This window comes from Athene noctua, chromosome 1, assembly GCF_965140245.1.
Source record: "Athene noctua chromosome 1, bAthNoc1.hap1.1, whole genome shotgun sequence".
Classification (NCBI taxonomy): Eukaryota; Metazoa; Chordata; class Aves; order Strigiformes; family Strigidae; genus Athene; species Athene noctua.
Window position 1 is genome coordinate 24,573,506 of NC_134037.1, and position 116,284 is coordinate 24,689,789.

General features: G+C 37.6%; 1 protein-coding gene across 3 annotated transcripts; it reads left to right on the forward strand.

Annotated features, from left to right (window-relative positions):
- Positions 1–327: 327 nt before the first annotated feature.
- MYOM2 (myomesin 2) lies at positions 328–81,631 on the forward strand. 3 transcript variants are annotated; one of them, XM_074895731.1, is made up of 38 exons: positions 328–413; positions 8,393–8,526; positions 9,549–9,668; positions 11,019–11,157; positions 11,334–11,491; positions 12,360–12,452; positions 21,349–21,437; positions 21,515–21,565; positions 21,842–22,006; positions 26,255–26,416; positions 28,359–28,500; positions 30,099–30,298; positions 31,474–31,527; positions 34,157–34,284; positions 37,808–37,991; positions 41,247–41,421; positions 42,795–42,916; positions 43,687–43,707; positions 45,059–45,246; positions 47,781–47,907; positions 52,192–52,370; positions 52,536–52,650; positions 53,232–53,388; positions 53,488–53,594; positions 55,594–55,638; positions 56,102–56,238; positions 61,018–61,162; positions 61,264–61,323; positions 62,819–62,886; positions 66,620–66,733; positions 68,089–68,176; positions 71,472–71,510; positions 72,197–72,302; positions 74,868–75,031; positions 75,365–75,401; positions 75,527–75,549; positions 76,413–76,468; positions 80,555–81,631. In XM_074895731.1, exons 2-38 carry the CDS (start codon positions 8,420–8,422, stop codon positions 80,894–80,896), a joined length of 4,407 nt encoding a protein of 1,468 aa, XP_074751832.1. In that variant the 5' UTR covers positions 328–413; positions 8,393–8,419; the 3' UTR covers positions 80,897–81,631. The 3 variants fall into 3 exon arrangements, with proteins under 3 accessions (XP_074751832.1, XP_074751833.1, XP_074751834.1); XM_074895732.1 differs by lacking the exon at positions 43,687–43,707; XM_074895733.1 differs by lacking the exons at positions 328–413; positions 8,393–8,526; positions 9,549–9,668; ... (1 more) ...; positions 11,334–11,491; positions 12,360–12,452 and adding an exon at positions 13,663–13,776.
- Positions 81,632–116,284: the final 34,653 nt, after the last annotated feature.

Below are 116,284 nucleotides of genomic sequence, written 5' to 3' on the forward strand. Positions count from 1 at the left end.
CTGGTCTTCTAATTTATTGATTATTTAGAAACTTCAATCATTTTTAAATGAAAAGGTTGTTTTCTGACATTAAACAGTTTCCCATGCGCTTGTGTTGCTGGGAAAATAAACCCCACTTTCAACATAAACAACAGCTTTTTTTTTTAGGAATGAGGTCTATCTTTTCTTAAAATACAGTGTAAAACTGTGTGTGGAGTAGTGATTTTCTTCTGCCTTTATATCACACCCTTATTGCCTATTAGGCTGACCTCACTTGGTTAGTTCTAAATATAGCACTGCATCTGCCCTTAAATGGGAGTGGAGGGGCAGTAGCCTTTAGAGAGGGGAATTATTTTTGTTTTCCTCAGCCAGAGTTTACTAAGCTGGGAAACACTGGTCTTCCTCTGTGCTTTGCAATTTTTCCATATCCCTTGGTAAGTCCATTTTTCATCTAAGTTTTCTTGTTCAGAACAAATGGGAGTGATTGTACGAGGGTGTTGCTTTTCTGTAAAAAATAAATTACCTTCCTTTGGGAAAAGAAGCAATAAGCAGGACACAGATTGATTTATGAAAAGACAAACAAAAAAGTAAAATAGAATTGTTTTATTCTGTGCATAGTCAGCTAGATTTTACTACGTATTACGTTTCCTCTGTTTCTGTCTGCATATAAAGAAGTACATTATATCAATCCATAGCTTTATTGGTGTATGTGCTTCTCCAATTGCACATATATTGGCATGCTGTTTTCTTGTGTGCTTATACTGTATAAAGAGACAAAACATGATTTATCTGAAGTATGTGGGCAAATAATTAAGCATAAAAACCTATAGTATCTGGCAAAACTGTTTGGCATGATGAAGAATAGGATGTAGCCAGGACAAAAAATTCTACTTTTATTTTTTATCTACCATACTTCCATCCAATTACATGTCTTCAGAAGACATATTTCTGTTGTCTGTATTGCTCTAGGCTACGTGATGTGTTCTGTGCCACATGAAAATTCCAGCTAAATACCACTGATAGAGTCTTGGGAAATCATGTTCATGCTCTTGAAACTATGCCTGCATGTGTTGATAATACCTGAGAGCCAATGAGAGTATCGTAATGAAGGATAATGAAGGTTGGGATGATGGGAAGTGACTTTCACCATCTCACTGTCTCACATTCCTTGCTGTCCAGCTGAAGGGATGTAATATACTTGCAAAGTGAATGGAAATCTCAAAACTTCATCAGAACCTGTTGCAACTCCTTGTGTATTTGGAATGTTAGTTTGGCAATGTTTAAAGTAAATGTGGACAAATTCAGCCTCATTTAATTCCCAGTCATGTAAGATCATGAATTCATAGGAAAGTACCTACATAAGTACCCTCTCTGGGCTCTATACTGCTTTGCTTGTAACAGGGATATGGCGAAAGAAATCACATTGGAGGCTTCCACTCCTTTCCATCATGACAGTCATGGAAAAGCCAAAAAATAGGAAAGCCAAAATTACATTTTCTTAGACTCAAACAGTGTGGGAACTAGTGCTCCCTTCCACAACAATGACCTTGCTGGAGAGAAGAGTTCCCGTGGCTCTGCCTTCTACCTACTTGTGACAGAGCAAAGCTGGTGGTTGACTAGGGCTGTGTCTATGACCACGGCCATGACCTCCCTTGGTATATTCCAAATTGTCTCCACACTAGCTGTTATGGCTAGAGGGTGAAGCAAACCACTCAGGGACTATTACAATGTCAAGGTGGGCATTCTAACTAATCATACATGTGTTATAGCCAAACAATTGCATTAAATTGCTTAATCTACTGGTATGTCTTTGCAAGCAGGGTCTTTTGATGTAGTGAAATGTTACAAATCTACTCATTCAAAACTCATGAAATTATTAATAAAGAATAAGCACATCTGTGATGGCCAGTATTGTCAACTGTTTGAAAATGTTGCTGTGCTAGATATTCGGATGACTAGAAATTGATGAGAGGTTTTTTAGGTTTAATGAGGAAATGCATGCACTTCTGGGGGTGATTTGAACCAGATTGAACTTGTTGTCCACCAGATTTCTGTTCAAAACTGATTTGTGAAACTAGGATAACATTATCCCCATACAAAGAAGATATGATCATTAAACCATAACACCAACTATGTTGTAGCTAAAGATGCCAGAAAATAAAAGACAAGGAATCTCAAAGCTTGCTGAGTAATGTCTGGAATTCCATAGAGTTTAAGCAAATGATAAATACAATACTTATGTATACTATATGTAAAAATACAATATTTTTAATTTTTTTTTAATTTCAGAAGCATTTGTATTCTGTTGTCAAAAAAGTTAAAACTGAATTCTTATTATGCAGAAGGAAAAAACTCTGCAATGGGAAAGAAGAGGCATCTTAAAATGACAGTAGATTGTGTGTTTTTTTAACTTCATCCTTTTTCATACACAGAACATTATGTTCTGTGTAAGATCTAAATATACACATGCACACAGAGATAAAAGATTAGAGACACGTATTTGCATTTTAAAAGTTTATTACCAAAGTGGAGATGTTACAAGACCCTCTACATCCCATTCTGTTTTAGACTGTAGTGTGTATGAGTTATATAATGATTCATGCTGGTTTTACAAGATTTCCACCAAAGTAAGTTTTCCGGGGGAAAAAATGTTCTTGTGTTATTATCTACTGCAATTTCTACAGGACTGATATAACCATCTGGAAAAGGCTATGTGTTTTTTGAGACAATATGGTAATTCTTTAAACTGGTCATTAGAGATAAGTGATGACTAGAAGGTGGTTTGGTTTTTTTTTGTTGTCTTTTTTTTTTTTTTTCCTCATATATTTCATTGTGGTATGTAGGTGGTATGGAATTAAATATATTTTATCAGCTAAATATCATGGGCTTTAATGTACCATGGAAGTATAGGTTGGCAAATTGGAGCTTCCTAAAACCACTTTGAACAATGTGGATAACAACAAGGTAGACAGGTAGAGGAAACAATGCCAACATCATGGGAAAAACAGGACAAACCCTCAAGCCAATACAAATAGTCAAAGATATTTAAGAAAGATGAGATACAGAGGAAGATCAAGAATGAGGATATGCACATAGGAACAGGATGTACTGACCTTTCAGCCAGAATGAGGATAGGCTACGTGAGGGCAGGCAAGAACCTGCGAATCTTTTTGGCTCTTCTGCAGATGGACAAGGACAGACATAGGCAAAGAAATTACAGGTTGCATTGACAGGTCAGGCAGAGAAAGTACATGCTGTATGGTGCATTGCTCATGACAGGATCCTTCTGAGCCTGGGAATGCAACCTGTCTATCTATGGTGAGCACAACCATGTTCTTCTTCCCATAGCACTTGTCAATCCCATCCATCAATTTATTTGGTTGTGTGCCTGCTCTCTGAGGCTATGTGAATGATCATGCTAGAATTTACTGCCTGTCCTTTAAATCTTAAATTAACTCACTTATGAGACTAACAATGTCTATATCAGACCTTTGGCTTCTTTGCTCAAGAATGTGGCCCCTTGTCACATGGTCCTAGATTACTGCTTTCTATTCAGACCAGTATTGCTACGGCATGAAACTATGCTATCCTGGCCAGGGAACTCTGCCTTTTACTCATGAGCAATTATAAATTGTTATATATATATATATATATATATATATATATATAGTATACTACTACTATACTATATATATATATATAGTATACTACTAAACATGTGGAAATATATATTTGTGTAGTATTTGAACAGGCTATTTCATCTGTGTTTTACATCATTAATCCTTAAGGACATTTTAGCTGACAATACTTTTTTTTGGGTTTAATAGTTTTCTGACTGGTTTATACAGCACATAGATTAGTACAGTTTAGGTCCTTCTGATGTCCCCAGTATTTATACTCATAGAAATAAATAGGAATGATTAAAAAAAAGGTAGGAGTACAATGGCACTATGTTCCACCAAAAAAAAAAAAAATGTCAGATGAGAGACATTTTTAGGACTGTTTTAGGACCATCTTATCCTGTGACTCTAGGTCTTTTTCTTGAAATCCAGGCATTTTAATAAGATCTGCATGGAAGAAGTTCAAGGGTTGCTGGTGACACACAGGCCATATATTTCAGCAAGTTCTCTGTAACTCTTGCAGTCACATACAGGTAGAACTTGGTGAATAAAACCTGAGATTTGTTTTTTAATCTGTTACAACTATCCAGAATATTAATTTGTCTTTCTCTGGGCCTATGTATGCTTTTTCTGATTCTTTTGTTTGTGCTGAATTTTCAATTTCCCACTGGGTCAGTTCCACCAATGGACTTTCCAGTATAATTAAGTCTCCAGCCATTGCCAGTAATAAAATCTTGGTTCACTTACATGGGTAACTTTGGTAGGGCTAAGCTGTCATCTGCGTAGCATGTTAATCTAACCCTGTTAGTGGTAGGTTTACTAAACATTAGTATTTATTTCAAACATCTCACATAAATTTGTATCAGTGGAGAGCTGGGAAAACAGTCAGCACATTGTTCCTAGGAAGACAATAGAAACTTCTCTTATCCTGAACTCAGGATACCCTACATGCTCTGTAGACTGTTGAAGCTGGTTTTACACTGCGGCTGTGATTTTGCTCTTCAGCTACTTGTCTTTGCAGCACTATTAAGTATTAAATACATACTCTGCAAGCATCATTCTAATTAACTGATGATGATTATTACATTTGGAATTGTTGCCAGGCAGCTCCCCTCTGTGTTAACATAAGGCAAAATGAGTCTGGCTGCTAACAAGCTCAGTTAATTGCTTGTATGGATGCTGGGAGTGGAGAGCTATGCTTGTTTCTATTCTAAGGGTGTTTGGGTAAATGTGAAAAATATCTGAACCCAAATTTTGAGAAACTCTGGGTGCTGCTTAATAGAAGAAGATATGCTAATTAAAATTTAAGTTTTTAATGGAGTGGAAAAGGCTAAACTGCAAATGACAAAGATGTTTCCTCCTATCTCAAAAATGAAAAATAACCCAGACTGTGATCCATCTAGACACATGGGCATTACTCTGCAACCTTTATATGTCAGAACTCAGTGGGAGTTATATACATAGCAACAAATAAATTGCATGTTGATAAATTCACAGTATTATTTAACTGGGCCACATGTAAACATGAGTAGTGCTTAACAGCTGAGTCAGCTTAATCTATGGGTTTGCCCTTTGCACCTTCATTTAGGTGAAAAGGCTACTTAAAAATAGAAAAGAGGGAACATTATACCGTTAACTGTCTGGTTAACATATGAACTAATGGAGAAGCCAAAGGTCATATACACAATAGTCATGCAGTTAGAGAGCAAGAAGAAAGCCAGTATTTGATGTCTGCAGATATAGCATAATGTGATGTACAAATACCAAAACTAGGAGAAGGCAAGGCTGCTCATGGGTCTGCGTGACTGTGTTCGTGTAACTAAGACAACATATCATATGATGAGTTAATAGGTCCACGTCAGCTCAACATTGCATGAGGGCACCTAACTAAGCTAGCATCTCCGCAAGGCGGTGCACTGTGCTGTACTAACTTGGGTCATGTTAAATTTCTTGTTGCTCTAGAAACGTGGTAATATATTTCTTTAATGTCCCATAGTAATGCTGTAAACCTGTTTTATTTTTTTCTTGCAGTGTTTGGTATTTTGCCTAAAGCTCTCATTCCTGAACATGTCACTTGTAATTTTCATATCTCTTGAAAAAGGGTTGAAAATGTAACTATAGGTTATGCAGAAGATGCAGCTATTAGGTGATAAATTGTAAAAACTCATCTCTTTAGATCTCATGGCTTTTTAAAATAAGATATATCTGCAATTAAATATACCTACTGTCTTCTCCCGCAGAGTCTCTTTTCTTGGAAAAGTAAAACTAACTGATATGAGAATGTCATGACCTAGGGGCATCTGAATTGAATACCTGAAACTAACAGTCAGACACAGCTGGAATTTATTGCACTACTTAATCAATAACTAGCATTGGCTTTTGTTGGTAAATACTATATGGTGGAAATATGGTATTTTCAGGTATTTTAGCATGTTTAAATGTTCGATTTCTTAGCCTATAAAACATGGGGAGTTCTTACTTAATTTGGGTTTAATTTTATACAGTTCAGGCAAAATTACCAAACAGACACATAAAATCAAGGGACTTGCTAAACTAAGAATTGCAGACTTTCATTGAATCATCATACATTATTCTTTCTAAAAATATGATATGTTGTATAAGAAATCTAGCTCATTTTTCAAGAATAAATTGCTGCAATGAAATGTAGAAAAAGATTTCTTCTACATATACAGTCTGGATAGTAGTACAATTAGAAAAAATGTCAACAAGTCACACGTTAAAAATTCATTCAAAAGTTTTGCTAATATCTGTAATTTTTCAACATTTTTATCACTGCTTCCCATTCTCAAATGGGGATTTTGCAAAATGATTTTTCAAAACATGAGATGCTAATAAAAATTCCATTATGTGACAGAAAACATGATTGCTTTCAGAAAAAGTAATAAACATTTAGAAACCTATTTTCAGCAATAATTTATTAAAGTGCTTTTCACACAGTAAAAAGATGAATGAAACCATAAAAATTACGAAGAATTTGAAAGTTGACAATGATGTAGTGACTGGATTTCTTCAATTTTGAACAAGATCTCATTTTACCAGAAACCACTTTTTCCTGAAACAGTTATTAATTGAATTTTGATGTGGGTATTACCTCTTTTTGTTCCCAAAGCACATATCTCCAGGTATTTGATAGGAAGCAGAACATGACCTAAAACTGGTCAGTACCAGTGCCTTTGCAGCTAAATAGGAGGAGCTCGTATTGTATCTAAATGAGTTTATAGGATTTCTATTCAAATCCCTTTGAGCTTTCATCTTATATACATCATGAAACAGCCTACCTATGGGATTTTTTTGTTACAAATGCAGACTTTTGGTGTGGGTCTGAGGATTTCCATCACAGGCAGGTTCTTCTTGGCAGGACCCATGGCTAAGCAGGGCCAGGTGTGAGGAGCTGGAGACTGACCCTGCTGCAGTGTCACTGGGGCGGGGGCTGACAGCCCTGGGGGGATGAAATGGGATTCTGGGCTGTGGGCATGGTAGGGGGAGCCCTGGAGGAGGCTGGGCAGGGACAGTCAAGTCCACTGTTGTCCCCAGGACCCTGACACCCTCTTAATATGGCTCCTGGAAGAACTAGTGTGGCTTCACTTCCCACTGGTAGCCCTGAGGTGGGTCCCAGGCCATGCTTCTGCCTGTGTCTCACAGATTCTGGGGCGGAGCTGACAGGCTGCACCCCACATAGGAGCATAACAACGAGGTGCTCCCCTTATCTTTCAGGAGGAAATTAGATGCTATTGCAGGAATTTGCCTGACTAAAAACTTCAGGATTTGGCTCAAGCTGCCTTATAGACTTTATATTGGGAAATTTCTTCAGTTGTCACTGAAGCACACATGAGGAAGCTGTTGACTGTTCTGTTGCCCCCTGAAATCCCTCACCACTGTTTAGGACAAGTGGCCCAGGATTAAAGAGCCCCACATCCAACCGAGACTGTAAATGGAACTTATTCAGCAGACTGTAGTCGCACAAGCTGGCACATATTCAGGACATGGCTGGTAACATTCCCCACTTTTGCTAGCAGTTGTTGTCATGTCTCTAATGAGCACAAAGGGATATGGGCACCTCTGGGTTCTTTTAAAGCCATGGTTGGGAATTTGCTTAACTCTGACTCATTGGGAAATATGCTCTTCCCACCCACACTGGTTTTGGGAGCTCCCTGAATGTTTCTGAGAACCTTCTATCCAAATACCCATCAAACTATGCCATACTTTGGAGGAAGTCCGCAGGAGAGCAACCAGAATGATTGAAGGTCTAGAAAAAACAACCCATGAGAAAAGATAAGATGAGCCAGCTTTGTTTAGTCTAAACAAGACAGCTGAAAGAGGATGCAAACAAAATCTTTAACAGCCTGCTTCAAAAGTGGGTGAATACCATCTATTTTTTGTTGTCATGGTAAATTGGACAAGAAACAGTGAGCATAAATTGCAAAAAGGAACAAAGTAGAAGCTTTGAAGCTGAGAGCTGAAACATCTAAAAATGCTCCAAAAGTGATCAGATTTTCATCCCTGGAAATTTCTATGGAAGTATTAAATGACATCTGCAAAGAAGGGGAAAAATGATGCAGTAAATTCTCTTCTAACTCTATCATCTATGATTCTATAGCTCACACTGTGTGGCTGATAACATACAGCCTGAGGTACCCATGTATATCATTGATGGCTCTATTTGTCATAAAATGATGGAATTTGATACGTTTGTACGTGTACACACACATATCCAAAAATATCAGACCTAAGTGTCTGAAATATATGGCTAAATGTGATTTCACTCTCTGCAGGAATTACTAGTTGTAAGAAACTGAAGTATGTCTTCAGTAGTGGTGCCATTTTACCAGAGGAGGCACAAGCACTTTGATCAGTCCTATCGCAACATTCAGACAAGATATATACTTGAGGAATATGCAGCAAGAAAGTAAGTGCCATCTCTTTCACATATGGAGCATAGAGATGTCTCTTTTTGGGTGATCAGTTCTTAGAATCAAGATATTTAACTTTCTCCTCTGCCCCCCAAAATTTCAATTTATTCAGAATGGTAATTTTCCAGTTCCTTCCATTGGGATACTCCATGTCTATAGTCTCCCACCAGCATACCTAGACTTTCTAGCTATGTTGCAACTTGACTACTTTTTAGCCCTGGATCTGTCCTGTTTACTACTTCCAAGTTGGAAATTCTTCTTTTCAGGCTCTGATTAAAACTCTGACTGGAAAATTGCCACAAAATTTATTGTAAATCACAGAAACAGTTTTTTACCCATTCTTCCATATGACATGAAGATATTCCTTCTCGTGAAGTTGGCTATTCCTAATTATAGTTTTTGTCATTCAATTTCTTATTTTAAAACTAAGTAAAGGTTTAACTCTTGTCCTGAAATCTCAGAGTTTTAGACACAGGATACATGTTCTTTGTACCTCAAAGTCTGGAGTTTTGAATATTGGTTGCTTAGGAATCACTGTCCTCCCTAATTAACATGCCTTGCTAGCCTAGCTAGCTATGTAGCTTGTCCAGCTTCCCTTATGAAAGAGAAGAGTTTATGCAGAGGTTTTGTGAAGTATAAAAAGGCAGGAATATTTAGAAATAGACAATGTTATAGGGATTCTGTGTGATTTGTGTATTAGATAGGCTGGTACCCTCGTGGTTCACCGAAGTGCTATCATAACACTTGAATGATTGGAGACTGAGATAAGTATTAATTTAACAGAACTGAATGAAATAAAATGTCTAATGATCCCCTGTGACAAATGATGGGCATTAAGCCCTTGAAGGACAAGTGAAAATCAACACCCTAGTGCAGTCAGTGAGGAATACAAAGTAGGTTTCTCACTGAACAGTGCTCAGTCATGGTATTCAGCTCATCTAAAGTAATTTCTTTGACTTTTGTGAGTTGATGTTTTACCAGAATTGCTGGATTATAACAACGTTTTTTATATTTGAAGGGCTGCTTCCAGACAGGCTGCCTATTATGAATCGTCTGGTTTGGGAAAAACGACATGTAGACTCTGTGCCAGGAGGGCACGCACCTTGGCTCATGAAGCAATGCAAGAATCCAGGAAAAGGTAAAGCTCTGTTGGTCCCAGCTGACCTGTGTAGTGGCTCTGGTCCCACTTAGTATTGCTCTTTTGCCAGGGGTCTTACAGAGTAGACAAGACAGGAGGTTTTTCTCTCACTATTCTTCACTGAACTATTTTGGCTGGAATTCTAAATGACTGAGTGTCACTTTCAATCTCATATTTCAACCCAAAATTGTTCCCCTAATCCTCAATCTGACCCTTGAAAACAGCGTTAAAACCAAAATAAATTAGAATCTCCCTGGCATCCAAAACTCATTTTTGAACAGATCTACTCCACTATTCTTAAATTTATGATTTGGACAGATTTAAACTTTTTGAGTTCTTTCCTTAATATCAAGAGGACATACTGTCGCATCTCAGTTACAACATTAATATGAAGTCCTATAGTAAATGTGCTGAAGGCAGTATTCCTGTTTGTTAGTGAATTTGACAGACAAATAATGTCTCTATCTACTGTTCAGTGAACTTCATGCAAGCCTTCTCATTTGCTTGATGGCATGTTGGGTTATGCCTTAAGAGACTTGCCGTATTATATAACGATAGCCACGTTAGAAATATCAGATATTCAGCTCCCTTCTTTTGTCCTGTTGGCAAGGCAAAGAGTATAGGCTGCTTACTGAATCAACAGGAATGCAGGAGCTAGAGCTAGCTCCTCCTAAAAACATTTATGAGGTGGGTTTTTTTGGGGTTTTTAATTCTGAAAAATCTGTGGAGTTAGATTTTCAGGGAACAACACATAAATTTCTCAAAATGCTGTCTTTTCCAGTAGTTTCTATAATATTTCCTGCTCACCCTTGCCCCAAGGACAGCTTTTTTTTTTGCATGCAGCAGTTCATCAAATCCTTGTGAACTCCTTGGTCTGTATCTTTCATGTGAGGTCAGCTGATACTGTCCTTGGAGCTAGCAGAGCTTCTCAGGTGCTAGAGCCAAGGGCACACCATAAGCAAGACCCAACTCTTATCAGAGTGTGAACAGGCACAGAACATGCCTTCACTCCTCTACCTTTCTGTGTCCATGAGAAGGAAAATTAGGGGCCAGAAGGAAGCCAGGCAGATTCTTGATCTTGATTACCAGAGGATAAGACTGTGGGGTATCATATCAACGTGACCATACCAGCTTTCAAGACCTGAAGCTATGGCAAAGAAAATGAAGGAAAATTCATATTAATTTCACATGTTCATTAGGATAGGCAGATAGGCTCCAAGAATAACTCCTAAACTAGATTTTACATTTTGCTGATAAGTTTCAGAGTCCTCGGTCACCTAATGTGTACAAGTGACAATCTTAAAGCTTCATATTGGTTACTCTTACCTGATATATTTTCTTGTCCTACAGAACTCATGAACAAAAGTCTCATGCAAGTGAAGAGAAAAGGATCCGGTTTGCCAGTGAGTTGTCTGCTTTGGAAAAAGAGATTCACACAGCCAGACACCGTGCTAGAGAACAACTGGATAGACTTGCTATACAAAGGATGGTATGGTGATGAACACTTTTGTTCCTATCCAAGCAGAATCATAAGATATACAGACATTTGTGTTTCAAATATAAATAGTGATTTAGCATCTTTTAATTTTGTGTATTCACGATTAGATCTTCTACCCCATTTGAGTCTGCTGCTAGATGCTTCTTTTCTTTTCCTGTGTTTAATAGGTAGAAGAAAATATGGCTCTGGAAAGACACGCTCTTGAGGAAAGTATAAGTCGAGCTCCTGAAATTCTAGTGCGCCTGAGGTCTCACACTGTCTGGGAAAAGATGTCTGTGAGCCTTTGCTTCACTGTACAAGGATTTCCCACCCCTGTTGTACAATGGTGAGAGACTAGCCTTTCCTAGCCCTCTAAAAATGTTGTTAAGCTGTTTTCATTTGGAAGTTATGGCATAACTGATAAGTGTCACATACATAATGGCTATGTTAAACCCCCTTTATAATCCTCATAGATGTGCTGGATGGTAGCACTTGATACTGCAGTGGAAGGAGTGGGAGGACAGCTTGCTGAATGGCCCTGTGTAGTGTGAGAAGCAAGCTCAAGTGTTTCAGAAGGCAGACTGTGGAAGGCATTCCAGTCTTTCTGGCTGTTGAATTCCCTCATGATGAAGTAGCAAATGGCAAAATACACAGAGCTGACAGGCTACTTGCTAGGCCTGGGTCAACTTGCACAGAACCATTGTTGTCATGAGCTGTATCTATGTTCATTTTGTGTCAGTCTCTGTTGAGGCAACGTCCCTGAAGCTGCCCTTCTCTCTAGACAAGTGCTGTCTTGTGTCTGTGAGAGCCTCAGGCTGGACTGTGAAGATCTAACCCGAGGCACAGTCCTGTTACTGCTTCCCTTGTTTGTGCTGAAGTGCTTAGCTGTGATCCAAGACAAAGTTTGCTTCCCATCTTGTGTCAGGGCTAGCAGACTGTAAAGTTCAAGTCACATACCATCTTCTGTCTGCTTCATTGCCAGCTCTTCTGGTTTGGGTGCACATCTTCCACTTTCTTACTGCAGCGATGGTCCCCCTTTGCCTCCATGGCCCAATGTATATCTATCCGTGCATACTGGAAAATACTCTATGCAAGCAGAGACAATTTATAAAGAGCTCAGATGACAGTAAATGATATCTCTATGTAAAAATCTACTAAATTAATGCAGTGCATAGTAGCTGATATTAATGAGTTCATTTTTTCTTGATTGTCAGGTACAAAAATGAAGAATTGATTACTCCTGCAAGTGTTCCAGCAAAGTACAGAATTGAAAGCAAATATGGAGTACACGTGTTGCATATAAACAGGTAGATTATTCTGGGGAATACAACTGGTTTTTCTACTCTACAGAAAGTATTTTACATCAAATAAAATTAAAAATTCACACAAAGTCTGCAAGAGAGTTGTTAAATTCAGCACACTGTTGGTACTCACATTTATGCTAGAGAAGGTTCACTAAGCAGCTGAATATTAAATCATTAAAATGAAATGAAAAATTAGATACTTCTATTATTTAACTCTAGAAATCTACAAGAAGATAGAAAAGAAGAGGTAAGTAGCTGAAAGAATGGTAGTTCCTTTTTTATTAGGATTATATTTTCTCAACATTCAAAATGCAAAATTTGTATTTTACATTCTTGCCATGATGAAGCTCTTTAAGGTAAGCAGAAATTTAGGTGATGAGGGCAGGGATACCCAGTCATCAGTATTTGTTTTATTATATGTTAAGTTCTGTTTATTTTTTGATCTCCATTTTTTTCTTCTTCAAAAAGTAGGGAAGGATAAGATTCTAAGAAAAGATTCTAATTTAAATGATTTTATTTTTTACAGCCTTGTGGTATAGAAAATGTCAGGGTAGAATAGCTTCCTAAAATTAATCCTGTGCTGTCCTAAACAACTGAAATATTATACATTACATGTGACCTGGTATAAGTTTTTTTAAAAAATACAAACTTCCAAATTAAAATGAAAACATGACTGTGATATTTAAAATAAAATTAATATCTAAAGCAGAGACACAAAAACCCCCTTTTAATTCCTCAAGAACATGAGCACCAGCTGTGCTGAAGCAGCTGGAATATTTGTGGCTAACACTTGGCTAGCCAAACATTTCATCTTCTACCCTGTCAGCAGTGGAAGCAGACTTGAGCACAGCCTTGTGGCATTGGTGCAGAAAATAAGTGAATCATTCCTTCTGCTTTTGGGAAGGACTACTTGCCTTTGTCATCCTGCAGCAAAGTCCAGCCCAACTGTGCACTTTTTCATAGCTCAGGATGGGAGAAAGAGATCCCTGCACAGAAGCTGGCAGCAAGAATCATTATGTTGATTCTTCTTAAGGGATGCTTCTCAAGGAGTAACAGTACTTAGGAGTACTGCTAAGATACTCATAGTCTTCTACCCCCAGGCCATGGATAACTTGCTGACTGCTCTCTGTATCTGTGGGATGTCTCAACACAGATGATTCTTCCCATCAATGTTACTTTTGGACATAAGAGCAGGAGGTTAAAAGATGAAAAGAGATTGTCCTCTTGCAATCCTCTCCCTTGCAGCAAGGAAAATGGAAAATTATCTCCTTTGTCTGGATGTCTGTGACTGACAGTCAGGAGATGAAACTTTGGTGACTTCCTGCCGGTGGGTGACTGCAACTATTTATTTCCCTTGGTTAGTGTCCATGAGCAACTGCTTGGCGAGCCCAGATGCTGGATATGTAGTATGTAGGTTCCTTTTGTGACATTTTAGGAGTAAATAGCTTTTGAAGAAATAAAAATCAGTGTTGATACTGCTTTCTAAGCATCTGTAATGATCAGGCTGAAGGGGACTAATGGCTTACATCCATCCCCTTGGTGCTTTTTCTCTTTCCTGTGCTGGTTATCAGTCATGTAGACACCATCTACAATCACCTTTGGGAGTGTTCAAACCCAGCCATATTTATTCAGACGTACCACAGAGTCATTTATCTGTACCCACTCAGGTTCCCACATCCACCCATCATCACCCACTGTTTACTAGTCCCAGACCTGTACATATGCATCCAGGGTCCCTCATGTTCAACAAAGCTGCTGTCTTCAGAGACTGTTTCTCTTTCATTCTCTCTGGCAATGTGGTCTTTTTGCCACCTGAAGATACCTAGCTACTATCCCACAGGTTTCCCTTCTCCACTTAAAAGAATACTGGCAGATCGTAGACCCATACTTATGATTTATTTACCATAGATTTATAGTTTATGAAATTAAATTTTCTAACCTTAAATTTATTTCTTTATTACTAATCTATTTTATTTCAAATTTTGACCATTAGCCATATTTTCTGTCTCAAAAGACAGAAAATCAACATGCAGAAAATGGAAGAACATTTTGATAGTGTATTACTAATACTAGGTGTTTCTTGTACTGAAAACAATGGATGTATAGGTAGTGGTTTAAAAATAATAATATATATATATAATTCATGTTTTTATACAAACATATATCAGTGAACTCTGGATCTTCCATGAATATCTTTGTGCCCATATATTTGTAGTATTAATTTTTTCCAGGAAGTAAAACTGCTGAGATTTTCTACCTATCTACTTCTGTGCTCTTCTCAGCTGTTCATACCAAAGTGCTGAGGTGCATGTCATCTGATCTGCAGCCTCTCAGAACGGCCTTGGCATTTCTTGGCTACCTTTCTAGTGCTTCAGTAAAGCTCAGGGACTGAACTTTTCCTTCTGATGCAAGTGTGATATTTATTCCTATGAGTATTTCTTGATCTCAGTGGAAAAATTCTTGAGACACCAAAATCAGAACGTCACCTTGTCATCTTAAAGTAGTAATGACACAGTTTCATCCCCTCTGTTTGCTTGTCTCCCAGAGCCCATAAACTATACAGTAACCAGATCTTTTTCATTTCTCCATCTCATGTTTTTATGATGCTTTGTGCTCAATTTACCACATTTTCTGCATGCATTCAGCAATACCATTATCATATAGTGCCTCTTTCTTGCTCCTTTTAGGCTCTTCAGTTGGGAGCTTGAGCTCAAGGTCTCCCTTGAGCAGTAAAGAAAAGAGGTTTGGAGTTTCGTTATATTTTTTTTCACATCTCATCATTATAGGAGAAGAGATATTGCCAGCCTGCACTGGAGCGGTGGTTCATCCCATCTTCCATCTCACTTCTGATAGGTGTTTTAGAGGAGATTGTGAGGAATCCTCTGAGGGAAAGCTACCGGTAGTTGAAGTGATTGATACATGTTGTGAGAATGTAAGGGTTTGCTTGAAATGCATTGCTTTGTCCTGCCTACTTTAACTATGGATGGGCAGATAATACAAGCAATTAGACGTACTCAAGATGAGGATGCCCCATTGCTTTATAGCATAGCTGCAAAATATTTTCTGCCTTAGTATATATCTTAGTAACTAAAACTCAACATTTTGAATTTCTTAGTCACTGCTACTTGTTTAGCAACAAGTTTTGGTGTTTGTTTGTTTGTTTGTTTTCTTGGTGTTTTTGTTTTGTTTTGTGTTTTTACTATGATGCCTCAATAAATGAACCACTTAGCTTTATGCAGCTGTGAATGGCTATATTACATTTCCTGATATGTTGGTCGGGGCATAGAGGGGGCAGCAGTATGCTCCTTACTGGAGATGTTCCTGACCGACACCCCTCAGTGAGCAGGTGGGTGAGATGATGGGGTGCTGGACGGTAGAAGGAGCAGAGAAGGAAGTTTGATTTTCCAGAGCTCTGTCAGTGTGACTGGCTGCACAGTTTTATCTATAGAAGGCTCAAAGTTTGGCAGTATTTTGTCTTTTATTAGGGCCCTCTCCCTGTTTTGTTAAGTTATTGCTTAAGAAGTGCTTGTAATTGCAGCAGAAAAGGTTTGCGGTTGCATCAGCAAAAATGTGCAGGAGGGCCAGCAGAGTGCAGTGTAATACCTGCTGCCAGTAGGCAGAGCTACCTCTGATCAGGCACTCAGCACCACCAGCATTGCTTTTTTTTTTTTTAAAAAAAAAAGCTTAAAAATTGAATGAACCTTCTCTGCTAACTATTCTCATTTAACAAATGACACTGTGCAGTCAGTACAGCGCTATTTTAGTTTGATTAGGCACAAAAGGCTTGAGGTGATTTAATTCTCCTTTCTCCTGCGGTAGGTGGAAGCAGAGCAGGGTAGAGGCACTGCGGCAGATGCAGGCCTCCGGTGTGGAAGGCAAAGCCTTTGAGCTGTATAGGGTTGATTGGGTGATAAAATGCAGCTCCCGGGGTTTTGCAGGTAGGCAGTACCAGTGAGAGTATAGGCAGCAGGCATGATGTACTTATGGTCTTCTTTCCTTGCTGAATTGCAAACAGCCCCCCAGTGAAATGGTCTATGATCTTCTGACCTGTCAGTCACTGTCACCTGTAAGCTGCAATAGTTGGGAGCTTGAGGAAGTGGCAACTTCATAACAGAGAGTTCCTCTTCAGTAAAAACAAACCTCAACCAAAAAAAAAAGAAACAGACAGATTCAGTCTGACTGGAGAATCAGCACATGAGATGATAATCCTGCAGAGTATTTCCACATTTTGATGTCATATGGCCATAACACTGAAAATTTTGTCATTTGGATTCAAAGGAGGCGATTTTAACTCTTTAATTCACCGTGTTCTGCTCCCTGTTCCTGACATGTACTGAACTGTGTTCCAGTTCAGGCAAAAATGTTATTTCACTCTTAACTCCTGTGTTTAAATCTACACTAGGCAGATGGATGAATATATGCATTTTAAACAGATATATCCACCTGGAGAATATTCCCCACACAAACATTAGCACTTCAGAACCTCATGTGGATTCAGGGCAATTTAATTTTCACAAAAAGTATTAGTACCTTGGGAGAGATACATCTCCGCACTCACACTTCATGGTATCTAAATGTACTCTATGCATATTTTATCTGACCTTTGTAAAGGTTGGAAAACACATTCTCCATCATGATGCAAGAATAACTGTTGGAGAGACCACACCTTGCTTCTTGGGTACTTCAAACATCGTTCCTAACTGGTCTTGCCTCAATGTACTTTACAGTGCAATTTAGGAAGTGTAGGTTTTTTAGCATATTAAGGAAGTAGATAGTTTCCAGGATAATCCTCAGTCAGAGCATTATCTAGCACAAAACAAGAGTCAGGTCCTTATGTGACTTGCCATCCTGTCCAACTTTCTTCAGAGTGGGTATTAAACAATGACCCCATACTCTTACAATATCTGATTTGAAGGTATTCCACTGAGTACTAACCTATCAAAGATGGTTTATCTCCTGGAGATTCAGGTTAGAGATGATAGCAGGGAATTGTGAAATGCTTTCAAAGCAGTGACCTCCGGAATATGGGTAGAGTTGTTAGGACCTTCTTAAATAGCAGGAAGTGCTTGGCCTGCGGAATTGTTACCTGTATGTTCATAATACGTATAAGTACCTTGTTTCTCTTCATAAAACCAAAGGATGTTGTAAGAGTGTGGTCAGTCATTTCGTCAGTAACTTCTTTCTTTTGTTCTCCCTGAGAAAACAAATTGTCATTCCATTACTTACTTTGTCAAATAGTTGCTTCCAGACACTGAACTTCTCAGGCTAAAGAAACAACCATTTTATGAATCTCCTGTCTGTTCTAGAGACTTTTAGGATCATATTCTGTTTTCTCTACCTTGGAGGCCATCACCATCAGGAAAATCTCATCAAGAGATGTATTTTGCTGTTCCTTATGCATGCAAATGTATGCAGAGGGGATTGAGTTTAGCACAGATACATGTCCATTTGAAAAGTTAATCAGGTGCCTGCCATTCTGCTTCTTCATTTTAGGTAGATAACTTTTCAGTCCTTACATCTCTAAACTTCTGATGCTTTGAGTGGTGTAGCATAGACTGTGGCTTGGTTTTCCAATTTCAGAATACATGTTTCTGTAGTTTCTGGATCATTTTTACACCACCTTATAGTTAATGATAAATCACTCTCTATATCCTGAATCCTGTGTAATTTTCAGAGAAATTAGTCCCTATTAATTATTTTATCTGTTGTTTTGCTGGAAAATGAAGCCAACACTGACAGCAGATGGTTATCCTTGTTGTCAACACTCTGTAACAACAATGAAATTTAAAGAGCAGTTAAACTGGATTTGAAAGAAGTGAAGCAACCTCAAGTAATACTTTGTTTATGTGAGGGAATGGCCTAATAAAGCAATGTTGGAGTAGTGTTCATCACTCGTTATGATATGGGTGCTGTAAGCTACCTAAATCATGTCAAGCCCATGGATGGATTAATACCTCATCAGCGAACCCAGCATGGCTCCTCCAGGACGTGCCCTGCTAAATGCAAGTGTGCACCATCCTCCTGGAGGGTCTAGCTCACTCAGGAGAAGCTTGGACATGTAGGTGGTTGGAAGACACTGTGCACCCCCATAGGTCTTTGGGCAGGATGGTGAGCAGCCTAGGCAGGGCTGGAGGTCAGGAAGCCTTTATAAGGCAGGTAGCTGGGGACAAGGCCTGCAGGGTACACTATGGCACCAGTGCCTAGGAATTACAATCCTGGGCTCTGCCTGACATGGCGAATTAAAGACATCCTTTGCCACAGTGGCCTCCAGACATCCAGACTGTTTTCTGGAAATAGTCGCTTACTATCTCCTGAGCTGTGTCTGGGAACACTTTTGGCAAGCTGGAGCACACCAAGCCATGCCAAGGGCTGTTCTAACACATCAGCACTAGGATGATCAAGGTCCTGTTTCTGGGGACAAATGATCTAACACTGTTTAATTTACTAATATGTAATAAAGATTATTAAATATACTATATACTATGTATATTTATACTATATACTCTCTATATACTATTTCCTTAAAGTAAGGATGTAGTGCAGAGTGATGAGAACACCTCACAGTTCCAGTACAGTTAATTCTGCAATGCCCCTTCTTGTAAGAAAGTTTTGAGATGCCTCATTTGTTTTTTTCACTATAACAAGGCACTGTACTGGGCTGTAATAAATGTATGAACTATGTACTTTTTAGTATAGAGACATTATAGGATGGCTTAGGAAAAAAAGTTTGTACTGCAGTTTTACCTTGCTTTTGTCATTTATCACCCAACTAAACAGCATGAAACTGGGATAGTAAAAAATTGCTCTTCTTTTAAGAAGTTAGTGCAAAGAAATGTTGTCAAGTCTGACAGCTTTCAAGCACGTTCAGAATCAGTTAAGCTTTATATAAATCTGTGGACAGGTATCGGCATTTTTTAAATCCTTCTGAAAACCAAAACTCAATATTGAATAATATTGAGCCTAGTATTCCAATTCTTTTAAATTGTTTTTCAGACATTGCCTGTCCGGATTGTATCAGGGTGCTGAAGAGCTCCATACCCAACTGCAGGCTTTTTGGTTAAGTGGCCTAAACTTAGGGCTCTGTCTCTGATAATTAATTGTGTGACAAACTTTGTCTTCTACTGATTTATTTTGTGAAATGTGTGGCTGAAGAGTTGCCTCCAGGAGGAGCTGTTAGTCCTGTACATTTAGAGAGATAAATCTCAATTTAATAGAGCTTTCATCAAGTTGTGTTTTAGACATCACAGTACAGATAGTATCAATTTTGTGGTGTGACACTGTCCAGGTTATATGCAAGAGCTGAAAAATAGGTGTCTGATGTGCCTGTCACAGGTGCTGCATACCCCCAAACTGGCATCTTGTTATGCAATTTACATCAAACACTTTTACATATTCTTTTTTTCCCACGCCTGGGATATATGCCCTCTTAGAAGACAAATGCAACCAGAATTTCATCCCTTTCATCTAGTAGTTGCCAAGAAGATACAAATTTGTTCTTCTGAGAGAAAAGTAAGTTCATGCATGGAGAACATTTTATCTCATCACTGGAAATTTCTGAGTGGCCTCCATTAAATGCACTACTAAATGAGCTACACAGAAGCAGGATTTAAATGTGTTTGCTCCAGTCAGCGCTCTGATTAACTGATGGCTAATAGAAATTCCAAGAAATAAAACAAATCAACAATTTTTTTGACAAACGTATTGTAGAATACTTGACTGTTGGAAAAGTTCAAGAAAAAAATATGGAATTAGACTGAATAAAAAGTTTTGCTTATTCCAAACCAAATGTTTTATTTCATATTAGAATATTTAGTATGTTTCTGGAAACAAAGCAGAAGTAAATTCTGAAATAATGTTTTAAAATTCAAATAATTCTGAAAAGTAAAAATGAAATTAATATTTTCAAAATTGTTTCTTCATCTAGAGTAAATTCTTTCAGCAAAATTGAAGAAATCTCATTCTACCAAAATTTGCATTTTACTAAAAACTAGTCCAAAATATTTTAATCTTTTTCTAGTCAGAATATACTTTTATTTATATTTATTAGAAATATAGCAAATATTTATTACAACTGTAAATTTGAGTAATTGCACTGAACATATGTATTTGCTCATAGTTTAGTTTCCTTTACTTCAATTTTATGTCAGTAGTTCTTCTGCCTACCCCATTTTAAATAAGAAAAGAACTGGGACATCAAGTTTGTACCTATATCTTAACATCTGACCGTATATCTGCTAATGTAACTTCCTCTTCAAGGAAGGACACAGTAAGTGAGACAATCCATCCCTGGGTCCTATTTTCCATGAAGTGACTATGTTTTGCTTTATTTTTCATTATACTATCCTTTCATAATAAATATATCTTCTCAGTAACAATATATCAAGCCAAGACATTTATGCCCGTAAACAATTTTGGTCAGTTTCCCTGGTTTTGTATCATTTACTCTGGACTGCCTAAGATTTATGAGAGGCAAAAAATGCCAGTATTTGCCTGCTGGGAATAACCATAGAAGAAAGAATTTCAGCAAGTATCATATGTGCTTTTCTTCCATGTCTCTTAAAATACATGACAGAAGGGCAAGACAGATTAAGGAAGAAGGTTACATACAGAAAGGGAATATCCAGATTGGCATCCTCCAGCTATCTTCTTTTGATCATTCTCTAAAGGTCATTTCAGTTTGCTCAAGTGAATGCAGCCTGCACACTAAGCTGTAATAAAACTACAGTAAAAAACAGTAACAGCTTTCTGATTGTCCTTCATCAATGTTTTCCACTGTGTGACACCAGCAAAGAGCTTTATACACATTACACGGGGATGATGTAGCTTAATTTGTAATACCAATCATTAAGAGAATTTGTTTGTACAAAGAGTAATCTGTTTTCCTTCCTCCCCTTTTCAGAGCTGATTTTGATGATTCTGCTACCTATTCAGCCGTTGCAACAAATGTCCATGGGCAGGCATCAACTAATTGTGCTGTGATTGTGCGAAGTAAGTCCTATTCCATGATTAAAGGAAGGAATAAATATGTTCATGTCACTGAATGTTTATTATATGTTTATTTATAGGGTTCAGAGGGGATGAAGAGCCTCACCCAGCTGGGATAATGCCCTTCCACTGTAAGCATTTTCTTCTTTTTGCTTAGATAGTTTGTGTACTCTTATCAGAGTACTGTTTTACAGATGGGAAAATTGGATACAACTTGATGCTTCTGGCTTTGCTTTCAAAGCATTCAGTTACAATAGGGGCTGTCCAGATGCCTTTGCTTTCCCAGTTGCATTTCTAGATTGGCATACAGTATAACGGAGTGCTCCATCTCCTGTTCAGATCGGACAGTGATCTGTTTGTGCCAAGTGCAATTATACTGAAGAATGTTCTCATTTTCTCATGCATAGTGCCTCTGTCATATGACGTTTGCTTCACCCACATTGATGTACAGTTTCTGGAGAAGTTTGGAGTGACCTTTGGGACTGAAGGTGAAACACTGACCCTGAAGTGTTCTATGTTGATCACCCCAGACCTGAAAAGACTACGACCTCGTGCTGAGTGGTATAGAGATGGTAAGTTAGTACATTGAATAGAGGCTACCTGGAAAATGCTGGAGAATGCAGATCTGGCTTAAAATGTGAGATTCCCAGAATTAAATTTGGAATAGAGCAAACAAATATCTCTAGCTAGAATTTATAGACATGCACTCTTTTCCAGTTAAGTGACTTGGTCAAAATTTTCTTGAGCACACATTTACAGCAACAGGAGGTCATCTCATGTTATCTAATAACACAATAGTTAGAACATTTACAGACTAGGTGGAGATCCAAACTAACTTCCTAGATTTATATTTAATGATTTATAATTGAATGCTGTGACCACTGAGCTGAAGGGTACTCACAGAGCAGTAAATTAAAGTTTAAAGCACTGAGGTGTGAGCCTCCACTTCCATCTTGCTCCAGTATTTATTGTGAATTTTATGTTAAAATCAATTTAATGTGTAGTTCAGAAATACATATAGGAGCCAGGCCTGAAACACATGCCTTTGTCTGCTGTTTAGGTGCCATATTAGTAGGTTGCTTTCCTTGCTTCTTTTGTCAGTGAAAAACTATGCTATGCCAAGTGAAGCGGTCTTAAAAGGAAATACTGAAAATAACATCACTGAAGCATATGATATACTCTGGTGAATAGTACACAAACCCTGCATGAGTAGTGTTTGTTCATCATACCACAAAAAGGTCTTGAAACATAAAATTAACTATTTAGTTTAATGAATAGCAGGCTATTAGAGATATTTAACTCACCACTCTTCACCAACCACAATCTCTGTGTAGGATTCTAAAGTAAATATTCTTCCTGAGGATTTAATGAAAGCCTTAGTTATTTGTGAATGGTGAGACCTTTCCCCAAAGGGACCATGTTTGAGAATGGTGGACTCTCAAGACTGATGTTCAGACTTGTTCCAGGCAAGCTGGCAGAGATTTCCACAGCTGACAAAATGTGATGCATAAACTACTAAGAAGTAAGATTAGTAAGGCAGTCAAGAAAATTCAAGATTAGGAAAATCAGGAAAAGGATGCTTTTATTGCTGCTAGTTACGCCTTTTGTTTCATTTGCATTATAGTTTTACATAGTCCATTCCTTCTTCAGGGAATGGACTGTTACTGTTTCATTCCTATTTGTCTATCACTATGGATACTTCCTTGTGATGGAACTATTAGATGTTACTAAAACAAACAAAAGAAAGAATAAAAATGGATTTTTTTGTTTGGTTAATAACATAAAGTCTAAAGCTTATCCCTGAGCTCAGATTCTGTTCCATCTGGAATGTACAGGGATTTGTAATCACTATAATCGCTTACCTCACTTGGAGGTGAGCCATCAGTTTCAGTGGTACCTTTACTTTGTCTCTTACTGGGCCCAGTTTCTCAAGGTGCCAAACCTCTGAACTTTTGGGTTTGGAACTACAGCTATGATGAACTGCTAATTTTCAAGTGGTGTCCCATATTGTTCCAGATTTTATCCAATATGAATTCTCCTTGCACTATGGATAGGAGAACAAAAGTTTATGGCTCTTTCAGTTTAAGCCTTCGTAATGCCAAGATAATTCCCTCTTAATATGTAACAATATTGTGCTCTTTGTTTTCCTCCTTATTTGACTTAAGTTTACCTTCCCTGTGGAAACCTGAGATGAAAACTTGGTCTCTTTGAAGTCAATAGGGTTTTGCTAGTGAGTCAGATACGCTTTCATCCCATTATTCTACTTACATTACAGGAAATAAGACAGTACAAACAAGCTTAGATTTGTCCTTCATTGCAGGTAAGGGATCACAGTATTTCCAAGAGGTATACAGGTGCATCAACTGGCAGAACTTGCTCCCAAACACAGCAGGAATTCATACACTGTGAACCTTTGCTATGAGTTCCCTGTGTTGAATCTCCTGAGAGCTGGAGGCAATGCATAAATGTAAACAATGAGAAGGTTAATAATTTGTTCAGCATCATATGCTTTAGATGTTTTGGTTCTTTTAAGAGGTAAAACTTAATTCTACTCTTGCATTAAGACAAACTGTATTTTTCCTAAAATTTTTCAGTTTGTGTTAATCAAATAATAGCAACTAAAGCCATGAGATGGATACGTATGATTTACTTCTAATAATTATACACAAGAGAAATATGTGTTTATGCAGCATTAATAAACTTCACACCAGTGAACCTTATTGAGGATGTCTACTAGACTCCTAGGGCATATAAGTCAACTGAATCAGATCCTTTAAAGTGGTTTGGGACTTGACAAACGTGAATATGATATCTATAATTCATGGGCCACTTAGAACATTTTAAGATATCAAAAGAATTAAATCAAAAAAATACTTCAGGAATGTATATCTAATATGGATATGAGTTCAGGTGGTAACAGGAACTTTCTGTTATTGATATTTGATGTAATATAAACATTATAAAGCTATATGCACCAGCATTCTGCAGCCATTTATATGGTAATCTAGAATAAAATAGTTGAATTCAGAGGTAAAAATCATGGAATGCGGAATTTAGCTGAAACTTCAGAAGACCAAAATACATGATGAAAAGAAGCTTCAGTATATAGTAATTTCCCATCTTTATACAAATTTTGAGCAGAGTAATGTTTTTGGAAAACTATCTCATGTACTGAAAACGGCATGTGGGGCGTGAGTCACACTGCCTCCAAAGGTTAGTCTACTGTGGGTTTGTTCCTTGGTAAATTCTAGGAGAAGCGACAGACAGCACACATGGATAGACAGGGAATCTGAGTACAGTAGTGAGACCCTGTGATTGTAATTTGTGGCCTACAAAATCTACTCTTCTTCGTGGCTTGGCTAGAAAGTCATCCATCCAGACTACATTAAAAAAGAGAGCTCCTGCTTTCTTAGGGGATCTGGTGGGTCTTGGGCCTTGTGTGAAGGAAAGAAGTTATTCTGCTCTTACCAAACATGACCACCTCCACAGTTTCTGGTCTCAGTTACATATAAAGGGTGGAAATGGATGATTCTGGCCTCAATAGACAACACAGCTTGCTTATAGTTTCTACACATTCAGACTAGTGTCTACCATTCCACTCAAGCTTGGAGCCTAAATAAGTGACCTGCTTTTCAGAGATGCTGGTCACTGAACTTTGTTTTTTCTTCAGGATTTTCAACAGAACTCATTGGTTAAAGTTTCTAGGTGAAGACATTTTCTGATTTCATTTCAAGTACTTCATGTCTCTCTCCACAAAGTCTCAGTACCATTGTAACATGCATGACAGAAAGGGGACAGGCAGATTTTCTGTGTAAGGCTCTCAAGATTAAGGATCTCATGGGATGGAATGTAACTGAATTTACTTTGTACGCTCCTTAGAAAAAAACTGTATGCTTAAGTGATTATGTAATTTACTGCTGTAAGTTTTAGTACCATGTGTCTTCCAGATACTTTATTATCTGAATGTGTGTCATTTTTTTATACCTTCTTATGCAATTCAGCTGATAGGTAGGAAAATCGATTTCTTTGCATTTGTTTGAGTGTCTGCTCCAAAGTGTATTTAAGAAACAGAAGAATAAACATTTCTAGATATTCAGCTCCTTTAAATACAGTTCTGCTGCACTGATTACAATAAATTAGTATGCAATGTGTCTTAGGGAGTTAAAAAATAATCCAATCAATTATTAAAAAGGGTGATATGAGAAAGTCCCTTGGCTAGCATAAAATATCCCACTCATTCTTTTGCTCTGGTTTCACCAGGCAATCAGATTAATTTGCATTAATCATGGGTCACAACCTCTCACCTGTGAGAGATTCAAATTTAATTTTATTCACTGCTCAACGGGCATGCCTTGAGGTTTTAAATTTTTGGTGTATATTTATAGCAGTCTTCAGATTAAACTGAAATCTGGACTTTAAACTTGGAGGAAAAAATTTAATAATCTGACATTTGACCTGAACAGGTAGAAAAACTTATTAAAAATGAAACAAAGTTCCACCCTGCATTCATTACAGGGTATGTTTCCAAATGTGGACAATATATTTGTCTGTCAGCGTATTAAAAACTACACCGATGGAAATTCTGTGGTTGGCACTGCATAAGGTAGTCTGAGACCTCATATTCTTTAAAATTCACTGATCAAATAAGTTTAGAGAGACGCAGCTTACTCTCTGTAGAGTTTTCATAACATCAAAGCATCATCACTCTGACTAAAGCTGTCATAAAAGTTAGTCTGTGCCCCTGATTAGCACAGAGGTGCACCAGGAGGTAGGTTGTTCTGGCCAGTATAGTAACGTGTCTGATGGGTCTTCTCTTCCAGACGTGCTGATAAAGGACTCCAAGTGGACAAAGCTGTATTTTGGAGAAGGTCAGGCAGCTCTTTCCTTTACTCATCTGAACAAAGACGATGAAGGTTTATACACCCTGCGCATGGTTACGAAAGGTGGAGTGAGTGAATACAGTGCATACCTGTTTGTCAGAGGTAAACTTTTCATCTGTTTCTTAAGGAGAAATTGAGAAGAGCAGTTGAAAGATTAGCTTTATTAAACAATCCCATGTAATGACTGAAGTACAAAAGAAATCCAGCCTTGCAGTATTTCATAGTAATTTGATTTATATAGTAGTCTGTGCTAGAAAAAACTGTCACCTTACACAAATGCTTCGAGGAGCATGCTTCTGAGGACATTTTCTTCCCTGAAGAACCAGGGAAATCATTCTTGTGAAGAAACTTGTTTCTTTCTTTGCTGTCTCCTTTCCCAATAAGAAATAAACATATTTGCATACTACCAGTCCTCACAGTGATAGTTTTAGCTCTAGAAATTGTCAACTGGGAATGAGCTGTGTTGGGCATTCTTATATCCTGTACCTGACCTTAGGAGGAGGCACAGGAGAAAGAAACATTCCCACCACTATACCAATCACAGTCATCTCAATAATCAGAGAAAAGAAGCAAAGTAAGAAACTGACTCACTGAAGAAATACAGTTTTCACAAGGGACATAGATAAAAGGAGGTAAATAGAATAAAAAAACAATAGTAAAAAAAAAAAAAAAAAGAGAATAAAGGTCAGAATTTTCTTTCACATTTGCATGCACGACTCTCAGTGAAGTGAGAATGAGCTTCCACATGCACCTGTGGGCAGAACTTAGGTTTTGCTTTTTTATTTTTCATTGAAAGATGGAGATACCTCTGGCTGATGCATTCTTTCACTCTCTTAAATGCATTGCACAGCATCTTTGATGGTGGAAAACTGGAGCAGCCCCACTGAAGCCGTTAAAGCTGTATTAATTTTAACCCTTTTTCTTCTTGGAAATGTATTGGAACAATGTGTCTTGCAGAAACGTCATCCAGAGATTTTGTGTGAGGTGGAGGGACATGAATGTCTTTTCAGGGGGTTGAGATCCATCTTCCTCACAGGACTAGTGCAAGAGCTTCATCAGCTTTGCAGTGTGTCCTGAACAAGCCACTCTGCCACCCTGATCTCATTGGAAACAATGTGCTAAAGGTTTCTATTTCCCAATTATCTTCTAAGAAAGAAAGTACCCAGGTGAAAAAGGCCCACTGATATATAATAAATTTCCTAGAAGTTTTTGCTGTAGCAGTGGGTCAATTTTAAATACCTCTATTATCCATTTTATACTATGTTTGATCCCTTTGCTTGCACAGGACCCTGGACTTGAGCTGTGTCCTCTGGAGTCTCTGGTGTCCTCTATTGGTCTTTCTCTTGACTTTTCATGTAGGCTGTGATCTGATACTGAGCACTAGCCACCTCACAGCTGATTGCAGTTAGACTCTATAATTTAGACTCTATACAGGGTGTTTTTGTGTTATAGAAACCTTTCTTTGAAGGGAGAGAACTTTACATGTTAGGAGACTTCATTAGGAGTTGTGGGTCCACATCAGTCAACACCTCTAAAAATCAAGCCACAGAAGGGTATCTTAATGGTGGAACGTTGATTATGTCTGTTGGTATTGTAAGGCTTTAAACAAAAACTAGGCTTAGAAATATACCAGGAGTTTGCACATTTTTTATTCTTAAGAGATTTATTTTCCTTAGCTACAAGTTCTTTGCTGAGTATCTTGGTCTGATCTCAGTGTAACCCACAGAGCCACAGCTTTCAGTGGGAAAGAGCATCAAAAACACATGGGATAGCTGGACTTTTAATTTTTGTGAAAAGTAATAGGTGTTTGATGCCTAAATTTCTTTTGTGTCCTCAAAAAGATCCCTGAACATTTTTATCTATCTGGAATTATAAACATTATAGGCCCGATTAATTAGTGTGGTAAATTAGTGTGTAATGAAATCTTTGGGCTCCCATTCATATAAAAAAATAGCACAATGAACTGGAAATATTCTCTTTTGTCTTTGTGATAGATTTCAGAGGAGTCGGGGTCAAAACTGATTTATTTTTATTCATGGTCCAGATGCTGATGCATTGATTGCGGGAGCACCAGGGGCGCCGATGGATGTTAAATGCCATGATGCTAACAGAGACTATGTTATTGTTACCTGGAAACCACCAAACACAACTACTGAGAGCCCAGTCATTGGATATTTTGTTGACAAGTATGTAAATATTAGGTTTTATTTAATTTTGTTCATTGCTAAAAACCTGTATATACTGAAGAAAAAAAAAATTATCATTATATCCTTCAGTATGCAGGTTCTTTAGATACATTTTTACAGAATCCCGGCACTGGAACTCAGTTGTCTACTGTGTTAAATTACTAGATTGTTTCCTGGCAAACTTCTGGCCCAGATGATCTAGTACCTTCCCAGGCAATTCTGGGCACAGTCTGGGATTTAGCGAGGGCTGGGGGCCATTCCCAGTAATCATTTTCAAGCAGCCACATTTTATCAAACACTAAAAATGTTCAATAGTATGGGTGTAGCTAAACTGGACAATAAGCCCTGACAATATTTAATTTATAGATGCCAGAATCCATGTGTGTCTTGAATTAGATTTAGTCTCTTTAATCTGTATACTACAAAAGCTGAAATCTAGGAGTTATTACTTTATCTTTTTATTTCTGACTTAACTGTGGTACACCAGGAGTTCAGGGCATGGGCCCCTGGGAGCTGGTAGTTTAAATCAGAACGGCAGTCCTCTCTCCTCCAGTCTACTTTTCACTTTGCTGGGGTTTCAGCTCAGTGCAGGCAATCAGGGAACAGGGGATTTAAGCGCTGTTTTGCATGTTTCTTCCACTGAAGTGCATGCTTGCCCCTTGTAACCAGAGCAGAACATCTGATCCTTAGTGTCTGAAACCATCAGTCAGCAAAAACATTACTGAAATGATTTCATAATGTATACTGCTCCACACTTGCTTTTGCAACATTTGCAGCTCATTGATATTTGGTACCCTGTAATTTGGTGTAGTTCAGTGACGACTGTGTGGGAATTGCTGGAAAATGTTGGCTTACGAATGACAGTCAGTAAGAAGAAATTAACTTAAGCCCTGGAGAGTCTATCATTTATACCCAATTTGTGCAGTGCAGAGATCATGGGTGTATTTCACCTATTTTGTGTATAATCTAGTCGGATGTGCCTTTTGACATTTTGCTTGGGTTACTGCAGTGCCAAGGAGCCCTTTATCATGACCCTATTTTTCCTGCTATAGTCAGGGCAAAAGGCAGTCTTCTCCACAAAAGATTATAGTAGTAGGACACAAACCAGACATCTGTGCACAAAGAAGCCAGTATGAAGACATCACTCTCTTCTTGGTAACTCACACTCTGTGGCCCAACCATTATTGGTGGGAAAAGCACAAAGATGCCTGCTTAAAAATATGACAGGGAAGAGATGGCAAAGATTAGGTGAATGTTGCAATTTCAGCATGTTCTGTGGAGATGTGTGTTAAAATGAAGAATTTGTTATTTAAATGACAAGGAAGAGAACCAAATGGAAGTGAAGCAGAGAGAGTTGAAAAGACCAAAAGCATGTAAGAAAAATGACTTTTGCAATTCCATTATGAATAAATATGAGTAAGGTGGGAATTCATTGTCTATTAAGAGGAAAGAGTGTATAAAGTGTATGACTTTCATTAATAAGGTGTATGGATTAGTTCCTCAATTTAGTGAGGATGACTTCTGTGATTCTGACTTGGTGTGTATAGGATATTTGTTATGGGATGGTACTGATAAACGTTATCTTCTGCTACTCCAAGATGTGAAGTAGGTTTGGAAAATTGGATCCAGTGCAATGATGCTCCTGTAAAAATCTGCAAATATCCTGTGACTGGTCTTCAAGAGGGACGGTCTTACATATTCCGTGTGAGAGCAGTGAACAGTGCTGGCATTAGCAGACCTTCTCGAGTCTCTGAACCAGTTGCAGCTCTTGACCCCATTGACCTGGAGAGAACACAAAGTAGGTTATGCAAGGCTGAAACAGATGTTTAATATTTGAGTTCTTTTATTATTTTTTTGGTAAGATTCTGGTTTTTTAGTTAACTTAAGCAGAGTTTATTTCTTCCTTTGGTTGAATATCTCACTAATTTCAAGGTGGAGGATGTAATTGGAATGGCAAGGTCCTTACAGACAATTTGGCAGGACCTGGGGACTCCATCTTAATTATGGCTGGTTTTGGTTAGCTTTAAATATAGTCATTCATTATCACAAGGAGCAATGTTTTCAAAAGAGCTAATATGCCCTGAAAGATTGAATCATCTGCATTGGGAGATGGGTCCTCAGATCCCATAAACTTCTGTGTCTACTGGTAGTAACTTTTGAAAAAGCTATTGAATATGTCTGGTTTAGTTAAAGAAAAAACAAAAATTGTGTTATGAATTCAGTGGCTCAGATGTTGTATTTAGCCACATCTTTTTTCTCAGTGAAGTGCCAGTACTGGCACAAAGCCCCCATGCTACAGCTTGCGGGGGTCTCTGATATTGTAAGTTTTCCAACAGATGGAAAAGTCAATCTATCTAATGAACAAGCTCTTTCTGAAAGCTGGTCTTGTGCTGAAGGCCACTGCAGACTGTAAAGGAGCCTTACAAGAGCTATTCCATGAATAGAGTAAGCTGGCTTGCTCTAGGGAGTAGATTTATTGATTTAGCCTTGTCCCAACCCCCTGTGCAGATTCTGTATATTGTGCACTTGCATACCTTCTGGGTTTTGTGCTCCTTTTACCCAGAGGGGAATTAAACTCATGAAGACAGCAGAGCACTGTCCCAATGTTGGTTGTAAAATCTGAGTTGAATATGCTGTGTTTCCATCAGCTTTATGATTAATTCCTGTAACAAAAGTCCAGTTCATCATTCAATTGTTTACTAAGCAGCCACAGAACTGAATCATCCTCTGTGACTATGATTCTTGCTTTTTAGCATATCTTTGAATAGTATTGTCTTATCATGCTCTGTTTTCCTATGAAAGTGAATGAACCAGTGTATGACTTTGAGCTGACTCCCTCTGGGGAAAGATTTAATAACAGGGCTATAGAAGTAGAGATATGTGGGCTTTTGAACAGGTGATGAACAATAATTTGCAAAATTTGTAAATATATTAAACTGGTTCAAAAAGCTAATTGAATATTTTGATTAACAGCTATTCATGTGGATGAAGGGCGAAAGATCGTGATCAGTAAGGATGACCTTGAAGGTATGTAGCATTTCTATGATTTTGGTCCATTTGTTTATATTCCAGGAATTTAGCATTACAATTAGAAACATAGCTTGTAAAGAAATCCACCTAGTGAGTAAACTCTTTATAGTAACAAATAGAGACAGATATTCTGTCTTGCAAAGCTGAGAGAACACAAGTGAGAGGTGAGGTGTAAAAGGACAGAGAACATCACACTCTTGACAGTATTGCTTCATTATGTACTGACAGCATGTCTTCATCTTTTTGCTTTGTCTAGGGCTAAACTGAGTTTAAACAACTGAACATTGCATTTGATTGCCCACATTTCCCTTCCTCCTGTCCTTCTGGGAGCTAAGTACAGTGATTTTAGACTGAAGTTGATGATCTGATCAAGTTATTTCCATTTTCATAAAAAATTATGCAATCCATCCCAACTCTTTAATTAATATATCTATCTGAATAGAGAGGTTGCTCTTAAGGTTAAGGTTATACACTGAATGTTGTTTTTCCTCAGGAGATCTGGAGAGATCACTTCTACCTTTTGAGATAAAGCCTGAATTTCTTCTGTCTTTGGTTATTTCTCTATACGGTGATTTATTTTTTTTTTTTTTTTTTTAAGCTGGGGTAATAATCTTCTTTTCATTTAAACTGTCAAAAATGTTGACTATAATGGCTTGGTAGTAAAAAAGCCATCCATCTACTCTCTTCTATAAAGGTTATAAAGCTGTAACTCTAACAATAACAGAGTAAAAGAGAAACCACCTGAGAACAGGTGTAGTTCAAAGCTGAATCAGACTAAATGCTTTCCCCAGTGCGTGGGCAGGACATATGAAGTTTCTCCATTTTTACAGTAGTACTCTAAATGAATTTCTGTGGGTATTATAGGATCATAATCACATTATAGGATCAAAATACTTTCATCTTACTTGTTTGGCTTCACAGAATTACTCCTGCTCTCAGGATTGTCTGAGAATGATCAGAGGCATTAAATGACCGCTCTGGCATAAGCATGAATAATGGTATTTGGATTTCTGTTACATGAATGTGTGTATTTAATAGAGTATGAAGATCCAACTATTGTTGTTTATACAGATCATTACTTTCATCTGCAAGATTGAAAACCATTACTATAAAAGTGATCTCATAGATCACAAATGGATTTCACTTTTAGGGCCACTCCATTCTGGGAAAGCAGGCTGTACCATCACAATATATCATTAAAAATTATGTCAGCTTTGGGTTTTCAAGGATGTAAGAAAACATGTTGTAATATAGTTATGTGAAACCAATTGGAAATCTTTTGACTTTATGCATTATGCTGTGAAGGATTATTGTAATTTTCTTGACTATATGTCAGCAATTTTGTCTTAAACTGAGCTGATTCATGTACCTTTCTTAAAGGAAAATGTATTTGTAGGAAATTCAATATAGAAAGCATAGAAAGAAAATAAATCTTCTTTGGATACGTCAGCTTGCTTTAAAAAAAGTCTGGTTTTGATTGGGAAATTTGTATGATCAAATAACTTCAGTGTACATTTTGAGCCTGGTTGGTTCTACAGATGTTTATAAACTGTTAAAACATCACTTCTATGATTTAGAGATTATTATTGAAATATTTTTCTCTTTTTTAATGTCAAATTCTGAGCATTTAGAGGATATATGCTCCTTGTTATCTTGAGAAGTGGTAAAATGTACCTTAAAAGAATAAAACTTTTTGCTTTGTCTATTGCCATCCATAAAAATAAAATATTTGTAGGTGTCTGATGAGTTGCTATTTCTGACCTGTTACCAAGAGGAAGCTTCTTCAGGGCTGTGTAGCTATGCCTGAAGTTGTCTATCATAGGTCCAAGACTCTTCTATCTCTAGTGCTGTTTTACACCATTGTAATTCCTTGGGTAGTGAAAACGGCTTCATGTCTCGCTGTGGTGGGTGAGTGTGACCCCTCAGGGCCACTGTGAATTCATCCAGCCTGGCCCAGGGTACACAGGTCCTGCCTCATGATCCTGGTAACCCCACAGAGTGAGTGGGGAGAGGGGTTTGATCAGGTCACACCAACTGGTGGAGTCATCAGAGGGCTGGTGACATAATTTCATGATTCTGATCCACAGTTCTTAGAAGTTCTTTAGACTATACAGCTGGTAATACCATCACATTACAGGCTATATTGCTAATAGGTTCTGCTTGTTTTTCTGATTCCTGCTTTGTTTTAAGCTGCTTTTCTCTGTACTATACTTCCCTTCAAGACATTTTCTTCTAGTCTGATTTCTCATAATAACTCCAGTCTTCTGTATTTGATCAAAAAATATCTCTTGTTTGCATATAATGAGTAGTTTTTTTCCAAGGCATTCTGCCCAGCAGATAGAAGTAATTCAAATGTGATCAAAGAAAAAAAGTGTGACAAATGCACAGCTTTTCAGGGACATAATTAACTTCTACTGAAAAAGTCAATAACTAGCTTTTAATACTGATGTTTTATTTCTCAAAATTTAATTGAAGTGAGCAAGTGATCTTCAAAGATGATATCATAGCCCCTAATAGCTGAGCATTGCACTGGAGGAAGGGAGTTCAGAAAGATGAGCTGTAGCATGAGTACTGATCCAGGGGTTAATCTGCTATTTAACACTCACTACGCTTATTACTCTTCCAGGCGATATTCAGATTCCAGGCCCTCCCACCAATGTACATGCTTCAGAAATCAGCAAAACATATGTTGTACTCAGCTGGGATCCACCTGTTCCCCGTGGCAGGGAGCCACTGACGTATTTCATTGAGAAGGTAGTGTACTGTACAGCAGCATTCAGCTGTAGGGTGTTTCATTGCTGTGTGAAATTACATTCAACTCATTTTTAGAACTACAGAATGAAAAGAAAAACTAACACTTTCTGTGATCTCGCAGGGTTTGGTAATGGGGTGTTAGAGAAGCATGGACAATCAAATGTCTTATTACATGATTTAATGAGCATTGAAATTCAAGGTCCAGGGAAAAAGATGCACCTGTGCTATTTGTTTGCTGTTGTCTAAAATGAGAACAAACTATATGTGTAAGGTAGTGGCTTACTGAAAAAGAAACATCTTAAGATTTTGCAGTCCTACAGGCAAGACTAGAACTCTGCCTGTATTAAAGAGAAGTTTCTGGTAGTACTGTGGTAGAGCAAAGAATAAACAGTGACTCATAATTTGATCCTCACTTTCCTTTTTGCAGGCTATGGCACCTTCTGCTATACCCTGACATTTCCAATTTATTCCCTATACGGTCAGCAGAGAGGGAGATGCCCATCTCAGGTTCACTGCTCCCTCGTAGTCTTCCTGGCTACCTTCCTCTCCCCTTTGACTTGAGAGGGGACTTCAGTGATCAGAATAGGAGAGGTTTGTTCTTTTCCCATCTAAGATACTAAGATTTAGATACATCTGTCCCTGAGCCAGGTTTCTAAATTAGTATGTTGGATAACACCCAGAGGTCATAATCAGTTCCCCCTTGCTACAGTTTCCCCAGTAGGTAAATTGGGCCTCATACCTGACCTCTAAAACTCTTACATGCCAAGCTATACTTAGTTTTTATAAATTATGCCTCTAGCATATGCCTCCTCTTAACAATCCACAAACACTAAAACTGTCCATAAAACTGCCACACATTCAATTTGTATCTTGAATACTGTGAAAGCCTTTTCTCAGGTCCTTACTATGCAATTTTTTTTCTTCTCACATCTGTTCATCACATTACTCTAAAATTCATTTCCCAGACAATCATTCTGTTCATATCACTCCTCTTTTTGCAGCCCCCATCTTGTCTTCTCCTTCCACTTCAGAAGAACTTTATAGACCATCTCTACATTCTTCATCATCCATTACCTGCTGGATATAGAACCAATAGGTGTGAAGTCCAGTCACTAGTTAAATTGTCCATGATTTCTCCCACTCTGCGTTTCACATTCAAAAGAAGTAATGAAAATTTCCATAGAAATAAGTATCTAGTTTTCTTCCTATGCAATAAAATAGCATTTCTTCCTTGTACTTATTCCCATTTGCATACATCTGCTTTTATCTATAAATTTTAAACATACTGACTTAAGGATTTTGGATCAGCTCTTAACATGAAAATACCTCTTTGTTTCCAGAATATGCAGAAATAGCCCAGATAAAAAAGCTCAGACATAGATTTACATTGAGTGGGCACCTACACTTAGCTGAATTTCATTCTAAGTATGAATTAGAAAAATTATGTATCTGCTTGTTTTACAGAAAGAGTTTTATATAGCTCCAGAAACAGTATAGTGCAACAACAGTGAACAAACAAGTCTTAATTAAATGCCAAACTTACTGAAGGAAAGGGAGAATGAGGACTAAAAGGCTATTATTAGAAAAAAAGGTTCATTATACTAATTAATACCTGAATCTAAAATCTTTTTGCATATAAATAACATATATATGAATAGATCTGTCAGTTCATAGGTGAATGTTTGGTTTTGGGTTTCCACAGTCATCTGTTAATTTAGAAAAGCACAATTTCTAATTAATTTATTTCAAATAAAAAAGACAGTCCTGAAGAATAAAAACGTATTTTTAAGGGCTTCAAGAAACACAAAATGGAAACAAGTTCTCTATGCTCTATACCAGTGTTCTGTTAAAATCATTATTTAACAGGCATACCAAATCAAACTACAGAAAAAAGTGTGATGTTGGCTTTTTCCTCTGCAAAAATGAAATGCAACAATTTATGTTTTGAATGCCAGAAAGTGAGATATATGGCTGTTGTGGTTTAACCCCAGGCAGCAATTAAGCACCACATGGCCACTCACTCATTCACTATCCCCCTCTCTGTTGGATGGGGGAGAGGATTGGGGAAAAAAAAAAAAAAAAGAAGTCAGGGTTTGGGATAAAGATAGTTTAATAGGACAGAAAAGGAAGGGAAAATATAATAAAAGAATACGCAAAGTAAGTGATGCACGATACAATCGCATGCTGACCAATGCCCAGACAATCCCTGAACTGTGATGCCCCATGGCTAACACCTCCCAGTTTATATACTGACCATGACATCATGTGGTATGGCTCATTTAGGATGGCTGTTCTTACTGTGTCCCCTCCCAGCTTCTTGTGTATGTCCAGCCTCCACTGGCAGGGCAGCATGAAAAGCTGAAAAGTCATAGACTTAGTGTAAACACTGCTTAGCAACAACTAAAACATCAGCATATTATCAACATTATTTTCATCCTAAATCCAAAACACAGCACTGTGCCAGTTATTAGGAAGAAAAATAACTTTATTCCAGCCAAACAAAGGACAATGGCAAAAAAATGTTTATTTCATATTTTCCATCTTTTTATTATGAAGAAAAAGAATGTTATGTTTGTTTTTTTCTGTTGAGAACAGTAGGTGGGTTCAGAAACTATGAAAACAATTTTAATATTTGGGATCCAGCTGTTTACATTTTTTAAATTTATTTATAGTAGGTCTCATTATATACAGGGTATTTTTCCAATCACCCATGAAATAGTATTCTTCCTCTAAGAAGTTCACAGTCTATTGAGTTTTGTTCCCAGACTTGCTCTTCCAAAAATTTTATAAACATTTAATTTGTATGCACCTTTCTGTGCTTGAAGGAAATTTTATTTAAGCTATTTACTGGGCACTTGGGTTTTACTAAAATTGCTGAAAGATTCCATGACTAATTTTTGTTTTGGGTCAACAGTTTATCTGGGGAACCTAACGGACAGCAGACTTCTCTCAGAGTGCTGGTTTGCTGGCTCTCTTCCATGTGCAGTTGTGGTGATGATTAGCTCAGCTGCTGCACGGAGAATATTAGAAAGTAATTATTTCGTCTGATGAATGCTTTTAGGGACATGACCTTACTCAACAGAATACATAAAGGTAAAGCAGTGAGTAAAGTAACATTGCCCTCCCTACCTTTCTGCAGAATTTGGATTAGGACTTCCTTGCTTTATATCAAACCTTTGGGTGTTCAAGTGAGTTTTGCAGGACATGAGAGCAATTCCTTTGGGACCAGTCACAGTTGACAGTCATGGCCCTAACTGAAGGCTAACTGTGTGTACAAGTGTGCATATATTGAAGTCTAGACAGGCAGGAAGACAGTGAGGTATTCAGACCTTTTTGTAGAGTAATGGAATGCATGAGCTATGAGAATTTACATATGTTAAAGCAAGGCATTTGAGAGTGATCCTTCTCTTATAGCTCTTAAATAAATTCATGACAGGATGCAATACAGCAATATGTTCATTTTTTGACAGTTCATAGAAGTGATTCACAGCTTTTTTTTTTTTTTTTTTTTTTTTTTTTGTAGTCCATGGTTGGCAGTGAAGGCTGGCAGAGAGTCAATGCACAGGTTGCAGTAAAATCTCCTCGCTATGCAGTGTTTGACCTTGCAGAAGGAAAATCATATGTTTTCCGAGTCTTGTCAGCAAACAAGCATGGCATCAGTGATCCATCTGAAATCACAAAACCTATTCAACCACAAGATACTGTTGGTAAGGCATTAATTTTGAGGCATTAATATTAAATACTATAGATATTTTACAAAATGGAAATAGACAACTCTCATTATAATTAGATTAGTATAATTACAATAATAGTAATCAAATCAATTTGTGTTCAGGATTTCAAAAAGACCAAGATGCTAAATTTTAGAAACATTCCAAAATTTTCCTAATGATCACAAGTCTCTTACTAAGATCAATAATTTTTTAAAAGTTAAATTAATTTTAGTTATTCATTCTTCAGCGTGATCTATTAATGTGACTTGTCAAAAAATAGAATAATACAGGTTAATCACTAACTTAGATAATTATATTGTCTGCTTCAGGTAATTATATACTGCCTAATTCCCTACAGTTTCAGCTAGATAAGGTAGCCTTTCATTTCTTTCTTAGTATTCTAAGTTGCAGATTACTGCTGGTGTAGAATTCCTGTGGCATGCAGATGAGATTTCAGGGATAAATTTACATCTACATACTCAGTGGTAACTTTCCAGATGAAAATTGTTTATCTTGAGGCCCCCTTCAAAAACACAAGTGTAAATTTAGGGAGTGGTTTTTCGTCTTGTTGCTCAAATATTTGGTTTGCTCTTGCAGTTTTGCAGAGGTCACATATAACAACCTCAGGCATTGATAACTGTCACCTTAAGAGCACATATGTTACTAGTACACTTGCTAGAAATATAAGAAATATTTACACTATCTGATAAATCATAGTTCACTAAATATGAATTATGATATAGTGATATATGTAGCCTTCTTAACATTTACCATAATTAAAAAAAATATAATCCTTCACCTTTAGCTTGATCTGTAGCTATAAATGATGAAATAAAAACATCTTTTGCTTTTATGTATTCTTTATTTGATGTCTCATTAATGCATATAAATTATTTAAACCATTCAACATTCCCCAAGGTAGGGAAGAAAAATACTGTATTTATTTCACTTAACACAGAAAATAGGTTATCCCTTAGGGGTTAACGCAAGATGTTCTGAATAAATCATAGCTATAGCTGAAAGCAGAATTCAGAAGATATTATTTTAAAGAGAAACTGCAAGAGTATTGGAGTTTACCATCTGAGATAAAATACATCAGACACACATGGCTCCCTTTAGTTGCCTGCACCTAATGTCATCTGACATTCCTAAGGGTAGCTGACACAACTTCATGGGAATGGCAATCATTACACAGGAATTATGGCTAGCTTTCTCTCTTGTGCAGAAAATAGAGGATGGATGTGGTATCCTAGGCTATCCAAAATGACACAATATTATGCAGTTATATTGAGTGGTAAAATAGTATTCAGTTTCAGATTAACATCTAAATTTAGGTGTTTCCATGTAGACATCTACAGGTGCTGTAAATGTCTCTGCTATCACTATGGCAATTGGAGCCTAAAGGATAAGTTGTCTGATGTTGCCATCAGTTGCACCATGGCACCCAGCTATGGAGTGTCTACACTGGGGTGAGAAGACTAATTTTCAGGACTCTACCAAGCACTGAGCAGAGGCTCAGTTTAATTGGCCAAACAGACATCTAGTACCTTCTCAAATGCTTTCGGTTTGCCATTTCAGAGGGGTGTAGGTGTTCAATATCTCCTGAATCATATCTGGCAGCTCCATGAAGAAGTCTCAGATGCTCTAAAATGCCTTAAATAAATTTGTTTGGATAACTGAATTAAGCCCTATCTCTTTGGCCATAATGGCAGCTTAAGAACATGTGCTTGTAGACACTTATATGTAAAGTCCGAAATGTAGGTACCATTATCTCACACTGAACGCATTTGATCTTACAGACACTGTGTAAAGTACAATAGTGTGTATTATTTTTTATTTTGAGATTGAAAGACAAAATGAAAAAAATGCTGCCTTTCTTTTTTTTCACGCTGTTGGTAGTTCTCCACAATATATCAGAGAAAACTAAAATGCCTTAAATAGGCAATTGCTGGATACCTCTGCTCAGATAGGTATTTTATAGTGTACAGACTGTGTGTTGGCCCTTACTAAGATTTTTTTTTTCATTTAGAACTTGATATTTCTCGTTCTATTCATGCACATTCAGGGTGTTTAGATTAATATAAACCAACAATGAACTTTCATTGCATGTAAAATGAACTGTGTACTATGTTTCATTTGGGGAACTGTGGTTAACAGATTGAAGGAAGCTTTATCCACTTCTACTTGGTGCTGCTGAGTTTGATCCTGGAGTATTGGATCCAGTTCTAGCTCACTTGGTCTAGAGGGATGGATGTAGAGGAACTGGAGAGGTCCACTGAATGTCAACCAAGATGGCCAGGGGCCTACAGTTTATGACCTGTGAAAAGAGGTGGAGGTAGCTTGTTTAGTTTGGTGACACAAAGGTGATGGTGCTGAACTGTTCTCAACAATGTCAGATGACCCAAAAAAAGGCAACAGCCACAAACTGTAGCTTAGTAAATTGGGGTTTGATATACACTCAGTGAAAAAGGTGCAAGAATGCAATGCTGGAAGAGATTGTGCAGGGAAGCTGTGAAATCTCCACTGTCAGAAGTTTTCAAGACTTGGACAAATCCATGATTGACTATTTTAGCATTGTTGATAATCCCACTCTCTGTGACAGGTTGGACTAGATGATCCGCAGAGATCCCTTCCAACCAATGTTCCTATGCTTCTGTGAAATCCATCTAGCTAAGTTTAGATAAACAATAATCAAACATATGATTAAATGTCGTCCTGAAAATCTGGCCTTTTCTGAATTGGGGTTGTCAGTATTTGATTGGAAGGCAGCATTTCTTAATACTTGTGATATCATACCTCTGTGTTTTCATGTGCTTTTCTAATGATGCAGTAGTGCTACAGGGACATAAGCTGTACATAAACCTCTTATTTGAGAGAGAACACTTGGGAAAGAATATTTTCATATCTGTATGCCTTTATCCACACTGATATTTAAAAATATGTTTTCCTATAACTCACTCTTCAGAAAACATATAAAATCAGGCAGGTAGGGAGCCTCACAGCTTAGGGTAAATTTACTTTTAGTAAACAAATAGAAAAATTGATATATTTATACAACGGATATGTAGAAGTATCCAGACATAGTGAAGCAAATATACTACAATATATATCACATAGCATTATTAATGTGTTAGGAGAATTCATAGCTGTGGTGATTAAATATGATAACAGTATACAGTGTTGCAGCTATCTCAACTTACTTTTGTTTTTATGTATTTCATAATAGCCTGTTTTTTCTCTTTTTATTAGTTGTCCCATCTGCACCGGGTCGGGTAGTGGCCACAAGGAATACAAAAACATCAGTTGTGGTTCAATGGGATAAACCAAAACATGAAGAGGATTTATATGGCTACTACATTGACTATTCTGTGGTGGGATCAAATCACTGGGAACCTAGTAACCATAAACCTATTAAATATAACAGGTATTAACAATACTTCTGTATTTTGGGGAGGTTTGAAAACTGTAGGACAGTTTTAAGCCAATTTACGTGTTAAGCAACGGTGTCATCACAGAAGGTGAATGATGGATGAATGTGAAGAAAACCAGTCCTCAGATTCTCAGAGCTAAACTTTTCAGATTGCAGGGCAGACTTTCTCCTCCTCCACCACCTTTTTTTTTTTTTTTTTTTGTCTATTCCATGACTTTGAGTTATAAAAGCAGGTTTTAGAGACATGATTCTGTATGTATTGGACATGTGTAACTATAAAATAAATGCCTTTCTTAAAGTCTGAATTATGTTATGGAGTAAAAAGACCTGAAGTAAATGATGAAGAGTATGAGAAGGACAGGAAACTCAAGCTTTCCCATAGTTCATGGACATCAAGGCAAAAGGGCAGGCCATATCTGCTATAAATATGGTGGGGAAAGTGCTCTGGCTGCTGACACTACTGTGCAGGAAATCCCATGTCCCATATGTCCCTTACCAGAAACATCAGGGCACCCTGACCTGCTACATCTGTGGGTAAAGGACAACAGCCCCTGTTTCTAGTTCCCTTTTCATGATGCTAGTACTGTCTGTATTTCTGATGATTTCTTACTCCCTCCTGAAAATACCACACTTCATTATGTGATTCTTCAAGCGATTTCCTTTGTGACAATCATGCTTACTTTTATGGGAATCACTCACCAAATGCAAAGTTTAGATGTGTAATTTATATTTTCTTATGGGTATATAACAAGCACATCATGTTGCTTAGTGTATTTTGTCAGTTATTAATTAATTTTGAGTGACTTTGTGTTCTGCTGAATCCTTTGATCAAGTAGTCGAGGAATTTGATCAAAGTAAAAGTAGAGACTAATTCTTGGCCAAAGGGACTGTGAAAACACGAAAATAAGGAAAAACATTTCATTCATTCACATGTGAACATATCTTACAACAGGATAGTTCTGACTATTCTATCTGCTACAATAATTACCTAGAGCCTCAGATCAAAACTGAAAGCTATTTTTTATAGTGACTGAAAATACAGTGAAAAATATAGTCACTTCCCAGAATAGATTAGAATTTAGGAAACCAGAGTTCAAAGGGATTATATTATAGTTTATTTAACTCTACCTGGTAGATAATCACTAGCAATTTAATGAATACTGTGACTTTTGTTTCAGTGTCCCATCCAATTATATAGTACTACATCATGTCTTTCTATTGCAGTTTCCCTCTTAGAAATATTTTCCTTTGTGAAGCACACATGAAGTTGAGCTTACTGATTGTTGCCGAGATTTCACGTTACAGCACAGAATGTTTCCTATAAAATATATACTAAGAAGTGATGTTAATTTTTTTTTTTAACCTAGGTTTGTTGTTCATGGTTTGGAAACTGGGGAGCAGTACATCTTCCGTGTGAAAGCTGTGAATGCTGTAGGATTCAGTGAAAACTCACAGGAATCAGAGGCTATAACAGTACAGGCAGCTCTTAGTAAGTATGATTCTGCACAACTCATCTTCTTGTTTCTTGAATTTTCAGCAATCAACTCTTTTGGTCTTGTTTGCTGTAACAGCAAACCATTTTGAAACCATTGAGTACATCCCCTTAGTAACATTTATGCTTAGGCACGTGGCTCTTCTAGAGAAAAGATACGTTTTTTTAAAAAAAGTTATTCATAATGCCTGTTAGAAATATTGGGCCAATTTCACTGTAATGACCAGGTTGCCTTCTGCTACTCAGCTGTAACAAAGAAATTGTAAATCTTGGTTACGTTAAACAAGTAACTTCGGGGTGGTTTGGAGTGCTGGAAATCAATTTAGCATGGAACCTGCTACATCTAGAAGAGTTTCAGGAAACTTTATTATGGAGTGGCTGAACCAAACAGAAAATTTCCTTTGGCTGCTCCAGGCTGGAAGCACAATCTACCTCCTGCAAACAAAATTTCAGTGTAAGAACAATCCATTGTGCAACCTTCAGTGGGAATGATACATGCTGGGTGAAAGGCTGGATAATTATTTAGAACAAAAAGTACACAGATCTACTGTGTCTAATTTTCAAGTCTACAGATTTTCAGTCTCATATTGAAAAATTTAAAACCTTTTCCTCACCTGAATGGCCTCCACCTCTTGGAGAAGAAGACCAATAGGTCCAATAGGCATACTTGTCAGAAATAATCCTCTAAAAAATTTATAATTCAGAATGGCTATTAGAAGATTTGGGTGAGATGTTACTGACAAGCTTACTCTATTTGACTTTTTTAGGACGAAGCCTGTCTCATATGGGTAGGTGGTGCACAGACATTTGTACATCTATCATATCACTTCTATATTATAAATGCACTTGCACATTTTATTTTGTCACTGTGTGTTTTGAAGATGAGGGTTGCATGGGGTATGTCACCAGACACAGAGCACATGGATCTTACACAAACTTGTGGGATGTGGATGGCTATTATCCATTTTGGCAGCCTTAACAGGAATTTAGAAGGACTATTTATAGGTGACTTACTAGCATGGACAGAATCTTTCTGTAGTATTATTTTAAGGGCATTTATAAGAGTTTGTTATGATCATTCTTATTTTCCAAGAATAATAATTGCAAAAGCTATGTTTTATGGCCTCAGTATAACACCACATTTGAAAAAAAAGAACAAAAGGCTAGTTCTGCTGCTTACTATCTGTTTACATGCTCATCACTAGTACAGCTACAAGATCAGGGACTCTATTAAGGGACTCTGCTAACATATTATCTTCTGAATGAGGTAAATCACATTTTCTCAAGTTAACTAGTAATTCAGCTAAAAATATCAGATGAGCTTTAGGGGCAGGAGCTTAACCTGTACTGGGTGCAGCACAACAGGGTCAAGAAAGGGGTATATTTGGGCAAACTTTCATACATGGATGGCAAATACAAAACAGTGCTTGCTAGAAAGGGTGTTTGCTAGTAGTAGGGGTGCAAAAACCTCTGGGAAACAGTTTTCTTCATCTATAGGAATACGCCTGGCATCTGCTACAGATGTTTCTGCTACAGGTGGGAGTGAACTCATGCAGGAAATGTCTTTTCTGCCTCAACATATTAAGCTGGTGGAAGTCTAAGTATTTTCTGTTCCTTGCAGGGTAGAAAGCACCCTCAGTCTGAAGTAGGGATATAATATGGGGATAGGAGGGCAAAACCATGAAGGCCATAGGTCAGGCAGTCGTATGACTCCATTTCTTTCAAGTTAATAACTTTTTTTTTTTCTTGTTGGGTGGTTCTTACTGTATTCCAAAAGTACTTGAGCAGCTTATTTATTTCGTAGCAGGAAAAGATCTTCTGAGCCATTTTAATCTTCTAGCATAATATTTGATCTGCAGACACTTTTGCTGGCATTACCATGTACATATTAAAGATCATCTATTACTTGCTGTCTCCCGAGAGGGCAGCACATTAGGCAGATGTTTCAAAAATCTTCCACATTTATGTTTGGAGATAAAATTATTGTTGATTAACAGCTTTACAACTACGTTGTTACTGATATACAACTGATAGCAGTACCCTGCAGAAAACAAAAGCAATATGAAAAGTATTAAACAACTTCTACACTGCAGTGTTTTAGACTCTGTACTAACTCACAGGATGCTTATTTCCTTATAGCTTGTCCATCATATCCTCATGGTATCACACTTCTCAACTGTGATGGTCATTCAATGACCCTTGGCTGGAAAGCACCAAAGTACAGTGGAGGTTCACCAATTCTTGGTTATTATATGGATAAACGGGAAGCTAACCATCAAAACTGGCATGAAGTCAATTCTTCCCTTATTACCCGGACGATTTATACGGTTGGTACTTTTTAACCCTTATCTTTCTGGAGTTGATTTGTGTTACTTCTTTGCTTTTGGCAGAGTTTTATTTTCTTGCAGAGAAGTTCTTTAAATACTTACTACCACAAAATCAGGCCCTTCTGTTGTGCATTTTGGAGTGCAACATGCCTAAAAACTGGGGTAGAAAATCAGTGCCATCCCCTGATACGAAATTCTAAGACCAATAAGGCCACTTAGATTATGAAATTTTTGAGGAAAAAGGTGTGAAGCACATTTTTCATAAAGAACAAGAGGAGCTATAAAATACTTCATCAACTATATTCATTAATGAGCACTATTTATACACCACTGTAATAACATGCAGAGAAAGGATGGAAACATTTAGCAGGACAGATGACCAGGCTGTCTGTAGAACTGGAGACAGAGACTTGTAAATGAAATGGAGATGGACTTGAGAACAAATGTAACTGTTGTTGTTCTTACTCTCAAAATTTGCCTTTGGCCAGGCAGGGAAGTGTATTAATAAACTCAGCATTGTGCCTCATGGCCTCCTTTCCAGAGCACCAAAGTGATGATTTTAGTTTTCAAATAAATTACTTCTGGTTGCACTTACAATGTATTCAGTGTGCCTTAAAAGAGTAAAATTTTGATGTGGACTTCCACGAGGAAAGGTTAGGAAGATATGATACAGCAAGTAATTAATCAATCTGATGTTTGTTAAGTTAAACAATCAGATTTTATCCCAAAGTACTTCTTATAATTATTTCTGTAAGTCAGCAACCTTACTATGAACCTCAGGGCAGAAGTAAGTCTTTATCATATATTTGACACCGAAGTAGAAAATAATGCTGCAGATGAGCTCAGGAAGAAGTTTTATGCACAGAAGGTGGCTGGCAATACTCAGGTGTATGTATGCTTGCGAGTGACTTCATAACTGGCATCTCTGACCTAGCAGATGGAGCATGGATGTTGAGAAGTAAAAAAGGGCACGTAGGATAGGCATGAAAGGGCAATACTAAGCAATGCTTTCAAAATACTTTCATTTTTTAATGCATTTGTAAACAAATGAGTAAATTAAGGGAAACCACTCAGAGTTTAACTAACTGGATATTTAAGTCTCAGTCCCGCCAGTAACTGTATTTGCGCCTGAAGGTGCACCTTCATATGTTAGTTTAAATGACTGGAATCTGAAATACCAATGGGAAATAAAAGTAAGACAGCTTTTAGTAGCACAGAATATTTTATGACATGCTGCAAGCAGAGAAGGCCCTGAGATATACAAGACAGCACCAGGAGATCACTGAAGCTTTAATCCTCTCTGATTAAATAATTCTATGGGAACCCCACAAATATTATTTCCCTTAATAACTTGGGATTTCAAAACCATTTTTACAGGCTGAGCTGTTATTCTCTCTTGTAGATCACACTATATAGCTCTCTATCTTCAGGAAATTCTGTCTAAATTTTATTAGTGCCTGCCTTTTCCTAGGTTACATTCTTTGCTTTGGTCTTGTTTTGATGCTACACTATCATGTTTGTTTGTTACCATCCCATCACATGTTTAAAAAAATCAAACCAAAATCCTTTTTTATCTCATATTTTCTCAGCTAATATGGTTATAGTTTATTTTTTCATGAAAATTTAAAACTGTTCAGTGTCTCCACTAGAAGTACTGTCCTCAGCTGCCTCTTTTTCTTGAGACATATGATTAAATAGAACTTTGAGAAAATTATGCAGGGGCTGAGGTGTAGACGACTTGTTTATTGTATTTAGGTGGTCTGGAAGAGGAAGGATGGAAAAGAGTTGCTACCATGAGGCACTCAGGGTGTCAAGAAGTTCCTGCCTTTTAGTTTGTCTACCTTGACCTCAAAATCTGAGATGGTGATGTGGTGATGGACTCATTAGATAAGTCAGGGTTGATTCACCAGGGATTTTTGCAGAGGTATAGCATGGATTCTGGTCATCCCATTTCCAATGCTTCCTCACTTTGTAATGGTCAGTAATATTAAGATTCATACCAGACAGAAAAAATTACTGAAAAATCTTTCCCAGAGTTATAACAGCACACTGCAGAACTAATTGGATTGGCTCTTCCTTTAGTTTCATGTTGTTTTCCTTTCTTCCTTGGTCAGTCTACTATGACCTCTTTAGACTGAAACACCATTCAGTCTTGCTTAAATGAATGGCTTATGAATGGCCATTCATAATCAATGTAAGAAGGTATTTCATGTTAGAACACTCACCCATAAGTATCTGTTAGTGGTCATTCACTGAGTGGGCTCACTGGACCTTTGCTATGACATTTGAGGCCTCTCAATGTCAATATATTGATTGCTGTTATTCCTAGGATGATGTGGCTGAAACACAGAAGTACAATGTAGAGCTCTGCAGTGTGTTTAGTTTAAGAGCAAAATCTTCAAATTTGATCCTTCCAATACTCCAGCACAGCAGTAAGGCCTGATAATTAATTAACACACACTTATTTTTAAGTATTTAATTTAAAAGGATATACATCATACTCTTTGATATATTGAGTTGTTTTCTCAAAAAAGGTAGAGGATTTGACAGAAGATGCCTTCTATGAATTCAGAGTTGCTGCTGCAAATCTGGTCGGAATAGGTCAACATTCAGATCCCAGTGAGCATTTTAAGTGTAAAGCCTGGACTATGCCAGAACCTGGTAAGTCTAGTAGTTCCTTATGAATTTCAATTCAGTATAAACTCCTTAACACACAGTCAGTGTAATGTTCCAACCAAACTCTGCTGGATGTCTTTTGGTTAATTTCTGCCATATTTGAGATTACTATTGCTTCCAAGATCTCCTGTTGAAAGCTAATTCCACATTTCCACTGATTACATTGAATGTCCTGGAAAGTTCCTTAGCTTGCTGGGAGTCTTTTTCACTGCCCACATCAGCTCAGAGCATAAAGTCTTCAGCATTTAGTCTATGTTTTTACCTCTATCAGCTCTTCACCCCCAGTCCTGCAAGGTCTGCTTCACACTCACCACCTGTACAATATATAGGCATCTCTGCACCATAATTGCAGTCTATTACGAATATTGCTGGAGTTTCAGACTCCAAAACTATGTTTTTTTGGTCTTAAGTAAGACAAAATAGGGGCCCATTTCTTGACATAGAGTTAAGGAGCACAGTGTGGCTCACTCTTTACACCTAAGCCCTCCCCGTCTCAGCTAGTGTACCCGTATTCATGTGTTTCCCCTAGATTGTACCTAAGTGTTATCTGAGATATTATTATTAGCCATGTGTTAGAACAAATGTGTTAACAAACATACATTAGAAATGACTGTGTGCTAGTACTCAAACCTGTGTTTAGGTTGTCTGTAGTTTAGCGGTGTAGATGTAGCTGAAGCAATGTTAACTCTGCAGAAAATGTTAAATAAGAAGAATTGTGAATTCAGGAACCCCAGCAAAAGAAAGTTAAACTTTAGTCTACCTTATGTGAACATACCAATTAGTACTTAAATGTTAGACATCTAGGGAATTGGTTCCTCTCAGTAGTGCTCAAGTTCTGTAAATAAGCTATGAAAGAGTTTTTGAAGGCCCATTCTGCTTATTTTATAACACCCTCACTCATACCGAGCAACACTTTTGCTGAAACTATTTCTGGTGTCTGGCACTGATTTGCCTAAACAAAGTGTGCAGCAAATAGTGAAATCTCAGGCACCTACCACTTCAATATATTTCTACCTTCTTTTCCCCAGAATGCTGTAAAGTACTGCTGTGCTGTTAAATCAAATTCTATTTATGACATTGAGCTTTGGTATGCAGTTAAGGATCCATTCTAGTACTTGTTTATGTCATCAGAAGCTGTCTAACACCTACACACATCTGTTTCATGACTAAATGTTCATGCAGTTATTTTTGCAGTAAAAAAAATACAAATCCAACCCCTAAATCTGTTTTTTTAAAACTATTGGGATTTTTAGTGGTTTCAAAAATGCATAATTAGCCTAAGACAGCAGGAAAATTTCAGTTTTCCTTTCTACACCATACGTAAAAAGTAATTCTTGCCTGGAACGACAAACAATTCCGTGAGATCATGGAATCATTTACTAGGAAAGACTCAAATGTCATTTAATTCAACGGCTTGCCCACATGCAGGATCAGCTATACCTATCTTGTTGACAGAGCCTTGTCTAACCCAACCTTGAAGATTTCTACCCATGAAAAGGTTCAGGCTCTTTGGACAGGATATATTCCTAATTTTACTACGTTTACAGTTTAGAAGTTTTTCTAATATTCCTGAATCTTTCTTCCTGCAGTTTAAGCCTGTTTGCTTGTCTTGTCCACCAAGGACATGAAGAAGAGATTATTCCTTTCCTCTTTGCAACAGCTTTTCTGTGTGTTTAAAGACAGGCCCCTAGCTTTCCCCTTCAGCTGACAAAATCCAGTTCATGTGACCTTCCCCACAGATCATGTATTCCCTATCATTAAAGAAATAAATTTTTGCTATTTGAACCTTTTGTAGTTACTTCATGTCCTTCTTGAATAGCAGCACATAAACTGGAGACATAATTTCAAATAAAGATTTTTCAGTGCTGAGCAGAGAAATGGTAACTCCATGCCTCCTAGGATTATTTTCTTGCTTACAAATCCCCTTCTATGTGTCTGCACTGCTATGCTAAGTTCCAGATTTAATTCTTTTTAATGCCCAGATTCTTTTCTGCAAAACTGCTTGTCAGAGAGTTATTCTCCACACTTTCTAGATAAATTCTTCTGAGTTCATAAATCTTATATTCTAGATTTAATGACATGGCAAAGCTGTCAATAACAAAATGTTTAATCTCCTGACCTTAACTCCCTTTGTGTTAATTACATTTTCTTATCATCTTATTTAGTATAAATGCATAATCAGTGGAACAATTATTTTCCTTTAAGAGAGGATCTATGATTTATACTCTCTACAGTGTTTTCAGAATGTCAGTGATACTGCCTAGTTGGTAAACAAGTGAGGATTATCCTTCATTTTAAATGATATATAAAGAAATAAAATAAAAGGCACTTTCAGAAAATGAAGAGAGTGAAATTTCCATTTTCATAATGAACAATCTGACCTTCTACTCCTTGTCTGATTACATTGTTCTCATAATGAAACTAGCTGAACAGAGTATTGCATTCTTCCTGCTTAAAAAAACCCCACCAAAACCAAACAACACCCCCACCCCTGCTCCCCAATTGCCAGACCTATTAAAATATTTCACAAGCCTTTTTTACAATAAGTTTTTAAACAATGGCTTAGCAATAATGAAAAGAAATAATTAAGATTTAAGACTGGGAGAAAGAGGCTGACCCTCTTCCCTGACTTAATAAAGATACTGAAGACTAATGTAATATGACTGCAATGTACTCCCAGTGTCAATGAAATATCCTTACAGCTTTTGATATGGAACGGAGGTTGTCTTAGAAAGGCCAAAACCCCTTGCAGGATTTTCAGCATGAGTGATGGATATAGGCCCAGGGCCCATAATTATTTAATCCTTCTGCAGAACTCTTACGTATCTCTGTGAGCCTCTGTGAGTTAGCAATGATAGCTAATGAATTATTTTACATGGCTTTAAAAAAATTGAAATGTCTGTGGTCTCAGGATCCTCAGAATAGAACATACTTCATTACACATTTTCTTCTACTGTGTAGATTTCTAACAGGTGCATCTGCCAGTGGAATTTTAATTATCTGTGGATATATAGACATTTAGATTGGGATTTTTAAAGAGCCCGGAGAGAAGGCTTTGGAATACTTGAAAACTGCAGTCTTTCTATGAGAAATGTAGTATTTATCCTCATAAGGTCTCTAACAGGTACTTACCGGTCTATTTTCTGAAATGTGCCTATTCACAATGGAGAAACACTTGTCTACTTTTGCTGTATATTTGCTGAATATGATCCTTTACAAGTTTCATCTTCATTCATCACATCATGGTAGGCTGGAATGGTAATCATCAGGTTTATTTGTAAGGTTTTTCTACTCTTATTTTAAATGGTGACGCATTGTAGGAAAAGTAATATCTTGAATATCTTGGATTAGGCCAAACTCACAACAGAAAATCCCTGAATCTCAGGTGCTTTCAGGTTTTCTTAGTCAAATTTAAATGACAAGAAGCAAGCCTCCAGCTACATAATATGTCTGAATATCAGTATTCTGTCATGGGTATTTTCACCATGGTAGGAAATTGATATGATTATGCCTTCATAGTCTACTGGTATAAATAAATTTCAAAAGTATAGTAAAAAATAAATGCTACAAGTTAAACTGAATGACACTAGAACAGTTAAGTGAAGGAGAAAGAAAGTATAATAGGGAGAACATAACCTGATAGCTGAAAAGGCACGAACTCTCACTTATTCATAGGATGTTTTTGGTGTAAATATTTCTCCTAACAGATACCCTCTTGAGAATTTAATCTTGGCTATTGTTATCCACCTTACAAAAGTTCTTCTGTCAGGGAATGAGAAGCCTGATCCAAAATCCACCGGTGCCAGTGAGGTTTGGATTAGTCTGAAGGATCATGTTTTGCATATACCAGCAAAAACCAGAAGTCCTGATACTAAATTATGAACCTGAGTCAGGCTCCAGTGAAGCAACTTTGATGTGGGGCTAGTGAACTAAATAATAGACAGGAAACCTCTGTTGCTTGTTGGAAAATTTTAAATTGCATGGATTTTTCACATAACTTTCCCTTGAAATGGACTTACTGAGATCTAGCTAGGAATACATGCTTCAGAATACTAACGCCACTCACTGCATAAAGCAGGTATTGCTGAATAGAGCCATGAGGGGAAAACGGCCTAAATACCACATATACCACATTTATTGTAAAGCATGAGATTTTTGAAAGTGAACACAATCAAAACAAAATTTAAATGGTGCATTTCAGCCTCTGTAGGGCCAGTTCACAAAACTTTATTATACTGAAGTGAAATTGTAATGTTTGAAATATTTTAGGTCCTGCCTATGATCTCACCATTTGTGAAGTTAGAAATACATCACTGGTTCTTCTGTGGAAAGCTCCTGTGTATGAAGGCAAAAGCCCTATTACTGGGTATTTAGTGGACTATAAGGAAGTAGATACAGAAGACTGGATCACTGCTAATGAAAAACCTACTTCAAAACGCTATTTTAAGGTAATATTTTCATTAGTTAGTGTTAATTCAAAACTGAGTTCTAAAAACATCTGAGTAGAACAAAGATGTGTATTTCAAACTGGCCTTCTGCTAATATCTTCATATAAGTAAACAAAAGAGTTTAGATTGTTTTTTAAATTGGCTTTGTTCTTTATCTTCTTCAAGGTCACTGATTTACATGAGGGTCATACTTATGTTTTCAAAGTTCGTGCAGTGAATGATGCTGGGGTAGGCAAATCATCTGAGATATCTGAACCAGTGCTTGTCGAGGCAAGGCCAGGTAATGAACTGTTTTATATCCTCTGCTTCTAAAATACTGAAATACTTAGAAGTGAATTTAATCAATCTGATTTGATATTATAGCACAGATAAGTAATTCAAGAGTTAAGAAGCTCTTGGCCTTAAAACTTAAAGAAAAATTCAGGTGGATACAGAGGTACTGTCAAGACTTTTTGCTTTACTTACTGCAGGAAATATTTGATAATCAATTATTTTAGTTTGTATTCTCATAAACAAAGGTGCTACTTGCTGTGAGTGAAAAGAAGTATGACCACACATTTATTAAAGCTTCAAGAGTGGTGATAAAATTAATTTACTTAAACTTCATATCTTCTTATATTCAGGTTCATTTTATAGATTTGTTTCTCAAGAAGCATTTCTTATTTTTAGTATTTTTTTGTGTGTAGAGTAAGAATCTTGTTAGTATGTGATGTGGAGTCAGCATATAACGGGTTTCAAGATCTGTAAGACCATTGTCTGTTAGTGAAGATGAAAAGAATTTGCATAGGCTTTAGTAATTTCTCAATTGCAGCACAAAACAAAAATGCAGCCTTGACATTTGAGTTGATTCCTATTTTGCAGGAACAAAAGAAATCTTTTCAGGTGTGGATGATGAGGGTAATATTTACCTGGCTTTTGAGTGCAAAGAAGCTACAGATGCATCTCACTTTGCGTGGGGTAAATCATATGAGGAGATTGATGATTCTGATAAGTTTAAGATTGAAACAGAAGGAAATCAGTAAGTCATGACAGTATATCAAATTGTTAGAAATTTGTTTTGTTAAAAAATCATTAACATGAGAAACACCACTAATTATATGTTTATTGATGATTTTAGTTCTAAGCTGTACTTCAAAAATCCTGATAAATCAGATTTGGGAACTTATTCTGTCTCAGTTAGTGACACAGATGGGGTTTCATCCAGCTTCGTTATGGATGATGAAGGTAAGGTCCTTACCACCTCAAGTCTTTCTTTATTTTTTCAACTCAACTGCACTAAAAATTGTCCAAGAAAAAAGAATAACCCCACAACTCTCACATAATTTCTTATGCATTAAGGAAAACCAAAAAAGACCACACAAGAGGCTTTGTGTGATTACTTGTTTTTGTTATTATCACAATAATGAAAGTTGGGATAACTTAAAGCAATATTTTCTTAAAAGAAAAAGGGATAAAGAATATGTTCAATTAGAATGGTTTTCTTTATGCTGTCTGTAAATATTGGTTGCACTTTCAGTTAAATGTCTGAAAGTGTTGGGTTTTTTCACTATTTTGTAAATTTTTGTCTTGCATGTGACTTTTGCTGTGCTTTGACTTTATAGCTTTTCACACCTCATAAATGGCTCTCTGCTAGCTGTAAAGCTACCATCAGATCTCTACTTACCAAGAAGCCTAATATAGAGACAGACCTTGAGGCTCTAGTTTCATATAATTGAGATGCAGAGAATTAGTGAGAAGAATGTGACTAAAAGGATGTTGCTCTAACAAGATCTGAATACAATGGGATAAATTATACTTTGGCTTAAATTTACATTATTTTTGCTTTATTTCATTGTAACTATTTTGTTTCATTGGAGTTGCAATGAATTTTTGTCAGTCTGACTTTGATTTACCATTGAGAGGTGCTGAGCTGAAAGGCAAAGTGGGGGACTACGCTATTTTTAAATAAGACAAAATTACTTTGGTGCTTTTCCAGTCCACAGGCTGTAATTGTTATGCCCCGTTCCTTAAGCATGAAAGTCCCTCTACTTACCTTCTTTCTAAGTAACTTAAGGAGAGGAGACAAGACTGACTGTGAGTCTGACAGCAGGTCAGGCTTTTATCACAGTGCGAACCTCATGAAACCTCCCGTTCAAAGTAGGTGTTGAGAGGAAATCCATGTGCAGCCATGAAGTATGGTTCTCCAGGATCTGGACCATTTATGTGGACTCTTAGTCCTTACCATTATCTGCTTCTTCTAGGCAAGTTAAACTTGTAAAATTTTTAATTTTCCAATGAATACTGTAGGAAAAGACAGATATGCATTTGATCATGAAAACTTCCCTTTGGCTTAGTTTTGAAGTATCACTCTCTGAAACCTGTCTGTAGGGCTTGTCACCATCAGTCCTACCTTCGAAGATTTTTCTGTAGAATTGCACTGAAGGTGTTTCCCTTCCCACACTTAGCCCATGTCTTCCCCAGTCATATCTGTCACTCAAAATTACACTTTTATTTGTACTGGGTTCTTGCACAAGTGTCAGATTTTAGCACTGAAACCCATTATTTCATTGCCCATTTACTTCCTGAAATGCTATAAATTCTCCTGTAATTTGCTAAAACCTCAACCATGTCATAAATCCTTGCTAATTTCCTCTGGTCTTTACATTACCTGTAAATTTGGAATTGCCAGTATTGGTCATCTTTCAAATATTTATTAGTAATGAATATAATAAACAGGGTTAGTATGAAAACTTAACAAAATGATTTCTAGACTCTCACATAGCCTTCATGAGGATTTAGTAAATAGAACTTTCTGTACCTTTTTCAGACTAACTGGCACTCAATCTTGTTTCCTGACACTGTTAAAAAAGCTTTTCGGGTACAGTGTCAGAAAAGAAGTCAGCAGATAAAGGAACATAATACACTTCCTAGAAGCTATTGTCTCCCATCTTTAGTTTAAAACCCACAGAGAGTTTAAAACAGGATTTGTTCCTTGCTTAGATTCTTTTACATAAGATAGTGTGCATGAAAATGTCTGAAATAGGAATACTTGCTAAATCCATGTATCAAAATTTCAAGTTTCTTAAATCTTATTTTTTAGTCATTTTCTGAAGAGAGTTGGATATTTTACATCTAAGACTTAAAGAGTTTATCTCCTGATGCTGATATGTACCTTCTTTGACACTTATTTTCTGGCTGTATTTTTCAGAATAAATTAAAATATGAGTTTTTCTCTTAATTTCAGAGTTTGAACGTTTGATGGCATTAAGTAATGAAATAAAGAATCCAAGTAAGTTGAAGATCTGAATCTATTTGATACTTCTAGAAGAAATATAATTACATACTAATGGCTGGAGTTCCAAAAAGGTTCTTCCTGAGCAATGGCAGCTTCATTTTTCATGGAACAACTTGCTTAGTTGTTTTTCATTCCTTCAGAAGAGTATTAGTTTGTATTGAATAAAATCATCGTTGCCTAAAAGTGTTTCTAATTTTAACTTTGACAATAGACTATAGGTTGTTACTAACCAATTCCTTAAACAATGTGCAAACTAAACTGTAGATTCTTTTCTCCCTTTGAGAAATTAATTTAAAAATCAACCAAAGACTCCATTAGATGTCTTTTCCCTGTGTAAAATTTATTCTATATCCAGCATTCTGTAAATAATAGGGAGATACTAATATTTTACTATAATAGTCCTTTTTCTCACAAGGATTCATACATTACTGACTTTTGATTGCTTTTCTTTCTGCAGCAATACCTCTGAAATCGGAATTAGCTTATGAAGTTCTTGAAAAGGGAGAAGTTCGTTTCTGGATTCAGGCTGAAAGCTTATCACCAGATTCAACCTTCAGATTTGTTATTAATGATAAAGAAGTTGAAAACAGTGACGTAAGTATGCATTGAGTACTATATAGATATGATTTCATTTAATAAAACTTTATGCATTAATAGGTATTTTATTTTTATAGTTGATTAAACCTGTGTTATTAAGGTCTAATAATACCTGAAAGGAATGCCAGACTTTAACTTGAATCTTTTTTGAAGTGTAGAATTCCTGTTGCACAGTGAACCTATTCATACATCAAAAAGAGAGCAAAGTTTAACACTCAGAAGTCCGTATTCATTTTGGGTAGCTAGATGACAACAGGCAAAGGGAAGGAGAAATTAAACACAGACCAGTATTAAACACATATGATTAAAAGTACTACACAAATATTTCAGGAAAATAGCTCATGACAAAAAAGGCTGCTTCAAGTACAGTTTTGGACTCCAAACCAGCGAGACATGTTGTTCCCAGAGACCATCTGAGGCTACTGATACTAGTTTTACATATAATGTGGCAGGCACTTGACAAGGCAACAGTGGTCATAGATACAAAACTTTTAGATGGTGTCGTTTTCTTCTTCTTCTTTTTTTTTTTTTTTTTTTAAATTTTGACCTCGACGCTAAACAAACATTGAATGGCTACATGGAGATGAAAGGGCAGACCACCAGCTTCCTGCATTTTATAGCTCTAGGAAGACCTTTCATAGAAAGGGACACAAAAATTGGGCTGAGAAGAAAGCAAGGTCATGCTTTTGCAGGGTTGGAGTGTGGTTCATCTACTAAGCATAAAATACAGCACTGGAAATATAATTTCTTGTGAGGAAACCACCTCCACTGCAACAGTTTGAAAGGTTCATTTTATTTCTGAGGATGCAAAGACTGGATTTGGCCAGAGAAGCTTATCAGCATTTTTATGCCATAGAAAAGCAAAGAGCATTTACTTTAATTAGATATTGACAAGTGGAAGAAGAAGTGTTTCTTAGTAAAATACTTAACTGTTTTTCTTACTTTAAGAAGTAATAAACTATAGCACTGAATACCTGAATATTAGTGACTAGGATGTATTGAAATGACAATATTCTGTCTTGGCAATGTTAGCGGAACAGAACAAGCTATTTTTAGTTCGCATATGTTTTGGAAGTGTTGACATCAGAGAGAGTCTTGAAGTGGTGCTGCATTATTTCACCTCTTTAATTAGTAACCCACAGGTGACATTTACGTTTGGAGACTGATGATATTTTTGTGGAAAGTCACATAAAAGCCTAGTATTTATGGTGCCCATAAAATCATTGAACTTCATCTTGCTGCATAATGGCAATAGTTAGAAGCCTAATTACACTCTAAAACCTGCCTGGAGACTGGGATACAGTCACTGAACATGTTCAATAGACCGTTGTACTCGTGAATTGTAGTCTGATTCTTGACATTGGCTGAAGTGATAAATTTTTCCTTCTAGGTCCTAACAGGGAATGGTTTCAGTAAGATTTCAAAAGAATCTGAGAATGGAATGAACTGGATCCTATTTAATCAGCTGTCATTTTAATATTTTAATAATTTTTTCCTTTACCCAAAAGCAAGAAATAAAAAAAAAAATTAGAAGTGTGATAAAGGATCAGATTAAAACATATATCTTGCTTTTCTCTTTTCTGCTTCTGAAAAAAATCTCAATTTAGCATTCTCCCTGAGAACTCATGAAATGAATGCAAGTGTTGTCCTTGACCTCTGTGGGCTAGAGACTGTAAGCAAGAATCTGAATTTGCACATTTTTGATAGTTTGGTGAAGTTTATGACTTCTCTTTTTAACCTGCCTGGCCTATCTCCTCAACTCTTATAGATGAACTCTTACATAAGTAATTTTTCTGCTTAATTTCCTGATTAATTGTTTTCCTGATCAGGGATATCAATTAAACTCAGACACCAGAGTGAAATGTGTAGGTGTATTTTACTAGAAAAAACTAAGTAATATAACAGAATAATACAGAAAACATACAGTAAGAACAGACAGAATAGTGCACTTAAACAAATAGGAAAATACAGGGTAATGCATCAAATCATTACTACATGGGAGAGGGAATAGTGATTAAGAAGGATCCCTCACCACTCGCACACGTCACCATCACCCAGCCCCGCAGTGGCTGGGCAGCCCCGGTTACAGCGAGGGTTTGCAGAGCCTGTCCCGGCAAGGGGGAAATCCTACGCGGGGCGTCCACCCACAGGTGAGGCTGCCAGAGTCGCTGTGAGCGGGTCCAGCCTTATATACACAAAAATCAGCAAGCCAGAATAGCTGGCACCTTTTGTTTTGAGTGGAACATCTGGTTTCACTCTCTCATGAGATTCCCCCAGACCCAGGCCAGGGCTCAAGGGAGAAGCTAAGGGAGTTTCCCTCCTTATCTAATTTATTTATGTTCTTTTTAAAACAAGGCCATACATCTGTCCCAAGGCCGGACAGCTGGCTTCACGTCTTTGTTAACTTACCCCTATGCAGAGAAGAAGAAAGATACATTCAGGATAGACATGTTTTCATTACATCCTCACCAGTAATGAGTATATGATATCTAAGCTACATCTTTCATCAATGAACACACATACTTCATTACTGACTACATACTGAGTTAGCAGCTTCAGCTCGGGGCCTGTTGCTCAGGCTTCAACACTTCTACCTTTTACATCAGCATAAGTAGTTTGTTATAACTTAGTACAATACCTACTAGCACAATAGTTATCAGTTATGAATTATACAGGATTCATCTATAGGTCAACTCTGGCTTGAGCTTATTGTCCAAGCCTTAGCACTTCATTAATTCTTTGACATTATATATCTTTCTTTGATCTATACATGTGAAAAACCATATCCAAATTATATGAGCATTTTCCCATTATTTTATATAAATGCTATACCTCAGTCTCTTCCCTCTAAGTAATTTATTCAATAAATTGTTATCCTAATCAATATGTTGCCCACTGTTTTGTTAATTCCATTATCTTTTATCTTTCTTCATCCTTCAGTTACCCCATTAAGATTTAAACTAGCGCTATTATGGGTACAAGTTACTCCTGGGAAGATTCTGAGTGAACACAAGAAGAAATTTTTTCAAAATGAAAACAATCAGCCTCTGGAATAATCTCCCCAGGGAAATGGTAGATTCCCCAATATTGGACTTTTAAGATTCAGCTGGACAGGGTGCAGGGCCATCTTGTCTAGACTGTGTTTTCGCCAAGAAGGGTTGGACCAGGTGATCCCTGATGTCCCTTCCAACCTGGTATTCTGTGATTATTTGTACATTTGAAAGTACCAGTAATGAATGATAAACATCTTGACTATGTCTACACTATTCTTCCAGTCTTGTTGTCCCTACAACAGAGAATGTGTTCTTGAGGCTGGCCAGGAGGTGTCCCTCAAAGTTAAAGCAGATATATCTGTGGAGTCATTCCTACTAATTTTGAATCAGTACCTAAAGGTTCTTCCACTTAAGGCAGTGGTCCCAGATAGTTTAATAAATGATATTTTTAATAGCTTTTTTTCCCTTCCTTCTTTCATCCCCTTTCTTAAACTTTATTGACCTGTGGCTTTAGGTACCTTTTTCTAGGTCTGGAATCCAATAAAAAGGTTAATCAAAACATTCTCTTTATAAGGCATTGTGTCTTCTTTTAACAGTAACAGGCTCTATAATAATTTACTGCACAAAACTACTTCCAGATCATAACATTAACTTTTCTGTCTCATCATGAATAGAACAGTTAGTGTGTAATATCCCTGGCCACATTTGTTACCTAGAAGTTTTCAACAATTAACTTCTTTGGATTATATTTATTTTGCTTTAGGAATTTGTTAGTTGAAATTCAAACATCACAGTTAGTGGAACACACAGTCCTCATGGTTGTTAATCACTGAGTGAAAGAGGATATTACTTAGTAAAAGGTAGTTGTATCTAAAACAGTACCTGCATATTCAAAACATCTATTTTGCAAGTATTAACCAATATTTGTTTGCAATTTTCTGTTTCCTTGATAACGCCTGCCAGTAATTTATCTTTCTGGAATATTTAATTGAAAACAAGCATGAAAAGGTCACAAACAGTGGAAAGTATGTTTAACTTTGAATTCAAGTCAATATTTGATGTTTTGGGTATTTTGCAAGCACTTTAGTAGGTAAATAGATGCTTCGACAGAATTCCAATTTTGCTGGAATTTTTTATCTTTTTAGTTCCCAAAAGCTTTGTTGGTTTGCACAAGTTACTGTTCTTATGGTCTTTCATCTTAGTGTTCTTTGAAAAGAACACCTAGCATTACATGAGCAAATCGTTACTCCCTTCCTAAATAAACTTTATGAGTGAGAAGTTAAGATCCAGTATTGAGCTGCCAATATATCTCGGAGATATTTAATAGTGATGACTTCTGGGATTTGTTGTGATGGATTTATTTAGAGATCCACATTTGTGTCTACAAACAATACTTCCTGCTATTTCTGGGCTCTGCTAGGAGTAGTGCTTCAGCCTAGCAAAACCCCTTGTTGAACTGGAAGCTGTAATGCAGCTAAAGGCTGTCTGTGTAGGCTCTTCTTCAAACATGAATAGTGCCATGCACTATTATTTTTAAATCCAAACCAGCTGTATTATGATGACTCAAGGATTCCAAATGCAGCTGCACACAGAAATTTCTGTCACCACTGGGATCTTGTTGTACAACAGTAAATACAAGCACAGCCCTGTTTCCATAGTTTACAATTTAAAGAACATGAAAAGATAGAGTGTGGAGGCAGGGGTATAAGACATAACCAATTTGGTAGGGAATCACAAGTAATTTACACAATATTAGACTAAAGTTATTACTTGTTTATTTCAGAGGCATAAAATAAATTGTGACCGTCCAAATGGCATTGTAGAAATGGTGATGGACCGATTTACAATTGACAATGAAGGTACCTACACAGTACAGATTCAAGATGGAAAGGCCAAGAACCAGTCTTCATTAGTTCTCATTGGAGATGGTATGTTCACTGAAACACTGAAACTTTGATGAATAAATGAACTTCAATTACTCTTTAAGTAACTTGTGACTAACTTTTTATTCATCTCTTCTAAAATTTAGCATTCAAGGAAGTACTGGCTGAGTCTGAGCTCCAAAGAAAGGAATTTCTCAGGAAGCAAGGTAAGACAGAGTAGATTAGTAATGTTTGGCCCAGTTTGCAGCTCGTGATGCATCCCTTGTGAATACTAAGAGCTTCCATTGATTTCATTAGAAGATGAGTATATTGCACTTTGAGGAGACACCAAACCCTTGGTGGACCTTATTTTCCAACATTGTCATAGGATACATGCAAATAGTGACAAAACTTTCACTACAGAAATAAAGCGGGAGTCTTTACAAGAGGTTATCTTTGCTCAGTATTCATGAGAAGCGTGGCTACTGTAGGCCCCGATCCAACAAAACATTTCAGCACGCTTAGTTTTAAGCATACCAATCATCTCTTCGATATAATTGACAGAAGAGTAGACAGCATAGTGTCAGACAAGGAAGATAAATACCTGATACTGTGGTTTTCTGTCCAGCCAAAATTCCAGGAACTAAATGTATATCTGTTGTAAAGTTGCTATACAATTACAGAGTTTGTTATATACTTGTTATTGGTATTATTTGCAGCTGAAAGTAAAAACTAATATTGGATACCTAATTCAGAATTCTATTGCCGTGAAATCTTTAAAAAATATAGTTTGAGCTCTGGTTTGTAAATTTTGCTTGTCAAGCACATGGCTTTTAGGATGAAAGTACCAATAATAATTAAAAGCATTTATTGTAAATAGCTTAGGTAAGATTCTTTACATATCAATGTAATTTTTTTTTTTTTCTTTTGGGGGGGAGCATTTTTTAAAAATGGATATAGGAAATAAATTGTGCCACTTACAGCATGGACTCACAAGATCTTTCAGTTCTCAATGACTTCAGTGAAAGTCGGACTTTGCTACCTCCCAGATCTGAATATTGCAATTATGGGCCATTATCCTGCAGACAGTAAATCATATAAATGCATGACTTGAGAAGCACAATAACTTAAAAAAGGCTATGTATGTCAGTAAATATACTTAAGGAGAGATATATAAATATATATATATATATATATATATATTCAGGATTGGAACCTCAGTGGGGAAAATGAATATTTTCTGTTCTGCTTGTAATTTTTAATACATTTTTAAACTTTATATAATTTGGACAAATAATGTCTGCCATGGGATTTTTGCTTTGAATATTTAATTGGGTGTTTGGATACAATTGTTTATTCTCCAGTTTCCATTGCATTAAATACACTGTTTGTACACTTATTTCTTTCCTATGCTTAGTTGGCAATTGGGCACAAATACATTTAGTAGACTAATTTGTCTCACTCATGACTTTGTATTTTGGAATAGTACACGACATTACACAGAGAGGGACTCAGGTTTCTAAGATGTACTGTAGACACCTGTGTCAATATGATAAAAATTTACTGCAGGATTTTCCTTCTAGTGCATGGGTAGTTGAGGAGTTCCCTCTCATAGTTCTAGTGTAAGGATGTTATAACTGTCATAATTCTTCTTTCTTTCACTGGATTTTTCTGATACTCTTCAGTCTACAACCTATGTATTAAGACAGTTTTGTTCCTTAGGTCCTCACTTCTCAGAGTTTTTGTATTGGAAAGTTACAGAAGAATGTGAAGTTTTACTTACTTGTAAGGTGAGGGAATAATATTTGAAATATTTTTGTTAGAATGTGTTGATTAAAAATTGAGGTAGGAAAATGTGAGGAAAGATTTTGATAATTTTAAAATGAAAATTTTCATATGAAAACCTTTTTTTATTATTTAGAAATATTTAAAATAAAAATTTATGACTTACTACTTCTCATCAGTAGTTTTCATTAAAACAAAAGAAAAAATCACAGGACAATTCTAACTGTGTTAGGAAATCTAATTCTTTATAATAATTGTGAGCCATAAAAATAATTTAAACAAAATATTCATTCCTTAGTGGTTCTTCTTCCTTCCTCAAAAAATAGCCACAAAACCCCAGAGTTCAAATGCTTTCCTCTCTGTTTTCCGATTTGGACGTTCCTCTACCAAAGTGTCTGTTATTTAATCAACTGTAACCAAACATGCAATAAAAGCTTCTAGAATTAAGGTTATAAAACATGATTTTTATTATACTTATCTAATGACTTTTGAATCTTAACTAATGGTAATGTGTATGGAATTCAGAGTAATTTCTGCTATTAACATCTTTATGTGACATCCTAAACATATATTTTAATTTTTGTTGCTCTTCTAGAGTAACTAATTAGTGGTCTGAATAACTAAGTTAATTGAATTCAGAAGGCATCAAACTCTTCTTCATTGCCTTTTCCTGTAATATGGACTCTTTTGTATTAATTTTCTCCACTTCTTTTGAATAAGTTTTTGGCTTTTAATTAGACTAACTTGAATCGTTCATTATGAGCAATTTACATGCACATTTGTGAGATTTTTTTCCTTCTTTTTTTTTCTGCTCACTAATTAGGAGACCTTTAACCTCAATTTATTCCCAACAGAACTGACCTGAGTGGTGAAGATGCCATTCTGCGTGCCCCTATTTTAGGGCTCAACACTCATTAGTTAACACGGTGCCTTTGCTGGTACTGAGATGCATCACTGAAGTACTTTATAATCTCAACATGTATTTGCCTCAGGCACGAACCCTGCTATCCTTTCATTCTCATGGGGAATGAAATGTTGCTGAACCAGTTATACTAGTGTTAATTCTCTACAAATTAATCTGAAATTATCCTTTTTTTTTAAGTGACTGTTTATACCACTGAAACTGTGAAAGGCTGAGCATCTGATTATACGCTTTTCACCAGTGTACTTTTTGTTTGTAAGGTCAGAACATTTTATGTAAATGAAATCTAGGATATAGGCTGTTTGCACACTCATCATTTTAACTATGCCATTGACCTTATAATGTTTGTTACTGTTAGTATGTGACTGGCCATTAGGTTCACATGGTACTGTTCTTTATGCCTGTTTAACTGATATTTGTACATAGGAAGAGTTTGAACAATAAAGACTAGATTTGTCCTATGAACTTCAGATACCTGACATTCAAGTTAGAAGTGTGGCAGGCCTGCATCGTTTCTGTGGTAATAAAACCACCCAAGGAACAATCTCTGCCTCCCCAGGACATCTCATAGCACTTGGCCCAGGTCTCTTCTAGTCTCTGTTTAGTGCTCCTGTGCAAAAATAATTGTCATGGGTGTTTTTACCTCTTGAAATAACCTGCGATAATGTGAAGGAAGTACATGTAAGAGAACACTTTTTGCCTTGACTTTCTCAAAGACCATGTCATGAAGTAGGGGAGTTAGGAAACCAGACCTACTGGAAGCTTGTGTAGGGCAAGGGACTGACTGCATGATAGAAGTCCATAACAGTAATAATGAACAAATATTGATTGTGCTAGAAAAGAGTATATCAGAAATAATATGTGTTACCTCATGTACCACTTATTGGACCTGGACTTTTGATTGACTTAGTATTTAATTCTGAAAGAGCTGGAATTGATGACCTTGTTCTTGTTATTGTAGCACGTGCATGCCAGTGGGACATGTTTGTTCATCTGAATGATTTGATGGTTTGCTTTTTATTGTGAGTTTATTTTTCTTCAAAGGCCAGCATCTACTATCATTTTTCTTCAAGTAATTCTAAATTTCAGAACATTCAGAAGCTACCTGCTTAACTGCATAACTTTGACTCCTATTTGTACTGTATCTGTTAAAAGCAAGATTTTTGGTGTGTGGCTAAACAACGAAAAAGGTAACTTTTCATAGTAAATGTCAACATGAAATAACTTTGGCACTGCAAATTGCATGTGTCTGAAACTCAGTCTATTTTTTGTCAGATTGAGCGTTAACAGTCTTTGATGAAAAATTGTTGAAAAGCATTAAAGACTTGTTCCTTCAGGCTTTGTTCAAATAAAATTGCCACTCATGTCATATGACAGGAATAGCCACTTTGTAGTTACTGGTAACGTAAAATGCTGCTCACTTTTCTCAAGCAAGGCATTGCTTTGGGCTGGGTTGTGATCTGAAATACTCTGTCAGAGATCCATAGCAACCACACTGGTTGTTAAGCGGCAACATATATGATTAATTTGAGCAGGCTTTATAAAGATGTCCAGGAATTTGTCTAGGCACCTCTATAGTGAGCTTTCATAGAGCTGTTCATCTATGGAATGACTTCCCTAATGTGAAAGGGTTAGAGATTGGTGCATGTTTTTTTCTCCAGGCAAGCCACTTGAAAACTATTGCAGGTCTGTATTAACTTCCGGGCTGCCCTCTATCCATTTGTTCAGCTTATTTTTAAGGAGGCTTTTTAAAGCAACTGCCTGGGGACTGAGAAATGTCCTGCCAGCTCTTTTCTTCTACCACAGACACACTGGCTGGGAATTCGGCTGCACACTGAAATGCCGTTGCATTTTTGTGATTTTTAGAAGGGTGTGAGGATAGTGATGTCAAATAAACCATAGTTTATTTTCTCCCTTCTAAAAGGGAGAAAAATAAAATATATTTGCCAGGGCTTCTAAAAAGACCTGGGCTTTCAGCTTCTTTGAATTCACAGTTGAGGTTATTTATCCAATGATATTTTAAGCATCAAAAATACACAATTTATATTTCAAAATTATAGCAGTACTTGAGGTATAGCTGTGGTCTACTTATGCATTCCTTAGATGAGTTGCTGCTACTGCAGCAAATTCTAGCTTTCAAGCAACTTCTCTGCATTTTCACTGTGTTGTTAAGCCCCTTTGTGTTGGGAGAGGCTGCAATTTGTAGTATTCCTTAAGTCTTTGTACTTCTCATAGGATACAATGTAGTAGAAAAAATGGGTTTCTGGTGCAGCTCACAATTCTGAATCCTCAAATTCTTTCACAATAGTAATTTCAGTTGCTCTCTGCAGTTTAGCTCTGAAAGACATTGCTTAGCTAACGGATAAATCTTCAAGTTGTATGAAGACTCTCTAAAATAGGGTCCAAGTTCTGTGTTATAGCTCTCTGGAGGCACATAGCAAAACGAAAAAGATGAAGGAGAGTTCGGCGGCTCTAATTTCAAAGATACTTCTCATAGATATCTCTAGACAAACTACAACCACATAGCAAGGGTGCAAAACCTTTTAAAGGAAGAGATGGACAGGATTGCCCTTAAGGAATTGACAGGGCTCTGAAGCTGTAAACTGTATACTTCTGATCAGTTCTGTGCTGCAAATAAATACAGTAGGACTAAGATTTTCTTAGTAGGGCTTGGTTGAAATTGGTTTTTACTTAGCTTTATCTGACACGTTATAAAGAAAATGGCTTCTTATGTTGAAAGTACCTGTGTGACTACTTACAGTGCAATACCTTTCTTCAGGCCATAGCCAGGCTTATGTGCCTTTTCTGTTGTACAGGTTGCGAACTCAAAGAAGGAGACTGTTTTCAAGTGGTATAAGGATGGTTCTGGGATTGACATTGATGAGGTGCCTGATCTGCAGAAAGGAGAATGTCACCTCAGTATTCCCAGGGTACGGTAATCACCTACTGATTAGAAATGACAGCTTCTGCTTGACACACTATAGATTTGTCAGGCAGAGCACTAAACCACCTATCATGATTTCTGTGAACCATTTTAAGAAAAAGCATATTTGCTACCCTTCAAATAGCTGGTGAGTAACTAGTGCTAGTAAAAAAGTATCTGTTTTTGTTGTCAGCTCAGAGAGTTCATGCTTAAGTTGCTGAATTCAGCATCCTTAGGTGAACTCTATGTTGTTCTTTCTTACTGCTCCTTATTTTTTCAGTTTGTTCAAGCACCTCATTTCTGACAGTGTTTCAGTTTTATTGCCTAAAATGAATAGGTTTCAGTTATATGGCTTAAGATTTATCTTTATGCAAACAGGATAACCCAACTTGTGTCTGAAGCCTTAGCTTGCATAGCTGCTGCCTTCATCAAGTGCCAAAACCTCACCAGCACAAGTTTTTCTGTTCCATAAAGTGCATTGCATTTAATTGATTTATTTTATTTATTAGTTTCATACTCTTTTGATTTCCTTCCTTCATTTACTTCGCAAGAGGATACTGACTTTCCAATGGCTTCATTTTTCCTGAGTAGACTTTTACAGGGAGGGTGGTTTCTGCTTTTTTTGAATTGCTCATGTTACTTGTCATTCAATTATATGATATACTTGCTCGTGGACTTCTATAAGTCTAAGACTCAATTAAATAACCTCCAATCTATAATCATTATTTGTATGTATTATATATATATTTTCCTTCAGGTTTAAAAATAAATTAAAATAAAACCACCCAAACCAAAGCCCCCTACTGACTTTAATGCAGTATCACTGTGTTAGATTTTAGAATGTAAACTCTCCAAGGGTAATGACTTAATTATTTTCTTAGCATAGATATAATCTGACTACAGCTGCTGCTTGAATGAGAGCTACTGAGTGATATTTGGACAGTTAAAGGATATAGATCTATTGTTATGTTTTACATAGATTGAGTCAAAAAACCTGTTTTAGTTGAAGAAAAATTGCATTTCTAAAATTTGTGTAGGTTGAAGTTGCCCTCTGTTGCATCTTGCTATGATGCTTATAATTTCTACCGAGCATGATCAGTCCCGTTTGTCTTTTTGGAACAAGAGAAAAAATATAATTTCTTAAGGCAGTTGAACTGAAATCAGAAGATGTTTTAGGCTTAAGAACTAACTACAGCTCCATAAAAAGGCATGCACAAACCATTCATAGTTTCCATCTCACTTCTGATAAGATTATTTAAGCAGAATGCAGGACAATGTATGCTGTTTGATTTAGAAAATAGTGCAGGGATTGAAGAAATGTTTATTAAGTCTGTCAGTAAACATCTTGTGTTTTCCTTGTAGCTGTCTCGCAAAGATGAAGGAGTTTATAAGGCAACACTATCAGATGATAGAGGTCATGATGTATCTGCTCTTGAATTATCAGGAAAAGGTAATATTCTGGTTACTATTTTGAAATAATGATCACCATGTATTCTCACGAGGTGTTAATGATCTATCCTTGCAAATGGCAAGTTAGCAAACATTTTTGGAGTCCCTTGCATTTCAGTTCTTTTCTTATGCTATAAAGACCTGAACTTCAGACCACCAGTTTGGGAGGGATGACAATGGGCATTTGTCCTGGTTTTGGTCAGGGCTGAGAGAGAGCAGAGCGAGAGGGCCAGGCCCAGATCAGCCATTGGAGCATTGCATATCATGTGACGTCATGCTCAGTATATAAAGGAGGCACACAGTACTCCCTTGTTGGTTGGGATTGCTGCAGGTGGTGAGCAGCCACATTGTGTATTAACTGTTTGGACTTACTATTGTTCCTGTTTTGTTACTATTACTAAACTTTTTTTTTTTATTCAACCTACGAATTTTCTTTTTTTTTGTCCCTTCCCTATTTCACTGATGCCAGGCTGAGGGGAGGAAGTAAGCAACTGACTGTGTGGTGATTGGCTACTGGCTGAGTTCAAACCATGACAGCATTATATCGATTAATCTATAGCACTATGACAGGCAAGAAATGAAGTAAGTTCCTAGTCAGACAGACACTCCCTTTTATGTGAGATCTTTTGTAGAGACCTCACTCTCTCAAATTTGTTAAGCTTTAATGTCTTTGATAGACCACTAGAGCACCAGTGTTCTGAATATGCTGATGTGGGGCTGTCAGTGGGGACTGAGAGTTATTCTGATTGTAAAATTGTAAAACTGCTTTGTGGGTTAACTCCAGTAGGCAGCTCAGCCCCACACAGCTACTTACTCCCCCTCAGAGGGATGGGGAAGAGAACTGGGAGGGGAGAAGTGAGAAAACTCATGGTTTGAGATAAAGACAGGTTTCTAAAAATAAGTAAAGCAAAATCTGTGTATAGAGGAAAAGCAAAATAAGGAGTTAATTCACTGTTTCTGATTGGCAGGCGAGTGTTCAGCCATCTCCAGAAAAGCAGGGCTCCATCATGCATAATGGTGACTTGGAAAGAGCAATGCCATAACTCTTGAATGTCCCTTCCTTCCTTTTTCTCCCCCCAGTTTTTATTGCTTTTAACACATCATATGGTCTGGGACATCCCTTTGGTCAGGTGGGGTCAGCCATCCTAGCTGTGTCCCCTCCAAACTCCTTGTGCACCTCCATCCTACTTGCTGGTGGGGTGGTGTGAGGAACAGAAATAAAAGACCTTCATGCTGTGCAACCACTGCTCAGCAATAGCTGAAACATCCCTGTGTTATCAATACTGTTTTAGTCACAAATCCAAAACACAGCACCATACAAGCTGTTATGAAGAAAATTAACTTTACCCCAGCCAAAACCAGTACAATCTCTGCACCTTACTTGTTGCCATTTATGTCATGCTCAGGTCCCACGCTATCCAATATATCTTCATTAACCACCTCCTCCCTTCCTGTCCTTTGATATATACAGAGATATCATTCCCTTAGACTATGAATTTCCAAGTAAGGGGTATCCTGACCACTTGGAATAAGCAAAAAGTAGAGTAGTTCTCCACCTTATGGTCAGGGGCCCTTCTAACTTCCAGAGACTATACTCCAGGTACAACAGAACTGTGCTGTGCTGGAAATGTAGAGTGAAATGCCTATTTAAAGAACTCACAGTATCTAATTCAGTGGGTCCAGGAGGCCTTGAAAATGTCAGTCAGGAAAACCACAAGAACTTCAGTGTTAAACCAAAGAGCGGATCTCGTAAATAGTGGAGTTAGCCTTGAAACATAAAGGCTAAACAAAAGTTTAACATGAATGGGGCCTGGAAGACTGCATAATATATGGGCAGATTAGTTCAAGCTCAGTGTGCACTGGCATTCAAATGAATATAAATGCAAATAAGGGTAAGAGGATCTACTCTAAAATGCAGCAGTGGTAGGCATTTAAAGTTTCATATGTTATCAGATATCACAGTGAACTCCTCTATGTATATTTAAATTTGTTCAATAATAATAATAAAAAGGTTTACTTCTGATTCTGTAGCAAAGATCTGTTCTTGATCTGTTGTCAGAATAAATGATTTTTACTCAGCTTTGATAGAGAGAGCTTCCCTGGGTTTCTTTGCTTAGGTCCCACCAGCTAGGCCAAAGTGAACCTGGATTCATCCCACCTGCATGTATTTGACCCAAATAATGAATATTTTTGCTGTGTCCTAATAGAATGAGAAAGACGGGTTCAAAAATTAACTAAGTCTACCAAAGATCTTAACATTTTTTTTAACAGGTTGGGAAAGTACCTGAAATAAGAGGAAAAGATGAATATCAGACTGAGTTCTTAAGCTGTGGTTTACCTTGGAAGGTTGTATCATCACTTGATAGTCTCCCAGGCATTCTTTTTCAGTATAAATTCTGTCCATTATTCTTTCAGAAAAAACATCTCATTTAGACAGCATAGGTACTATAACCCCAGTTTCCGAGACATCTGTAATGTAATTTATATATAGTATGCAATCCATGTCCTCATGTCAACATGCCAGTAGAAGCATACTGGATTTTGTAGAGGGTTACAGAATTGATTCACAATTTATTTTAACAGAGACAAAAAATGTGCAGATACAGATCAATAGAAACCAAATATACAATTAGTATTTTCTGAACTTCACATATTTTTCTGTTTTCCCTATTAATAAAAATATCTCAGCCTTGAATATGCATTCTTCAGATTATGGTGCTTCTTTCTTTCGCTCTTTCCATCTTCTACAGTGACAGTGAATAGGATTCTTCTGCTATGAGACTCTTCTGCCCTTGTTTCCAGGGTTCTCCCCAGCTGCAAACCCATCAGCTCTGTGATATTTCAAAAGCTTGTTATGATACCTGGTTTCTTTCACTTGATAGAGAGGCTTTCATTTGTCAAATGACATCCTATAGGTAGCAGGTGAAAAGTATTTTCATCTAGAATGTGATAATTTCTCTTTCCCCTGCACTCCCCTTTGAATGTGATATACCCAGTTTTAATGACCTTTTATTGTTTCTGGCCTGAGGGATACAAAGATGAAGATTTGACAGCAGACAACTGACTCCACATGCAGCAGAGGTACTGAGTGACACAGCACAGAATTCATATGCTGTACACAGTCTCGAATTTGTCTCATACACCTGTTGCAATTTTAATAGTTTTCTTTGCCTAAGGATGTGAAGGTTCCCATATTGCTTTAATTAAACTGAACATAACAGAACTGTATTCTGATTGAATTTTGATGGTACATTTTCCTTTTCTTTCTTTTTTTTTTTTTTTTCCTTTCCCTTCAGTCTATGATGATATAATTCTGGCATTGAGCGGAGTCAGTGGTAAGTAAATGCTGTCTTGGATTTTCATGTAGTTTTTTAATGTTAAAGTCATCTGAGCCTGGGGCAGACAATTTTTATTTTAAGTGGGATATCTCTGGGAGTCATAATGCTTATATTATTATGGACATGTTATTAAGTTTCTGAATAGGCAGTTGACCTTGCTAATTGACACTATTAAAAGGGAACAAAGTATTATTTCACCTGGTTTGTTTGGTTTAGATACTGTGACAGTGTCATAGCAATAATTTTCTTCCTACTTCCCATTAGTAAGTGAACCTTGATAAAGAAAGAGATTCTGATCCTGCTCAGAATATCTCACTCTCCTGTGTGTCAGGAGTCATTCCACTGAAAGAAGAGGGGTTGCACAAGAATAAAATTTCTGTGCAATTAGAATCATGACACTACTACTCTTTCACAGAAATTACATGATGAGGTTATTATTTCACAATGGATCTTGCTAGTCACAATGCTTGTTTATGAAAATAAATCCAAAAACTTATACTGAACTTTCACCTGATATAAATCAGATTTCCACTGAGAGACATGAACAATTGTTTCATTGTGGTAGTTGAGAATCATAGATCGGATTCTGAATTTTTTTGTCATGACAGTACAAGTAGTCCATTTGACTGTTTCCTATTCATTCCACTCTGCTGTTTGATCTATGTATATTGTATTTTACGTAGGTAAGTCAGCCTCTCCACTGAAGATCCTTTGCACTGAGGAAGGAATAAGGCTCCAGTGTTTCTTGAAGTACTACAATGAAGAAATGAAAGTCAACTGGTCTCACAGGTAGATGAGAATATTTTTTCAATTTTATTAAAGAAAAAATGCCATTTTATGATTTAATATTTACTATTCCGTGGCATTCACTTAGTAACTGGACCACATTAATGAATTTCTCTTTCCAGCACTTCATATTCTCTTTTCACATAGATAGTACATAAAGAAATATAAACAGGCTTGTCCAACACATATCAAGAGGGATGTAATAGCCAAGAAAAAAGCATCTATAGTATTCCAGTCTCTTATTCAACACAAGACGGTTTGTCTTCCACTATATTATCTGGTTGGTTCAAAGACATAAATGATTGAGCATAGTTTTCTATTCAGGGCTGCTTTTTTCTTTAAATGGATGAAATTTTCCTCCAGTACTAGGTGAATACGAAGGATCTGCTCTCAAAGTTTAATAAAAGCCTGTATTAAGAAAGGAATTTTTTTCCAAACTGATACAGTCTTAAGTAACCCAAAATATTTAAATTCTGTTTCTCTTCTTTGAAAAATTATTAAATGGGGCACACAATACTCTGAGAATAGCCCTCAGAGCTGAGAATATGACCAGAAATTATCTTTAAAGTTCCCAATAGTTTTCCACCCTTATGTTACATTAATCTTTGACTTTGGAGGCACTCTATTGATCTGTGTATTTACAGTTAAATGTAAGCTCAAATGTTTTTCTATGTCAGGCCCTCATTTGTTTGAAACCACAGGTAAGGTTTGGAAGTATTTTAAAACCCTTAAAGTGGTTTCAATTTTCACATTCTTTGATGGGTTACAAAGATAACACACAGTGAACTGTTTGACTTGGACAGGAAAAAGCTGGTTTATCAGCATGTTGTCCTAGTTTTGCAATGCTGTCCAGTCCTTGATTTCTATGAAGACAGGAACACAAGGGAAGTGTCAGTGATCATCAGGTTCATGGAGCTCAAGAGCACTTCTGCAGTGGTATGTGACTGTAACTCAAGCTTTGTGTTCAGTAAGTTCTGCTCCGTCTTTCAGTAAATGTGTTGCTAATACGATAAAAAGGAAAAGAAAAAAATTTTTTGCCTCTGCCTTTTACTATATCTGCTTGAGTTCTGAAAGTGACTTAGTCCATTCCACCATCCAGTTCATAGAAATATAAAACTAGAGAATGCTACATGGCTAATAAGGAAATATCAGTGTGCGTATTTATTTACATATAGACACCTCTCTCCCCTCTAATATTTCAGATTTTATAATGTCTTACACATTGACTGTCTTGAAGATCATTGAACACAGTTTTTGAGCAAATAAAATTTCAATTCTTCCATGAATACAAGGATTAAAAACCAGAGTTGTTAAAGCTAAAACAAAGACTAAACCAAACCAACCAACCTCCTCCTGCTCTTTGAAATGGTGTTCTAGGAAAATTTGTCTTGGAAAAGATGAAAGGCTAGACAATCCGTGTTTTTCCACCATTGCCTGCACATCATGAAACATACCATGTAAATTTCTAGCTAGCTTTGAATTATCCACTATACTGCATAGCAGGGAACATAATACAAGTCCTAAAGCCAGCATGCATCATCCACTCATGGCACAGTGGGGAATATTATATGTAGTATTTTCTAATATATAGTAGTTTCTATCCAGGTATCTAATTTGGTATGCTGAATTCGATGTAGGCAACCTACAGAATGGGAAATAGTAAAAATTTCTTTTCCCTATCTAACTCTCTAGCTATGAAGGCAGAGCAGCCCTGTCTGGGCAAATAAAATAACTGATCAAAGAGAAGCTAATGCTGACTTCATCTATTAAAAATTCCAGCTAAAGATGCTTGAGGAGGAAGGATGAAAAGAACTATTTCTTTAGTTACGGAGTGAAACAGGAAACTTCAGATCATTGGAAGTGGTCGGGTTTGCATGCTCTCATTAAAAAGCTTCTTCTATTTTCACTCTTCATGACAGATTATGGACCGGAAGAATCTCTGATCTGAATCAATAGGACATTTCTTATATTCTAGCTTAGGAAGTAAATATAATGCCGCTGTTTTTTAAAGATCTGTTTATTAATTATCTGCAGTTAGGAAATTTGCTGCTTGTCTTGTTCTTAAAAAACCCCAAAGGTGTTTTTGACTTGATGGAAGAATAATGAATTCTATGCAAATCTTTTATTATTACTTAATTGATTTTTGAAGTTAATGAAAAGTAAATATTTTTTTCCTCATCAGAAAGTTATTTGCCTCTAGTTTAATGTTCTGACGCATTCTACATTAGTGTGTATGAAGTGTACAAAGCTCTAAAGTCATGAGCCATTTTCACTTATAGACATGTATGTGTATATAAACACAGGTGTTTATGTATGTATGTGGAGAAAAGGAGAATGAGAAGAGGGTGAACAACTAATCTTTGTAATGAAAGCTCAAGCTAATGGTTCCAAAGTGTTTCATACCCCCACTAGGAAGATAAGCATCTTCTGGGAAATTGCTCTCGTTAGTTGCAATTTATCTGTAATTCAGGAATAGTATGTTATCCTTTGTAACTTTTGATGGACGCTATCCTATGGAAAATACGCATTGAAAAGAATGTTTAATTCATTTGTATTCATTTTTTCCAGGGATTCTAAGATTTCTTCTGGTGAAAAGATGAAGATTGGAGGTGGAGAGGATGTTGCCTGGCTGCAAATAAGTGAACCCACTGAAAAGGATAAGGGGAACTACACCTTTGAAATCTTTGGTGACAAGGAATCCTACAAACGCACACTTGATCTGTCTGGGCAAGGTATGTTTATAAAACCATACTTATATGGTGTCTTTTCATGGCTTAAACAGAATTTACTGGCAATAACCAGAGGAATGACAATAAAAACAGAAAGCCTTTGGTCAGAACCAGTTGTACTTTAATTGCATAACTGTTATGATCTTTTTAGTCTTACATCTGTTTTCACCACCAGTGGCATTAGGTTTCAGGGGTTTGTTTTACCATTTTGCTACTGTGTAACCCTGTATGTGTTTTAAAAGAGCTTTAATATGGATATGTGTTTATATGTTTATACTAAGCCCCAAGTGCAAGTTATGTTCATGGACAATAACTCTCTCAATTCTTTTGTTACAGCTTTCGATGATGCATATGCAGAATTCCAGAGACTCAAGTAAGTGCTATGTATTTTGCATTTTAATGCTGTAACAACAGTGTCTTTACTTACAGAAATAATATTTCATTAATAACTTTACGAATAACATATATTTCTCTTCCTCTCTTCCTCAACAATTTTAGGGCAGCTGCTTTTGCTGAGAAGAGTAAGTTTATTTTACATTTTATCAAAGTTGTTCTGCCATGTAGTCTAGTGTTCTCTTTAAGGCAGCCATTACAATAATGCTGCCATAGTTTTCAGAGTTCTGTGGCTGCAGAAATCCCATGTTAGTACATAATACTGCAATAATAATAGTAATTTGTGGATTTGTTTTTAATTCCAATGGAAACCCGCTAAAAGTTTTACACATTTTGCAAGCCTCTGCTGTATCTTCTTGTGTCTGCAGAAGTTTTGTGAGGTGTCAGCTTCTAGGTGTCATACAAGGAGGTGTTGACTCTGAAAGCTGCTGCTGACACTGAATATTGGGATCTAGCTATGAAGTTAAAAATTACCTGCTAATGCCCGTTGGGCAGGGCTTGCTGAGACACAGACAGTGGGAAAGCTTGTTACTGTTAGGAGATGTAGGAATCCTGGTACTTTGATATTAATTCCCCTAGTAATGACAAGATGCTTCTGCCCACAAAGAGCATGGCAGAACAAATTTTCCTTAGATCTTAGATACCACCAACATGCTAAAAGCATCTTGCTTGCTTTGCTCTGTGCCCAAAGCACAAATTGTCAAGCTCAGCAGTAGCTTCAAGGTTGTTATGTGTATCAGTTTAGAATGCTATAACACAATCCCTGCTAAAAAATCTGAAGGGAACATAAAATACATTAAAAAGATATAACATAGAATATAATAAAAAATGTATTATTTTACATTTAATTAATGAGGTACTACAGTTTTTTTAAAGATAAGTGCAAACAAATGCTGTGACTATAATATCACCAAGTTATAAAATAATTGAGAAATGAGTAATTTTGAGGTCTAAGCTTCACATGGCCCACATATTTTTCTTTAACTCCTAGATCGTGGTAAAGTCATTGGTGGTTTGCCTGATGTCGTTACTATAATGGATGGGAAGGTAAGAACAGTTTTTGCCAACAAGTCAAGCTGCCTGGTGAGAGTTTTGCTTTAACAGCAAGAGGGAATGCAGATGAATTTGTAGAAGCTGAAATCAGAATGAGGATAATTTAAACCACTTATTTTATTTATTATTGTCCCATTTATTTGAGACACATGAATTCTAAGTGAGCACAGGTACCATAAGCTGACTATACAGACTGATTCAGATCATTTAGGCAAGCAAGGTCAGCCTCAAGAGGAGCTGCTCTTGCGATGATTATAGAGGCTTGGAGTTAATCTTGGAGTTAACTGCATAATCATATTTGGGCGGACTTTCAGCTCTGTGTACTGAGTAGAGCAGTTCAAGAGGAGAGTCCACTCCTGCCCTGCAGAAGAAACTAAAAAGGCAGGAGGAAGCAGCCCCTGTCTGAGAGCCAGTATAATAGAAACAGAAAATAGGTCCCATTCTCCAGTATGCCAGACATAGACTGTTATGGCTGCTAAGAGTAAAGGAGGGTAAAGGACCTACCTGAGCCAAGGAGCTAAACTCTCCCCTCTTCCTATATATTGGCAGTTCCCTCCATTACAATATATAATTATGGGAGATGGAAGGCCAGTGAATACACTTATTTTTTTGACATCAGTAAGAACTAAATGCCCAGATACAAAGTCATAATTGGTAAATTTTTGCAGAGTCCCTTCCTAGGTCAGCTTGAGTGGTGGAGATGAAATTTCATTATTCGGACTGATTGGTGTCCCTCACTAGGGTTTTTGTCATGGTGGAGGGGAATCTCATGCAACCTCAGCCCAAACTCTCTGGGTACTAAGACAGAAGGACAAGACTAGTCCAAGATTAGTCTCAGCTGCTGTTAGGCCTTAGAGGTGCAAGGAAGTACTGGAACTCGGTCTCTCCATCCTGGGAGAATGTTCCAGACTCCAGACACCCCAGCCTTCAGTCCAGGAAAGACAAACTTTTTTCATCCTTCCCACTTAGACAGTAAGTTCTTGTCTCTTTTTCCTGAAGCAAATCTTCTTCTCTTGGGTGTCCTGTCCTTCACTATGGGGAGAAACTAGGTGTTCAGTCTGGGATGAAAAATTATTGAAGGAGAACAGGGTAAAAAAAAAAAAAAAAGAAATCAGTCTTGTGCACAGTGCAGCAGAGGAACTTGGAAATTATTATTGAGCATTTCTCACAGCACAAGAACTAGGGAATGCCTAATTACATGGTCATTACATGGCTTTAAAGAATCAAAAAAAAGGGTTTTTTTCAAGTGGTTCATAATTAATTTGTGCCTTAGTACTTCAGGCAAAAATAGATTTGGGTTCAAAAAAGAAAATAGGCAATATCATGAAAGGAAGTCCAGCAGGGGCCATTAAATACAATGTTCTTGATACAATTTGTGCTCATAACCAGTTCAAAAGCCATCCAATTGTGGAAAGCAGGAAGGTATACTGGGAATAGGATCTATTAATCCTCTGCATTTTTGTATACTTTCTTAAGCAGTTGCTTTTGACCTCTAAAAGATCTAGATGGACTTTCATTCTGAGTGACTATAGCAGATCAGCCCATGAGCCAATGTGACTCTTATCATCTGCTGGCTATCAAAAGCATGTTGATCAGGTTGTTTATGTCTCTTGTAGGAAGTGCATCTTCAGACACATCATCTGTGTTGCTCTGTGTGAAAACTGTCTTATCACCAGAGTAAGAGGTTGCATACTATTCCAGCTCTCTGGGTACTTGGTCATTTTTTGGATATCAGGAGCAGTTTCTTTAGAAAGTTGTGCAAAATGTGGTCCTTGCTGTGGCTGCTGAAAGCTGCTTACTCTGGACCAGACAGATGATTTTCCTCTTGGCCCATTCCTTCCTTTGTCTCTAATAAGTTTTCACATGAGGTGCCTTCTTACTGTGATAAGAGAGGCACTTTACAACAAGAAAGCTAGTCTTTTAGGAGGTTAGATGTAAGCCACTCTATGACCAACACCTTAAAATAGTCCAACTGTAAGGAAAGAGCTTGGTGAAGTCACCCCTGACTGCATGCACAGACTAGCTGCAGTTTCTTCATATAATCATGCCCTAAAAACTACAACCTCAAACTAAGGAAATACTACATAGAGCATTTCCAGAAGTAAAAGGCTTCAAAGGAGACCTAATCATGTGAGGATTAAGTAACTGAATGTGTGAAGATAAAATCTCTGACTCCTGAAATCAGGCAAAACAAAATGGATCACAAGATTTAAAATCACCTCTAAATTAAATATGAACATGTACAATGCAAGAGTTGGTTAAGTGTGAGAAGTTAACTGTACAAAAAAGAGCGGAGATTTTTCCTCATTCAGTGGAATGGTATAACTACACAAGTATATAGACACAAGGCAGAGCCTTACTAATGCTTCTTAAGAGAGTATAAATGATTTTTAGGTCACATCTATAATTTAATAAATTAGAACAGGCCAAAATGATCTACAATGACTGTGGAATGTATCTGTTCTCTGGTAAGTTTTTAATATTAACTATTAAAACTTGATTATTATGAATTAATTATTAATTGCTCTTAAATGAGGTTACTTTTGAGGGCAATAGTCATGAAATGTTGCCTGTGATACAGAAAGGACAGTAAGATTTAAACTCATGCTATTAGACATTAGTTTGATTTCCCAAATTCTATTTTTCTGTTTGTATCATTACTCCTTTAAATATTTTCTAGTAAGGATAGTTCCTATAGGCTATTATTTAACTTTACATGCTACATGATACCAGTTCTTTAAGAGTACTCACATACTTAGGTTGTCAATAGGTTGCACCCAGAGCATGTAAATCTTCCTTCAGCATTCCCTTCTGACTTTGGAGGCATGTTGTGTGCAAGACTGCTTCTGTTTGTGAACATATGGCACTTTTGAGCACTTAAAATTTCTTCCTGTTTGTTTTGTTTTGTTTTTTTTTTTTCCTCTGACATATATATTGCACCTATTAGAGTCATCATCATTCAAGGAAACTATTGCACAAAAACATGCATGTATGCACACAGACAGACTCTCTCTGCTTCCTCTGGGTCAGGATTTGGTGAAACTTGAAGGGGAATATGGAGGGGAGGGAATATAAGGAAGCATTCTGGTAGAACTATCAGGTTTGGGTTGTTCATTATTGGTTTCTTTCTTTCTTTTTTCTCTCTAACACAATGGTGCGTATGTGAAATTCTCAAGGTGACTTTTAATTATCTAGGGAAGAATTTTAGGCAGGATGAGTTTCAAGCAAAGGTGGACAAAGTAGGCACTAATCAGTGCAACTTCTCAAATGTTTCATTTATTCTGTCATCACTGTACATAAATACATAAAGTTTACATACATATACATGTGGTGGTCAAAATAGGGTTCAGCTGTAACTATATAAAAGTTTGGAAGAACAACCACAAAAATTTTATCAGCTGCTTCAATCTCATTTCAGTCCTTGGAAAATACCTGAACTGCCAGGATGGCCTAGTAGGTCATTTCAGCTATTCTCTGAATAAACTATACATGCATGTAACACTTTTATAACATCTATGTATTATTTATTGTTCACAAAATATTTCCTTTTACTAGTCAGGAGCATCTAGAATCAATGTCTAATGATTCATGTTATATACTCATTTTTTAAGTGGTTTTTTTTTTGGTTGGGTTTTTTTTATCATATCAAGCAATAACCTCAGGAGGCCTTGGTCAGAAAATATTTGCTTAATTCCTCCCTGCTGTGTACAGGGAAACTTCAAGGATGTTTTTAAACCTATCATTGCCTGAACCTCATGTCAAACTAATGGGTTGTCAGGAGACTCCTGCAGGCAGGACTGCAGTGACAGTCCAACTTACCATCTTCAGACATTGTTACCCTGAAGCTATTACTGCATAACAGTCACTAGAAAGATGGTAGAAAGACTGAATCAAAGAAAAAAAAAATGTTAGGAACTCTACTTTTCAGTCCTCAAGAACCTGAACTCTACTTTTCAGTCCTCAAGAACCTGTCTTACTTTAATTAACTAGGCATAAGAAGTGTTTGAAAGCAATACTGAGAATATTCTGGTTAAACAAATCTGACTTATCCTCAAAATTACTTCTCTTTTTCTCCTTCAGACGCTGAATCTGACTTGTACTGTGTTTGGAAATCCTGACCCCGAAGTGGTTTGGTTCAAGAATGACAAAGTGTTTGAATTTAATGAGCACTATGTGTTTTCACTGGAACAAGGGAAATATGCCAGTTTAACAATCAAGGGAGTGACCTCAGAAGACTCAGGCAAATATAGCATCCATGTCAAGAACAAGTATGGTGGGGAAACAGTGGATGTCACTGTAAGTGTGTACAGACACGGTGAAAAAATGCCTGAAATTAAGCCTGGCCAGCTTGCTAAACCCAGGCCAATACCACCATCAGAAGAAGTCCTCAAACCTGAGGGCAAGGCAAAATCCGATAAGTAAAGCTTGACACTATGTTTGACAAACAAAATAGAATACATGAGCTGTAGTCGAGGTATTCCCACACATAACTAATTGGCAATGTCCAAAGGGAAACTGAGCTTTTAGGGATTTGCTCCATGGAGGTAGCTGTGCTATGGTGCTGTACACATTTCCAACAATCTCATTTTGAATATGTGTACTAGGGTGGGATTTGCAAATAGCAAAAAGCCAAATGCCTTTCAGAGGTCCCCATATGCAATTGAAAGTTGTACAAACCTACAGAAAATCTTCATTTTCACTCTCCCCAACCCTCTGCAAAAAAACCCAGACAACCCAACAACCCTATGAGAACAAATATCCCAGTAGTAAAGGTAGTGAACTGCAGTTAGAGACATATTCAGAGATGGTTCCTGCTTTGTTCCACACACAGTCCCTTTGGCTTTGAGGCCTCTGATCCTGTAAGTCTAGTGGGTAATCTCTATTTAGCTGTGATACTGTTGTTTCATAGTGTGACTTTATCTTTGGTAGACTTGTGCGAATGTTCACTGTTTACTCACTGAAGCATAGGTTGTATTTTTTTTTTGCTCTGTGCTAATAAAACTTTAAAAGTCACCTTTGCTACTCCAAATCACACCTAACTAGTTCTGTTTACTCTCTTTCATTGTTTAATTATTGCTTATTGCACAATTTCACAGCTGGTAGCATGCAGACTATCGACTTTCAATAAAGAATGCAAATTATGGTTAATCACAGTCACTGGTGGTGCTTGTGACATTAATTTTACTCTTTACAATACAGGTCAAGATGCAAGCTTAAACTGGTACCAAAATGCATGTATACAATTCAGCCACTGAAGCTACTTATGTCTTTGATTCTCCTCTATCCAGAATGAACCACAGAACTCTTCCATGGGTTATGTTCTGCTAGGCAAACACTTCAATGTATGCTTATCATGAAACATTCAAATAGAATGAACTTCAGTGAGATTACTCACATATATGTCATACAACACATGACTGAGTGTTTACAGCTCTGGATTTTTCAGATCAGATTATCTGTTCAATGAAAGTCCATCTACCTAGATGAACCTTTGAAATTTGCTACGCAGCTTCCAGCAAGGAGTTCTTCTAATGGTAAGTAACACTGATGATACAAACACCCTGGATGCAGCCCTCCTCTCATGTCTTCTCCCAGTCTCTCAGATAAATGCAAAGGAAAAGGAGCATTGTGGGAGACAGGGGAGCTTGGATGAGGGGTGGCCTGGAGAAATAACGCTCTTCAAAATCTTCACTGGAGAAACTGTATGAAAGTGTCTGGCACAAATATTGGGACTATAACTTATGTTTGGTGTCATGGCTAAAAGCCAGTGCTGAGTCTTAAGTGTGGAAAATATGGAAATAATTGTTCTGGGGTTTTTATCATTTTATTATTTTTTTCCAAACACACAAACTGAGAAAACAGGAAACCGAACAGTTTCAGAGTAAATTTAATCTTGGGTATTTTTTGCATTTTTTTTTTCTCATCTCAGTGACACAAACCTTCCATTGTTTTGTATGGCAAACAAATGCTTCACTTGGTTCAAAAAATGTTTTCTTTTTGGACAGATGAAAAGTAGAGGAAATGAAAAGCCAATTTACAACCTGTCAGATGTAGGTTGGAGCACTCATCTGGGAGACAGGAGAGCAGTGTTCCTCTTCCCTGTCCTCCCCATCCATGGGAAATTGAACCTGTATCTGACCACCAAGAGTAGTGCACTAATCCCCTGTCTTTCCTGTATTTGGAAGTGCTGCTTCTATTTTATTTTTTTTACTTTGTCTGACTAGGTAAACAGACTGAAAAAGAGATTAGGCCTAGGCATACTACCTCTGACATGAGCATATTAAGTGCTGGATTTGAGAGGTTATCTCCTCTTCTTGTATTTTATCTTAGTTTTCAGCATTGAAGGAGGGATTGAGGGTGTGGTAATGTAGTGTGAGAGACAAAAAACCAGGCCTGTGAGAAACATGGAATGAGAAAAACATCCTGAGAAAGAGATAAAAGTCGAGGCCCTTGGAGCTAAGGAATGCCCCAAACACTTGCAGGATGAAACTATAGTCACAGGGTGGATGGGGTGGAGGTCGAAGCTGATAAAGTTGCCCGATAACATAGGATGCAGCTGGAGGGGAGAGCCCTGTGGAGACAGGATGGTTTTGTTCTGGTGCATAGGACTTTTACAGAAAGAACCTGCGCTTCCTCCTTCTAAAATTGTTAATGTGAAACCTTATGCCTTACTGTTAAGTGCCAGGGAGGGGTTTGCTTCGGTAATAGCAGAACTGCAGGAACAAGGCATAATTATTCCAACTCACTCACACCCTATAATTCCCTGGTGTGGCCAGCCTGTAAACCTAATGGAAAGTGGTGACTGACAATTGACTATTGGCGATTAAATGCCAATACAGGTCCTCTAACAGCTGCAGTACCTAACATAGCTGGACTGATTGCAACTGTACAGGAACAAGCCCACCAGATCTTAGCAACTAAGACAGGACAGAACATGTAGACTGTTTAAGAACCTGATGGTTTGAATGGATAATGTTGAGGATGAGAATGGATCCACTGTAGTTTCAAATTCCTCAAGTAAGAAAGACTGCAAGCCTCCTTTGCAACTCAGTGATATCTGTGAGCAGTCATGATAAAACACAACAGGCCAGCTCTGCAAAGGAAATAGTCTTTAATCACACTTTATTAAAAGATGCTTTGATTTGAAATAAAAAGCTTTTTGAAACATTTGTGTACTTAGAGCCAATAAACAGTGAGTTTATATTTAAATACAGTATAAACAGCCAGGAATTACATTGGACAGTGATCAGAAATGCTTCTTTTGGGTGAAAAAAAGTGGCTGTGGAACCACATTCTGTATCTGGTCATTGAATGAAAGTGTTCAAGAGTGTTAAACACTCAAGAATAATGATATTTTATATGAATCTGTCATCACAAGAACTTCAGTAAATCTCTCAATAAAATAACTCAGATTTTCTTTCTTTTTTCTTTTTTTTTTTTAAATCCTAAATTCTTATTAAAGGCCTTTAAGATTTTCAAAATCTTACCATGACAAGTTCACAAAACATCGCAGCCAGTCTCTAGAATACAAAGTGAGTATCGGCAAGAATTTAATATTATTCTTATCTCCTTCTACAGTACACAGGTTAATTTTAGCTGACACTATCAAATTATTGCATGTTATGGCAGCTTTTCAGAGGTATCCTTGGGCACAGGAGACAAGGTTAGTCTCATCTTGGTTTAGCTGGCCTTAGTTAAGCAAGCTCCACTTATTTCATTCCAGGCAAACAGAAATAATTTATTATGACAGTTAATCCTCTGCTGAAGTACAGAAATTATCATTCACAGGAACATTGTATTCAAAAGGCTAAGGACTTCCTATAAACTGTTTCACATTTTTCAGTGTTCAGTGTACCTTTTCTTCTTTTGTACACATTTCATTATGAGTACTAGGAAATGAATCAGGCCAACCCTTTTTAAGAGAGACTACCTTTTCAGAGTGAACGTGCATCTAGTTGCCCAGAGGGGCAATTGGATGGATATTAGAGGGACAAATAGGATGCTCTGGTAACCAAGTCAGATGGAATACATGACGAGGCATATTAGCATTTGCTCACACCTTTCACAGACTTGATGTCAACATTAATTTAATAATAAACCCTTTGAAGGGGCAAAAACAGAAAGTAAGATTTGCTAGAGAATGTCTGATGCCAAAGGAGCCTACCCACACTAACATCAGGGGAGATTGACTCATTTATACTGGATGTGAATTTAGTCTGTTATTTTTACAAATTCAGGGGCCCATTATAGTGAATTAGCTATTTGTGTTACCTTTAAGAAGAAATGCTTCTATTAGAATGATTTTCTCTCACACTGGTGAGTTTTGTGCTGTCTGAGTTTCATGTTGTGCCTTTCTAGGCAGTGCTAGCATGAAATGGAGCATCGCTGACTTGTCATGGGAGGCAGATAAGATGTCAGCCACTTGTGCTGATGGGCCAGAGTTGTGGCTGTGTCTGTCATGTTGGCATTCTGCTACGAAGCTGGCAAGGCTGCCTTTTCTCCAAGCACCTGATTCCTTTGAATCAGCTTTGATATGTTACTGTTTATTTTCTTGAAAACAAGTTCTATGAAAATTCCTCCTAAGGCCAATTTACAGGTGCTTTTTAAGAGGAAAAGATTTTTTTTTAATGACAGTATGTGTCTCTAGTGTAAGTCTTTCCCCAGCCCATAAGGTTCACTTGCATCCCACAGCTCAAAAACTTGTGTACACTTCACTAATTCCCTCTTGTATGGAGACAGAGGTTCAGTGATAATAGCACCCTAAGTGATGTTAACACACAGTTTTTAAAGTAATCTTTTGATATATAATAAAGCATTAATTTTCTGTTTTGAAGAACTAAGAACAAAACCTCTAGATGGCACCAGAAGAACAAGCTAGAAATGAGCAGATCTTAAAAAATTCTGCCAGCTATAGCATATCTATCATTTTGATACAAACACATCACTTAGGGAATGGGAGATTATTAAAAGCATTATACTTGTGCCAGTGACAAGGACAGGTCCAGCAAATGACTGTTTCCCGGAAATAGCAGGTGATTTTGCAAGCAATAACGCTGCCTCTTAATCATTGCATGACACACATTAAGAGGTTAAGCATGCCTCGTAAAATATTGCAAGACTCATGTTACATCAAGTTTCTCCTTAGGATGTGAAAACCCCAGCATATCAACTATATTTACAAAGGGAGATTTGAATTTGAGCTCTAAAGGCAAACCTCTCAGACTTAGAAGCTTCCACAGGTTTTCAAAATACTGTTTCTAATACTGCAAGGCCCATGCTTTGCAATTTTTGCTCAGTGTCTACAGAGGGATGTTTCCATTTGAAATTAAGGGGAGATCTGGAAGCAAAGAGCACAGGGAGGGTCTGGCACTCAGCACTGCCACTGCAAGATTCAGTGATGTCGAGACCTGTAAGAAACTACCAGTAGCCTTCTATATTAATATTTAATTCCTCATTGGAATGTGCAGTAACTCAGTACCAGCTTTGTCCTTGGGTATTAGCTCAAGGTTTATCAGATTGTTATATTTTAAAAATAGCATACTTGACCTCACATCATTTCCTTTATGAACATTTGAACTTTGTGTGGGTGCATTAAAGAACCGTTAACTTGTAATAAGCTTGTCTCATTTTTTAATTTAATGTAACTTCATTTTCTGTTATTGTTGCTCTTCTGTTACATTAATATTGTACAGCTGAGAGTCTGATAGGAAAAAGAGACAGACACCCTACTGCAGTTAGAAATAATAACTATTTCTAGTTATTATTCTAGCAGCTAAAGCCTTTCCCATGATATCCTATACTATCTGATGGAGTTGTCCCATGCAGGTTTCACTGGGCACCAGTGTCCCCCAAGAGGGAATTTGCCCTCCACCCTGCCAAGGGTCTCTGTGGGAAGCCATTATCCATCCAATGACATTGATGCACACAGCATGTAGAAGAGAGGCAGATGGAAAGAGCTGCAACTTCTGTTAAAGATAGAGCCAGTGTAGCTCTTTACCATTTTAAATCACGGTAAAAATTATGATTAAAATTTTAGTCTGCTGACCACTGGACCATTTTGAATGAAGAAGTGCACTAAAAGCCAATCCAACAATTGTAAATCAACCCCAAAGCCAGCCCTTCTGATTGAAAGATAGCATGTGAAAAAGAACCCCACACAGTTGTGTGCCACTTTTGCTGTCTGGAAAAAAATGCCTTCCACATATGAAAATGGCAATCAACCTCCTGCATGGTGCTTAATGGGAGGTAAAACACAAGACGACTCCCTGGCTGGGAGTTATGAAGCCACTTGCAGATGTCTTCATCTGAGTTAATCACTGAAACTCCCTTCTTAGAAAATGGAGAGAAACAAGTACTAGTAAGGCACAAGTTATGTCATTCTAAAGCAGATGTCTCAAATAAGTAGATGAATCATGTCTGTTCTTTCCACTGACTGTAAAGGGATCTTAACCAAGTTGGATGAGAGACATCTACATGGCTATTGTTTGAGGTTTGGTGTGATAAATTCTGCACCATGTTTCTCTTCAGTTGAAAAAATCTATTTACAGAGATGCTTCATAATATCTGGAATTTTTGCTGGTATTTTTCCACTGAAGTCTTATATTTTGAAGTCTTTGCTGCCTTCTTAGATAACCATGTTATTCTGAAATCCCTGTGCAAGCATTTGCTGACATCCAGCAGCCACTTGGTCCCAACTAATAGCTGACTCTTGTGATTTGACCTTTACCAAGACATTGCGTTAGGCCTTCTATTCTTTTAAATATGTAAGTGAGTCTTCATCCCAGTTTTTGATTGGCTGTGATGCTGCTGTTAGTGTGGGAACTTGTTTCTGTCTTTCCTCATCTCAGTGCCTTTGTTCTGTGGCGACATCTCAATCAATAGATGCCATAAGCTTTTCATGGTCAATTAGTGCCCTTTGGCTAAGCCCATAAGATATGCCTTGTGCAGTTTCTCAGCCATGCTGGCCAGGCACACCCTCTGGCTGGAGAAGCATGATTCTGTGGTTCTTATATGCCAAACTTCCAGTGTGCCTAAGGAAGCTCAGTGATTGGCCAAAGCTCTGCTTCCTCCTCCTCCTGGGCTTGAACCTGTCTGCTTTTGTCTTCTGGTTGTCTCTTAACTAGTCCTCAGTTATCTTTCTGTATAGCTCTGTTACTTTTTAGACTTTGTTGTTTTTTGGTATGATTTCTGTTCCTCTGCCATTCAATCTGCTGTCTTTCGATACTGCCTTAATGGCAGAATCTGTACCAGTAAATAAGACAGTGCCAGGTTTGGTTATCTAGTCCTTAGGCCAACACCCTGTACACATCACATTAATCTTTTCTAGCATCCACTGTAAAGTGTAATATCATCTGAGCTGCCCACTGGAGACGGTACTTACATACCCTAACTACAGATCAGGAGGTGTATAGGAGTGTGTGAGCTGACCTGCACCAAAACTTTAAGGTCAGTCTGAACAGATAAAGTACTAGCTAATTAAGTTCAGTGCTGATGCCTTAACACTGGTTAATTTACTAGCAGAGGTTGTTACTAAAGTGTCCAAGCACCAGTAGCCATATGAAATGTGTATGTGATAGCATCAAGACTTAGTGTCCTGTTAGTAAGTAAGTAATTGAGCCTGCATAGCCTGCTGTTCTCATAACCACTTTCAGCAAGCAAGACTATTATAATGAAAATTAAATGTTTGGTTCAGCAGCCTGTGTGTCTCTGTACTGTTGGTAGCTGAACCTAGCATTGCTGGATGTTGACACTTTCCTGTTCATGATGCCTTTTATCAGCATTCACCACTGATCCTCTTCCTACTAATTTTTGGGTAACATGGGGGTATCAATGGATTGTGATTAACTGGCACGTTAGTACTTGAACTCCTCTGCAATGTATACAGCACTTTGCAGGCTTATATTCCAAACTTCCTGATTTTCTTCTTGGCTTTTGGATAGACCTCCAGGTCATGTACAGTAAACACCTGTGGCAGCTTTTGCTATTAAAGATTATGTTCTGACCTTTCAGGGACAGGTTGAGCTCTTGTGAGATCTTTCTCCTTACCTTGGTGCCTACTCCCTACTGCTCCAGTCCGTTTGGCTCTTATGCCTGGTCAATGGGCTTCCAGGTTGCCTCAGATGTGTCTTTTTTTTCTCCAAGTGTGACATGCAGACCTGTTTTACTTTGTCATCAGGTCTTAAACTTGGTTTTGTGTTCCCTTTAAACACAAGCGTGTTTTACATGCACAGCTCTCCTTTTAGTGGTTTCAGGTAGCTAAATTCCTATGGATCTTATTCTCTTCAGGCTTACTCATCTGAAGTAAGTCTGTGTCCCTTTCTGTTATGACTGTCTGAAGTGTTCTGTCACAAATCAGAGAGTATCTCTTGCAGACCTCTCTGTCTCCTGCGTTATCGAGTCACCTGTATTGTAGTCCATTTAATTAACCATGATTTCCCTTCTCATAACCTTATCTTTACCTCATAGTACTGAAGACTCAGAAATGTAATTTCCATCACTTTGAGAGCTCCACATGATACTTTCTGATGGATTCTGGTCAGGCCTCATGTCCATCCCGTGTCAAAACATGAACTGATAAACGACTGTTCCATTCTGAAGAAAACAGCTTGTAATTCCCCTTCCACCTGGGCACAGCCTCTTTGGGCCTGACAGGCTTTAATTGAAAATGCCATGGGCCAGTGACTTTGCAGTAACTGTGCTCCCAAGTCTTCTCCTGAGGCCTCAGGCTGTAATTACAGATGCTCCACAGGCTTTCAGGATTGGCAGCTTGCTTACATTCATCTTTATTCTTTCAGATGATCTTGTATTTTGATGTTAAAGAGACAGGCAGAGATATTCCAAGAGTGAAAAGGAACTTTTGTCTTTAGTCAAGTTGAGCCAGTAAAATAGAATCCATTAGGAAAAACCCCTCAGAGACTTGTATTGTTTTTCTTTTCCAGGAACGATATCGGAATTATACCAGCACACCTCCCCTGGAGACTGGTTATTCCTTGAAGGACTGCTTACTCTTCTCACAGGAGTAACCATTACCAGCATGAACCAAATTCAGTTCACACCCAACAAGCTCGACCCACAGGGTGAAGTCCCTCACTTCTTTTGTTTATGCTAATCAATACAGTAGCTATAGCACATTCTGCACCATACATGCTTCTCAGTTGTGAGTGCAATGTACTGTAACAGCAATTATAAGGGAAGATGATGAGGGCACCTTGCCCAATGAGATTTGAAATGTAATTTGGGATAATGCAACTAAATTAAAAAAGGTTTTCCAGTCTTGGTGGCATCTATTTAATTTCACTTATGACCCCACTGACAGTAAAGCCACAGCTTTTGTTTCGACAATACACATATCTGTTAGAACATAGAGTATGGGCCACAAAATGGGAACAAATGGCAAACAGTTTATGTTGAAGCATGTGTTATAGGGGAACAACAAGGATTTATTTGTGAAAGTAATACCAAGACATTTGTCACTTTGAAATACATCCTGATGAAACCTCTGAAACTGTACTTGTGTATGTTGGAAATGGATATGTTTGTATGAGAACCCTTTGTGATTCTATACTTACAGACAACACCACTGTAGAGACATATAATCCCTCAAATATTTGTGATTTTACAAAAATGATGGGCTGCAACTTTAACTATTCAGCTCTTGTCACAACCCACCAATTGCCACAATCTGACTAGACATTGTATCAAGATTTATTGCCCACCCCTATTGGAATGAATCTCACATTGATAAGAAAATATGCAACTCGATGGCCTGAGTCAATTGCTAAAAACCAAAGAATCCTGATTACTGTCCATCACAATGCAGAGAAGATACAACATGTCCTAGAAGAGTGAAAATGGAGAACATCACTGGTGGGAAAATTTTTGGATGGTCACCAACAGCAAGTGCAATTTTGAATTTGATGCTGCATCCAATTATAGTTTTGTTAGTTTTAACCTTATCATGTTTACTACTTATAATCATTCTGTATATCAAAGTTTGGCAAAAGATGAAACAAATTATGTCAATCCAACAAGTAAAATGTATACAATCAAGTGATTCTGTATGTGAAATTTTATATAACCAGCATCAATTGTGTCACTTAAACTGAACAACTTATCAAATAATTATACTCTTATTGCTGATCTGCAATACACCACATATTTATGACATAGATGCAAGAGGTACATATACTGCCACTCTATGAGTTGATAAAGTGGATTGACTGTAGTCATGGGGTGGAGAGTAATGGATGCACTTGATCCCCTAACCAAACTAGTGGTAGTTTGGTACAGGCTCCAAATGAAGCAAAAGCTTAAGCTGTTAACAGGCCAAGAAATCCTGTTTTCAGTATGTACTCTGAAAACCCAAAAAGGATCAGAGTGACACAGGGACCATCGATGCATATGAGCTTGGAACACCGATCATGCAACAACACATGAATAGAGGGTGGCTTTTCCAAGACTCATTTATCAAAGAACAAAGTTGCGGGTACAAGGAGTCTTATGCATACTTTCCCCATCACATGTGATTTGAGTAAAAGCCAACCACTTTATTGCATAAATATGACAGCCTAAGTGAGCCTTCTTTGAGCTCTCCCTGCTAGGCAGCATGGCTGCGTGGTGGTGGTGAGCTCTCCTTGAACTGGAACGTCTCTCAAGGTTGCTTCCTGAGGCAGAGAGACCTTTTACCAATGGAAGACCTTTGGTAAGTGACTGATATTGCACATACCCTTGTCATATGGTAACTCTGATTTGTGACTTGGTAACTTTAATTTTGTCTTGGTAACTTTGATTTGTGCCTTGATAGTTTTGAATTGTTCTATACAGTAAGAGAGTGAACCTTGCCATCAAACTTTATTGAGTTGGACTTTTACAACATCATATTAAACCCACTTTTGCTAATACCTTTGACAGTGGTTCTTTAAGCAATCTAAATCACCCATTAGTGACAGATCGAATGAAGAGAATCAGGAAAGGTGACCTGCAGATGAAAATTGCCTCTTGCTGTCCTCTTGAAAACCTGTCTAAATTTGGCCAAGTTGGTAAATTGTAGTTTGCACGTGAGTAGAGATTTCCTAGAGGTAAAAGTCTCTGATGGTTCTGTGTGCACAGGTCAAGCTCCATCCAACAACAGTTTGCTCTTTCCTTGAGATGACTCCTTTGGAACGCCAGAGACAGTGCCTGCTCTCTTAACTAGCTGCTGCAGCAATGAGAATCTCTTTTCTTTCTCCTGTTTCCCTGTGGGATTCAGGCAGGGTAAGAAGAGGGAGCTGGCTGATGCTGGTGCAGAGGAGGTGAGGGGACATTGTTGTGGGAAGCCTTGGACCACAGGGAGCCCAGGGAGGAGAGGGGAAAGGGGTCTGTGGAGATACTGGGAGCAGCTGATAGAGCGAGTGAACAGAACAGCTTTAGAGAGCATCTGATTGTGGGGATATTGGCCTGACTGAGCAAACAGATAATAGCAGGGACAGAGGAGATTTTTCAAACTCTAAGGGGGAGCTGGAGGGGAAGGAGGCTGCAATGAAGGGGATGGGCAATTAGGCTGAGATGAGTACCAGGTATGTGTGTGGAAGAGGCCATAGTGAAACAGAATGCAGCTGGATACGAAGGCACAAAAGCAGCAGGGACAAAAGCATGGGTGGGATGACATGTATTTCTCTCCAGAGCCTGATCAGATCATGGACATCTCTATGTATCTTAGATTAGTACATTTTATGAAATATGCTGTTGATTAGCCAAAATTATTACTGGTGGCAGCTTCTAATGAGCAGATCATGGCAGGTGAGTGGGGTAATAGGACTGAAATTCAGGAGAATAAAAATCTAAGCAGTAAGACAGAGTGACAGGAAGAGAGACACTGGTGAGAAACTGACAGAAAGATGCTGCTGTAACTGGGAAAGACCATGTCAGACGACAAGCCAGAATGATACGGAAAGGTACCTACTCTGAGATACTAAAGCAAGACTCAGCAATAATACAAAGCAGAGTATGCAGGGAAAAAAAGAGAGAAATTAAATATTCAACTAAGCTTACAAACGGAGAAGGAGATTCTCCGTGGGTATATTCATGGCTGTATAAGGATATTTGCAGTGGGAGTGTCAGAATTTCTGTTTGCTGAAAGTGTTATGTGGCAGAAGATGCTGGCATCAGAAGCAGAGATGTGTGATTGAGCTGCACAAGACGGTTCAATCTAGTCAGATAAATGTAACAATTGTACTTTTAGTTATGACAGATATATGCCTGCAAAGCTCTGATCTTCTACATGTGAAGACTACCAAGTTCGCTAAGGGACTCAGCTACATGATTCTAAATAAAGAAATGTAAGTCTGTGATCAGATCCTCAAGACAAGCTTGCAAAATCTCTGAAACTTTCTGATATTTAAATCTGTCCCCTTCTCAGGATCTCTGTACAGCACTGGACCTCTTAAGCTTAATACATAGACCGATCAGAATATCTTATTCGTAATGACAAGGAGGACACTATCTTCTATCTGAGGGGATGCTGGTAGGGAATTCTTTAGTTTGAGGAGCTGCTTCTCCTTATCAGCTGTTCAAATACTAATAACAGAACTACTGACAAAAGAAAGTTTATGTTTGGGCGACACAACCTGATTAAATTTTCTTTTCTAGTTCACTGGCAGTAGGTTGGATCTCAAATAGGGCAGAGAAGGAACTGTGCAGCTATCAGTATTTGCTCTGCAGTGATTTCATCTGTCAAGCTGCATGCAGCTTTCTTCTTTGGTTTTACAAAGCCAAAATTTTTAATAGAAAAAATAATGAGATATTGTGACCTGACAGTTTCACTGATGTGTCCCTATTCTCTGTACCCAGCTCCAGTGACACATTGCGGCCATAACCTTAATGTTTATGACTCTCTTGCTCTTCTGGCATGGCACAAAACAACCCCCAAGAATCTAGCATATATATATCTCACCTGTAGAAGTACTTTATTTTCAAGGTTTTTTTCTGTTTTCATTACCTTGTCATTGTGGTCATGAGCTATTGTGTGAAGAATTGCAGCACCACATTTCCAGAAAACAAATTTGTATATTTTAATTGCCATTTTCTGATTTTTAATCTCTGTTCTGTTAGATTTCTTTATTTTCCTGAATTATAATCAATGCTTTAATGATGAATCTACACCTGATTTGGAAGACAAATGAAAGCTATTTCATGTAGCTCTTATTTTCCTTTATTTATTTTATTTTGGTGGCTAATCCCAGATGGGACACGAGTATCACATCCTTTTTTTACAAGGACTTTACTGAGTGCACAAACTCTTATACGGTAAGAATCACATTTGAGAAGCTTGATAATAACTGCTGCAATATTCCTATTCAACCCAGAATGACAACATCTTAGCTATCATTTACTGGAAGTAGATATTATAGTGGAAAGCTTTAATAGACCACTCTTTAAACCATTCCCAAAAAACCAAAATGATGGCAAGTGACACTTTCTTGAAAAATCTGAAGTTGTGAGCTGGAGTAAAATTAGCAAGTGGGAATGTAGGAAGCTCTGACAACACAACCTGATTAAAAAAAAAAAAAGATGTTTTGTAGTTTGTTCTGCTTGTTAAAATTTAAAGAAAAAAATAAGGAAAAAAAATGAAACAAGTTGAGCACTTCTACACAGTGACTGGTCCACCATAATATCTCAGTTTCTCTCTGGGGTATTCTTCCCTGGAGGAGTAAGTTCTTCATATGGGCTACAGCACATATACCCCTGAAAACTGTGTCTTGTATGACACAGCATTCATGAAAGCATGCAAAAAAGCAATGTGTGAATATATTGTCAGTACTAAAGTTCAGCCTTTGCTCTATTGCTTGAATCATGACTAACTGATAAATGTTCAAAACCTGGTATTAGGAGGAAATAATCCTCCTTGAGGGTAGCAGAATTCAAATTGGAAGCAAGTAACTAATTTTCAACAGTGAGAATCAATTAACATAGGGGGTATAGCTTTCAACAGCAATTGAAACAGAGGGACTTTCTGAATAGATGCACATTAGTTAAATCACAAGGTATTTATTAATTGCTGGGCAACTTAGGTTTTTGGGTTTTTGTTCAGGCTGGTCAATTATTTTCTTCCTGCCTTAAAAATCTATAAAGCAACTGCAGTAGTCCCATATAATCTTGTGATACTAAGTGAAACCTTAATTCTTTCTTTGGCTCATGGATGTAGGGATAAGGTCTTGAACAAAAGAGCAAGTGACTCTGTCGTCATGAAGGGTGTACAACTCAGTAATAATGAGAAGTAACTGAAAGGGGAAGTTCAACTAGGTGTTTCTGTGAGACATCTCCTCACTTACTGGGGAGGAGAGATGAAGCTTTTCCCAGTGTAAAAGATATAAGACAAGATATAGTTGTCTTTGCATTTAGAGACAGGGATCAGTAGTGATCTTGAATTGGATGCAACTCCTTGTATATCACCAGGCTGAAAATCTGAGTCACAGGATTGTATTATTGAAATAAATGGGGTCATGCTAAGTGACATGTTCTTGGGCACTGGGAAGTTTTGGCCCCTAATGACTTTATTCACCCATGCTAATTCTGCTTATCAATCAACTGGTCATTCACTTTTAATCCTGCACTAAAACATTCTTGCAGGAGAATCTTAATTTGTGAGCTCTTTCTGTTCTCTTGTGAGTCAAGAAGTTAAAATAATTTGATGTTGCACTCCCTTGATAATGCAAAAGGCTGATGAGAATAAAAGAGATTTTACAATAGTGTGTCTCATTAAATCATTTTGCAGTTTGGTAGTAGGATGGTTTATGTTTCAAGTGGTGTTTGTGATACAGGACAGATAAAAAAAAGCTGTCCAACAACCATAGCAAAAATATAAGTGTTCATTATTTTTATTACAATAACATTTAAATTTCTGCTAAAAATCATGACTGAATGGTGCTAGAAGTTGTACAAAAAGCCCCAGATCCCTCAATGAGATGTAATGTTACCAATGGCTGCAATTTCTACTGTACCACCTTATAATTTAGACTCGAAGTCCTAGATGGATGTGAGTATATCAGTTTCAATTTAAAACATCAGAATGCCTTTCTAACCTGGTGATGATGCAGAAAAGCTTGAGACTATGAACGAGAAAAGGTTAGAAAAATGAGAAGACAGCAAATATAGAAGAATTTACACTTTGAAGGGAAACCAAAAAAAGTCAAGTGTATTTAACACTTCCCAGGAGAACTGGGCTTATTCTGTCCACTCTAACCACATCATTCACAAGTGTGGCCTCCCTAGGTGCACCCAAAGATCCAGGGGCGGGCTGCTGCCACTGGAGTAAGTTAGAGAAATATCTGCTATCGAGCCTCTTTTCTGGGGTGGGTAAAGCTCTCCACAGGCCACATGAACTGTCCTTGTTACAGCCACAACCTGCTCCTCATCACCATTTCTCCTTGTGATGCTTCCTTCATGACCTGACAGAAGCAGTTTATCAGACTTAACCCCTACTCCTTGGTTGCTACTGAACTACCTGAAGAGAGAGGGATGCTGAAAGCAATTGTGTGCTGGATTATTTTTCCTGATGTGCCACATGAATCCCCACTGGATGTAAGGTGAGCATTCCTGAGTTGTAATTTTATCATAAACCCAAAGGCATTTGGCTGATAGTTAATTATGTATGAACACAGTGACATGAATTTTACCTTCACCTTTAATTAAAATGGTGTGAGGATCAAGATTTATTAGAAGAGAACCTGCTTAAAACCAAACCCAAAACTTTCCTTCATACAGGAGTCTGATTTCCAGGCACAGCAAGTGCTTATCTGTGCAAGAAGCTTTCTTGGTCATATTCACGTAATAGTGTACTCACTGCAACATACAATAATGTAGTGTATGATTCTAATGACAGAACTGATATTTTTAGTCATAAACTTATCTTTATCCAACAAAATGTGCTGTCCTTTTAATTGTTGAGTCTTATGCTTATGCTACTCTAAAGCAAATTTTTATATGCTTATCAGCATAATTGTCACACAAGCTCTTTGCTCCTGACAAGAGAAATACAAGCCCCTATTTTTAATACTTTTAGAATTAAAAAAAAAAGTATTCCAGAAGTCCTTTTAGAAATATGAAGATTAGTCTGAATTGAAGTCACATTGAGGCAGATCTTCAGTATTTACTGTTCAGAGGGAAAAAATAAATTCTAAAAGATACCTAGTCCTGGATGTGCTCACTAAAAGGGTGCATAAATCAGCCAGTTTAATTCACATTCACAGGTAAAAAAAACAACTTACCAACATCTAAAATGATCATTTACAGCTTAATGAAACAAATGTTCTTTCAGCTTAAGGGTGAAGACAAAGAGAAGAAAGAGGAGCTGATTTCTTGTCAGAAAATGAGTAGAAACACTCTTGATGTAACTCAGAGATGTGTTAAAAGTTCCCAATAATGATGAAAAGCAGGTCATGTACATAGGTGCCTAAATATGGTTAATGAATATTTGGCCATGTGTAGCCCCTGTGCAGTGCTGCAGTGAATCAAAGAACAGCAGCATTTTTGCAGAGTGCTGAAACCTTAAAATGTGAATGAGGCAGTATGCAGAAGTCATAACTGTTGCCACTGTCAAGTGGCAATGAAGATAATTATCCGGTAAAATATTGGAGGCAGAGCTACTATCCCCTAAATTCTCATGGAACTCATCTGATTTACTAACTTTTTATGGCATCAAGATTTTCAGTTTGTCATAGCAACCTAGGAACAGATAGAGGAGTAGGATGTCATCAGGCAGCAGTCATAATACAAACATAAGTTAAATGACTCTAAAGTTAACGATCCAAATTCTTCACTGCATCCACAACGCACACAGTGTAACTTGGGGGAGGTGCACAGATGCTGTAAATTACTTTGGATGCCATAACCATGACCCTGGGCCAGCTGTGTATCAGACCAGACTGGTGGCATAAGTTAGAATATTCTAACTGCTGTTGTGAGTGGTCCTGTATGGCTGTTGTGGCAGTCATGTAATGCCAATGTCGTGCTGAGTCCCTGCCAGGCTTTTTTTTTTTTCCATTTTCTTTCTTACTCTGGCTGTAGGGTTGAAAGTAACTTAAGAACTGCTATATTTTTTCTGCCCCACTAGAAAATTACCCCACCCTGAATAATCTTTCCATTGCTGCCTGCCTTTTTAATTCAGCAAAATGTTGGAAGTCATCTTGAACTCAAGGGACAAGCTAAGGCAATATATTTTCCCTGGATTTGCATTTGTTTGTGTTTTACATTCTATTTTATCGTAATAGTATGGACACTAATTTTGCTTTAATTGTAAAGCCTGGATCCAAAAAAATGCCTTTAACAGTATCAAAAGACTATTCACCTGAGTAACAAAAAAATGGTAACTGAAAAGCAATGTTACTGACAAAATTATCTGTCAGTGCAACAGCATCTTCTCTACAGTTTTCATAGTGTGATGATATTAGTGCATGTTAAAGCTGCCTGCCTCCTCTGCTGCCTGCTTTTTAGTGATAAGTATTATCTATTATATTGCAGGGGCTTTTGGATAGAGCCTTGTATATTTTGCAGTTTTCTGAATATATTTCAATACCTTCAGATTTTATCATCTGCAGATAATTGTTACAGACAAACTAACTGAAATTAGTCTGGTGGAAGAACAAGAGAAACTTTCTACAGCCAGGGACACCAACAAACAGAAGTTAGAAGGTAGCAGTTGAACCATGTGAAAACTAGGACAACCCTAGCAAGGAACAGTCACTGTTCATCTGTGCAATAAAATCCATGAAGTTTAAGCCACAGCTGTAAAATTAATGGGTTTTTGTTTTTTGGTGAGCTGCCACTCCCTGGGAATAATAGCTTACATGTCTAGATTTCTTACATTCTCCTTTCCTTATCCTGGTAACCTAGGCTGTTGAAGTCCTTTTCACACTGCCCTCCTCTCTTTTTTTTTTTTTTTTTTTTTTCTTTTCCTGTGGAATATGCCAGGAACTTTCATAAAGCAGTCACTGTATTAGGAGACAGAAACTCCCAAAGCCTGGGTAAATGTCAGCACTGTGGAGCGACTTTCACCCCTGAAAGGTCACAGACTGCAGTTCCAGCACATTGTGGGCCAGTCAGCAAGCAACCAGTCAAGCATATCAGTTCAGCATAATACCACATTATTACATTTATCTGGCCAGCATTAAATGAGCTGCAGTCCTATGTTTTGCTTTCCTTGACTTTGAAAGAATGAGGCAGCTTTTGTAGGCCCATCCCAAAGCTGTTCATTCAAAGATTAGAAAAAGGCCACAGTGTCTGATGGGGGATTTAGACTGAATGGAAACACCTAACACCAAAATCGTGATCCTCAAACCTTCACTCAGCTTCTGTCTAATCCTCACCATTTACATTTGCTAAATACCTAGTATAGAACATTAAAGTCATCTGGTAGCACCTCAGCTGTGATGGGGCTAGTTTGCTCCTGGGACAAGCTTGCCTCTCTCTGAATCTGCCTCTTCCTCCTGTGTCCTGAGCTAGCATTTGAAGAGAGATGAGTCTTTGTTTTAGGCACTTCCTCCTACAAAAAGTAGTACTTTGAAATAAAGCAGTATTTCCTGCTCTCTTTTTCATTATGTTTTGCTTGTTAGCTTGTTTATTTGCTTTTTTTGTTTTGTTTTGAGAGTAGAGGGAAAAGGTTCTGAGAAGTTTCCAGGCTGCAAATCCCAAATGGAATGGATTAAGCAAACCCTCTCTTCAGGACTTCCCTTTAGGCTACTCTGTGCTTGGTATATTGGTTTTTGTGGGTCTAGCTGTCCTGCATGGGGGTGCCTAAAGGTTAGGTTCCACACTCTAACATTTTGATTCCTAAATTCTTGTGGGATCTTCTATTTTGCTGATTAAGAGTGGTTGTTGTGCGTATAGGGAATATTTTGGAATTTAGAATTTTCTAATCTGTTTCTCAAATCTGTCAATTTGTCTATTAAATTTGAAAAAGTGTGACAGGAACAGGTGATTTGTTTTCTTGAATTTACATACATGTATACATGCACTTTTGTTTTTAACCAAACAGCAGCACTAGGAAGACAGCAGTGGTGTATGCTACCCTTCATGCTCTTATTGATTCTGATCGCAATACAGTGAAGATTATATATTGATTACATAACGTTAGCTGCAGTTCTCATGATCACCATGGCCAATTATTTAGAAGACTAGTAATAAATCACTTATCTGATGATTACTCACTGCTAATGACTTCTTTTCCTTGGATGACTATTCTGTCAGAGATTATTGTACGATCTATAGAAGTTTCTAAAGTTGTGCTTTGTGTGGGTGAGCCGGCACTTCGTAGAGGGCTCTGCATGTTACAATTCTGCCATTTGCTAGGAGAGGCTGCCCATCTCTGCCTTCACTTTTCTGAACATTATCAGAACATCTAATTTCAATTCCGCTTTAGGGTCATGCTAAGTTACCAATTTAAAACAGTTGCTGTGATGCTGACAGTTTTAATTTGTTCCACTTGATATGCTAGTAGGCCTATTTTCTGCTCAAAGTAGATTTTGTAGTTCTGAAAGAGACGGTTTCTGTATTTTCTCAATGCAATGCAATTTATACCCATATTGCAGCTTCAGACATCTCCTTGAGGGCAAGTCTAATTGAAGTTGCTTGATTTCTGTTACCAATCACAGCTTTTTTCAAACTGAGTTTCTTTTCATCTCTAATGCTTTAAGCTTCTCCTGTGTTAGCAGGCCCACTCAGGTGTAACATTTTCTCTGAATCTGTCTGCTTGACCACAGCACTCTGGTTTGCTTTAGTCAGTCTCCCAGCTAACATTTAAAAAGCACCTGATGAGCTCTGAGACCATCTGATACTTAGGAGAATTTATCTGTCCTTTCTTAAAATGATTGCATGTAAATTAAGCCATACATCTACCTCTGAGCCACCCTGCAGCAAGTTGTGCCTTTGCTGGACTCCCAACAGAGCAGGGCAGGATTCAGCATGGATGTGAGGACCACAATCTGGATGTCTGTCATTCAGTAGTCATTTAAGGGGGTAATATTTCAACAATTCCTAACCAAGTCACTTTACTGGACCACTGTGCAGAACTGTACATGCATTTTTTTCTTGGAAAAAGAAGGATTTGTCAGTTTCAACAATACGCACTGGGTTATGAAGGGATGTAAGCATAAGTTTGTATGCACTGGCATTGGAATTAATAGTTTGTAAAAGAGAGGGCGAGGGTGGAAATTTCCATAGGAGTACTTTCTCCCATGGAAAAATATACAGATGTAACAAGCACTGCTTTAGATTTTAAGAAAAGCATGTAATGTATTACTTGAGGGTTTTACTTATATCTTTGAGGAAGATGGCAAGTGCTTGACGTTCACGGATCTCTTCAAATATCAAAGCCATAAATGAAACTCTGTTAAGTGTAATTAATCTCATAATTAATCTTCTCATGATCTGGGTTTTTTTGGACCTTGGTGTAACTTGCATTTTAAATATCTTTCATTTGTGACAAATTTCTGTTACACTCGCATTGTAGGGATATATTAAAATGGCTTGCTTTTTTTTTTTTTTTTTTTTTTTCTTTCTTTCTAAGTAAATAGCTAATCATGCAAAGCTTTTTTCTCAGAAGTTGATGAATTTGTTTTTTCCAACTGGTTTTCCATCTACACACAATGCTTATCCTCCCTCCATTTCCTTTTTCAACATTTGAATTTTTTGGTATTTTAGAAACATATGTTTGAAGTTGGATGGGCCTTTTACTGAATAGCTGTCAGAAAGAAGGACAATGAAGGAGAAGAGGCAAGAAAGTCTGACCGGAGGACCAAGATGTGTGTACTGGTGTCTTCAACTCCCTGTAGCATGAGCAGTCTTTGCAGCTGGGGGAACCTCTGTCCTTGGCTTCCCTTTCTGTCCCCTTGATGCCCTTTTTCTCATTAGGAAAGGCACTTAATGAAGAACACAGGCAAGGGGTTTGGGTCACAGAGAGAAAGGGGGAGGATGGAAACTATAACAGGAGATGGTCAGGGTGGTTTGGCAGGAGAGGTGTTTCTTGCAGTGTCATCATGGTGGTATGTTCTAGCTGCAAAATACTACCAGGGCAAAACAATACCTGCTTCTTACTTTAGACTTTTGGTCCAGTAGATGGAAAACTACCAACTGTACAAGGTATGTTTTCTCATCTTTTTTTGGAGATGGGGAAATAAGACACAAAAATTCAGTGATTTACTTGTGGGAACAAACACAGCCAGAGCTAGTAACAGTAGCAGAATTAAAGCATTCCCACTATCCAGTTTTACGTCTGTTTCTTTTAAGTTTTGTCGTGTTGCTGCGTACAGAGGCTTAAAAATTAATTTCACTTGTGAAATAACTTAAGATATTAACTCAAACCTTTACGAGCTTAATGTATTGCAAAACCTTCACAAATATTTTAGGGTGGCTCAGCAGCAACTAAGTCATTGATTATGAGTTAGCTGATACATAGAAATTGTGAAAAAAGTCTAGAACCAGATCCAGAGCTAACACACACACATACACTTCCATTGAAATCACACTCTTTGAGCAAGTTCATCATTCCATTTCCCTAAGTAGTAATATATACTAGGTAGAGGACTTCAGTATGGATATTATGGACAAAACTGCCATGAAAAGAATCATTATTGTTAATCCTTAATAACATACTGTATGCACAAGGGTCCAACTATACATCATAAATAATTTTATATTTCAAAAGTTCTTTTTAATGTGCAGTATTTTCATCCCATGTGTAACATTATAAAAGTTTCTAATTAAATAAAATTATATGTAAAGAAAATCTCATTTTTATATAAAATCTAAACTTATAATACTAAAAAAGACAGATATTGAGAAAAGCTATTATTTTTGTTGCTTGTAAATGTAAAGGTATGTAAAGAAACCTTTTCCCAACAGGGCTGATGACCTTTGAATGTATTATTAAGGGAAAGTGAATTCTTCAGTATAAAATCAGCATTCAGGCTAAGGTCTGGAGGATGTGTTTGGATCCTGGTAAAACTTTGCTGATAGAATTCTACCTATCACATTGTTACCCAAAATAATTATACTCCATTTTGATTTCTAAGTTAAATCAGAGCATGCTAGAAATACATGGAACTGGTGCAGCTATGAAAGATTAGAATTGTTCTGCATAAGCCTCAGGAGACTTGAGGTAGTCCAGGAAGGTTTTGTTAAGCTTTTTCTGTTGAGTTTGTCATGCCATTAACTGATTGAGAGAGTTGACTTGTAACTCCCTGAAACAAGGCCTGAGAGAAAAAACAGTCTGAGACGGATGGGGGTGGAGCGGAGGCTCTCCGAGCCAAGGAGTGTCTCACTCACAAGTAGTGAAACTATGGTCACAGGGCAGATAATGTGGAGTTTGGAGCTGATAAGGCTGCCTGGACAGCACAGGATGCAGCTGGAGGAGAGAGCCCTGTGAAGCAGGATGGTTCTGCTCTGGTGCATCTTGTAAAGCTTCAAGGGCCATCTGTCCAGTGAATGACATTTGCTTCATTGTCCATGAAAAGTATATTAAAGTTGACACCCCTGAATATGCTAACAAAATTTAACAAGGTCATGCTAATTACGTCATCCTATGAAGTACCTTACCCCTCCCCATACATAGGATATGCAGGTATGTGGGTTGACCTAGGGGACAGACCCAAGGAAAGTGACTATAAATTGAAGGGGTGGCAAGGAGTGAACTACAGAGAGCAAAAAGAAGACATGAATAAGTGAAGAAAACGGTAGCATTCCTGACAAACTCAGAAGGGACCAACGCAGGACACTGGACCAGTGATCTCTATGTCTTTATTCTCTCTCTCTCTCTCTCTCTCTCTCTCTCTTCTTTTCTCTTTCCCCTCTTCCCTCACTACCCTTAAGTAGTTCAAGGAATACTATATTGCTTGCTATAACTTGTTATATACTTAGCCAATTATCGTGTATCCAATTAGTACATTGTGGGAGGTTAATCAATGTCTGTTGAGTCTCATCTCACTGATGTCCACTCTGTTGGGGATTTACGAATCTGAGTCACTTCTCTACCTCATCTGAGTGGGACATGATACTGATACGATAGGTGTACCAACAGACTTCTAGCTACGTTAGAACCTCCCGAATCCAGTAAGATCTGAGGAGAGCTGTTGTATACTTATTTCCTTGATGGAGAAGTTTTCAGAAGGTTCAGCTTTCTCATTTAAATCAAATTATAGCAAAGAAGAATACTTCTATAGTGTTTTATACTTTCAACACATGGTGGCTATACTAATCCTGCCAATATCATGGACAGTGAGAACAGTATCATTCATCAAATCTCAGACACGGGAAAGAGCAGATAATTTTCCTTACATTCAGCAGAATTTAAGAAGTCTTTTCTAGAAAGCTCATTGCCATTTGTATATAGTTTGCATGTACTACAGCTGTTTTAAGACACTGAAACTATTCATGATACATATATTAATTACTCTGTGGTAATCAACGTGGCTTTATTGTGTCAGCACACCAAATTGTGACATAAATTTTCTTTTTAAGAGAGATTGTGATGGAGATTTTATAGTCAGAGATACTAATTATAATATAATTTATTAGGGATTACATCAGCTGTTGACATTTTAAATCCATAGTCTGAATTTATTAATTGAGCTTAGCAGCAGAGCATCATATTCAGCTTACTGTTGACTCCTACAATTTATTGAAAAATTATCTTGCTTCACCTTATGTATCAGAATCAGTTTGCAGAGAGCTCTTCTGTTGCAGAGGTATGTGTATTAAATTAGTACCTCAGATTAAAAGAGAAAACATTTAAAATGTCATTAAAATTGAGCAATAAATCTTTCACTTTAAAAAAGAGAGGAGGAGGATATCTCATTTCTCATTTCTCATCAAAGGTAGGCAACTAATTAGTCTCACTCCAATTAATACTTGAGTTATATATGAGATGATTGATCCTGTCTGGATTTTTATCCTTTGAACACATGGCAACAAGAAACATGTAAAGGTTTCATCTTTCATGTTTGTGCTGGTATTTTAAAGTGTGAATGTATGGGTTACGCACAGGCAATGGTGTATAATTTTGACTGCAGAGATAAGTGCATGCTATTTAATAACTTTTATTTCTACTGTTTATAGCCAATAAAGAACAGACCTTGGCCATGTAGAAAGAATGTTGACCAGCTAAACAGTCTACAGATGGCTTTTGAAAGTGTATTCAGACTGGTCATTCCAGTACAGAGCAGAGAACGTAACAATAATGGCAACACATAAAATTTAGGCTCAAAGTAAGATGCAAAGTCTGGGCCAAAGATGCCGTTCCAAAAAAACAACCTCACAGTCTCAATCTCCTCTAGACAGGCCCATAAAGCTGCCCACTCTCCCAGCTCCTGCTTGTTCCCCTTCTTTTAAGTCTGCTATTTGAATCCCCATGCACAAGCAGATGCTGAGATAGGCTCAACCAGGGAAAGCTTTGGAGCTCCAACCTTTGTCAAATAGGAACAGCTTCCATGTGCTCTACAGAAATTAATTGTAGCAGGCTAGCATCATACAAGTTTGCCTGGAGTTGTATGAAAACAGACTCAGGGTGAAATGAGTTGAAAAAATCTCTTGCTGAAGATGGTATGTGATATGATGGAGGAGAAGGCTAATGGGTCAAGCTCAGGAGTCCAGGAACATGGGCTTTTGAGCAATCTCTTGGACTGCTGATGCCAATAGCTGGGTCTGCCAATCGTAGGAGGGATGCTAGAGAAATAGTTGTGCAGAAAAGTTGTAGCTTGTGTTGTTTGTAACACAGACCAATTACTAGTCTCTCCATTTTGGGGATAAGTTTACTCCCCTTTCCATCCCCCCAGACCCTCCTTTGAGAGATGGTGATTTAGAAAAAGAGTTTGCTAAGCTGAGTGTTAATTTATCTCAGAAAAAATTAAATATGATTTATTGAACAGATGTATATTTTAAGATCTGTCATCTTCATTATGGGTTAGAATTTCTTTTGGCTGCAGAATAAGTTTTTGCCAGGAATAGAGGGCAGATCTCTGACAAGAATGCACAACCAAGTTCCCTAAGTAAATGAATACTGATCTTAGCATGCTGTCCTCTCTCATTTCAGTTACTTTTTATGAGCTCTGTGCCTTTGTCTTTCTTTGTGTTTCTTCAGTGTCCTTTATGTCTTTTTTTTTTTTTTTTTTTTTCCTTAAACAAAACAAGGGAGATGGGACTGTTTTCCAAGGAACTGTGTAGAAATCAAGAGCAAATTCTTATACACAGATGTCCTAGAAGGTGAGGAGCTACAGGCAAATACAAGTTTCTCAGTGTCAGTGAAAACCGTTCCACTGCAGACTGCTACAAGCACAGGGCCACCTGTGGCTTTCTGCATTTCTGCTGTTCAGAAATGTTTCCTGACAGTGGTCACAGCAGCACATACTGCAGCTCTCTGCTGACTGCTACTGTGTAGGCCTGCTATGAAGGAAGAGGATTGCTGAAATGTGGATTTACCACAACCCCACAAGCAGACTTCTTTTCCGTTGTGCATGTTTTCCTCTTCCACATGTTCATGGCATGCAGAGGTAGTATTGAGGTAGGCTGTTACTTAAACATAGCTGCTCTTTGAGGCAGGAAAACTGCTGTTAGGCAATATCGCTGAGCAGTCACCCCCTGTTCAGTGCTATCTTTCCACAATCTGACCTGTCTCAAAGTCTCATCGGTAGCATGAATTAGGCCCATGATGCTTAAGAATGCACAGAAAATGAGGCAAAAGAAATTCACTCATCCTGAAAAATAATAAACAGCATTATTTGAACAGTATATAATTGAACGGTGTTACTTCTGACAGCATTTTCTGGCCTTAGTTTGTAAATTAAATCCATTCCTGATGAAGAAATACATGGAAATACAGTAACATTACTTGTTCATATACATTTCTAGAGAATTATTTTTCTGTAACAAAGCATATTTTCTGCACTGTTGAACTACATCCATCTTAACGGGATCTGCCTCTGTTGGATTTATACATTTACTTGAGTGGGTGGTTTGCCTGTTTGAGAAAGGGAGTTTCTTGAATTATGAAAACAAGAAAATCTCATCTCCACAAACCACTTTCTATGATTTTTATGAGACAATATAAATGTTAACAAGAGTTATTAATTTTCAAACATAAACATCAGTAACTATTCAGGTTTTTGCTTCCTCAGTAGTTTATGAACTGGCAGTAAATATTAAAGGGCTTTGGTGATTCACCTTAATCTGGGAAGAGGGTATTTCAGTGAACTGGATATGAAACCATTGTCCTTTCTTTTTTTTTTTTTCCAGTATTTCCAAAGTACGTCTGCTTTTGCAAACTGCATCTTGAATGGCACCAACTGTGAGCAGTTTGTTGCTCTGATGAGGCACTTTGCTTTCTTGGACTGAAAAGGAGCTTCAGGAGCCAGATCCTCAGCTGGTGTGAATATACAAATAGTGCTGAAGTAAATACACTGCCATTAGGATGCCTGCTGATGTTCCCTTTCATTCCCTTAGAGTGATGTGTGACATCCCGCTCACACAAATGTAGCATGGCCGACATTATTCAAGATGCTATTTGCAAAGCAAAAGGGCTTTGCTCACTGTAAGGGTAAAGGGGCAGTGGTTCTCTATCCAACTCATTCTCTCCACCACTGAAAAGCTGTTCACAAAAGTCTATTGGCTCAAGCAAATCATCACAAGCATATTTACTTCCAAAGGAGAAAGCAATAAACAGTTACTCCGGGGTACATCAGTAAATTGAAGACAGTGGGATTATGGTCATTTACTCTGGTTGAAGGTCTGCCCTAGGTTTTAAGAATATATTGTTAATATCTGACCAAGGCTTCATTTTCATACATTGGTTTCTATTGTAAATAACTTATTTTCCTGGTGCCTACTAAATAAGTTCAGGGATTATCATGTACCGTATGTAAAACTGTGCAATAATTCTGTTATGCTGAATCTAGAGACTGTGAAGCAGAGACATCGTTGCATAACAAGTTGGAGGGAGGGAGGGAAAAAAAAAAGAGGGGTCATTCAATAACATGCATCAGAAAGGTACTGAAATAAGCCTCAAGGAAGCTCAAGAAAAACAAAAGTAGATAAGATGACAATCAGAAATGGTGAAAGATGAAGAAAGAAGTGACAGAAGAAAGGTGTTTACACTTGTTTGGCACTAACTATAGGAAGGCAAACATTGCTTTTTTCTTTTTTTTTTTTTATGGTCAGTGGTATCAAGACCTCCAACATGGATATTGAGCAAATTAATCTAGTTTAAGAAAACTGTTATAGATCTTTTATATGTATTCTATTTAATTATTAGTGACCCTTTTGACTAATAGCAGTCATACTACAAATATTATTGTGATGTGCTAATCATAAACTATTTACATTGTTTTTAAAGCTATCAAATGACTTGCACATTAAAAAATGCCAATTCCTTTATTTTCACTACAATGGGTACTTCAGGTAACTGTCTCAAGTGTTGATGTCTGAGCTGCGGGCTTCAGATTCAGTTGATCATCAAATCTTCTCTGGACAAAAACTAGAAGGTGATTTGTGCCCTGCACAGTAGTGTAGATGTCAGTGTTTAAGTCTGGATGAGAGCAACACTATGTGAGGTCCCCCTTACCTTTGAAAATTTGGGATCTCTTGAATATCTTCCATCTCCTACAGGTCTTCTAAGTATAAGTGTGTTAGGTATACATAAGATGTGCATATATATCAAAAATCTTCGAAGAAACCTGTATGTAGGTTTGGACTGAGCACCAGCACAGGTTGTCCAGAGAGGTTGTGGAGTCTCCCACCTTGGAGATATGCAAAATCCAGCTGGATATGGTCCTGAGCAGCCAGCTCTAGTGACCCTGCTTGTATACTAGGTGACCTCCTAAGAACCCTTCCAACTTCAAACATTCTGTGGGTGTAAATAACAGATTCAATGATCGGGAATTAACAAATGTGTGACACTATGCAGCTGAACAAAACACTAGCACCTAGTATCTTCTTGTTGCTAGGGATATAGAACTGTTCAAAAGACTGAAGTGACAACACTCATGACATGCATTCCTATCACAGCTATAGAAATAAGTATATATAATAAATCCCATTTTCCTGGGGAAAGGACAAATTAAAAGAATATCCTCTATTATAAAAAAGCCTTGGCTTACAGCTAGTGATTGTACATAAATGTGGTAAAAATAAAACCGACTTTTTAACTTCATTTTTTCTTTTCAGTCTTTGAATCGTGTAGCTAATAACACACTCAAAAGGTATTAAAAGTTTAATGACATTTACTATGAGTTACATACAGACTTTTTTATTCCTAAAGGATAATTGTAATCATTTGAATTCTTCTCTTCATTAAAGATGTCTAAAATAAAGTTAAAGAAAACACGTGAATATTCTTCCAAGGCTCAATTTGGATATCAATACAACATTGCTGCCTTGGAAAAAATTGTTTAGTGAAACAGAACACTTGCTTTTAAAAAAAGCTAATTCCTCTGTTCTGTACTGGATTATGCACTTTTGTTGGCTGTATTGGTTATGGGAATAATTTCTGGAGTTTAATTTTTTTAACTGATTTGATAGGTATTCTGCATCTCTGCCAATTTCTCAGAAGAGATTAGCCCCTGGAGCTAATTAGAAGAGGTAAACCAAACCTACAAGGAGCCTGGTCCCATCTCAGTTGTTATAGGGATTGGACTCTGTTACAAAGCTACAGTAAAATCTACCACATAAATCTACTATAGTAGAAGAAGGTGTTGGCAAACCAGAGTTTATTTATAACAATATCAAATGTAAATTTGTAGATTTGCAGAGGTTCAGGAAATAAAGTAATAAATTGACAATAAAACATATCAATGTCTACATTCTGTGAATCTATTTACAGAAGAAAATCTTTGCAATATGCCATATAACAAGAAAGAATAGTTTTGTACATTTATATTGTAATATAGAGGAATCAAATGCATGAAACAGATGGTATGTGCAAATAGTTGACCTTATGCCGCAGAATCAACAATTCAGTCAGCAGAGAGACAGGAAAAGATGGGTGTGTAGAAGACAATGAGAAAATCCTGGTTAGCCCTGCACACAAACAGGTGCCACGTGGTCTATGTTCTTTAGCCACTGTAGCAAAGGAAAACTTTAAAGAGTTTCTGAAGGAAGATAGTACAGGAATGAGGATGACTTTGCATCATTTTCTATGGTGATTTGAATCAGTCATGGCAAGCTAAACTCTCAGTCCTATGCTTTCTTCTCTTCTAGGGCTGCAATCTCTCATCATATCTAAACTCTGTCCGTGTTCCTCAGTATTTCATGCCATTGTACTAAAATCATGTGATTGCCAGGCATATCCACAGAGCACTGATTTTCCTGGGGTATAATTTGAGAAATATTTTTGTTTCTATGTATATGTGTATCTGTATACACTAATGTATACTGCGCATTCTTGCCTCCGCAGTTTATCCTTCACAGAATTGGGAAGATGGTTTAAAAGTTCCAAGCCCCAAATTTCTGACATGTACAAATCTGCTGAGATAGAGTCTGCCTATGGAGGACTGTTGTGGTTCCTGTTGTCTGAGTGGGTTCCATAACTTTCACTTTCTTTGGTCTCATTGTCATACTCTATAGGCTCTGATTTGATCTTCACAGCACTTCGATTTCATAATCCAGCTACCTACCACCTAGTGCCAATGCTCACCTTGGCTGCTGTGTGAGCATCTCTGATCAAACAAATCTTTTCATGGTCAATCTGTAATACAACCACAAAACAGAAGGACTGCCAAAAGGTTTATAGGACAACTACTCTTTAATTTTAATGGCACAAATGATGTGTAAGTCCAGACACAAGAAATAAACCACCTATACATATTGTTTATTATACCCAACACCTAGAAATAGTCTATGCCATATGGACTGAGCCTTCCAGAGTGTCTTTTCCTAAATGTGCCTTTTCTTTCAGTCAGAAACTCACAGAGTGCCATTCCTCCTTCTTTTTTCTGTTTGTCCAGTTGTGTTTGTTCATTCATAGCTGATTGAATAATAGAATCAAATTCTCTCTGCCACAAGAGCATATTCTTATAGTTCCTTTCTGAATTTTGTGGTTTTAAAGTCTGCACTCATATTTAGTTTTTATGGGACACCTAAATTGTGGAATTAAGTAGAGATAAAACAAACTGCTTGGAAGCAGTTTGGCAGCATAACACAGAGCTAAATGAAGGCTAATTTACTCAAATGAGAAATAGAGTATGTTAGTACACAGATGCAATATGTGTTGTGGATGATGTCTCAGCTTAATTATACCACAGCTCATCTGCTTTTAAACTTTTGATCAATTTTAGACAAGACCAGTAGAATTTGCTTTACTTATCTTGTATTTGCCAGTTTGACACAGGTAGGCATGTTCAAAAATGTACAAGTCCTCACAGCCTACTCAGCCTAAAGAGATATGATGATGTGATGCACAGAACATGTGCATGCTATTTGCCACTTGCAGGGAGTGTCTGTTGAAACAAATTATTCCCTTACATTAACTGCTTCCCCCCCCCCCCAATCAAATTAAGCAGGTAAACCAAGTCATTATACCTACAGTGTTATTTTTGTGGTGGAATGTAATGTTTTTACAGGATCCTTTTGAATGAAGAACATGTCTGTCTTTTTAGCTTTCCTAAGAATTTTGGACAGGTCTGTTTATCAAATATTTATTCTCATTTGAGCTTGTAGAACTTTTAGTTTATAGTCATTATTTCAGTTATATATTGCACTCTTAGTGCACAATCCTGCTTTTGTGTTTATGCTTTGTGACAAAGCCCTGTGAAATACTTTCTTTGACATTAATTACAGAAGGAGTTGAGTAAGTTTGGATGTTTATGATAAAATATTCAGAAGACAAAGGGAACTTGGCTTTTAAGTGCTGTAGTTTTTATTCCACATCTTAAGATGGCCAGATGTTCTCATACTTAATGGAGTGTTCATTATCTGTTATTGCCACTTTTTCGAGTTGACTAGCTGTTTTATTTAATGTGTTTCTGAATCAGCAGATGTCAATAAGCCTTGAAAGAGGTGTTTCTGTGCAAAGAGTCTTAGTATTTTTGAAGACACCAAGTCTTGGGACCTTTGAGATCTCTTTGGTTTTGCTGGAATATTTCTGTCCTTTAGGAACACTGTATAAAATTGAGGACTAAATTATTATACTTCAAGAAGACAATGAAACACAAGTGAAGAACAACAGTGACTTCCCTGTAAATGCACTGCAAAACAAAGGAGGCTAACTTTTCCATTCATGTAGACAGTACTTTCATGAATAATCTCTTCAAGAAGTTCTTGAGCATTACTGAGACTTCAATGCACACTAATTTTTTCACTAAAACTAAAGGTCAACTTTAAGCCCAGACCCACAGGCAATCTCCAGTGAGAACCTCTGAGCTTAACCCATGCCTGCAGTTCAAGGAGATGATAGAAAGGTCATGGTCGAAGGCAAAGCTTTGCCTCCAAGTCATCCAGCCCCACTCCTTAAACTCTAAGCATTACAGTGCTATGTGACAAGCAGCAGATTTCTGTTCCTGGTTTCCTGCCCTTTATAGCTGATGATTATCTGCTTAGCTGAAAGTAGAAGACTGATTCTTATAATGGTATTGTGGGAAGAAAATGAGCCAATGTTTATAGATAAATATATACATAAATTAAGGTATAACTTGGGGAAGTTGGTTGAACCCTCCATTACTATGTCTATTTTTCAGGGAAAGCTAGACATCTACCATCTCAGGCCTTTCCTGTAGGTTATTTGTGCTAACATGCACTTCTCTGTCAAAAGACAACATCAGATGGAATTTTCTATACTGAGAACATTGAATTACTTGAGCATGTCCAGAGAAGGGCAACGAAGCTGGTGAAAGGTCTGGAGAACATGTTGTACGAGGAGCAGCTGAGGGAACTGGGGGTGTTTAGTCTGGAGAAGAGGAGGCTGAGGGGAGACCTCATCGCCCTCTACAGCTCCCTGAAAGGAGGTTGCAGAGAGCTGGGGATGAGTCTTTTTAACCAAGTAATAAGTGATAGAACAAGAGTAATGGCCTCGAGTTGCTCCAGGGAAGGTTTAGACTGGATATTAGGAAGCATTTCTTTACAGAACGGGTTGTTGGGCATTGGAATGGACTGCCCAGGGAGTAGTGGAGTCCCCATCCCTGGAGGTGTTTAAGAGTTGGGTCGACATAGCGCTGAGGGACATGGTGTAGTTGGGAACTGTTAATGTTGGGTTGATGGTTGGACTGGATGATCTTCAAGGTCTTTTCCAACCTAGACAATTCTGTGATACTGAGAAAAAAAAACCCAATAAATAACTCAACCTAAAATATAAGTGTCTCCTAACAGCGTTATTGATACCATTCCAAATAAACTCTGTTTCCAGTGAATACACAAAGTCAAAACACAGATCAAGTGTGTCCTTATTGACACTCTGGTAGATGAGAGGTTTTAAGAATCTAGTTGTGTGTCAGAAGCCTCCAGTCTGTGGGGTTGGCCTTAGCTGGCAGCCAAGACCCCATGCAGCCATTTACTTCCTCTGTCCCCTTAATGGGACATGGGGGAAATGGGAAAAACAAGTGTGAGAAAACTTGTGGGTTGAGATAACAACAGGGAAATCATTTGCCAATTACAGTTGTGGGAAAAACAGACTCAACTTGGGGAAATGAACTTAATTTCTTGCCAATTAATATAAATATTTAATTACTAATTTGGATATTGGTAAATAAAAAAAAACCCCAACAAACAAACAAGAAATGAACATTAAAATAGTTAGGGAAAACATCATCCCTTCACCTTCCCTCCCCCTTGTTATCACAGCAGGCACACTCTGTACCCTCTGTGATGGAATGGGGTGGCACAGAGGTGGTTGTGATCTGGACATTTTGGTTTTTTTCTGCCACTCCATCCTTCTCACACTTTTCCTCTGTTCCTGTGCATGTCCTCCATGGGAATAGTCCCTTTGGGAATACCTCCTCTGGGGCCTGGAACACCTCCTCCCCTCCTTCTCCTCTTGCATCCAGCTTGCAGGTTGTTTCACTTTTTTTCCTCACTCCTCACTGCCTGTGCACCATTTTCTCCCCTTTCTTACATTTTCCCAGATGGCTGGGGGCTCAGCCGTGCCCTGCGGTGGGCGGGCTGGAGCCGGCTGGAACCGGCTGTGTCCAGCACGGGGCGGCCCCGCCCGCGCCTCAGAGCCGCCCTGCGGCCCCGCCGCCGCTGCATGGACATGCAACCCAGTATATAGTTATCTTAAAACGTATTGTAAGAGTATCCTGTTTGCATTTCTGTTGAGGACATTGGGATGCTGGGTACAATATGGCTGAATAGAAATGCATAAAACACTTTAGTGTTTACCAGTCATCTTGAAATCATTGTAATACAATTGCAGGTGAAAGTATCTCGGAATGCACTAAGACCAGAGCTGAATTCAGAGTGCACCAAAAGGCATCAGTATATTCCAAGACTGAAATCAGTGCTTTAAAACTGTATTAAACTGAAACAAGACAAATTTTAAACATGGAGAAATTCAGATATGATGGATATCCCTGATTAAATAGAAAGCCTGAAAACTCGTCTCCTCATTTTGTCCTTTTTGTCAGATTCCTTCCTCCAGTCTTCTTTCCAGTCTAAGTTTTACCAGTGACTTTCTTGAAAAAATCCCAGGCAGTATCCTGTGGATTTTTAAGAAAATAATATTTCCATCACCTCTGAATTTTGGATGTTGCACCCTGCTTCTGGGAGGACCCTGCTGCTGTCAGTATTCGGTCAGTCTGCATGAATGTGTCAGCTTCTTGTGTCAGCAAAGTATAGAGCAGATAGTAATTCAGGTACATTTTGTATTATTATTCTTATTGGCTAAAAAAATAAACTGAAAGATTCAGTGAAATATTAGAATCTGATAGACTAAAGACCACTAAAAAAGTACAACTTGTTTTTAGAATCACAGAAGCAAAGAATGGTTGAGGTTGGAAGGGACCTCTGGAGATCATCTACTCTAAGACCCCTGCTCAAGCAGGGCCAGAGCAGGTTATCCAGGACCATGTCCAGTTGGGTTCTGATCACAACCAATAACTGAGACTCAACAACTTTCTTGGGAAATCTGTTCTTGTGTTTGGCCATCTTCACAGTACGAAGGTGTTTTGTTGTGCTTAGGTGTAATCTCAGGTGTTTTAGTTTGTGCCCATTGCCTCTCCTTCTGCCAGTGGATGATACTGAGAAGAGCCATTATTCCCTCCCATCAGGTATTTAAAGACAATTATAAGATCCTCCTGAGCCTTCTCTTGACAGTCCCAGCTCTCTCAGCCTCTCCTTATACATCAGTGAAAAAGAGATGACCACTTAATCATCTTCACGACTCTGTGCTGGACTTGGTCCAGCATGTCCATACCTTTCTTGTACTGAAGAATCCATCACTGGACAATCCAGATGTGGGTTCACCAGTGATGAGTAGAGAGGAAAGATCACCTCAATCATATGCTAGTAGCACTCTTTCTAATGCAGCCTAGGATGTTCTTGGCCTTCTTTGCTGCAAGGGTGCATTTCTGTCTTATGGTTGACTTGCTGCCCAGGACCCCAAAGTCCATCTCTGCAGAGCTGTCTTTGAGCCAGCTGGCTCCTGGTATGTATTGGTGTGTGGGGTTGTTTCTCCCCAGATGCAGGACTTTTCATTTCCCCTTGTTAAACTTCCTCTATGCTCAATTCGTCAACCTGTTCAGGTCCCTCTTGTCACAAACTGCTCATAAACAAGAAACTTCATAAAGAGGATGTCTCCAACAACTTGAGTGCGATACCCTATGGGGGAGAAGCAGAGCAAGCTCTGTGGAGGTAGGGTGGTGGGCCGTTTCTCTCCCCCTCCCTCCTGTGGTATCCCAGAGACAGAACTTGCCTGACTGTGCAGGTACAAGCCAGAGAAAATAAGAACCTTCTGGAACAACCTATTGTGCATGTGTAAGAAAGGCTATATAAAGGCAACACCTCATGTGTGTCTTTGTCAACCTACCGCCTATGGACCAAACTCTGTCCTCCACAGAGTAATGCTGTGGGCAAGAAGAGCTAAGGTGATGCTTGTATAGGTAAAGACTAGAAATAGGGTCATGAGCTTGCCTCTGGTTGCACCACTGTTAAGACTGAAATGATAATCTACTGCATCTGCTTCTGATGGAGACAGCTTGCAGGAATATACTCAAAGTGATATATGAATTTCAAAACACTGTGAGACTTAAAGTGCTCAACCTATTGAGCTTATAGGAAAGCAAGCTGAAAGATAATTTCACACTTAAGTGAATCTGATGGGTGGAAACTTTCTAACATTCCTAGAAAAAGTCAAAACATGATTAAATGACTGGAAGTTAATATTAGGCAAAATCAGCCTTAAGGTAAGATGACTTTTACCTGAAGTGCAGGTAATTAAACACTGGGGAGGTGGTGGACTCACTCTAGTTGACAGAAAGATAAACAAGTTTAGACAGTAAAAAAACCCAACAACCCAAAAAGCTTTAATTCACCTTCTGACAGGATTCATATTGCCCAAAGAAGTGCAGCTCAGCAATAGAAAATACCATTTCTAATGTTTTCTTCAGGGTTTGAAGGAAAGTTTTCCTCTAGTCACAGTCAAGAAGGTATTTTGTTTATATATGTTATTTTATTTTGTTTTCCTCTTTTTCACCTCAGATGTGGTCAAGTCACTGTAAGGCAGTGCCCTGAGGTGGACCACGTCACCTGTCTGGGGAATAAACCAGCCATTTGTGTTCAGACAAATACAGCCTGAGCAACTGTCAACGCTGCAGTTGGAATGAAATATTCTTGCCATTCAGATTCACAGGGCGGCAGAGTTCCTCCTTT

Bases quoted from the DNA above. Each gene is read 5' to 3' on its own strand.
- MYOM2 (XM_074895731.1), top strand. From the start codon at position 8,420: ATGTCTTCAGTAGTGGTGCCATTTTACCAGAGGAGGCACAAGCACTTT. The intron at 66,734-68,088 runs GTACGGTAATCA...TTTTCCTTGTAG, and splicing joins GTCACCTCAGTATTCCCAGG to CTGTCTCGCAAAGATGAAGG. The intron at 75,032-75,364 runs GTATGTTTATAA...CTTTTGTTACAG, and splicing joins ACTTGATCTGTCTGGGCAAG to CTTTCGATGATGCATATGCA.